This window comes from Cnephaeus nilssonii (assembly GCF_951640355.1).
Source record: "Cnephaeus nilssonii genome assembly, chromosome: 3".
NCBI lineage: Eukaryota > Metazoa > Chordata > Mammalia > Chiroptera > Vespertilionidae > Cnephaeus > Cnephaeus nilssonii.
Genome location: NC_137074.1, coordinates 99,551,441 through 99,695,619, shown reverse-complemented (window position 1 = coordinate 99,695,619; position 144,179 = coordinate 99,551,441). Strand labels below are relative to the sequence as shown.

General features: G+C 39.3%; 2 protein-coding genes across 2 annotated transcripts; one reads left to right on the top strand and one right to left on the bottom strand.

Annotated features, from left to right (window-relative positions):
* Nucleotides 1-59,772: 59,772 nt before the first annotated feature.
* On the bottom strand, nucleotides 59,773-72,082 carry RBM11 (RNA binding motif protein 11). Its single transcript, XM_079767108.1, has 5 exons — nucleotides 71,896-72,082; nucleotides 67,299-67,461; nucleotides 64,758-64,830; nucleotides 63,547-63,643; nucleotides 59,773-61,608 (listed from the first exon to the last, which is right to left on the bottom strand). Exons 1-5 carry the CDS (start codon nucleotides 71,989-71,991, stop codon nucleotides 61,321-61,323), a joined length of 717 nt encoding a protein of 238 aa, XP_079623234.1. The 5' UTR covers nucleotides 71,992-72,082; the 3' UTR covers nucleotides 59,773-61,320.
* Nucleotides 72,083-76,105: 4,023 nt separating this feature from the next.
* On the top strand, nucleotides 76,106-128,252 carry LIPI (lipase I; the record flags this gene model as incomplete). Its single annotated transcript, XM_079763754.1, has 9 exons — nucleotides 76,106-76,151; nucleotides 89,675-90,060; nucleotides 94,802-94,910; nucleotides 98,111-98,212; nucleotides 102,854-102,943; nucleotides 104,045-104,212; nucleotides 105,918-106,019; nucleotides 125,002-125,113; nucleotides 128,072-128,252. 9 exons carry the CDS (start codon nucleotides 76,106-76,108, stop codon nucleotides 128,250-128,252), a joined length of 1,296 nt encoding a protein of 431 aa, XP_079619880.1.
* Nucleotides 128,253-144,179: the final 15,927 nt, after the last annotated feature.

Sequence of the window (144,179 nt, the reverse complement as noted above, 5' to 3'; positions counted from 1 at the left end):
ACACTTGGAGGCATTTGCATATAGAAAGTATCTGAAATCGTGAAATTGGATGGCAACACAAGACAATAAAGTAGAGAAGCAGTCCAAGGTCCTTAAGATGAAAGAGGAATGATTTAGTTGACTTATTGAGTCAGCTAAATCTAGTAAATACGCAAAGCTCCAGCCTGTAACATCCACATCATCCACACATCCTTAGGAATATTCAGTCCTTCACAAAAAATAAACTCAAGGTCCATTCTTTTATTCAAGGTCAAATCTACAAAATTCTGTGTTATTGGATCTTGAGGTGCTTGATTCCCTGTGACTCATTCCAATTCTCCATTTTAGCTATTTTGGCTAGTTGTTGCTCCCTATAATTTTAGCCACATACTTTTTAATTTGCTTATTTCTATTGTTTCCTTTTTTTCAGTCTCCTGTTTGGAACTGCTGGGGGAAATAATTAATTAGGCTATTTTGCTTCCATTACTACTCATTTTAGTTACTTACAAAAAGTATAATGTAATAAAATCTAATCAGGGTCCAAGTTTTATTGTTTCTCACTTGTTCTCATCTTTCTCTCACTTCCTTTCTCCGTCCTTCTCCTTCCCTCCTTCACACTTCCCTCCCTCCCCCCCTCTCTCCCTTTTGTTTTTCTAAACAGATTCTTTAACTCCTACACCAAATCTATATTTTTAGGCCACATATCTTGGCTGACAATCATCTCAATCCATTGCAGACTTTTCATGTCTGCAGCCTACTTTCACATTCACATCTATAGTATGTATGAAGACTATGGGTTGGGATGTTTTAGCTCACACATACAACAAAAAGAAAAATTAGAGTAGATCTCTACTACTAGAAGTTGGCTAGAAATTACAGAGAGTTTAATGAGAATATGTTTTCCAAATCAAGTCACATTCATCTCACTTAAAAATTAAGACACAGCATTGTAACTCATAGTTTAAAATTTAACAACCACTAAGTATATTTTATATCGATTATAATGTACAGATACTTTTTATAGAATGCATTTTAAATGTTAAAAATGTAATTAATTAGTTCATAATCCTAGTCAGTCTGCTATTATTCTAATACTTGCTATCAGTCTGCTCCAGGATTTGGTCTTTCAGTATATTTCTAGAGTGGATTACTCCGACTCATTTTAAAGCATGAGCTGGAGATGAAGATGGTGAGTACTTGTACATCCATATAAGCAAACAATGCATAGAACAAAAAGAAATATAATGAAAGATATACAAGTTGAAGTAATAGCCCTTATGTTGGGGTAAAAAGATTGAGGTACAGGGAAGTTAAGCAGGTCACACATGCCAAGATCAGACATCTAGAACTACAAGACTGAGGTTCAAGTTACTGTTAGTGAATTCAGAGCTAACCATATTTTTTTTGGTCATTATTCACTGTATAATACTTAAACTTTTTGAATTTTAATTCTCATCTTTCAAAAGAAGGGATCAGATTAGAAGTTTTCTAAGGTCTCATATAAATTCTATGCTTTCATGTTTCTAGAAGTAAGCATCCAGCCCCTAATGGAAGAATCTAATTTAAATCAACTACCTCTATAAAATGTGGGATTCCATGTTTCACAGAACGAAAATTCAATTTGGAGATGTTTCAGCATCTTCCTACCTAAGGCACATCCTCATATTTATAGCTTATACTAGTAATGTTTAAATTTATATATTTGTAATGTATAGAACACTTTTAAATGCATTACATAATTTGAGCACTGAAAAAGAGCCAATCAAATAAAGAGAATACTATGCAAGACAAAATAAAACGCAGATAGGATGATTGACTTGTCTGAAATCCAAAGCTGTCAAAGAGAGGAGAGAGGGAGGGGGGGAAGAGAGAAGAGAGAGAGAGAGAGAGAGAGAGAGAGAGAGAGAGAGAGAGAGAGAGAGAGAGTTGAGCAGAGCTACATCCTGCCTCTTGTTCTTTTCACACTAAGTCAATGTAGTTGCTCCCACATTAAAAAGTATTTCTTGCTGAAACCAGTTTGGCTCAGTGGATAGAGCGTTGGCCTGCGGACTGGAAGGTCCCAGGTTCGATCCCGGTCAAGGGCATGTACCTTGGTTGCGGGCACATCCCCGGTCGGGGGTGTGCAAGAGGCAGCTGATCTATGTTTCTAACTCTCTATCCCTCTCTCTTTCTCTCTGTAAAAAATCAATAAAATATATTTTTAAAAAAAGTATTTCTCTTTGTTCTATGCATTGTTTGCTTATATAGGTTAATACAACATTTAAGAGTTCGGTTAGCCTTTGGCATGAAACAGCATTGAATTCAAATTCTGACACAGTCTATCTTGTCTTGTGCAAGATATCTAATCTCTTTGTAAAATCAGGACCATGAAGCCTCAGGACTTTTGTGGGGAGGATTAAGTAAATGTAAAACTTCTGAATATACTGACATAACTAACACCCAAGACTTCTTAGCTATCATCAGTATTAGTAGTGTGGGTAAGAATTAGCCTAGAGCTCGGCCGGCGTGGCTCAGTGGTTGAGCATTGACCTATGAACCAGGAGGTTATGGTTTGATTCCCCGTAAGGGCATATGCCCAGATTGCAGGCACCATCCCCAGTGTGGGGCATGCAGGAGGCAGCCAATCTACAATTCTCTCTCATCATTGATATTTCCATCTCTCTCTCTCTCTCCCTTCCTCTGTGAAATCAATAAAATATATTTTTAAAAAAGAATTAGCCTAGACTAAACCTATAAATATGTAAATTTATCTTTAGTCCTTATATTTTTCTTTAGAAACCCTTTTCTCACCTCTGATTAATTCTCTGATATAATATCCCCATGAAGTGAGACCTGTAGGTTTCAGAGCTTCATGGATCCTTAGAGATCCCAAGCCCAAATTATACTGAAACACCTTTTCCTAAGTTATCTGCTATCAGTAGTGAGGGTGAGAATGATAGCAAAAGAGACTAGGTCATGAGCAGTTTGTGGGCCAGGGAGTGATAAGAATGTACATTTTTCAGTTCCACATCAGCCACTAGGAAAAACAGCTCTAGTTCAAGTTCTATTTCTCATAACTGGGAAGAACCAGAGAAGTTAAATCCTTTTGTTATATTGTAAATCAGAAGACGCCTTAATCAATAAGCCATATTTATTTGGAGTCCTTTTCATTTCGCTAGCACTAGCGGGCCCAGAGGAAATCTCGCTTCTCAAATTCTGGGGCCCAATATGGTGGAAGTCTTTCCTATTTATACGTTTTTCAGCTCTTTGTTTTTCAAATTTGGAATGAGACTTCCGGACCTTCTGAGAAAAAGTCCTGTGTGCTGGGACAGGGCGTGAGACCATATCTCAAGGCCTGGCCTGGCGCCAGCACTGGAAACTCTGTCTGGGGCATAGTTTATGGCCTCTCTGGAATGGGGAGTAGTCTTATTTTCCCCTATTATTTAAGCAAGTAAACATTTACAGAAGCCAGCATAGCAGGGTTAAATTTTAAACAGCAGTTTTACCCAAGATGGAGGTTACTATGGTTCAGTTTCTATGAAGACTCACATAGCTATGCAGTCTCAGAACTAGAACCCAGGGCTCCTAAAAGTGGTCCGCTGTTTTTCCACAATCCTGTGCTGACTTTTACTCTCACTGCGCTGTTATATAAGTTAACAAGAATTGTAAAATGGAAGAACTGTGTACCTTTCAAAAGAATTCTTGAATAGACTCATGACCAAACAATATAAATTATAATAAATTATTAACCACAAAGTGATTTTAGAACTGGGGAATTATACTTCTGAAATCACACTCGCAGTCCAGGCAGTCCCTTTCCCCTAAATCCCAATAAAGATGCCCTCAGTGATAATTTTATTTTTTCATATTACTTATGCAAATAAGAAAAAGAAATTCCCCACAGGGACAGGCCTGCACCAGCATCTGTGGGAACCGAGACAACAAGTCTCTCATGCCATATTTTTATTTTATTTATTTATTTATTTTTTATTTTTATTTTTATTTCTTTATTGATTAAGGTGTCACATATTTGTCCTCATCCCCCCATTCCCATCCCACACCCCTCCCCATGGATGCCCCAACCGCCTGTTGAACTTAACCATTGGTTAGGCTCATATGCATGCACACAAGACCTTTGGTTGATCTCTCCCCCCTCCCCCCACCCTCCCCTATCCTCCCTCTGAAGCCCGATAGTCCGATCGATGCCTCCTTGTTTCTGGTTCTGTTGTTGTTCATCAGTCTATGTTGTTCATCATTTCCTCTAGATGAGCGAAATCATGTGTCACTAGAGATATACTTATAAGAACTGAATGTGAGACGAGCAATAATAGTTATGCTGACTGGCAAATGAATCAGTCTGTAGTGAGTTTCTTTCTGGACCAACAGTTCTTTTGAGACCCAATATCAATGTCCACCAGTTCCTTATGAGTACATGTCGGCACTGACCCCTCAGCTCTGGATGGTGGACAAATGGTGGTAATGCAGGTCCGACTCCCTCTGGTTTGGTCTCGGCCGGACCCACGGGCACGGCTTCACCCGGATCCAGGGGCCCACGGCCTCACCCGGACCCAGGGGGTGTGCGGCCTCACCCGGACCCAGGGGCGCGTGTCATGCCATATTTTTAGTTATTTAATAGTTATAGATAGATTGCACTAACCGACTCAAATACATTTTATCATTTTTCCTGACACATGTACCTTCCCAGCCACCTGAAAGGTGAGGTGCAGGTGAGAGTGTTTGGATTCTTGAGGGTTCTTCTGGGGAACATGGCAGTCCCATGAGTTGATCCCAGTAAAGTCCTCTGGTTCCTTCTCTCCCATCCAGCTCCATCCTGCACCATCATGGACATCTCAGCCCACATGTCCAGGCTCTGCCCACCCCGCTTCAGGAATAAAACATCCTCCGGACAAAGTGAATGCCAGTGGAGCAGCTTACCCTTGGGAGGGCAAAACCGAGGAACCACAGCCCTGGTTCCTGGAGCAAGCCAAAGTCATTTGAGAGGAAACTTCTGGGACTCCAAATCCCCGGGGTGGTTAGGAAATGAGGGATAAGAGGGGGACCCTTGATGGGCACAATCCCTTGGCCTCCTGGCCAGAGAGTCAGCCAGAAAAGGCCAGAGCAGGGACTCTCTAAAGCATGGAGTACAGGGCTGAGCCATGTTGGCCCAGGTCTAAGAGCAGTATGGCGGGAATGTGACACTGAATATAACCAGTTTTGAAGCTATTGTTTGGTGGGTGTTTCATAGCATCAAAATACATTTTTGCCTTGCTTTGTGTGGTTCCTAATAAAATTACACTATATATGGCTGACCTTTTAGAACTATCTATCTGGTATTATCATTAATAAAATAATTTTATGGCTGCTTTAAAAAAGCCTTTAATATTTTTTATTCAGCATCCAAAACATCAAAATCCCAGGTAAATTCATTTTCAAAAGCATATTCTCTATTTCTAGTACAAAATTTTTTTCTACTCACTACTTTCTTGAATTTTAACAGTAACAATACAATATTTAAGTAATTAGAAAAAAGTTCAATTTACATTTTTCTGGCTCTCACATATTTCTGATGGTAAAGTAGTAACATTTATTAATGTCAGCCCAACTTCAGGGATGATATTGGTTTGCATTTGTTACCATATAGGACTAGTGTACATAAGAAGGTATATAAATGCAGATAAGGCATGCTTGTTTCTAAAACTGGGGATTTAAACAAGAGCATATTCCAAAAGATACACTCTTCATATTTTATGGTAAATTAAATACTGAACTTAAAACTCACACGTTACCTGCTTTTGGGCCTATATTTTTCAAAGTAATACACTATATTTCATGTGACCTTTAAAGTAAATAGCCAAAAAATAAATAAATACACTGGCTAATAGCATTTCAAACATCCCATTAACTCCTGAGAAGACATGCTTCCTGTAGAAACAATGGAGGCAGATTCACCTGTGCAACAAACAGCTACTGAGTACCTGTTATTCGCCTCACATGAGGACACCTAGGTGCTGGAGATAGAGAAAACGATAGCCACATCCTCATTCCAGTCCTACAAGATACTCACAGACATCTCTTTCCTATACACTAAGCATAAATGATCACATAGCTTGAAAATGGCCAGCCATTAAGAAAAAAGAAGGTGCTTCTCTTACTAAGAATGACCACAACCACTAGATTTATTGGGGTGATCGCTTTGTAAGTTGTATAAAAGTCTAATCACCATGATGCACACCTGAAAATGATATATAATATTGTATGTCAACTGCAATTGATTGAATTAAAATATTTTCTCAATCTTTCCTATGTGCAATAAATATGCTCATGTTTTTATTTTGAGAAGAAATTTCTTCTTGTATTATATTTAATAAATCATTTGTAGACCAAATTTAGTTGATTTTTAAAATTGGATTCCTTTAAGATTCTTTGAGTAAGTAGAAATATGCCAAACAAAAGTAATGACTAAAGCCATCTGATGATACATCAGATATTTCTGAATAGATCTACAAATAGAATATTTGAATTTCAGAAAGGAATATAAAGTACAAATACAAGAATACTAGTACACAACTAATGTGTATTAGCTTAAGTCCAAAAGAGAAAACATATCAGCAAAATGTATTTTTGTGTTTTTTTTTAATTTCTGGCATTCAAGTCTATAAATTGCACTGATCTTATTATAAACTGATTTCATACTTTTATGACCATTATATCTATCTAAAGTGTAAAGTGAATTAATGGGTACTAGCTTACATAGGAAATACTGAGACACAGCTTTATATTTCATCTTTTACCCTGAAATTATGAAATAGTTAACTGGCTTCACAGTCAGTCATTTCTCAGTGACATCTGGAAAGGTATAGGTAGTCTACATGAAAAGCTGTATAGCTAGACAAAGAATTGATGGAATACCCAGTTTCAAAGTTGGGAAATGACTGATCTCTGGAATATTAAGCTAATGCTAGATTTCAAACATTCCTGTCTTAATTAGGTAAGAATCAAACATCTTCATTTACATAAACATCTATGAATCTTAATTTAAAATACTAAGATAGGAACAAAACTTTTGTTTCTCTTTTCCAACATGCAATCATATGTTAAAAATATTTATATGATGTGTATTTATGGTCCCTGTTCTTAATTTAAAACAAAGTAGAATATTTAGATCCATTATATTTTAGACTTATAATAGAATCTATAAATCATCTAATCTCTTATTTCATAAATGAACAAATAGACCCTGGGCATGAAGTTTTGTTTAAAAAGCATAAATAAAGTTGATTATTAGCTAATGTGTCCCAATGTACTGGTTTCTTTTCTAGAGAAAAGAAGGTGCCCAGCTTCTGACTTGAGCAGGATGAATAAAGGAAACTACATAATAAGAAATCAGGTAATAAAAATGGGTAAGCACACTGTATCTTAGATTTATTTTTCATTGTGTCCTCACCTGTTCACTGAAGGCTTGAAGCAAATTCATGAGGCTTTTGGTTTTAGACAGTAGTTCCTGGTATGTTCCCATTTGGGCTCCTCTGACACTTTCCATCACAACAATAAGGCCCACCTGTGCAGAAGTGTGGTTATGTGTCACTAAAATACAGGTCTGAAAAACAGTGTTTTATTCCTTGGGTTACAAAAACAAAACCAAAAAAATCTATTTTAATGAAAGCTGCAGTCATCTTTTTGCCTTTACTATTTCAGAGGGTAGTTCTTGGTAGGTGCCAGTATAAGTTAGTATATACATATTTCACAATAAATTATGATATGCTTCTAGACAAAAAAGTGTAGTGGTATTTCTCTCTTTTCCGTGCCATCACGGATAAGGTTCTGGTCCGGTTGCTGAGTGGAGGAGCTGGGGATTAAGAAATTAAAGAAAGAAAGAGACCAAGAGGCAGAAATAGATTCATGAAGCTGGGAGCTGGGTGGGCCGCCATCCTCTCTGATGGAGAGGCAGCATGTCGCAGCCCAAGCCACACAGCACGTTTATTTTAAAGGCCTAGATTTACATATCTAGTCCCACCCCTGCCTACACCTGGGCTGCTATGATTGGGGAAGTATGTTCCCAGGGTGTGACCTAGGCCCTGAGTTCAGCTGATGATAATTAAGGAAATGCCCAGGTGCCTCCCAGGCGGCCCTCTACAAAAAAGTACTTTGCAAGTTTTTTTTTTAACTCTGATTCAGATATTCTTCATTCATTATAAATAAATCAATTTCACAACAAATTAAAAATTTCATATTGGTTATTCTTGCTTACTTTTTAAAAGTTCTATAGTATTGCAAAAAGTGTTTGATTAAAGTCATAATTCATAGTCTTTCTTTTTAAATCTTTCCATATTACTGTATACATACACATAATATTGAGTGAGAAGTTTTTTGTTTTGTTTTTTTTTTATCTTGGGTTCATTAAAGTAAGTAAAACATGAATAATAATTCGACATTAACACTCAAACCTTTCTTTATGCTGGAATTCCAAAGCCTTCCCCCATCTCCTTATTTCCCAGTGCTACTAAATAGTGCAAATTAACAGATATATCTACTTTCTTCTCTTAATAGCTTGAATTCAAAATAGATACCAACAATGAAGGAAAAAAAATTTCCAATTTCCTAACTCTGAAAATTCATGCCTGTAGAATATTAAATAAGAATTTTGGCTGCCAACCATATATTGACACTAGTGATAATTTTTCAATTGACACATTAGAAATTGAGAATAATAGCTAAATTACCAAAACAGTAATCAACATGTCCCATTTTCTTCTGTAAAAAGATTAGTATAAGTCTTGTTGGCAAAAGTACAACTCTTTAGAGGCAAGAATGAGGAGTATACATCACTCTATGTGAGAATTAAAGTTAACATGTACAGCCATGAATAGAAAATTATGGGAAAGACCAATTTACTCGATTTATTTTATATTTTGTGTTTACTGATATGGTTTAAAAGTTCCCCATGCAGCATAGAACTTAGTCAGTGATGTATAATTGTAAAATGGCTTTCCTTTGCCCTGGCCGGTGTGGCTCAGTGGTTGAGTGTGGACCTATGAATCAAAACAATTCCAAGTCAGGGCACATGCCCACTGGGGATCAAGCAGGAGGCAGCTGATCAATAATTATCTTTCATCCTTGATAATTCTCTCTCCCTCTCACTTCCTCTTTGAAATCAGTCTATATATATATAAAGCCCTAATATGCAAATAGACCAAATGGCAGAACTGGACAACCAACCAATCGGTTGCTATGATGTGCACTGACCACCAGGAAGCATGTGTGGGACATGGCAGGTGTCGGCAGCAGGCGGCACAGTGCAGAACATGGCAGGCATCAGCCACAGCAGGATGGTGGAGCAGGTGAGCAGGGGCGCAAGACTAAGGTTACTAATCCTCTAGTGGTTACTGAAAATTCTTTGCTCCCGCATGCCACGGTCCCGCCCAGTGGTTGCACCTGTGCCGGCGCTGGCCCCAATTGCTCGGCGCCATCAGTGGGTGCAAGTGGCAGCTGTTGGCCACGATCGCCCCTTAGGGCTTCTCCATCTCCCCCTGCTCCTGAGGGGTGATCAGGATTAGCAGTCGCCTCTTGCACCTGGTGCTGGTGACAGCCCCATTCGCACCCACTGCTGGCACCGGAGCCACCGCTCACACCCACTGTCAGTGCCAGCCCCGCTCACACCTGCAGCCGGCGCCTGGCACCGGTCCTGATTGTTTGGTACCATCAGTGGGTGCGAGCAGCGGCTGCCGGCCCCGATCACCCCGAGGGCTTCTCCACCTCCCCCTGCTCCTGAGGGGCAATCAGGGCAGCAGCTGCTGCTCGCACCCACTGACTGTGCCGGCCCTGCTTGCAACTGCTGCTGGCGCTGGCCCCAATTGCTCTGCAACGTCAGTGCATGGGAGTAGTGGCAGCAGGAGTGGGGCTGCCAGTAGACAGGGGACTGGGTGTTGTGGTGGGAGGGGCTGGGGAGGATGGGCTGAGATCTGTCCCTGTGCCCACTGCAGCCTCTCGGCCCACAGTTCCTTTCAAGGTGCACAGATTTGTTCACTGGGCCCCTAGTCCTATATACTAAAAGCCTAATATGCAAATTGTCCCCTCGACTGGGAGTTTGACTGAGTTTGACTGCTTGCTATGACATGTGCTGACCACCAGGGGACAGCGCGGAACATGGCAGGTGTCAGGCAACGTGGCGCTGGCAGTGGGCAGCTATGGAGGGGCTGCCATCCCTGATGGGCCCCGATGAGAGCAGGACCACGGTGGGATGGTGGAGCAGGTGAGTGGGTGGTGCCAGGCCAAGGCAGGTATGAGTGGGGGCATGATTGCCCTGCTGATCGCCCCACACACAGCGACCAGTGAGTGGCAGGCCCTGATTGCCTGATCAGGCCCAGGCCCTGAGCTGGGACAGGGAACTGGGGTGGGTGGTAGTGCTCGGGTGGGGGGCTGTGACCCCTTGCTGGATACCTGGGGGTGGGGGTGACGGGGACGGAGGTGTGATGAGAATGCGGGGTGTCCACCAAGCTTGCTCTCACTCCTCCTGCTACTCTCCCCCAGGACACCACGTCTCACACGCCAGGGAAGCCCCTGCACTCAGGTGCCGGGCGCCTGTGAAGAGCCTGCCCCGCACCCACGTGGTGTCTTCTGGGAGAGCCGGGCCGCAGCTGCCGGGACCACAGGGGAAGGTTGGGCTCCCTTTGGGTGCATGCAGGAGCTGGTCTGTGAGGCCAGCTGGGAGAGAGCATGCTGCCCACCCAGCTTCCATGTGGCAACACTGGGAAGCCCCAGCCTGCAGCATCAGGCCGCGCTCACCACATCTCTGCATGGGGACTTGTGCACTGTGACTCAGGTGGAGGGGGATGCACAGGGGCCCAGGTTCTGCCCAGGGACCAGAGGTCAGCTGGGACCTGCCCTTCCATGACAGATGCTCAGCTGGGACCTGCCCTTCCATGACAGACGCTCATGCTTTGATCACCAACAAGGCCTAGGGACTGCACCTGTGCATGAATTTCATGCACTGGGCCTCTAGTATATATATAAAGTGCCTTTGTTTCTTTTCCTTCCACTACTTAACAAATATCTTCTTTGTATAACTGTATTCTGGGTGCTATGCTAGCTCTTGGGATTCAAAAATAAATGAAACTGAGTCTCTGTCATGAGGAAGTCACAGTTTGGCAGGGAAGACAGGAATGGAATAATATATACTATAAAGTAACATGATACATATATATGTGAGTATCTGGTGTGTTTGTGTGAGATTATAAGAACACCCAGCTCATGGGTTTTTCATGAGCATTTAATAAAACAAACAAAATATTTAGGACAAATGCAACACCAAGTATAGGAACAATTAGCATTAACTACTAGTATTGCCACTCAATCTCTCCTCTCTCCAACCCAGCCTCTCTGCCTTGTCATTACTTATTCTGTGATTATGTCATCTTGCTTAAAAGCCTTGAATGCCCACATCTTCCTCTTCCCCTTATCTGTGATCAACATAAAATTTCTTAGTATAAATCTAAGATATTTCTATTCTGATACTAATTCATCTTTCAACCACTCTCCCCAGGATGCCCTCAAATGACTGTGGTGTGTCAATCAGAGTAGCCTGCCCTGTCATATGTGGGCAGAGGCCGTTCACTCTGCTCAGAAGCTCATATTGCCTTTTTCAGTTCAAAAGCTACTCATTTCAAGAAGTCCTGTTTGAAAGCAGTCTTCTACCCACCCGGTGTTCCAAGTGAAGTGATTCCTTCCCTCCCTTCCTGTCTTGCAGTGCTCTGTTTACTCTCCTATTGATAGAAATGGCAATACCCATGCCAGTCTCTCTCACTAGCCTACAAGCTCCCACCTAACTCATCCATGCATTTCCAGCACACAGATGCTGTCTCACATGAGGTTATTTATAAATATTGGTAAAGACAATTCATATCATTGGTAGAGATCCACTAGACTGCAAATCCCTTGAAGGCAGAGTGATAGCTCTCTTGCTCAAATTATGTACCTCATAGTAGAATTAGTAAAGACAATTCATCTGGAAGCAGATGCTGAGTGTATTAGTCAACTCTGGCTGCTCTAAAAAGGTAACATGGTCTGGTATCATGGTCTGGCTTACACTACAGAAATTTATTTTCTCACAATTCTGGAAACTAGAAGTCTGAGATAAGGGTGTCAACAGGGTTGGTTTCTTCTGAGGCCTCTTTCCTTTGCTTGTGGATGGCCGTCTTCTCCTGAGTCTTCACATAGCCTTCCCTATATACAGTGTATACCCTTTATAATAAGAGTAATTATGGCATAGACATAAACTGAGTGGCCAGATTATTATGACCACCCCATCAGTACTTCATTGGGCCACCTTTTGCCTTCAATACTATGGCGATTCTTCTTGGCATTGACTCCACGAGATGTTGAAAGATATTGCCAGGAATCTGACACCATGCCTGATGAATAGCACTGTCCAGTTCTGTGAGATTTGATGGTTGTGGAACCAGCTGCCTGATGGCTCTTTTAACTTCGTCCCACAAATGCTCAATTGGATTGAGATCTGGTGATTGTGGGGGCCACCTAAGCAAGGTAAAGTCTCCCTCAGGTTCTTGAAACCACTCCTGCACAATACGAGCACTGTGGCATGGTGCATTGTCTTATTGGAAGAAGCCATCTCCATTGGGATACGCCATCAACATGATAGGATGAACTTGATCAGCAATGATACTTAGGTATGTTGTGCTATTCAGACATTGTTCCACATGAATTAAATGGCCCAAATCATGCCAGGAAAACATGCCCCAAACCATCACTCTGCCCCCACCAGCTTGAAGGGTTGTACTCATGCATGTGGGGTGCATGCTTTCATGCTGTTTCTGCCAAATTCTCACTCCGCCATCTACATGATGCAACTGGAAATGGGATTCATCGGACCACATGACTTTTTTCCAATGCTCGACTGTCCAATCCTTGTGTTCCTGTGCGAATTGGAGACGTTTTATCTTGGTAACTGCAGAGAGCAAAGGTGTTCAAATAGGCCTTAGGCTTCCATATCCCATACGATGCAGTGTACGGCTAATTTGCCTACCAACGTCAGGTGGTCATAATAATCTGGCCACTCAGTGTAATATAAAACAGAAACTAAATACTACATTGAGAGGTATGGACTCAATGTATTGGTATCAGAGGACCTGAAAAAAAAGTTGATAAATTTTCACACAATGTAAAATTGTGGAAATTTTACACAGATGTAAAATTTTCCTTGTATTTTGTTACAATTATTATTTGCCTTTCATATAAAATAAAATTGGTTTTTGTTTCATTTCATTCTTTTTTAAATATTTTATTGAAATTTTACAGAGAGGAAAGGAGAGGGATAGAGAGTTAGAAACATCAATGAGAGAGAAACATTGGTCAGCTGCCTCCTGCACAACCCCTACTGGGGATGTGCCTGCAACCAAGGTACATGCCCTTGATCAGAATCAAACCTGGGACCCTTCAGTCCTCAGGCCAATACTCTATCCACTGAGCCAAACCAGTTAGGGCTCATTTCATTCTTAATAATAAAACTACAATAGAAATTTTACTAATTCAAAAATGGTCTCCTAATATTTGATGTTCGATCAAAGAACATTAAATACTGAAAACTCCACAAGAATGGTGCTTGGTGTGAGCCATTGATACTGAGAAGAATAGGGGATCTTAGTATAAATATGGTGGTATTTATTAAGTATAATCACATCAGGAAAAGTGCTAGAAGTCATACCTTATTCTAAACTAAGTAATAGTGATGCTGAGAGAGAAAAGAATAAATAAAATAATCATTAAAGGACTGGAATCAGAAAATATATAAGTATATAACCCTGGTAAACATATATGCACCCAATGCAGGAGCACCCAAATACATAAAACACACACACACACACACACACACACACACACACACACACACACAAACACCCAAAAACAAAACAAAACAAAACTCCTGGAAGATATCAAGGGAGAGATCAACAACAATACAATCATAGTAGGGGACTTTAATACACCGTTGACATGACCAGATAAATCTTCTAGACAAAAATTCAGCAATCCTAAATGACTCACTAGATTAGATGGACTTAATTGACATCTTCAGAACATTCCACCCCAAAGCCACGGAATATACATTCTTCTCAAGTGCACATGGGACATTTTCAAAGATAGACCGCATATTGGGACACAGGCAAAGTCTCTTCAAATTCAAGAAGACTTAAATCATATCAAGCATCTTCTCAGATCACAATGGCATAATATTAGAAATAAACTACAATAAAAACAATAAAAAAATCTAAACACTTGGAAGCTGAATAGAATGCTATTAAACAATGATTGGGTTACAAAAGAGATCAAAGAAGAAATTAAAAACATCCTGGAAATGAATGACAATAAAAACACAACAATCCAAAATCTATGGGACACAATGAAAGCAGTCCTGAGAGGGAAGTTTATAGCTCTACAGACCTACCTCAAAAAACAACAACAACAACAACAAAAAAAAAAAACACAAGAAAAAATGGTAATAAATCATCTAACTGTACAACTTAAAGAATTATAAAGAGAGCAACAAGAAAAGCCCAGAGTCATCAGAAGGAAGGAGATAATAAAGATCAGAGCAGAAATATATGACATAGAGACCAAAAAAACAATACAAAAGATCAATGAAACCAAGAGATGGTTCTTTGAAAGGATAAACAAGATTGATGAACCTCTAGCCAGGCTCACCAAGAAGCAAAGAGAGAGGACCCAAATAAACAAAATCAGAAATGAAAGAGGAGAAATAACAACAGACCCCACAGAAATACAAAGGATTATTAAAAAATTCTATGAACAACTCTATTCTAACAAACTAGACAACCTGGAGGAAATGGACACATTCCTAGAAAAATACAACCTTCCAAAACTTACTCAGGAAGATACTAAAAATCTCAATAGGCTGACAACTATGGAAGAAATTGAAACAGTCATCAAAAAGCTTCCAGCAAACAAAAGCCCAGGGCCAGATGGCTTCACAGGGGAGTTTTACCAAACATTCAAAGAAGAACTAAAAGATATACTCCTCAGACTATTCCAAAAAATTCAAGAGGAAAGAACACTTACAAGCTCATTCTATGAAGCCAGCATTACCCTAATACCAAAACCAGATAAAGACAGCACAATAAAAGAGAATTACAGGCCAATATCCCTCATGAACATAGATGCCAAAATCCTCAAAAAAAATTCTAGCAAATCAGAACCAGCATTACATCAGAAAGATCATATACCATGACCAAGTAGGATTTATCCCAGGGATGCAAGGATGGTACAATATTTGCAAATCAATAAACGTGATACATCACATAAACAAATTGAGAGATAAAAATCACATAGTCATATCAATTGATGCATAAAAAGCATTTGACAAAATCCAACACCCTTTCTTGATAAAAACCCTCAGCAAAATGGGAATAGAGGGATCACACCTCAACATAATAAAAGCCTTATATGACAAACCTACAGCCAATATCATACTCGATGGGCAAAAACTAAAACCCTTTCACCTAAGAACAGGAATGAGACAGGGATGCCCACTTTCACCACTACTGTTTGACATAGTACTGGAAGTGCTAGCCATAGCAATTAGACGAGAAGAAGAAATAAAAGGTATCCAAATTGGAAAAGAAGATGTAAAACTGTCATTATTCACAGATGACATGATGCTGTACATAGAAAACCCCAAATACTCCATCAAAAATTATTTGACTTAATAAATCAATTTGGCAATGTGGCAGGATACAAAATTAACACCAAGAAATTTATGGCATTTTTATATACCAATAGTGAACTTACAGAAAGAGATATTGAAAAAAAAACAATCCCATTTACCAACGCACCAAAAGAATTAAGATACCTAGGAATAAACTTAACTAAGGAGGTAAAAGACCGGTACTAGGAAAACTACAGGGCATTGAAAAAAGAGATAGAGGAAGACATAAACAGATGGAAGAACATACTGTTATCATGGACTGGTAGAATCAACATCATTAAAATGTCCATACTACCCAAAGCAATCTATAGATTCAATGCATTCCCCATTAAAATACCAACGATATATTTCACAGACCTAGAACAACTCACCAAAAATTCATCTGGAATACAAAAAGACCCTGAATAGCTGCAGCAATCCTGAGGAAGAAGAACAAAGTAGGAGGGATCTCAATACCAGATATCAAGCTGTATTACAAAGTCACTGTTCTCAAAACTGCCTAGTACTGGCACAAAAACAGATATATAGACCAATGGAATAGAATAGAGAACCCAGAAATCAACCCAAACCACTATGCTCAATTAATATTTGACAAAGTAGGCAAGAGCATACAGTGGAGTCAAGACAGTCTCTTCAATAAATGGTGTTGGGAAAACTGGACAGATACATGCAAAATAAATAAATAAATAAAACTAGACCACCAACTTACACCATACACCAAAATAAACTCAAAATGGATGAAGGACATAAGATGGGAAATCATAAAAATCTTAGAGGAATCCACAGGCAGCAAAATCTCAGACATATGCCGAAGCAATATCTTCATCGATGTAGCTCCTAGGGCAATGGAAACTAAAGAGAAAATAAACAAATGGGACTACATCAAGATAAAAAGCTTCTGCACAGCAAAAGAAACCATCAACAAAACAACAAGAAAGCCCACTGAATGGGAGAACATACTTGCCAATGTTATCACCGATAAGGGTTTAATCTCCAACATTCACAGGGAACTCATACAACTTAACAAAAAATAGATAAACAACCCAATCAAAAAATGGGCAACGAACTTAAATAGATATTTTTCGAAAGAGGACATAAGGAAGGCCAAGAGACATATGAAAACATGCTCAAAGTCACTAATCATCCGAGAGATGCAAATTAAAACGACAATGAGGTACCATCTCACACCTGTCAGAATGGCAATCATCAACAAATCAACAATTGACAAGTGCTGGCGAGGATGTGGAAAAGAAGGAACCCTCGTGCACTGCTGGTGGGAATGCAGACTGGTGTAGCCTCTGTGGAGAACAGTATGGAGTTTCCTCAAAAAACTAAAAGTGGAACTTCCATTTGACCCAGTGATCACACTTCTAGGAATATATCCCAAGAAACTAGAAACACCAATCAGCAAGGATATATGCACCCCTATGTTCATAGCAGCACAATTTACCATAGCTAAGATTTGGAAACAGCCTAAATGCCCATCAGCAGATGAGTGGATTAACAAACTTTGGTATGTCTACATAATAGAATACTACACTGTGGTAAAAAAGAATTCTTACCATTTGCAACAGCATGGATGGAACTGGAGAGCATTATGCTAAGTGAAATAAGCCAGTCAATGAAAGATAAACATCACATGATCTCACTCATTTGGGGAATATGATGTACAACATAAACTGATGAGCAAACACAGTTCCAGAGACAGAGAAGCATCGATCAAACTGTCAAACCTCAGAGGGAAGGTAGTGGAGGGTGGGGGGTAAGGGGGAGAGATCAACCAAAGGACTTGTATGCATGTGTATAAGTCTAACCAATGGACACAGACACCAGGTGGGTGAGGGCATGAGTGGGGGGCATGGGGAGGCAATGGGGGGATAAGGACACATAGGTAATATCTTAATCAATAAAGAAAAATATGAAAAAAATAAAAGCCTAAATGACTGTTAGAACCAGACCAATTGCTATGACGTGCACTGACCACCAGGGGACAGATGCTCAATGCAGGAACTGCCCCCTGGTGGTCAGTGCACTCCCACAGCCAACCTCCTGTGGCCTGCCAACTTCCCAAGGTCCCTCCCCACAGCTGGCAGGCCAATCTCCTGCGTTCTGTCCCCCTGGCTAGCCTGTCACCCTCCTGCAGACCCTCCCCGCGGACTGGGCAAGACGGCCCTGATCACCAGCCAGGCTGAGAGACCCCACCCATGCACGAATGTGTGCACCAGGCCTCTAGTATTATATAGAAAAGTAAAAGGAGTTGGAATTCTTAAATTATTATTTTCTTACATTCATTATTTTCTATGCTGAACTTTGAAACATATTCTAATTTATGTACATTACTTTAAAAAACTACATTTAGAAAAGGGAATGGAAAAGTATTTTACTTAATAGGTTTAGGGTTCAATCAGTTCTCTAAAATTCTGTTTTTAAGATGCTCTGGTGGTCCAAATTCCTGTTGGCATCTACAACAATGTAGACATGGATGCAACTGAAGAATCAGGAGCAAGCTTCTGGACTTTCAGAACTTCCCTCATATGAAATTTGAGTTTTTGAATGAAAGGAACTTAGCAGGCAAATTTTTACCCACAGGTACCAAACAATGAATCAAAATGAATTAAACATTTAAAATTTTGCTAAATTTATCTGGGCAGCAGTCATTTGGATAAACAATTACCACCAGTAGGTGTCCTAAAGGGATGAAATAACTTTAATATCCTATACATCGTATTTGCCAGGTTTTAATATAATCATTCTAATGAGGGTCTAGTGGTATTTTTTTTATTTCAATCTTCTAGTTCCTAATAATTGAGCATCCTTCAGTATCTACTAACCATCTAAATCTTTTCTTTAGTGAAGTGTCTGTTCAAATATTTTACCCATTATTTTTTACTATTTTTTATCTTCTAATTATTGATTATAAGAGTTCTTTATATTTTATCGATACAGCCCTTTATAAGATATATATTCTATTTTCTCCTAGTTTTTGCCTTGTCTTCATTTTCTGGAGCTGATTTTTCCAAGGTGGGGAGAAACTGTGAAGAAACTGGTCTCAGCTCCATAGATCTTCTCCATCTTGTCAGAAGTGAGAAGCAGGGATAGTCTAGTATTTTGCCAAATAGTTGGTTAGGTCTAAGAAAAAACTCATTAGATAGTCCAGTGTTTTAGAAAAGAACCAGCTAATTTATTGAATCCTTATTGCTATTGACCTTTAAGAATTGAACAAATGGCTGGGAGTAGACCTCTCCAGAGTCTAAAGGCTGAAATTTAGATGTAAGCTATTAATATTATTATTTCTATGAGGTTTTTCTAAGTCAAAGATCCAACCATGAGAAACTATAAGACTTATTATAAATGGAATGGCTGTTAATCACTTAGGAAACTTTGCAATGAATGATAATTAAAAACCTAATAAAGTTATAGTACAAATCACATTTATTTCTCTATAATTGGTTGCAGTTGAGTTAATATCATCAAACAATTACATAAGCATTCATAAATGATTTGCTAAAGTATTTAGAGAACAGAATGCTGTTACTAATCCATCCATAGCTAATCAATTTTATTGTGGAAATTGAAATGTTTGTTACAAACTAGAAATGTCCATTAAATACTTGCATCTTCAAATCAATCATAAATTTTTATTGACACTAATGACCTGCTGGCTGTAGCCTATTATAGTGGGAGATGTGGAAAGAATCTATTGTTGGCTTTACTAGTAACTTCCTTTGGACTACTCCTGTACATTCGAATCTCCACTTCCCCTAGAAGAGCAGAAAGCCCAGATGATTTTCCAGACCCAAATTGCTCTAAAAGAGCCATTAACACTTCTTTTGGAATCTTTATATTCAAGATGCATGACAAGAAAAGGACAGAGACAATATGGTTAGTTCTTGTTATAATTGTTTTTAATGTATATTCCTAGACAAGTCACTGTATCACAGTACTGAGCTTAATCCCTAAAATTGCTGACTGCTATTCACCTTATTCTATGAATACCCAACCTTCAAAAATACTGCTGAGGAAATAGAGGAAATGAATTAAAAAGAAGAGCATAAAACAACCATAAAAATGAAAGATACATTGACAGGTTAAAAAAGTCTTGTAAAAAATATATTTACCTTCTGCTTAAAAATATCTCTGAAATAAAAAAATAAAGCATTATAGAATTCAATGCAAAAAAACATTTTTAAAACATTTTTTTTCTAACCTATACCATGACTTGCTCTGTTAGCACTGATATATTTTTTTTAATCTTAGGAAAAGGAGGCATTTGTAACCAATGGCATGATCTGGGAAGATAAATAAATACAGTGATGCATTTTAGAACCAATTCTCTTCAATCCTGAGGTCAAATAAATATTGAATTCAAAAAGGATCTCCTGACTGCCTATGTAGTTTGTTTCAACATTGTGAGGAAGAAGCTTCTCGGTGTTAGGAAAGCCTTTCACACAACCCAATGCTGTTCTTGTCTATCAAAATAAACAGAGATGGATTTTTTTTTTTGAGGTTCAGCAAAACTTAAACCAAAAAGAGTTTATTGTGATTTACAGAATGATTAACATTTTGATGCAAATTGAATATATTGATATAGATATTCAGTAACCATAGTTTGAATATTTTTTAATATTATAAATAAGTTCATCCCTATAGAGAAAGCACAGTTTCATGGATCAAAGATCAAAATAAATGTCACATATGCAGCAACACTCTAGTAAAGCTATATAAACATATTAATAATTATAGAAAAATTAATTTTAAAAGCAATGTTAGGATTGTTGAATGAATTATACTTCTGAGTATAAACAAAATGATAGTTTGGGCAATAATAGCATTTGGTTATAGTAAAATCACTATAAAATGTTTAGGTACAATTAGGATAAAACAAAATTTTTTTTTCCTGAAACTGACTTACATGAACTTGTGTGAAATCTCTAGTACTTTTTGATTCATTCTATGCTAGGAGACATCTATTATTATCACATAAGATGTACTGAGGTTTTGTTTACCAAGTGCATCATATCAGTGTGCTAGGCTGGTTCTCTTTCTTTCATCTTCTTTCTTTTCTCCTCCTTCTCCTCCTCCTCCTCCTCCTCCTCCTCCTCCTCCTCCTCCTCCTCTTCCTCCTTTGACACTTGCTTTATTTATTTATTTATTTATTTATTTATTTATTTATCGAAGGCAGTAGTATAGAAGTAGGAGCTGGAGAACAATTTGAATTACCAGACCTTTAGCTAGATTCTAATTTCAAAAGCAAAACAAGACTCTTCCTCTAAGAAGATATTTTCTTGAAGTGTGCTGTGAAAACTGTTAAAAGCATCAAAGCAATGGTACTTCTATGCCCTCTGTTGGCCATTATTAGTAAAATAATATGAAAAAGACATGATGTAGCAAAATGGCTTAATTGGTATTTATTACATAATTATGTTATACTTTATTCAAATAATTTAAAAATTCAAAGGTAAAGTTCTTCTTAGATCAAAGAGCTGGTTACAATAAGCAGAGATTCACTTTGTTTATGAACCCAAACTTAAGGTAAAGGATTCAATGGGGAATACCCAGATAACCCAAACGTGACATGTAAAAAATTTAACTGAGAAAATCTCAGGGCAAAGAATTCACTTCTTTGGATTCCCTGTGGTTTTAGCAGCCTTCTACTTGTAGTATCTAAAGATCCTACAGCAACTGGAGATTACAGTAAAGGCAGGCTGAACCAGATACCTCAGACTTGGTTTGTTGGCAGACTGATATTATCAATGCACTTTTCTCCGTGCTTTATTAATTCAGTACAGATGAAATACTGCTGAACTCCAAGAAGACAGTCATATCCAGTTCCACACAAAGCAATTACTTAAAATTTTTTTCAATTGAAAACAGAAAATGAACTCTTTGATGGTATAGTTATCGTCTATGGATAATAAATAAAATCACTCAGCAAAGTCCCTGGTACTAAGTATGTAATTACAAAGGGTGGTTAATATTATTAACTGTATCAGTCATTCTTGGTGCGTGGTACCAAAAACTGTGAAACTTGTTAAAAATGCAAATTTTGGGCTCTACCCAACCACCCCAAATTTACTGACTTAGAAACTCTGTGGGTAAGACCCAGAAATCTGTTTTAACAAGTCCTCCAGGTGATTTGAGTTCATTGTAAAGTTTAAGAACCAATAATGTACATTAATTTGTATGCAAAGTGAGCTTATATAATTATACTAGAGGCCTGATGCATGAAATTTGTGCAAGAGTAGGCCTTCCTTTCCCCATGCTGCCGGCACCGGCTTCCCTCTGGCACCTGGGACCCTGGCTTGCTTCCCTCCGCTGCCAGTGAGCACTTGGGACCTGGGCTTTCCTCGCAGCCCCGGCTCTGTCCAGAAGGACATCTGGTATAATTAGCATATTTCGCTTTTATTATTATAGATAGGTCTTTAAAGACCACAAATATTCATAACAATATGTATGTAAGTATATATAGATACATACATATTTCATTCATTTAGAGTTATGTGCATATATATGAGATATATGTGTGATCATATATGTGATACATATGTAAGATATATAACATAAAATACATAACAAGTTACCATATGTATCATACACAGTATATAAACACACTATTCATACACATGTGAAGACATATAATCTTATAAATAGTCTTTCTCATAAGTTTTATGGGACATCTGATTTTAAAGTAAACCCTTTAATTGAGGAGTTAGAATGATAAATCCATAGTAATTATGTATTATAAAACCTAGGTTTTTTTATTCAAGATGGGATACTACATGCAAGTGCATGCAATCAATTGGTTACTTTGTATATTATAATGACAACTAGTTGGATTGGTTTTTATATTCATTAGTTGAGACTAAAATATTTATTATGATATGTCTCAGTAGTATACATAAGTTGTCTAAATGATAAGAACTGACTACTAGATAATCTATATATATAAAAGGCTAAGCAACCAGCCAACCGGCCGGTAGGTATGACGTGCACTGACCGCCAGGGGACAGACACTCAAGCAGGAGCTGCCTACCAACAGCAACTTTGCGGAGTGCCCTCTCGCACTCCAGGACCCCTCGGGGGATGTCAGACTGCCAGTTTCGGCCCTATCCCCGCAGGCCAGGCCTAGGGACCCCACCTGCCCAAGGGACCCTGCTCACTCTGTAGGTGCCCTTTAAGCCCCGCACCACCCCAGGTGTGGCCGACCAGGGAGGGACCCCAGGAAGTTTAGCCTGTCTCCAGGGCATGTCCAGCCTGTCTCACCCAGTCCCGCCCTGCCAGCCACCTTCTAATTAATTTTCTTTCATTGTGCACAAATCCGTGCACTAGGTCTCTAGTTAGGAAATAAAGAACTAAGATAAATATTTTAAAGTATGTGTTCAGAATAAAATAGTGTAATTTTGATATTACAAACTAAGCATTGTATATATATTTATTGTCTACAATCTTGAGAGCTTAGTCCTAAGACACAGGCACCAATAACTCAAGTTTCCAGTCTTAGTTTTGTATTAACTCCCTAGTTGACCTGGATCAAGCAATCTAGTATTTTGGATCTCAGTTTATGCAGTCATAAACTGCAGATACTAATATTTGGCTTACCTATATTATTTTGATGAAATGTCTTGTAAGTTATTCTATATTTAAAAATAAATAATAAAATTATAAGTTTCAGAATTTGATAAAGAGGTATATTCAATTATTGAATAAGACATACCACATGATTTATTTAAAGATATACATTTAAAAACAGGCCAGAATTTTCCCTAATCTTATGTTACATAATTTATTTCATTAATTAAGTTACTTGATAATGTTGGATGTTATATTCATAATGTTTTAGTCAATAAATCTAGGTTTGGCCTTTTCCTATATATTGTCTTTCTATAAAACCACAATCTAGCAAGAATATCTCAATGATCCCACAGCCCAGTAAGTTAGAAAAATAGATAGAATCCTAATATTTTCCTTTAAAGTACATCTAATTATTTTTTAAAAGTACTGCAATTGGAGCCAAATAGCAATCTTTATGTGAGATTAAATAATGAACCCACTAGTGAATATGGTGATTTATGGGTTCATTATTTAATCTCACATAGATTTTTAACTTTTTAAACTAGAATGCAGTGTTGAATAGTATCAAGTCAGAATACTTAGAACAACTTTTCTATAAAAATGTACCAATTTTTAATTGCTGTTGTACTGAAAGAAAAACATACAATTAATTCAAGGGATAAAAATAAGAAAATAAAACATCCTAATGAGATCGGTGTCTGTGTTCTGGATTATAAATATTCATTTCTATGCAATAAGAGTGCAAGATGTTACTTTAGCCTGTCTCTTAATATTTTCATTGTTAATTTTTAAAATGCTGTAAAATTTAATAAAAGCAAATTATAAAATTCTTATGATCAATTTAATGAAATTATCTAGTATTTCATACAGTTAATGGTATTGAATTTCCCTTTTCTTCTCACTGCCATTTAAAGCAATCATCTGTATTATATATGCTGTCAGTAATCTGCTCTAAGAAACATCTGGCCAGTAAATTAATTTGTATAAAATACATTAAATAAAATACACAAATAAAATGCATTTCCAAAGGGAATGAATTAGTATTTCACATCTTGTCACACAATACCTATACATACACTGTATATTAACACCCATTATGTAACTTAGAAAGGTATATTACAGCAAGTACAAAGTAGACTGTGTTTTCTTAGTTTATACAGCCCTCTTTAGGAAAAATTAAGGCAATCAAACAAAGACAACTTTTAAAAATTAAAACCTCACTTTGATATTATAATCTAAGAATCCCGAAACACCAATGCAAAAGAATATATGCACCCCTATGTTCATTGCAGTTATTTATAACTAGGGGCTCAGTGCATACATTTGTGCACCTTTAAAGAAACTGTGGGCCACGAGGCTGCAGTGGGCACAGGGGCAGGTCTCAGCCCATCCTCTGTGCCCCTGCCTGGCCCCTCCCACCACGGCCCCAGTCCCCTGACTGCCAGCAGCTCCAGCAGCCCAGCTTCTGCTGCTGCCGCTCCCATGTGCTAACAGCACCAGCCCACTTGCACCTGCTGATAGTGTGGAGCGATTGGGGCTGGCATCAGCAGCAGGTGCAAGCGGCGGCTGCTGCCCTGATCGCCCCTCAGGAGCAGGGGGAAGTGGAGAAGCCCTCAGAGGCGATCGGGGCCAGCAGCCACCACTCACACCCACTGACAGTGCCGAGAGATCAGGACCAGCGCTGGGCGCTGGCAGCAGGTGCAAGCACTGGGCAGTACTGTGGCACGCAGGAGCAAAGAATTTTCAGTAACCACCGGAGGCTTGCCCCAATGACAGTGACCTGTGCCCACCTTGGTCTGGCACCCCTGCTCACCTGCTCCATAATCCTGCCACAGCTGATGCCCTCCATGTTCCACCCATGCCCCCTGGTGGTCAGCACATGTGATAGCGACCAGTTGTTTGGTTGTTCAGTTGTTCTGCCATTCGGTCTATTTGCATATTAGGGTTTTATATATATAGAATAGCCAGGATCTTGAAACAGCCCAAGTACCTATCAGTGGATGAATGGATAAAAAGGCTGTGGTATATTTGCAGCTGTAAAAAAGAAGAAAATTTTACCTCTTGCAAAAGTTTCCTGTGCTGAATCATTCCCTACAGGTGGACCTGGAGATTATTATGCTAAGTGAAATAAGAACATCAGAGAAAGAGAAATACCATATGATCTCACTTATATGTGGAATCTAATGAACAAAATAATATGATGAATAAAACAGAAACAGAGGCATAAAAGCATGGAACAGACTGACAGCTGGCAGCAGGGAGAATGGAGAGAGCACTGGATGAAAGAAGATGAAGATATTAGCCAAATAATATATAAGTATTACCCATAGACACACACAACAGTGAGGTGATGGCCAGAGGGAAGGGGAAGGCAGGGGCTGGGTGGAGGTGGGCAAAGGGGGAAGGAATGGGGAAATATGTAATAGTGTCAAAAATAAAACAAAATAATGTAAAAGTAAAATAATCTTACCATTCACTCTCAAAACAATGCAATAGAACTCCTTTAAAAGCTCCCCAAGTTAATGTTGATGTGTAAATTATGTAATTACTTTTCATGAGGCAGACTAGAGGTGCTTACTAGTATATCATATTGCTATCAGAGTTTATAATTCACTTAATAATTCAAAATAATTTGTTTATAACTCATTTTAGAACATGAGTAAATATGAAAACTACAATCATCTAAAAATAGCACACTCCAATCTATCATTTAAAAAGTAGTATATTAATATTGTTTTATATATGAATTATATTATGCACACATAATTGCTCCCACATATAAGCATATTGTAGAATATGAAAAGTTGACAATAAATAAATATTACTTTATCTCTTTTGCAGATAATTAAAGACCAAAACAGAAACAGACTCATAGATTTAGAGAATAAACTGATGGCTGCCAGAGGGGTGAGGGCTGGAGAGATAGATGGGTGAAAAATGTGAAGGGGAATAAGAGGGACAACCTTCTAGTTACAAAATAAATAAGGCACAAGGATGTAGTGTACAACACAGGAAGTAGAGTCAATTATAGCGTAATAACTTTGCCCAGTGATTGATGACTAATAAACATCATGGTGATCACATCGTAAGGTATGCAAATATAGAATAACGATGTTGTACACCTGAAACTAATAAAATATGGTATACCAAAAATACTTTAATTTAAAAATTTTAAAAACATATTGAGTATTCATTTGAGGTAATGAGTAAAATCGTACTTTAAAAACTATAAATTGAAGTTTGGTTAAAAAAATGATGTGCCAGAGATTCCAACTGGCAGTAGAGTAAGTGGAAGCTACACTGAAACATTCCCAAGACCAAACTGGAATTACAACTAAAATAAAGAAAACTATCCTGAATAATCAACTGAAGACTAGCTGGAGAGAACCCGATAACCAAGGACGGAAAGTGGAGACCACATGGAGACTGGTAGAAAGGGTGGAGTCATGAAAGGGTTGGTTGGGCCCCCCCCTTTCCCCAGGACCTGAAGTTCTGGAGGGATATCTCAGCTGTGGAGGGTGTCCACTGAGAACGCTGGGGTCTAAACCCCAGGCTGGACTCCCTAGACCAGAGCAACAGAACTGAGAAAGGTGCCCACATAACATCTAGCTGTGAAAATCAGCAGGGTTGCTGTCTGCAGGCACCCTCTTAAAGGGCCAACCCACAAAATTTCATACACAGACACTCACCCTGGGTTCTGGGAGAGGGAGGCCAGAGTGGAGTGGAGGCGTGTGAACAGAAGCCAAGGTTGGGAGCTCTGGGTTAGAGATTAGAAGCAGAAACCCCAGTTTCCTGTGCTGAATCATTCCCTCATACTGAGGAGAAAATCTTTTGCATGTGGACCTTTACTATTCTGGCAGTTTTTGCCTGGGGAGAAGTTAATTTACCCACCCTATTGGAAAATCCCTTGCCCCACCCTGTGGAGTTTCTGAGGCCCATTAAGAGACTGAGAATAACAATTAGCCTCCAGGCAGAAACAATTGCCCTATCCTGTTAGAAAACCTCTGGCCCCAACCTGTGGTTGATATCCTAAGGCTAATGAAGACTACATAAACTCAGACTGCAGGCAGAGGTGGGTATATGGAGGCTTTGAATCTTTGCATGATCTAATTTGGTGCCCGGGGCTAGAAAAATCATACTTTTGTGCACATCTTGGTCCTTTCCAAGGCACCAACCCCCAGCAGAGGGAGCCACAAGCTGTGGATTGCTGATACCTCCAACAGAACACTCAGAGCCAGTCATAAACACTGTTCTGCACTAGATATTGGGAGGCACAGCAGATCTACCTAATACATAGACACAAACACAGACAGCCAAAATGGGGGAACCAAAAAAAAAAAAAAAAGCCCCAAATGAGAGAACAAGAGAATTCTCCAGAAGAAGAGCTAAATGAAATAGAGATACCAAATTTATCAGACATAGGGTTCAGAATAATCATAGCAAAGATGCTCAACAGCATAAGAAAAGATATAGAAACTATTAAGAGTGACAAATCACTAAAAAGAACACATTGAAAGGAATGTACAGCAGATTAGGGAATCCAAGGATCAGATGAGTGAACTAGAAGACAGGATAGAAAAAAAAATCACTCAATCAGAGAACCAAAATGAAAAAAACAGGAGGACAGCTTAAGGGAGTTATGGGTCAACACAAAATGTAACAATATTCATATAATAGGAGAGCCAGAAGGGGAAGTGAGCAAGGAAGGGATAGTGAACATGCTTGAAGAAATAAGGCAGAAAACTTCCCTAACCTGGTAAAGGAAAAAGCCACACGAGTTCAGGAGGCACAGAGACCAAAGCAAGAAGAACTCATACAGGCCCATGCACAGACACATAATAATTAAAGTGCCAAAAATTAAAGACAAAGAGAATCTTAAAGGCAGCAAGAGGAAAGCAATTTGTTACCTACAAAAAAAGCTCCCATAGGCTGTCAGCTGATTTTCATCAGAAACACTACAGGCCAGAAGGGAATGGCATGAAGTATTCAAGGTAATGAAAAGCAAGGATCTAAAACCAAGATTACTATATCCAACAAGGCTATCATTCAAAATAGATGATGAAATAAAGAGCTTCACTCACACACACACACACACACACACACACACACACACACACCACAACACACACACAAAAAAAATCACAAAACAAAAAATGGCTAAAGGAGATTAACACCACTGCAAGAAATGTTAAAGTGATTGCTATAGGGGCAAAAAGAAATAGAGAAAAAGAGAAACATAGGCATTCAGAATTAAAATGGCAATGTATAAGTACCTATAAATAATGGCCTTAAATTTAAATGGATTAAATGTTCCAATAAAAAGACAAAGGCTAGCTGAATGGATATGAAAACATGACCCGAATATATGCTGTCTATAAGAGATCTACTTCAGAACAAAAGAATCACACAGGATGAGAGTAAAGAGATGGAAAAAAAATTTCCATGCAAATGGAAATGAAAAAAAAAAGATAAAAGATATGCCATATTTTTCTATGTATAAGATGCCCCCATGTATAAGATGCCCCCCACTTTTCCAACCTAAAATTAAGAAGTCAATATTTTAAACATAAAACAGAACACATTTAGTAATCATTGCAGATAATGTTTACATACCAGTACTATGATATTGTGCAGCATATCACTTTATTCAGCCTCTGTTGTATCACTGCTCTCTTCTTCATCACTACTAGTTCCAGACATATCAATTTCTTCAATTTCTATTGTATCACTGTTGTCTTCTGAGTAACGGTCTATATATGTGAGGTCATCCTCATAAACTGGTGGCATTTTCTGGGCTAACTTTGTTTGTTTTCTCATAGCCAACCCTTCTCTCCTCATGAAATTGAAGTGCCATTTTGCCTTTCCTGTAAAATCAACAATGTTCATTTCACTTGCAAACATTCTTGCCTGACATTGAATAAATAAGCTTGGTTGACACACATAAGCCTTTCTGGCGCTGCTCCATAATCCAAGTCGTAAGCCTCTGCTCCAAGTTTTCCCACTTTGCTGGGTTTCCTCTTAAGGCCTTCTTCTTTTTTTGGCATCTTAAGGAGTTGTTCTTCCTGTTTTCTCCACTGTCTGATCATACACTCAGTAGGAGGAGGTCCAAACTGTCTCTCTGCAGCTCTATTTCCATGCTCTTTTGCATAGCTGATTACATTCAATTTGAATTTTGCAGAGTAAGACAATCACTTACCAATATTTATCTTTTTTACTTTTTGACATCTTTATGGGCTCAGAATGCTCCAGTCCCTGTTGCATCTGCATACTCTCCACCTCCACCTGCAATTACAGCATCGGCTAATGTCAGTAACAATAAGGCTCATGATTGGAGAAAGCCTGTTTGATAAGGTATGGGTGGCTCCCTCCTTGTCTGATTTCTGTGTATAAGACACCCCTTGATTTTCAGTATAACGATTTTAGGGGGAAAAAAGCATCTTATACATAGAAAATTATGGTAAACAAGTGGAACAATATACCGTGTTCCACTTGTTTACCATTGGTAGAATCAACATCATTAAAATATCCATACTACCCAAGGCAGTCTATAGATTCAATGTAATCCCTATTAAAATACCAACAGCATATTTCACAGATCTAGAACAAATATTCCAAAAATGTATATGGAACCAGAAAAGACCCTGAATAGTCGCAGCAATTTTGAGAAAGAAGAACAAAGTTGGAGGAATCACAATACAGATTTCAAGTTATATTACAAAGCCACAGTAATCAAAACAGCCTTGTACTGGCGCAAGAATAGGTATATAGATCAGGGCAATAGAACAAAGAACCCGGAAATTGACCCAAGCCATTAAGCTCAGTTAAAATTTGACAAAGGAGGCAAGAGCATATAATGGAGTCAAGAGAGTCTCTTCAATAAATGGTATTGAGAAAATTGGACAGATAAATGCAAAACAATGAAACTAGACCACCAACTTACACCACACACAAGAAGAAACTCAAAATGGATAAAAGACTTAAATGTAAGTCTTGAAACCATAAAAATCCTAGAAGAAACCATAGGCAGCAAAATCTCAGACATCTCTCATAGCAATATGTTTATGGATACATCTCCCAGGGCAAAAGAAACTAAATAGAAAATAAACAAATGGGAGTACATTAAAATAAAAAGCTTCTGTACAGAAAAAGAAACCATTTACAAAATGAAAAGGGAGCCCACTGTATTGGAGAACATATTTGGCAATGATACATTTGATAAAAGGTTAATATCAAAAATATATAAGGAACTCATACAACTTAACAGAAGGAAGAAAAACAATCCAATTAAAAAATGGGGTAAGGACCTAAATAGACACTTCTACAATGTCATGTGGCAAGGAGACCTATGAAAACATGCTCAAAGTCACTGATTATCAGAGAGATGCAAATTAAAAGGACAATGAAGTATCACCTCACACATGTCAGAATGGCTACTATCAACAGTTCAACAAATGACAAGTGCTAGCAAGGATGTGGAGAAAAGGGAACCCTAGTACATTGTTGATGGGAATGCAAACTGGTGCAGCCATTATAAAAAACAGTATGGAATTTCCTCAAAAAATTAAATATGGAACTGCCATTTGACCCAGTGTTCCCACTTCTAGGAATATATCCTAAGAAACCTGAAACACCAATCAGGAAGAATGTATGCACCCCTGTGTTCATAGAAGCACAATTTACAATAGCTAAAATCTGGAAACAGGCAAAGTGCCCATCAGTAGATAAGTGGATAAAAAAGGTTTGTACATTTATACTATGGAATACAATGCAGCAATAAAAAAAGAAGAATCTCTTACACCTTGAGACAGCATGGAGGGACCTGGAGAGTATCATGCTAAGTGAAATAAGTCTACCAGAGAAAGACAAGTATCACATGATCTCACTCATATGTAGAATATTAGTAACAAAATTAACTGATGAATGAACAGAGTGAATCCAGAGACATGGAAGCATGGAACAGAGTGTGTAATCTCAGAGGGAAGGTTGGGAGAGTGGGTGGGTGGGATGTAATCAACCAAGGATCTTGTATGCATATATGCATAGCCCATGGACACAGACAATGGGGAGGAGAAGGTCTGAGATGGGGGCGGTGGCAGGTTGGAGAGGGTCAATGGTGGAACAAAGGGAGACATATGTAATGTCCTCCAAATACTCACTTTCTTTTTCAGAGCATGGTATAAACAAATAAAATAAAAACCTCTTAAATCTTTTAAATTTTCCACTTAAATAAGTATATTTTGTCATGATTCACAGTGACTGCTATGACATTGTGATTCTTTGCATATTCAAAGAGGCAAATTGGCCGAAACCGGTTTGGCTCAGTGGATAGAGCGTCGACCTGCGGACTCAAGGGTCCCAGGTTCGATTCCAGTCAGGGGCATGTACCTTGGTTGTGGGCACATCCCCAGTAGGGGGTGTGCGAGAGGCAGCTGATCTATGTTTCTCTCTCATCGATGTTTCTAACTCTCTATCCCTCTCTCTTCCTCTCTGTAAAAAATCAATAAAATATATATATATATATTTTAAAAAAAAAAAGAGGCAAATTGGTTTGATCCAGCTGGAAGTGAGGTGCCTCCAAAATGAATACAAGAGGCCCTTTCAACTTCCAAGCCAGTGGGTTCTTCTCTTTGAAAACCATTTGTAAGCTCTTCTATTTGTAACAGCCTTCAAAGCCAGTATAAAAAATGTCAGAATTTGGAATATGTTTTTATGAATTTAATTAATATTATATTGTCCTATACTAGAAGCCCGGTGCATGGATTCATGCATGGGTGGGGTCCCTCAGCCTGGCCTGAGCCCTCTCAGAATCCAGGACCCCTTGGGGGATGTCAGATTTCAGCCTGATCGTGATCCCGGATAGGGCTGAAACCAGCAGTCCGACATCCCCCCAAGGGATGTAGCAGTGCCAAAGCGGCAGGCGGTCAGGGAGGAGCCTCAGCTGGGGCTGGGCGCAGCTCCACTGCCACTCATCCTGGCCCCACTGAGCCTGCTGCTGCCACCACCACTGCTGGTAGTCAGTGTGCGTCATAGCGACCAGTTGTTTTGGTCGTTCGGTTGTAAAGGTCACTTAGGCTTTTATATATATCCTATATAATAAAGAGGTGATATACAAATTGACCCTCACGACCTCGTGTCACAAGATGGCCGCCCCCACATTTTCACAAGATGGCCGGCAAGGGAGGGCAGTTGGGGGGGACCAGGCCTGCAGGGGAGGGCAGTTGGGGGACCAGGCCTGCAGAGGAGGGCAGTTGGGGTGACCAGGCTGGCAGGGGAGGGTATTTGGGGTGACCAGGTTGGCAGGGGAGGGCAGTTGGGGCGACCAGGCTGGCAAAAGAGGGCAGTTAGGGGTGACCGGGCCAGCAGGGGAGGGCAGTTAGGGGCAATCAGGCCGGCAGCTGAGCAGTTAGGCATCGATCAGGCTGGCAGGGGAGTGGTTAGGGGGCAATAAGACTGTCAGGCAGAAGCAGTTAGGAGCAATCAGGCAGGCATGCAGGCGAGTGGTTGGGAGCCAGCAGTCCTGGATTGTGAGAGGGATGTCCAACTGCCCGCGAGGGGTCCCAGATTGGAGAGGGTGCAGGCTGGGCTGAGGGACACCCCCCCCCCCCATGCATGAATTTCATGCATTGGGCCTTAGTAGATAATAAAAGCCTAATACGCTGTCTTGTCATCTGGTTGTCCATTCATCTAATCAAAGCATAATATGCTAAGGCCACTCAACCACTCTCTATGACATGCAGTGACCACTAGGGGGAAGACAGTCAACCAGTCAACCAGTCACTATACCATACACTGACCACCAGAGGGCAGATGCTCCAACCAGTAGATTAGCTTGCTGCTGGGGTCCGGCTGATTGGGACTGAGCAAGATGGGCCGAACATGCCCTGGAGCCCTCCCGTGGTCCCTCCCCAGCTGGCCAACCTCCCATGTCCCTCCCCGGCCCTGATCGTGCACCGTTGGTGTCTCTTGGCCTGGCCTGCACCCTCTCACAATCTGGGGCCTGTCAGGGGATGTCAGAGAGCCAGGTTCGGCCCAATCCCTGCAGGCCGAGGGACCCCACTGGTGCATAAATTCATGCACCAGGCCTCTAGTAACATAATAATTATCTTAATTTTTCATTCAACATATATTTATTATATGTATTAGGCACTCATGTAAAAAAAGTCCAGCACTAATGGTATTAAAAACTAAATTGCTACATTGAAATAATTATATTACTAAAATAGGGAAAATAGAGAAAAATTCACTAATGATAAACCACTTCAACATAGCTACTATAATTTTGCATACTTTTTTTCTAATCTTTTCCCCATGAGTATATTTGTTTCTATTTAACTTCTTAATGTATATCAATATATACAACTTCATTAAAACGATATCAGAAAAGGAAAAATGTTCATTTTTGAAAACTATTTTATTTATTTTTCATTTACTGGATTTTTATGTTATCATATTTTGCATATTTTTAAAAAAGATAGTCTCAAGAAAAAGCATTTAGAGACTGCTTCTTAAGGATTATATGTAATTTTTAAACTTTTATATAGAAGGGCTAGTAATCAATTTTCTTACATTTTAGTTGATTGCTTTTTTTATATCCAATTATTGAATATAGTATGAGGCTGGGCAGACAAGATCAAAACATAATGCCCAAGAAAAGAAAACCCCGAGTGACTAAGTGATTAACCAGTGATGGAATTATTAGATTAAATTAACTATATATTACATTAAATTTATCACATCACCTAGTGGAGGCATCATTATTGTTATACTAGAGGCCCGGTGCACTAAATTTGTGCACTAGGGTGGGTGTCCCTCAGCCCATCCTGCACCCTCTTCAATCTGGGACCCCTCAGGGGATATTGACTGCAGGTTTAGGCCCAATCCCTGTGGGCAGTCTGACATCCCTCTCACAATCCGGGACTGCTGGCTCCCAACTGCTCGCCTGCCTGCCAGCCTGATGACCCCCTAACCACTCCCCTGCCAGCCTGATGAATGCCTAACTGATCCCCTGCTGGCCCGATGCCCCCAACTGCCCTCCCCTGCTGGCCTGGTAACCCCCATCTACCCTCCCATGCTGGCCCGGTTGCCCCCACCTGCCCCTCCTGCCGGCCCAGTCACCCCCAACTGCCCTCCCCTGCAGGCCTGGTCACCTCTAATTGCCCTCCCCTGCAGGCCTGGTCACCTCTAACTGCCCTCCCCTGAAGGCCTGGTCACCCCAACTGCACTCCCCTGCAGGCCTGGTCCCCCCCCAACTGCCCTCCCCTGCTGGCCTGATTGCCCACAACTACCCTCCCCTGCCGGCCATCTTGTGGTGGCCATCTTTGACCGCATGGGGGCGGCCATCTTGTGTGAGGGTATGAGGGTCAATTTGCATATTATCTCTTTATTATATAGGATTATTAGAAAACATAAAGTTATAACTTTGGTCATTTTATTTTTTGGACACATTTTCAAAATATTTTCTAAACTTCCAATTTTCTATTCTCTATTTGGTCTATTTGGCATATAGCTTCTATCCAGTTCATAGTGTATTATTCAAAGGAAAATCAAGGAGAACTAATCTAAACATACTCTATGTCCAATGAACATATTAAGTTCCCAAACAAAATGTAAACATTGTATGTGTTTCCAACCAGTGTTATAAATGAATGTGTTTTCCTAAGATGTTTTATGCCAACTCTGAAATGTAAATTTCTTCAGATTCACATTTACTTGTGTAAGATCAATATTGATAGGTGGTTTTTTGAGGCTATTACATGTTGGATATCTATTCTCCAATTTTTTATTTAGTGCTCCCCCCCCTCAAAAAAAAAAAAAGATAAGGAGTTAGTTTCACAAATTACCATGCAAAAACTTAACTTTATATTACAGCAAATCCATTAGATTAAAATATGCACAACAGTAGGAAAAATTAAGAAAACTTTGGGGGAGAGGAACCAAGATCGCAGCAAAGTTAAACAACTAATCTGCTGCCTCGCACAACAATTTCAAAAATACAACTAAAAGACAAAACGTCTACCACCCAGAACCATGGGAAAGCTGGCTGAGTGGTAGATTTACAACTAAGGAGAGAAAGGAGCACAAACTCTGAAAAGCTGAGTGAGGTACGGAGGCGCGAATCGGGCTGGAGGCGGGCGACTGGGCGCAAGGCTTTTCTTCGACCTGCAGGGAGACAAGCTCCCGATCACTCTGAAATCCAGTTTTTGGGGACACGCGGGGGACCCAGACACCTACGGGGAGAAGCTGGACTCTTGGCCATCGGGTCAGAAAGTGAGAGTGACTTTTTTGCAGAGGTGCGCCCAGCACCAACTTTTTTTTTAGTTACTATATCTTTTTTTCATGCTGTTGAGCATCTTTACCATCATTACACTGACCTCTGTTTCAGATAAATTTTTTATCTCTGTTTCATTTATGTCTACTTTGGGAGAATTCGCTTGTTCTTTCATTTGGGGGTTGTTTCTTTGACTCCTTATTTTAACTGTCTGTTTGGGTTTGTGACTATGTATTAGGTAGATCCTATATGCCTCTCAATCTGTAGTGTAGGAAAGCATCAAATGCTGTTTCTGACTAATTAGGCAAAGATAAAGCCTCCAGAGATTGCCTCTCCCTACAGACTGATAGGATTTCAACTTGAATGGCGCCAGGCATCCTCAGGTGTGGGGAGAGATTTTTTAAACAGGGTCAGGCAGTTGCTTCTGCCTAGAGGCTAATTGTTATTTTTAGTATCTTAAGTGGCCTTAAGGCAAAGTGTTTTCCAATAGGATGGATAAACTGTCTCCCCTCCAGGCAAGGCAAAGGTCTGTGTGAGAAAGATGTCCTCCGCTGTGTGAGGGAATGACTCAGTAGACGGATCTATGGGTGTCTGCTTTTTGAGCTCTAACCCCCGAGTCCCCCATCCTGGCTTCTGCTCACACAGCTCCAGTCCACTCTGCCCTCCCTCTGCTGTAGGACTAGGTGGGTGGTTCATAGGGAATTTTGTGCATTGGCCATTTAAGTGGGTGCCTGAATTTTCAGCAGTCACTCCCTGACAGACAGCAACCCCACTACTCTACACAACCAGATGTTATGTGGGTACCCTTCTCAGTTCTGGTACTCTCTGCTGGGGGGCCCAGCTTGGGGATTAGATCCAAGAGTTCTCAGTGGCAAACCCCCAGAGCTGAGATATCTCTCCAGAACTTCAGTTGCTGTCTGTGGGAGCCTGGCCAGCTCTTTTGTGCCTCCGTCCCTCCGACCAGTCTCTAAGCGTTCTCCATTTTCAGTCCTCAGGTATCAGGGTTCTCTCCTGCAAATTTTCCATTGATTATTCAAGAAGTTTTTCTGTATGTTAGTTGTAATTCTAGTTTATTGCTGGGAGCGTGTTGTGCAGCATCCTCTTACTCTGCTACCATTTTTAATCTCCACATTTAAATCTTTTAAATTCTGTTTTTTTGTCAGCTTTTTGCTACTAATGTTTCGTTTTTTATACATACATGCACACACACACACACACACACACACACACACACACTTCAATAGTCCTTTTAAAATTTCTCTCTTTTGTATTTTCTAAATGGTGCATATTATGTGTAGAAAAGACAATAGATACTTGGGGAAATATGGAACTGAAATAAGATGATTAGGTATTCAGGGGTAAAAAAAAAGCAGTTTTGTCATAAAATGGTTCTTGACACAGAATATTGTAGGAAAACGTCATTTTCAAAATAAGTTTAAATACATTTAAAATTTACAATTACTTAAGTTAGAGTCTTTATTCAGGGTCTTATTTTCAGTCACACTGACCCTTAGGCCCAGCTTTATAGCTAGGATAAGTGATAATGAAATCAACTCTTGTAAGAGGCACTTAGGATATTATGCAAATTTCCATTCAAAAGTATTCATCCTGCAAGCAAATCTTTAATACTAACAGTGTGGTAATATATTTAGAGCACTGGGTCAGGTACTGTGAGACATATATTCTAGCTTACTCTGCTGAAAAAAGGATGTGTATTTTTGGGCAACTGAATTCACCTTCCTCATTTGTAGGGTGTTTTGCTCAGGACTAATATTTGGCATGTAGTAGCCTGAATAAATAGTAGTTACTATAATTTTTAACTTTTTGCAGCTTCAGTTCCTCATTCGCTTGTTCATTCATTCATTCATTCATTCATTCATTTATACATTTAATCATTCATTCCTACTCCCCAAATCAGGTAATGAACATTTCTAGTGGTAAACAGACAGTATGATTAATGTTCTTTTTTACTGTTGCCTGAAAATTTAGTTCTTTGAAGCAGTTCAGTGAATTTATATTCAGTGTTCTCCAGAAAAGTACATTATGGTATCCTGCTCAATTCTTTAATAAGGTTTCCAATTACTTCTGGGGTAGAGCAGATCAGAATAATTATCTTACTGCTACTTTGATGGGGACAAGAAGGGAAGAAGCTGCTGTGTGAACTACTGGAGAATCTGTGGGTAGAAAGTGGAGGTGGTACCAGTTTATGAGAAGGACAGACCTGAGATTTTCATCAAAGTAATGGCTTGTAACAACCTCTCTCTCATTTCCACAGGCTGACATTTTGGAGTTTCTTATTTTCTGAATTTTATATTTATGTAATCAGATTCTATCTGTGTGTACATATTCTTAGGGAGGGAGTTAGAATAAATGGCTGGTCTGTTTTGCCATTTAAAGTCTTGTGACATAGCCCTGAGTTTTGCCACTGACAAGGGGTGAGGTTTTACATTTAGAAGATGTTAATTGAATTTTAAAGCAATATAATTAGTAATTTAGCAATCTCTGTTTAAAGAAACATGCCAGTCTGTGGAGATGGTGTTTGGGAGAGGGGATCAGGTGGCTCAGGCATCCCTGTGCTGGACCCAGTCCCTGTCCCTGCCCCAGAGGCAGCCTGCCGCCTGAGAAGGGATGTGACGAAGCCGAGTTCCTGTCCACCCTTCGCCACCTGGCGCCAGAGAAAAAAAAAAGGAAACATGCCAATTTTTCAGACCAAATATTGCACAGGCATTTGAGCAGTTAAAAAAGTATGATGCATATTTTGACATGAATACAAAGGCATAAGTTAGTTGAAACAAAAATGCTTAGCTCATATTAAATGCAGTTTAAGGGTTACTGAATTTTTACCACTTAAGAAAGACATTTTTTACCAAATGCTCTTTCTATATCTATTGACAAGAGCATATGATTTTTACCCTTTCTTTTGTAATGTGTATTACGTTGATTGATTTGTGAATGTTGAGCCATTCCTGTGCCCCTGGAATGAATCCCACTTGATTATGCTATATTATTTTTTGGATGTACTGTTGTATTCAGTTAGCTAGTATTTTGTTTAGGATTTTTGTCTGTATTCATCAGGGATATTGGTTTGTAGTTTTATTTTTTTGTGTGTGTTATCTTTGCCAGGTTTTGGTATCAGGGTTATATTGGCCTCGTAGAATGTGTTAGGAAGTATGGCCTCTTTGTCTATTTTTTGGAAGAGTTTGAAAAGAACAGGCTTTAATTCTCCCTTGAATGTTTGGTAAACTTCACTGGTAAAGCTATCTGGTCCTGAAATTTTGTTTTTTGGGAGGTTTTTGATGGTTGTTTCAATTTCATCACTGCTGATTGGTCTATTTAGATTTTCCAATTCTTCATGATTTACTCTATGAAGGTTATATATTTTAGGAACTTATCTTCTAGGTTATTGAGTTTGGTGGCATAAGATCTTTCATAATATTCTACTATGATCCTTTGTATATCTGGGGTGTCTATAGTGAATTCTCCTCTCTCATTTCTGATTTTGTTTATATGGGTCTTTTCTCTTTTTTCCATAGTGAGTCTAGCCACAGGGTTGTCAATTTTATTACAAAGAACCAGCTCTTTTCAAAGAACCATTGGTTTTATTGATTTTTGTTGATTTTATTGATTTTTTTGTATAGTCTTTTTGTTCTCTATTATATTTAATTCTGCCCTAATTTTTATTATTTTCTTTCTTCTGCTAACTTTGGGTTGCCTTTGTTCTTCTTTTTTTAGTATTTTAAGATGTGACGTTAGGTCGTTTAATTGGGATTTCTCTTGTTTCTTGAGGTAGGCCTATAATGACATAAACTTCCCTCTTATTGCTGCTTTTGTTGCATCCCAGAGATTTTGATACTCATTCTTGTTTGTCTCTCTATATATTTTTGTCTCTCTCTCTATTTTTTCTTCTTTAGCTTTCCCCCTAAGATCAGGAACAAGACAAGGATGTCCACTCTAACGACTCTTATTCAAAGAGGCCCAGTGAATGAATTTGTGCACCCTTGGGGTCCCTTGGCCTGGCCTGCAGGATCGGGCTGAAACCAGCTCTCCGACATCCCCTGAGGGGTTCCAGATTGCGAGAGGGCACAGGCCAGGCTGAGGGACTCTACTGGTGCATGAACAGGGCCGGGGAGGGACATGGGAGGTTGGCCAGCCAGAGAGGGCTCCAGGGCTTGTCCAGCCTGTCTCGCTCAGTACTGATCAGCCAGACCCCTGCAGCAAGCTATCCTACTGGTTGAGCGTCTGCCCCCTGGTGGCCAGTGCATGTCATAGCGAGCAGTAAAATGGCCTTAACATATCATTATCATATTATGCTTTGCTTGGTTAAATGAACAACTGGACAACTGGACACTTAGCATATTAGGTTTTTATTATATAGGACTAGAGGCCTGGTGCACCAAATTCATGCACAGGGGTGTTCCCTCAGCCCAGCCTGCACCCTCTCCAATTGGGGACCCCTTGGGGGATGTCTGACTGTCGATTTAGGCCTGATCGTGGGATCATGCCTAAACCAGCAGTCGAACATCCCTCTTGCAATCTGGGACTGCTGGCTTCTAATTGCTCACCTGCCTGCCTGCCTGATTGCCCCTAACCACTCTGCCCGCCTGCCTGATTGCCCCTAACTGCCTCTGCCTGCCTGTCTGATTGCCCCTAATCACCTCTGCCTGCCTGACCACCCCTAACTGCTCCTCCACCAGCCTGATTGTCCCCAACTGCTCTTCCCTGCAGGTTGATCTCACCCCTAGCAGCCCTCCCCTCTGGCCTGATCTCGCCCCCAACTGCCCTCCCCTGCCAGCCTGGTCACCCCCAACTGCCTTCCCCTGTTGGCCTGATCACCCCTAACTGCCTCTGCTTCGGCCCCCACCACCATGGCTTTGTCCAGAAGGAAGTAGAATGTCCAGAAGATGGCCGGGCAACCTGGTCTAATAAGCATATTACCCTTTTATTAGTATAGATAGATTATATAGAATAGGATTGCTTAAATGGGGGGAAGACTTTTTCAGCAGGAGGATATGCTCTTAGCAGACAAAAATACATAATCCCTATATCTGGACTGATAGCCAGCCATATGCACTATACTGCCAAACCAGTCATTAAAAAATTGAACCACTTTCTTACACCTTACACCAAAGAGCTGTTGCTCTTAAAACCCCTTCTCAGCCCTCATCTTAGTTTCCGCCTTCACAGTTCACTCAGATTAGCTTCTGATTGGTTGGTTTCTATGCCAGTCAGTGTCAAAAGCTCTGCCTCCTAGGCAGCAATTGGCTCCTCACAGTTCACCCAGATTAGTTTCTGATTGGTCAGTTTCTATGCCAGTCAGCGTCTCCAGGCCTATCTCTGGGCCTGATCCACAGTCGCCACAGCACCTGCGAATCAGGCCCTGCCTCTCTCTCCAGGCCTCTCTCCAGGCCTGATCCACAGCCTCCACAGCAGCTATTGATTAGGCCCTGCCTTTCTCTCCAGGCCTCTCTCTGGGCCTCCCTCCAGGCCTGATCTGCAGCCGCCATGGCAGCGGTGAGGTAATTAGGCCTCCAGCCTGGCCCCTGCTGCGCCTCCCCTGGTGGCCTGATCACCACTAACTGCCCTCCCCTGCAGGCCTGATTCGCAGGTGCTGGGGGCCTACATATTGAAAGTAACAAAGCATTATTAAAAGAGATTGAAAAAGACACATCGAAATAGAAAATATCCCATGTTCATGGATTGGAAGAACCAATATAGTTAAAATGACCATATTACCCAAAGCAATATACAGATTTAATGCAATCCCCATCTAAATTCCAATGTCATTTTTTAAAGAAATAGAATGAGAAATCATCAGATTTATATGGAACCATAAAAGACCCTGAATAGCCAAAGCAATTCTAAAAAAAAAAAAAAAAAAAAAGAGCGAAGCTGGAGGTATCATGCTACCTGACTTCAAATTATACTACAGAACTGCGATAATCAACATAGCATGGTAATGGCAGAGAAACAGACACACAGATCAATGGAACAGAATAGAGAGTCCACCTATAAAACCACACATATATGCACAGATAATTTTTGACAAAGTAGCCAAACATGCACATTGGAATAAAGATAGTCTCTTTAATAAATGGTGCTAGCAAAACTGGAAAGCCACATGCAAATGAATGAAACTGGTACAGTTTGTCCCCATGTACAAAAATTAATTCAAAATGGATCAAAGACCTAAACATAAGACCTGAAACTATAAGTTACATAGAAGAAAATATAGGTACCAAACTTATGGACCTGGATCATAGAGAACATTTTATGGACTTGACCTCAAAGGCAAGGGAGATAAAAGCCAAAATAAATGAATGGGATTATATCAAACTGAAGAGCTTTTGTACAACAACAACAACAACAACAAAAAAACAACAGACAACAAAACAAACAGGCAGCCAACCAGATGGGAGATGATATTTGCAAATAGTAGCTCCGACAAAGCTTTAATTTCCAAAATATATAAAGAACTTGTAAATCTCAACACCAAACAAACAATCCAATCAAAAAGTGGGCAGAGAACCTGAAAATACAACTCTCCCAAGAAGACATACAAACAGCCAGTCCTATATAATAAAAGCCTAATATGCTAAGTGTCTGGTTGTCCAGTCGTCCATTCAACCAATCAAAGGGTAATAGGCTAATGATATGCTAAGACCACTCAACCACTTGCTATGATGTGCACTGACCACCAGGGGGCAGACAGTCGACCGGTTGACCAGTTGCTATGACATGCACTGACCACCAGGAGGGAGATGCTCCAACCAGTAGGTTAGCTTGCTGCTGAGGTCTGGCCAATCGGGACTAAGCAAGATGGGCCAGACATGTCCTGGAGCCCTCCCATGGTCCCTCTCCAACTGGCCAACCTCCTGTGTCCCTCCCCAGCCCCAAACGTGCACTGGTAGGGTCCCTCGGCCTGTCCTGTACCTGCTCACAATCTGGGACCCCTCAGGGGATGTCAGAGAGCCAGTTTTGACCAGATCCTGCAGGCATAAAAGGCTAATTTGCAAATCAACCAAATGGCAGAATGACCAGTCATTATGATGTGCACTGACCACCAGGGGGCAGATGCTCAAAACAGGAGCTGCCCCCTGGTGGTCAGTGTGCTCCCACAATGGAACGCTGCTCAGCCAGAAGCCGAGGTCACAGCTGGCAAGCGCAGTGGCAGTGGTGGGAGTCTCTCCTGCCTCCATAGCAGCAGCGCTAAGGATGTCTGACTGACGGCTTAGGCCCATGAGGAATGGGCCTAAGCCGTCAGTCAGACATCCCCTTAGGGCTCCCAGACTGTGCGTGTGCACAGGCCGGACTGAGGGACCCCCCCCCCCCCGAATGCACAAATTTTGTGCACTGGGCCTCTAGTATATACTAGGTGTACCAGTTAATAATGCAGATTTTTTTCACTAGATGGAGTTACACATATGTTGATATATATGCGATTTGAAATGTATGCTATTTTGTTGTATTGACAGCAGGCTTCAAAACTTCCTATGTCAAATTTGCTGAAGGTGTTAACATCATAGATATTTTTACACTTAAAAATGTCAAATTTTGTGCCAAAAAAAAGAGCATTTGGGGGAAGTTTTAATTGATTATTTTGGGAAAAAAAAGTTATTGTATACTTCAGGAAGCTTATGGTGAACATACTCCATCTCAAGATACTTGTGAATGCTGGTTTAAACGATTTAAAAGTGATGATTTTGATGTGAAAGACAAAGAACATCCAGGTCATCTGAAAAAGTTTGAAGACCAACAATTACAAGTATTATTGGAAGAAGTTGTATCCAATCTCAAAAACAACTTGCAGAAAGATTAAACGTTGCTCAGCAAACAATTTCTGATTGTTTACAAGCAATGGGAAAGATTTTAAAGGAAGGAAAATGGGTGCCACATCAACTGAAAGAAAGACAAATGGAAAACCAAAAAGTCATCAGTAAAATGCTGCTTCAACAGCACGAAAGAAAGTCTTTTTTGCATTGAATTGTGACTGGTGATGAAAAGTGGATTTATTCTGAGAATCCCAAATGCACAAAATCATGGGTTGATCCACATCAACCATCAACATCGATTGCAAGGCCAAATCACTTCGGAAAGAAAACAATGCTCTGCATTTGATGGGATCAGGAAGGTGTGGTGTATTATGAGCTTTTAAAACCAGGTGAAACAATTAATACTGATCGCTACTGACAACAAATAATGAATTTGAACCATGCTTTGATCATGAAATGACAAGAATGTGTCAGAAGACACGGCAAAGTAATTTTGCTTCATGTCTGTTTTTCCCCTTCTATAGGTCAGTTGCCAATAAAACCCACTATTTGACACATGATGGAATCCTCAGTCACACCCCTAGAATCAATCATTAAAACAGATGATCGGGAATTGGATTTTTAAATTGAGTCTGATGTGACTTTCTCTATCATCTCCTCAGATGATTTATCTTTGCCTCACCTCTAATTCCATTCAAGCTGTTGAGTCTCTGCACAACTTATTTTGCTGCCATATCCTAGCCCAGTGATGGGCAACCTTTTGAGCTTGGTGTGTCAAACTTCGCCAAAAAACTGAGCATAACTCAGGTAGTGTGCCACTTTGAGGAAAAAACACTATTTTGCAAATGTTTCATCCTCAGGAGCAGCAAATGTTTCATCCTTGGCATGCGGCCGCCTCAGTGACCACGTGTCATCAGAAATGGCTACGCGTGTCAGTGCTGACACGCGTGTCATAGGTTCGCCATCACTGTCCTAGCCTGTCCTGATATCCTTAGGGTCTCTTAAGACTCACCACTGGTCTTGGGGCTCTGACTCCTCACCAGCAAATCTTATAGGTAGAAATTTATTATGTAAGTTTAGTGCTAAAATACAATGCAACAAAAAGAGCATCTTTATTTCCCTACCTTTAGACAAAATCTCAACCTTCCTGCTATCTTTAATGCAAAACCATTTTGATTCAAATGCTCTGAAAAAGATCCAGTCTTAAAAGATGTCCCAATTACATTTTTGGCCTTACATGCAAATCAGGTTGCATTATTACAAAATTTAGAGCCCACATACCGTACCTGGAAAAAAGCAAACCTCTCCTATTTGTAACCCAAACCCCCCTCTACTGAGGTGCAGAATGAGGAACTAAACCTTAATAGACACCCTTTTACAAGGTGTCCTTTTCTTCACCTCCTCACTATGCAATACCCTAATTTTGTCAGTGAAGGAAGAAAGAAAATTTTATTAGAGAAGAAATAAAAGCTATTGATTTATGCAAGTTCTAAGAATAATTAACTTTATCATGATCCCATGCTATGCCATAGTCTCTACATCAGCCACCATCCTTATTTCAATCTCTGCCAGTGCAATGTGGTTTTACAGTAGTCTGCTCAGCTTTCTTCTCAATACCATTGCACACTGGCTGATATTTTTTTAATTTTTTTTTTTTTTTTTGCAAAGAGAAAGACAATTAATGTGAACTTGCATACCTCAGGCTATTGTGAGTCCCACTCAATATTTTCCCAAGTCTTTATAGCTGATTTATAGACTATAAGCTTTACCCAAGGCTCCACTCTTGTCCAAGGTTTGATGACCTCCTACTTTGTAAGCACAGTGTTCTTGAAGACACCAGCTGATGGATGTTATACAGATCCCAGATACAAACTTCAAGGGCTAAAATATCTGTTGACTATTTAGATCATGAGCTATCTCAGTATATTCATATACTCACCTCCAAATGCATTGAGTCAATATATTGTCTATCTCTCTTCCAAAGACAAAGAAACAATTATGCACATTCTTAGGGGCAGCTGGCTATTGTTAACAATCAATTCCCAATTTTGCTGCCCTTATCAAATCTTTTTATGCCCTCCAGTCAGATACACCCACAGAACTCTTTTTCTCTGGCCTCGTTTTAAGCTAGTATATAAACCTTACCTCTGACTGTTTGGGAATCTACTCCTTATACAGTACTCCTATGTGAATTTAACTTTTCTTAAATTTATTAAGTCAGAGAGAATTAATCTGTCATCAGTTATTTTTCAGGTTCAAGACCACTTAGACCGAAGTTGGTAGAGGAAACATTTTTCTCCAACACTGTCCAGCTTGTTAATTGAGGATATCCCTCTTTAATATACACTGAGTGGCCAGATTATTATGACCACCTGATGTTGTAGGCAAATTAGCTGTACACTACATCATATGGGATATGAAAGCCGAAGGCCTGTTCGAACACCTTTGCTGTCTGCAGTTACCAAGATAAAACATCTCCAATTCGCACAGGAACACAAGGATTGGACAGCCGAGCATTGGAAAAAAGTCATGTGGTCCGATGAATCACATTTCCAGTTGCATCATGCAGATGGCAGAGTGAGAATTTGGCAGAAACAGCATGAAAGCATACATCCCACATGCATGAGTACAACCCTTCAAGCTGGTGGGGCAGTGTTATGGTTTGGGGCATGTTTTCCTGGCATGATTTGGGCCATTTAATTCATGTGGAACAACGTCTGAACAGCACAACATACCTAAGTATCATTGCTGATCAAGTTCATCCTATCATGTTGATGGTGTATCCCAATGGAGATGGCTTCTTCCAACAAGACAATGTTCAATGCCACGGTGCTCGTATTGTGCAGGAGTGGTTTCACGAACATGAGGGAGACTTTACCTTGCTTAGGTGGCCTCCACAATCACCAGATCTCAATCCAATTGAGCATTTGTAGGATGAAGTTAAAAGAGCCATCAGGCAGCTGGTTCCACAACCATCAAATCTCACAGAACTAGACAGTGCTATTCATCGGGCATGGTGTCAGATTCCTGGCAATACCTTTCAACATCTCGTGGAGTCAATGCCAAGAAGAATCGCCGCAGTATTGAAGGCAAAAGGTGGCCTAACGAAGTACTGATGGGGTGGTTATAATAATCTTGCCACTCAGTGTATATAACTTCTCCTCATGATGTTAAACTCAAATATCTTTATTAAACAAATTATAAGCTTCACAGTTTGGAAGGGAGATCAACTTTCTTAATGTGTATGCCCATGGTTTCAAAAAATAGCTTCTTAAAAGTTGGTATCCTGTAAGATGGGTGGCTTTGGAGTCACCAACTATCTTGCAACAGGACTCAGTATAAATTTCTCACCATCCCACAGAGGGGTTGAAGAAGGGACTATTAGTGAATCTTAGAGCAAGACAATGAAGGCACGGTTCACCATGCTCCCAATATTCTTTCTGAGAAGCTGAAGTTGTGTGCTGTGGGTGTGCCACTGCAGGGACCACCGCTGTCCTAAACTTGAAGACACAGGGTAAGTTACAGTTCTCCCTGCTTGGGGTGGAAGCCAGCCACTTGGCCCACAGAAAACTGAATTTTAGTTTAATCCTGGCTGGACACAGTGGCAGGGAATCCTTATTTCAGCTCAATTCTTGTCAGAGTGGATGCTTGCTTTTTTGTTGTTGTTTTTCTTTTTCCAGAATATTCTGCTCATTGCTAACAGCTGACAATTTACTTTCCTTAGAGGTTCACTCATCTATTCACTTAAAATATTTTATGACAGGAGATAGATTTCTTATGCTATTTTAAAGTGTGTCATATTACTTAAAACTCCCTCAACTTAAATTTTAGTTGACTTTTAAATTTCTGACTGCTGTCAGCTATATCTTGAGTTCCTTAAATCTCCCCACTTTATTTGCTATATTTCTATTACACTTTTCATTTTCTTACCACTAAACTGTTTATTTTGCTGAAAAATAACCCCCTTATTCCTTAAAATATCACAAATTCTTCTAAATTCAATTTTAATGCAATAATCTTCATTGAAATTACTGTGCCACCTCAGGTGGAAATGGAATCAAATTCACTTGAGCCCCTTGCTATCTGCACTATTTATTCTATGTAGAAGGCTGGCATCTTCCTTCAACTTAATTTTGGTTTCAAACTCCTCTTCCAATGGTTGGGGAAATAATACCTGTCACTGGGAGTGTCACTTCCTTCATCATGACTGCATCCTCTTCCGGGTTGCACAACAGAGGAAACATAATTGTTGTTTTGGTATAAAAAAATCTTAATATAAGCATTCAGGAAGAAACTTAAAAGTGCTTATGTTGTACGAAAATCTAAAGATTTTACCTCCTCATATCCAAAGAAAGTACTCCATGACCCATGAAAGAAACTCAAAATTGCTTATGTTGTATGAAAATCTAGATTTTATGTCCTCATATCTTAAGAAAGTACTCCATGACTCATTCAATATGTAAAATTGAATCTGACAAAATTCTAAAAGAAAAGATGTTTTTCTTAATATTGCATTGTGAAATGCTTTTCTACTCATGTTAAAATTTCCAGAAACCATAAAAAGGACTGATAGGTTTGAAAACATATTAACTGTCTGAAAATTAAACCTTCTGGAAAGAAAATGAAAAAATAAAGTTGAAAATATAAAACATATGTATATTTCCTTTTTATTGATTTCAGAGAGGAAGGGCAAGGGAGAGAGAGATAGAAGCATCAATGATGAGAGAGAATCATTGATCATCTGCCTCCTGCATGATCCAGGATCAAGCCCGAAACCCAGGCATGTGCTCTGACCAGGAATTGAACTGTGACCTCTTGGTTCATAGGTTTATGCTCAACCACTGAGTTATGCCAGCTGGGCTGAAACATATGTAAAAGAGTTAATTTTCTTAAGATAAAAATTATTTTAATCAGTAAACAACTTCCTTTTAATCATGACTTATTGAGACAAATTTTATCTTCTCTTCCTCTAAAAATATGATTAAACAAGAGTAAGAATTTTTTAAAATAGTAAGTATTAAGCCACAGAGAATGTGAAAAGATACAATAGCAAAATTTTAGACATTCTTTAGGTCTTTACGAAAATCAACCAATCCAATAAAATTCTCTATTAATCACATATTTTCCTTGAGTTATAGCCCTATTTATCCCCTCTGTTTTACAGCAAGATACTTTAATAAGTTATCTTTCTTGCAGTATATCAGTTATTTCCTCTATTCTCACTAGAAATCACTCCAATCATGTTTTTGCCAAAATCCTTTATCCAAAATGTCTTAAAGGATCATTGCTAAGTCAAGGGATCAATTCTGAGTCCTCATCTTACCTGACATATTAATAGTATTTAACACAACTAATCACTTTTTCCTGCTGGAGACACTTTGTTCACTTGGATTCCTATTCTGTACATTCTGCTTGCCATTCTACTTTGCCGGCTGTTTCTCCTCATTTCCCTAAGAAATGAATTTCTATGGTAATCCACTATGAATACTGGCAATTCTTAGGGCACAATCCATAGACCTCATCTCCTTTCCTCTTTTTATTTTAAGTATGCTTTTTACTGTTGATAGTATTACAGATATCTCCCATTGCCTCCTTTTCCACCCCTCCCTCCCTCCTCCCAGCCTCTCCCTCCTCCCCTAAGGTCTTCATACCCTGTGTCCATGGGCTATTCATGTAAATATGTAAGTTCTTTGGTTTATCTCTTTTCATCCCCCCAATACCATATAGAGGTATGTCAGTCTGTTTCAGGCCTTCCTGCTTCAGGTCTTATTTTGTTGGTCAATTGCCAGGGCTGTCCAGCAGACCCTGAGCGACAAATGAATGATTACTCTGACACACGTTTCTGTGAAAGAGAGGGTTAAGGGACTGCTTGGCTATAGGAACCAAACAGCCCATTTACCTTCCTTCTTAGGCTTTTATTGTAACAATAGCTTGAACTAAAATTAACTATTTGATACTATCAGTAGGGTAAGCATCCTTGAGAAGACATACTAGTATGTGTCTGTATGTGGGATCTCACAGTCAAATGGAAGTTACATTTTTAATTTTTTGAGGAAATTCCATGCTGTTTTTCATAGTGCATGTCCCTGTTTTCCACATCCTCCCCAGCACTTGCTGTTTGTTCCTTTTTTGATGATAGCCATTTAGACAGGTGTGAGGTAATATTTCATTGTGATTTTAATTTGCATTTCTCTGATGATTAGTGATTGCATTTTTTCATGTGTCTTTTGGTTATGTGTATGTCTTCTTTGGAGAAATGTCTATACAGGTCTTCTGCCCAGTTTTTAATTGGATTGTTTGTCTTCCTTTTGTTGAGTTATATGAGTATTTTATACTAGAGGCCTGGTGCATGAAAATTCATGCACTTGTGGTGGGTCTCTCAGCCCAGCTTGTGCCCTCTGACAGCCTGGGAATCCTCAGGGGATGTTCACCTGCCAGCTTAGGCCTGCTCCCCAGGGGATCGAGCCTAAGCTGGCAGTCAGATATCCCTCTGGCAGCCAGGAGCCCTTGGGGGATGCCCACCTGCCGGTTTAGGTTATAATGGCTTTTTGTAATGGCTTTGTAGTATAGTTTGATATCTGGTATTGTGATCCCTCCTACTTCATTCTTCTTTCTCAAGATTGCTACAGCTATTTGGGGTCTTTTATGGCTCCATATAATTTTTTGGAGTATCAATTCTAGCTCTGTGAAGTATGCCATTGGTATTTTAATAAGGATTGTGTTGATTCTGTAGATTGCTTCAGGTAGTATAGACATTTTAATGATGTTAATTCTTTCAATCCTTGAACATGGCATATGCTTCCATTTGTTTGTATCTTCCTCTATTTATTTTTTTCAGTGTCCTATGGTTTTCCAAGTACAGGTCTTTTACCTCCTCCATTAAGTTTATTCCTAGTTATCTTATTTTCTGTTGCAATGGTAAATGGGATTGCTTTTCAGTTTCTCTTTCTGAGAGTTCATTACTGGTGTATAAAAATGACATCAATTGTGGCTGTTGATTTTGTATCCTTTTACCTTGCCAAATTCATTTATTAAGTCTAGTAGTCTCCTGGTGGAGTCTTTAGGGCTTTCTAGGTACAATATTATCGTGTGTGATTTTTTAAATATATTGCTGGATCTGATTTGCTAATATATTGTTTAGAATTTTGTATCTGTGATCATCAGGGATATTGGTTTGTAATTTTCTTTTTTGTAGTGGGCTTATCTGGTTTTGGAATTAGGATAATGCTAGCGTTGCAAAAAGAAGTTGGAAGTGTACCTTCTTCTTGAATTTTCTGAAATTGTTTGAGGAGGACAGATGTTAGTTCTTCTTTGAATGTGTGATAAAATTCACCTGTAAATCCACCCAGTCTAGGACTTTTGTTTGCTAGGAGTTTTTTTTTTTATTACTGGTTCAATTTTATCAGTTGTTATTGGCCTATTCAGGTTTTCTGATTCTTCCTGATTGATTTTAGAAGATTGTATGTTTCTAGGAATTTGTCCATTTTGCCCAGGTTGTCCAGTTTGTTGTCATATAGTTGTTCATGGGATTTGCCTACAATCCTCTATATTTCTGAGGTATCCATTGTTATATCACCTTTTTCATTTCTGATTTTATTTATTTGGGTCTTCTCTCTTTGTTTCTTGATGAGTCTGGCTAAGGGTTCATCAATGTTGCTCATCTTTTCAAAGAACCAGCTCTTGGATTTATTGATCTTTTATACTGTTTTTTTTTTTTTTTAATTTTGTTTGTTTGTTTGTTTTTGTTTTTTTGTCACTGTGTCATTTATTTCTGCTCTGATCTTTATTATTTCTTTCCTTCTATTTCCTCTGGGATTTTTTCTTGCTGTTAGCTTTCTAATTCATTTAGTGTCAGGGTTAGATAGTTTATTAGTACTTTTTCTTGTTTCTTGAGGTAGGCCTTAGTGCTATGTACTTCCCTCTCAGGACTGCTTTTGCTGTTTCTCATAGGTTTTGGTTCATCGTGTGTTCATTTCAATTTGTTTCCAGGAAGTTTTTAATTTCTTGCTTACTCTCATTGTAATGCATTTGTTGCTCAATAGCATACTATTTAATCTCCACTTATTTGAGGTTGTTTTTTTTTAATTGTAGTTGATTTCTAACTCATGCCATTGTGATCTGAGAAGATGTTTGGCATTATACCAATCTTCTTTGTATAGACTTGTTTTGTGCCCTATCAAGTAGGCTATCTTTGAGAATGTTCCACTTGAGAAGAATATATATTCTGTTGCTTTGGTGTGAAATGTTCTGTAAATATTCTTGATGTTTGATATATCATTCTTCATTTCTATATGGTTCTTGTTCATGGCCTCTATCTTCCTTTTCATGTTGTAATTTGCACTATGTTCCTTAAGCATCTTTATAATCATTTTCTTTGAACTCTATGCCTGGTAGGTTGCTTGCCTCCATCTCATTTAGTTATTTTTCTGGAGATTCCTTCTTTTCTCTCCTTCAAGGATTGTTTCCTTGTCTCCCCATTTTAGCTGTGTCTTTGTATTTGCATCTATCTGTTAGGTAGAATTGTTATGCCTTCCAGTCTTTGTGTGATTTCCTTATGTAGAAAGTGTCTTGAGGGATCGAGTGGTGGAGTCTGTTTGTTCACCTGAACTGGATACTCTAGGAATGCCTTTTGTGTGCGTTGTTTGGGCTCTCCTGTTGTAATTGGGAGTTGATTGTTGATGTCCCGTATGTGGGAGGAATCTCCCCTATGACTTGCTGCCAGTGAGGTTCAACCCACGTGCCACCTGTCCCGAGGTCAGACTCCAGAGGCAGGGTCTGCCTAGAGTCTCACACCTTGAATTACCCTGTTCTAAGCTGTATTCCTTCCCCCTCAGAGCTGGTCCCACAGGTGGAAGTTTCAGGCTTCTGGGGTCCCCCTGGCTTTTGCCTAGCTGACCTGTCCACAATGGTGTCTGGGGCAGAGACCCAAACTGCTGTTTCTGGCTAATTAGGTCACGCAAAGTCTCAAAGCCTCCACAGAACCACCTCTGCTGGGAGACTGATTGGATTCAGTCTGGAGTATCCTTAAGCAATTGTCCACAGGTGGGGGAGAGGTTTTCCAATAGGGTAGGACAATTGCCTCTGCCTGTAGGCTAATTGTTATTCTAAGTCTATTAATGGGCCTCAGAAGCTCCACGGGGTGGGGCAAAGGATTTTCTAATAAGGTGGGTCAACTGTCTTCCCAGCAGACAAAAATGCAGGATAGCAAAGGTTTGTGAAAGATGACCTCCACAGCATAAGGGAATGACTCAGCACAGGAAACTAGGGTGTCTGCCTTCCAAGCTCTAACCCCTGGTCCACCAATGCTGGTTTATACTTACACAGCTTCAGTCCACTTTGCCCTCCCTCTGCCAGAGCCCAAGATGAGTTACTGTAGTCAAAATGTTGTGCGTTGGCCCTTTAAGAGGGTGCTTCAATTTCCAGCCATCTCTCCCTGACAGATGTTATGTGGGCACCTTTCTCAGTTCTTTTTTTTTATTATTGTTTAAAGTATTACAAATAGTAGTACATATATCTCCTTCCCCCCCCCCCCCATTGACCTTCCCCCGGCCTCCCCTACCCCCTGTCACATGCCCTCATCCCACCCCAGTGTCTTGTGTCCATTGTTTGTGCTTAGATGCATGCATACAAGTCCTTTGGTTGATCTATTTCCCTCCCTCCCCAACACTCCCCAGCCTTCCCAGTGTAGTTTGACAGACTGTTTGGTGTTTTACTGCCTCTGTATCTATCTTTTTGTTCATCAGGTTATAATGTTCTTTATTTTCCATAAATGAGTGAGATCATGTGGTATTTTTCTTTCATTGACTGGCTTATTTCACTTAACATAATGCTCTCCAGGTCCATACATGCTGCTGCAAATGGTAAGAATTCCTTCTTTTTTACCGCAGCATAGTATTCCATTGTGTAGATGTACCATGGTTTTCTAATCCACTCATCTGCTGATGGGCATTTAGGCTGTTTCAAATCTTAGCTATGGTAAATTGTGCTGCTATGAACATATGGTTGCATATATCCTTTCTGAATGGTGTTTCTACTTTCTTGGGATATATTCCTAGAAGTGGGATTACTGGGTCAAATGGGAGTTCCATTTTTAGTTTTTTGAGGAAACTCCATACTGTTCTCTACAGTGGCTGTACCAGTTTGCATTTCCACCAGCAGTGCATGAGGGTTCTTTTTTCTTCGCATCCTTGCCAGCACTTGTCGTTTGTTGATTTGTTGATGATTGCCATTTTGACAGGTGTGAGATGGTACCGCATTGTCGTTTTGATTTACATCTCTCAGATAATTAGTGACGTTGAGCATGTTTTCTTATGTTTCTTGGTCTTCCTTCTGTCTTCTTTCTAAAGGATTCTATTTAGGTCCTTTGCCCATTTTTTCATTGGATCATTTATCTGCCTTTTATTAAGTTGTATAAATTCCCTGTAGATGTTGGAGATTAAACCTTTATCAGTGATAACATTTGCAAATATGTTCTCCCATACAGTGGCTTTCTTGTTGTTTTGTTGATGGTTTCTTTTGCTGTGCAAAAGATTTTTATTTTGATATAGTCCCATTTGTTTATTTTCTCTTTAGTTTCCATTGTTCTAGGAGCAGTATTGGTGAAGAAATTGCTTTGGCATATGTCTGAGATTTCTCTGCCTGTGGATTCCTCTAGTATTTTTATGGTTTCCTATCTTATGTTTAAGTCCTTTATCAATTTTGAGTTTATTTTTGTGTATGGTGTAAGTTGGTGGTCTAGTTTCATTTTTTTTGCATGTATCTGTCCAATTTTCACAACACCATTTATTGAAGAGACTGTCTTGACTCCATTGTATGCTCATGCCTCCTTTGTCAAATATAAATTGAGCATAGTGGTTTGGGTCGATTTCTGGGTTCTCTATTCTATTCCATTGGTCTATATGTCTGTTCTTGTGCCAGTACCAGGCTGTTTTGAGAACAGTGGCCTTGTAATACAGCTTGAAATCTGGTATTAAGATCCCACCTACTTTGTTCTTCTTTCTCAGGATTGCCGTGGCTATTCGGGGTCTTTTTTTATTACAGATTAATTTTTGGAGAATTCTTTCTAGGTCTGTGAAATATGCCATTGGTATTTTAATGGGTAGTGCATTGAATCTATAGATTGCTTTGGGTAGTATGGACATTTTAATGATGCTGATTCTATCAATCCATGAACATGGTATGTTCTTCCATCTGTTTACGTCTTCCTCTATCTCTTTTTTCAGTGTCCTGTAGTTTTCCACGTATAGGTCTTTTACCTCCTTAGTTAAGTTTATTCCTAGGTATCTTAAATTTTTTGGTGCTATGGTAAATAGGATTGCTTTTTTAGTCTCTTTTTCTGTAAGTTCACTATTGGTGTATAGAAATGCCATAGATTTATTGGCGTTAATTTTGTATCCTGCTACATTGCCGAATTCATTTATTAAGTCTAATAGTTTTTTGATGGAGTCTTTCAGGTTTTTTATGTACAATATCATGTCATCTGCAAATAAGGACAGCTTTACTTCTTCTTTTCCAATTTGAATGCCTTTTATTTCTTCTTCTTGTCTAATTGCAATGGCTAATACTTCCAGTACTATGTCGAACAGGAGTGGTGAGAGTGGGCATCCCAGTTCTTCAGCTGCTGTCTGTGGGAGCCCAGCCGGCCCTTTCATGCCTCCACCCTTCCCACCAGTCTCTATGCGGTCTCCACTTTCCATCCTTGGCTATCAGGGCTATCTTCTCTCTCTTGTAATACAACATCTGTATACTTATTTATGTGCTCATCACTGAAGTCTAGGCTCCTTCCATAATCTTACATTTGATCCCCCACAAACTTCATTGTCTCCCCCACCACCATCCTTTCCCCCTGATAACCATTTTGTTATCTGTATCTATGAGTTTGTTAATTTAATTTCATGTTGGAAATAGTTTTTTTTAGTTTTTACTTACAGTTGATTTACAACATTATATTACTTTTAGGTGTACAACCCTGTAATTAGACATTTATATAATTTATGAAGTGATTACCCCTATAAACCTAGTACCCATCTGATACCATACATAGTTATTACAACATTATTTACTACACCAGAGGCCTGGTGCAGGAAATTTGTGCATGGGGGAGGGGTGTCCCTCAGCCCAGCCTGAACCCTCTCCAATCTGGGACCCCTTGAGGGAGTCCAACTGTCGGAAATCCCTCTCACAATCCAGGACTGCTGGCTCCCAACCCCTCGCCTGCCTGCCTGATTGCTCCTAAATGCTTCTGCCTGCCAGCCTGATCATCCCTTAACCACTCCCCTGCCAGCCTGATCCACGCCTAACTGCTCCCCTGCCAGTCTTATTGCCCCCAACTGCCCTCCCTTGCTGGCCTGATCACCCACAGCTGCCCTCCCCTGACAGCCATCTTGTGGCAGCCATCTTGTGTCCACATGGGGGCGGCCATCTTTGACCACATGGGGGCAGCCATCTTGTATGTTGGAGTGATGGTTAATTTGCATATTACCTCTTTATTATATAGGATTACCTATTCTGTACTTTACATCTCCATGACTATTATGCAACTATCAATTTGTACTTCATTATCCCTTCATGTTTTTCAAGCCAACCTATACCTGTTCCCATTGGGCAATCATCAAAATGTTTTCTGTATCTATGAGTATGTTTCTGAACTGCTTATTTGTTTAATTTGTTTTTTTATATTTCACATATAAATGAAAACATGGCATTTGTCTTTCTCTGACTTATTTCACTCAGCACAATACCCTCTAGGTCAGTGGTCAGCAAACCGTGGCTCGCGAGCCACATGTGGCTCTTTGGCCCCTTGAGTGTGGCTCTTCCACAAAATACCACGTGCAGGCACGCACATATAGTGCGATTGAAACTTTGAGTCCCATGCACAGAAGTCAGTTTTCGGCCTGGGTGAGTCTGTTTTGAAGAAGTGGTGTTAGAACACTCAAGGGGCCAAAGAGCCGCATGTGGCTTGTGAGCTGCGGTTTGCCGACCACTCCTCTAGGTCAATAGATGTTGCAAATGGCAAGATTTTGTTCTCTTTTATTGTTTTTAAGGGATGAGTCATATTTCATTGTATATATGCACCACTTCTTTATCTATTCATCTGTTGATGGACACTTAAGCTACTCCACATCTTAGCTAGTGTAAACAATGCTGCAGTGAACATACACCTTTTCAATTCAGTGTTTTGAATTTCTTCAGATAAATATCCAGAAGTGGAACTGCTGGGTTGTTGGATGTCTCTTGTTATAGCCTTTGTTTTAAAGTCTATTTTGTCTGGTATAAGTATTGCTACCCCAGATTTTTTTTTCTTGTTTCCATTTTCATAAAATAACTTTGTCCCTCCCTTTTCACTTCTAGTTTGTGTCTTTCAATTTGAAATGAGTCTCTTATAGACAGCTTATGTAAAGGTCTCATATTGTTATCCATTCAGCCATTGCATGTCTTTTAATTGGAGAATTTAATCTATTTTCATTTAAAGTAGTTATTGATAGATTTATATGTTATTGCCATTTTATTATTCATATTTTTGATATATTTTTTACATCTTCTTAAAGAAGACCCTTTAACATTTCTTATTCTTTCTTTCCTTTCTATGTACCTGTACTTCATAGTTCTTATGCAGTCTTAAAGCTTGAAATACCATTGCAATATTTTAAATGTTTAAGACTTCAACCCAGACTTCTACCACAATCTTATGTTTACAGACTTCTTGATCTGTCCTATTAGACTTCCGGTATTTAAATCATAATTAACATCTCCAAAATTCTGCTCCAGAACTTGCTCCTTCATAGTTTTCCTCATATCAATAAATGTAACTTTATTCTTCCAGTTACTCTGACCAAATACCTCGGAGACATTGTTGACTCCATTCATTCATTTTCGCTTTCCCAATAGAATTAGTGGTGCATTGTCAGCTCTACCTTCAAAATATATGCATAATCTGACCATTTACCACTTCTGTTGCTACAACTTGGATCTAAGCAACCTTTTCTTTGCCTGTATAACTTCAATAGGCTCAATATTCCCGCCTTTTTCACACCCTCACTTTCACCCATTTACAAAGCATCCCCACTACAAGTCAGTGCTTACAATGGCGGATAAGGTCCCATTATCTTCTAATCTCATCTTTCCCTTGATCAGCTTCATCCACCACACTGACTTCCTTCCCTTTCTTCTAAGTATGTTTCTTCCAGCTCTTCCCTCAGATATCCAGTTTACTTCCACTCCTGGTTTGTTTCAATTCCTAAACATGTCTTTATTTTCTTCCTACTAGAATGTTCCATAAGATCAGGATATTTTATATTTTTAATTTATTTCCATATTCCAAGACCCTGTATCCTTAAGAGAATGAGGTGGTACTGACAAGAGGCAAGACATTTTACTTGTACTGGCTCAAAACTTGGAGCCACACCTCCAAGGGCTGAAAATCAGTCAACAATGTGCAAAGGTGGAAGTCTTAGATCCCTTCTTTTTAGTCTGCGTATTCACGTGATTGGCTCACTCCTCCCAGGATTATTTGAAGAAAGGAGACTCTAATGCACTTCCATTGCACTGTGTTTACCTCTGATACAACGTTTTCCTAAAATCACCTTTCTGTCCATTTCTGCCACTAGACCATAAGCTCCTTGAGGGTTGGAACCATACTTTTTCAGTGATGTAGTTTTAGCACCAAAATCTATGTTTAGAATGATATTCATTGTTGACTGATTTTCTTAATGAATACTCCAATCAGGAAATGAAGAAAACCCAAACAAGGTCACAGTGAGGAGCTAAAACCACTTAGAAATAAAGGAAGGAAATTGTCTATAACTTCCAGGGTTTTGATTAGCAAGTAGGAGATTCTGCATGTTTCTCTTGTGATTAACTTGGAGGCAGGTTAAAATCAATGAGGATTTATCAGCCTGAGATAAGCAGGTGGGATGAGGGCCATTTTCCTAAACAGAATATTACCATTTTTATCATATAGATATAGAAGCAAAGACAGTAATTATTAGGATTCAAATAGTGTGTTAGACTGATCAACACTATTCATTTAAAGAATGTTTTCATATTTAAGCTCCCCAAACAAGGTCAAGTAGTTGAGCCAATTTCTTGTTAGAGGCAGGCTCCTTACAGTAGATGATATTATGTAGGCTTATTGGGCTTAATCTTTCTCAGGGTTTACAATTCAGAAAAAAATATTAGTTTACACCTTTATACTGGTTATGTTCTCTATTTACAATTTCAGTTGTATATGTATTTCTTAATCCTTATATAACCTGTTGATATAATAAGATGGTATTGGAAGTGCAAAAGAAAAATTTACCAGGAACCAGATAAACTGAGAACCAAATATTAGATCACCACTCCTCATTTGCTAAGGCAGTTTTTGCAGGCACATGAAGTGATTCCTACAGGTTGGTCATGACTGGGAATAAGAAAACTTTACTTAGCCCACAGCTGGGGCATCATGTGAACTTGTAGGGCTCACTCTGCTCAGGCAGAATAATATCATCACTAACAACATCAGCAATTACTGCGTAGTGAAAACTAGAAAGGCTGTGCTCACTCACCTTCCCTGGGCTTGAAGTAGAAAGGCAGGTATCAGTTTTTGTTAAAAAGATTTTTTTTAGCTTTAAGTTGGAAATATAATTTCTATAGAGATTTATATAATAGTGCTCATATTTACCAAAATCAAGCTCAGGCTCTTAATTTACTTTGCTCAATGGGGGAAAAAAATTAATGAGAAACAGACCCTTAATTCTGATATAATTGGCTTTACTAGGATGTATAGAAATAGAAAACATGAGGTAGAATATGCACACTTACATATTTCAAGGGTGTGTTTTGAATTCATCTTTTGGACCAACTTTAATTATAATTACTTTATCTATTGTTTGTTTTTCCAACTACATTACAGAAATTAATTTTGAAAAAATTAATTAGTATGAGAATAAAAGACTGATTTTGTTCTCAAATTCCATGTTTCATCTAACAATTGAAGTAGAATGTATACATACTTAAAAATAAATAGATTTTTGAGAGTGGAGACTTAAAATTGTAAAAACAAAACACTCTAAGGCAAATAATTTAAATAAATTTTAACTGAAAGATAGTATTGGGAAAGTAGATAATTTAAAATTACCTAGGATTGTAGATACTACTAACATTTTGAGAAGTTTTATATTTTCTAACGAAAGACACTAGGTAAAGAGGTGAATTTGGAGAGCATTATGCTAAGTGAAATAAGCCAGTGAGAGAAAGATAAATATCACATGATCTCACTCATTTGTGGAATATAATGAACAACATAAACCGAAGAACAAAAACAGATCCAGAGACAGAGAAGCATCTATCAGACCCAGAGGGAAGGTAGGGGAGAGTGGGGGTAAGGGAGAGAGATCAACCAAAGGACTTGTATGCCTGCATATAAGCCTGGGGGGGGGGGGGGGGGGGGGAGGACAATGGGGGAAGAAGGACACAATAAAAAAAATAAAAGAGGTAAATTTGCTTTCTGGTTGTTTCTTATTGGCTGACTTGCTGAAGTTGCTATTGAGTTAATTCCTGCCTGAAAGAAGATGCAAGAATTCCTTGCAGTTCCAATCCTGTAACAATATTTAAAGATAATTTTCTTACAAATATGCTACTCTTATTTGTTAAGATACATTTCTCCTGTAGATATTCCCTATAATGCCAATCATACTGAAATAATTTAGGGCTAAGGTGTTTTTTGTTTTTTTTTTCCTATTTACATAGAAATATATTTTCCCTTTGGCATAATTCTAAATTACAAAAAAATGTGAACTTAAAAAGAAAAAAAATTTTTTTTTTATTTTTTTAGTGTGAATAGTTAGGAATATGAAAGTATACAGGTCAAACCTACAATAAGCAGAATTTAGTTTTTCATGTGGATCAGATGGAAATAAACTAATATTCAGATTTAAAACAAGCCGAATATAAGGCATTGTATACTTATAACTAAAAGTTAAATTCAGTTACTCACTTTGCTAAAAACATCTTTATTATTTTAAATAATAAAGATCTATAAAGTGCTATTCAACATGAAAAAGAACTATCCAAGCATGGCTTTTCCTACTGAATTGGGTGGGGACCTCCCAATGATTCTTTCAATTAGCTTTAATAAATAAACATTTTCATTGTTTAAGTTTATGGTGAGCAAAAAAGTGAACAAAAATGTCCAAATAAACCATTAATTTTACATATTAAATAAACAAGCTAGAAATAGGAAACTTGATTTGAAAATAAATATTAAATAACATACATTAATGGGATAGTCTATTTATTGTTATTAATATTTACTTGTTAAATATACCCTCTCAAATCCAGTTGGTAAAAGAAGTTGATGATAAATTCAGACATAGCCAATTAATTTTCATGAAATATAGTGAGATGAGGCAGATGTTCGTATTTATATACAGCTGTATAAAAAGGGAATGATGCTAAAAATAGCTCCATAATAATAATTTTTCCTTAGGTATCACCATCATATATCCTCATTTTATGAAATACAGTAAACCTATAGGAGCATAAGGCTGAGAAATACCATATTGACAAATAAAAAAATGATATTAGCAAAGGAAACTAAAGCTTGCTTATTCCATTTTTGTTAGGAACAACAACATGTAACTCTTAAATATTTGTACTACTTTCACTCAGAAAATCTACCATTCAATATAAGCAACACTCTAGGAAAGCATGGTGCCTTATCCATAAGTGGCTTTTGATTGACAGTTTATGAAATTTCATTATCACTATTAAAATATATCACTTAAAAGTATATTTCTTGTTGACAATGTGTCAACAATACCATTACCAAAGCAAGAAGTAGTATATTATTTTTAAGTCTTTATAATTGAAAACAAAATTTCAATAGCAAATCAGATGCCATATTATTATATATTTCCAAGAACATAAGAAAGCCATAACATTTGTCACTTGGTAAAATACAGCCTTTTTTTTTTTTTTCTTTCTTTCTTTCCTTTTAAAAGCATCAAGACCAGTGTAGATAAATTCATTTGAAGGTAATATTAATATCTTTTCTTCTTCTTACACTTTTGGAACTTTTTGCTGTATTCACTTTCTCTAATGTTTTCTGTGCTACTATCACTATCGCTAGTTTGTTTTTGCCTCTTTCGTTTATTAATTTGGTAAAGGTCAGGGCCATGCGGTTGTTGGTGAGTCCATTCATAAGAGCTGGGTCCAGCCTCTAGATTGGGAACATGGTTTAGTGAAGGAGGCACAGCTGTGTTCTTAGGAAGGGGTGCTGTCATCTCACAGTAAGGAAGCTGCAGCGCTGGATTACATGCATGCCACTGCTGTGGGAAAAAACAAACGTTCATTTATCAAAACATGACCAAAATGTTAAAAAAGTTTACAGTTTACATGCATTATACAAATAACTACCAGAAAATCAAACTGTGTATTAGTATAAGAAAGGGCATGATTTTGCAAAGTAGGGATGTGGCAGTTTCCTTAAATAGTTAACAAAGGTTCAAGTAGTATACAGATTACCTATAAAATAAAATGCAAGCTACATATGTAGTTTTAAGTCTTCAAGGAGGCACAATAAAATATAAAAAAAAAACAAACAGGTGCGATATATAATGCATTTTATTTATCTCAAAATATTCAAAATATTGTCATTTCAACATGTAACCAATAAAAAATTATGAGATATTCTCCTTTCTTTTTTCATACTAAGTCTTCAAAATCTGGTATACATTTTATACTTACAGTATATCTCAATTCCAATAATAAATTTTCATAGAAAATACTTGATCTAAATTTAGGTTACATAAAATGTACATTTGAGAAAGTAGATACACATATCAATAAGTTCTTTCAACTAAAAGTTATCCAGTAACTGAATTAATAATATTTTAAATTTTATACTGGTTACAGCATAAATAACATGGTGATACAGTTTTTTGGTCTCACATGTGGCTAATAGCCACCATATTGTATAGCACGGTTGTCAATAGTTATGATATACACTTCTTTCTTTTTTTTGAAGTAATTTTTAACTCAAATTTCTAACTATTCAAAGTACATTAAAGATTAATAGAGATAACATGAGAGTAAGTGTATGTGTATCTTTTTCTCAGATCTACCAAAGATTAAAAATGCTGGGAAAAAGATATTGACAGTTTCAGATGAGAACTGGTGTTTACTAGTAGCTCACTATAGCTAAGAAAAGTTTTTTCCAAAAGTTACATTATCAATTTTTCTTTTTTACAAAAGTGAAAACAGCTGTTTTAAAATCTGAAGCTTACATGTATGCTGGATGTTTGTAAAAACCCCACCCTGTCAATCAGAATACCTGTGTTATAGTCCCACATCTGTCACTAACAAGTACAATCTTGGGCTTGTTGATCAATATTCTTTGACCTCAATTTTATTATGTATAAAATGATGAGCTGGAAAAACAAACAATTTCCTAAGTTCCCCTTTAATAATAAAGATCATACTTAAGATTTCTAAGCCAAAACCATATTTTTGAGAGTCTTTGGAAATAATGTATTTATTACATTGAGAATCTTGTCTCCAGTTAAAACAAATTATTTTTAAATTAATCCAAGTCCCAAAGCAATATATTTGTGATTAATGTTTACATTATGTAAAAACAATTCACTAAATAAAATAATTCAATTCTAAAAAATATCTTTTAAAACAGCCATTTAAGCCCTAGCCGGTTTGGCTCAGTGGACAGAGCGTCGGCATGCAGACCAAAGGATCCCGAGTTTGATTTTGATCAAGGGCACGTACCTTGGTTGCAGGGTCCTACCCAGCCTGGTTGGGCTCATGCGGGAGGCAACCAATCTCTGTGTTTCTCTCACATGGATGTTTCTCTCTGTCTTTCCCTCTCTCTTCTACTTTCCCTAAAGTCAATGTAAAAATATCCTCAGGTGAGGATAAACAAAACAAAACAAAACAAAACAAAACAAAACAAAACAAAACAAAACAAAACAAAATGTCCTTTAAATGACAACTCTACTCAAATTTTACTTGGACCATAGTGCATCATCACTCCCATCCACTCTTCAACTGACATGCTGGCTGTTTGCTGATGTAGGTACTATGTTCTGGACTCAAGATGACTGTATTAGAGCCCTCTGCCATTGGGGGAAAGTGTTCTGGGAAGCTGCTGACTTTGTCCCACGGTTAGATTTGAGCACTGTAAGGTCCAAATAGTTTTCATATTCTTCACAGTTTGCATCACATTATATATTGAACCAAAGGCATGTCAAACTTACCATCTTCTGAAAGAAAAAATATTCTTGAGGTAAAGCTGCATTATTAGTTGGAAAGAACTGCATGGGAAAGAAAGAACTGCCCATGGCTTCTTCATTTCTTTGGGAAGGCAAAAAAAAATAATAAAAAGTTAAAATTCCTACCCTCAAATGTTCTTTTTTCTTAAAAATAAAAACCACAGCTCTTAGTAATTGAGAGAGAGAGAGAGAGAGAGAGAGAGAGAGAGAGAGAGATCCTCTAAGAGAATGTGGTTAACAGTAATTAACTGTAAACATACATACACAAATAATCAGTTAATTAGGTACAGCAGTACCTTAAGTCATATTAATAGCTACATATTGAAATCTCAATATTTAGAGTCACATTTGGCTTTTTGACAGGAAAATAGTAAGCAATGTTAATTTTAAAGAAAAAGAACATTTAGATATGAAGACAGCAGAGCAAGTCATTAATAATTACCAAGGTTAAACTCAATATTTTACAGATATTGAAGTCGAAAAAAGGTAGATATTTTTCTCAATTTATTTTTGAATGTATATTCACTGTTTATATAAATATGCTCTTTCCTAAATGTACTGCTGATATTAACATGAACACGTATTTGCTGATTTCTTCTATACATTCATATAGTAATAAAAATTGCTAATTAAAAAATTGTGGTGTGTAAAGCTTCATTTAAAAGTGTACTCTTTTCTTCTATGGACATGTTTAAAAAATTATAATGTTACAAAAACTGGCTAGATCTATTAGCTAGTCTTCATTAGTCCACTTGCTCCAGTGTGTTGTACAATTTTAATGTTAATAATACTAATCCTTGGGATAGAGAGTATACTTTGGGAAGAGTGCAATTAACACAGGCAAGTAGAGGCAGTCAGATGAATAGGTGTATATCCCAATTGTAAGTGTTGAGAATAGTTCCACCAAAGGCTAACTGATCCATCACAATGAGGCCTTGGATGCTTAGATGATTTAACAGCTATGAAAAGAACATAATAAGCTGTAAAGAATATACAGAAATAACTCTCTACCACATACTGCTAAAAACAATATGACTGAAGTTAAATGAAAATATTTTGTCACTTTTCATGGTTTCAGAAAAAATGAATTCCTTAATTTTATTGTATGCCTAAATGGTAAGGTTTACAATAATCCAAAACCTTTCCTGTCACAAGAACATATTTTCTTGACCTTCATGAAAAAATATTTTAATTACCTGTAGCTGTGTGAATTGATCTTAACACAGCTCTCAAAACTTTGATTAGCTGGTTCAGAAGAGCGAGAACTCCCTTTAAAAGAAATAGAATAACATGGTGATTACTTCATTGTATAATTTTTTTGAGTTCTAACATAAAACCATAAAAAACTCTCCAAACCAAAAAGGACATAGTATTAAGTAAAATTCTATACTCATATAAGATACATGAATATGTTATTGGTCTCTCAAGTAATATTTACAGATAGTTTATATTATTATGAATAACTAAATTATAATCAGGCTTTGTCCAAAGCAATGGCTCTACAATAAAATTATATTGACATGGGACCATATAAGATACATGCTGTTTTGTACTATACACCTGTAAACTAAAAATAGCAACTCATCAGTGTTATTTGCCTCCCATGTATAAGGCATGAGTTCTTTAAACTTCACTGACAAAGCCAATGCAACCTTATAGAGGATGCTAAGCAGCTGTGTAGGAAAGTGTCAGAACATAATGTCCTGGACCATTCCACCAGCTTTTATTAACTAAAAGCTGGTAGAATAGGACAGTGTTGAGAGCATGATGCAGCCAATTTTCTTTGCAAAGAAATTAACAGAATGAAATGCAAAGAGAAGCACTTTTCCTTTGCAACAAGGCATTGTTTTTTTCATTCATATTTGTTTTTGTATAGGAAGAGAAATAAAAACACACAAAGGATCCTATATAATAAAGAGGTAATATGCAAATTGACCATCACACCCTCACAAAGATGGCTGCCTACAACCAGGCCGGCAGGGGGGTTAGTGAGGAACGACCAAATGACTGAACAGCAGGCTGTGTGGGGCAACCAGGCTGGCAGGGGGGTTAGTGAGGGATGACCAAATGACTGAACAAGCAGGCTGCGTGGGGTGACCAGGCCAGCAGGGGGGTTAGTGAGGGACGACCAAACGACTGAACAGCAGGCTGTGTGGAGCGACCAGGCCGGCAGGGGAGGGCAGTTGGGGGCAACCAGGCTGGCAAGGGAGGGCAGTAAGAGGTGACCAGGCCGGCAGGGGAGAGCCGTTGGGGCAATCGGGCCCGCAGGGGAGCAGTTAGGCGTCCATCAGGCTGGCAGGGGAGTGGTTAGGGGGTGATCAGGCTGGCAGGCAGAAGCAGTTAGGGGCAATCAGGCAGGCAAGCGAGTGGTTGGGAGCCAGCTGTCCTGGATTGTGAGAAGGATGTCCCAGATTGGAGAGGGTGCAGGCTGGGTTGAGGGACACACTCCTCCCCACCTTGAACGTATTTCATGCACCGGACCTCTAGTATATCAATAAGGCTGAAACATTTAGGGGAGAGAAGCAACATTAAGCATTGCAAGCATTACCTCAATCAGTCCCTTCAAACATAAAAGGCCTAGAGTATTAGTAGTGTCCTCAGGATATCTAATAAAGGATGATCAATTCTTGGCATGTGTATAGGAGAAGGCACTTGAGGCCATTCATGTCAGAAAGCTTTCTTCCATCACTATGAAGGGTCACTCTGGAGCTGGTTTTGGTCAGTTGCTCTTAAAGGGGCTTAGATCCAGGGCAATATACATAGCATGATTCCTTCCCTTAGGTCCAAGGAGAAGGACTGTTGCCTACCATATCTTCCAAATAGTAGGTATTTTATATCACATACTAGAGGCCAGGTGTACAAAATTCGTGCACTGGGGGGGGGGGGGGGTTGTCCCTCAGCCCAGCCTGCACCCTCTCCAATCTGGGACCCCTCTGGGATATCCCTCTCACGATCCGGGACTGCTGGCTCCTAACCGCTCACCTGCATGCCTGCCTGATTGCCCCTAACCGCTCCCCTGCTGGCCTGATTAACACCTAACTGCTCCCCTGCTGGCCCGATTGACCCCAACTGCCCTCCCCTGCCAGCCTGGTTGCCCCCAACTGCTCTCCCCTGAAAGCCTGGTTGCCCCCAACTTTCCTCCCCTGCCGGCCTGGTCGCCCCCAACTGCCCTCCCCTACAAGCCTGGTCCCTCCCCCACAACTTCCCTCCCCTGCTGGCCTGGTCGGCCCCAACTGCCCTCCGCTGGTGGCCTGATCACCACTAACTGCCCTCCCCTGCAGGCCTGATCTCGCCCCCAACTGTCCTCCTCTGCCGGCCAATTTGGTTCTGAGCCTCCTGGTCGTTGTGGATGTGACGGACCCAGGGTTTTTATATATTAAGATTAGCAATGACAAAAGGATGAGCAAATATTTTTGCTATATAAAAGCTAGAATTGTGTGTCTCCAGTTCATTTAAATTTGCTTAATTTATAATAGCCAATAGCAACTATCATAGATATTTGCTGGCTGATACTAAAATAGAACATTAAAATTTTTAATACAGAAGAGATACAATAGGGTTGGCAATGTAATTGGCAATACTAATTACTAGTAATTATATACTGTTAAGAATTAGACATGTGTTCTGAGAAAATTTAATAGAGACTATGGGAACACTTTTTTGATATTTGCTCTATAGAAAACAAAATGCTTACACCTCTGAAATCACCAACAATAATAAAACTCAGATCGACCTACCAAATCGATACTGCACATTAATTGGTCTTCCATATAAACGAATTCCATTCAGCAAAGCTATGGCATAAGACACTGATTCTGGGTGTTTAAAGCAGACAAATCCGAAGGACTTCGGCTTTCCTTCTCTGTCTTTGCATATAGTCACTTTGGTTAATGGCCCAGCCTATAAAAAACTTAAAAATTATTTTCTCATAAATCTAAAGTGTTTTTTACAAATAACTCAAAGTACATTTAACTTTAGATTTTAAAAATATCTGTTAGCAGGAACAGCTTTATGTAATTCTGCTAATAATAGATTTTCCTAACAATTAATATTATACTTCATCACACTTTCTTGGTACTTTCTGGCTCATCAAGAAACATTCACGGTGTTAAGAAAAGGAAATTCTAGGTAATAGGTCCAAATTTTTAAAGGAATACTATATTACCCTTCAGTTAGGTTTAATAAAACAATTTAGAGAGCATTTACTATGTATCTCTATACATAGTAACAGTGTATAACTCAAAAATGAAATGACAAACCCAATGTTGGTTGAGTTATGACAAAAAAATAAAACTGGTAAAAATTTATCACAGCCTAATTTTTTTCTGTAAAAAGTTTTTTCATCAAGAAATGTTTTAATATATAGGTTCATTATTTATAATTAGTGAAAAATCAGAAAGGCTCAAAATACAACTGGAGAATATTATCCTGTGGTGTATTATTTAAAATAAAATATCATATATGGACATATTCAATATGTGATATTGAACCTGTAATTAGAAATATGGAGTAAAAAAGTGGATTCAAATATTATAAAACAAATAATTTTGTTAATTATACTAGTAACTAAGAAAAAGTTTGCATCACCACAGTAATGATCAGAGGAGGCAAAGACATAAACAGCTAAAATTTGATAATGAAGGGCTCAAACTTTTAAATTGTACCATAATTAAAACTGATTGCTTTTCTCTGTAGAGATGGATAACTATATTAAGAAACTGTTTTTAATCTGAAGAAGAATGTTAATTATCATCTTTCAAATGATGCTGTATTTTAGGATTCAGTCTTCTTTTCATTCTCTGCTTTCTCATGAACTAGCTCATCCTCCCTTCTGGCTTCAAGGATCACTTCATCAACAAATCTACTTTTTCCTACTCATTTTCTTCTTTTGTGCCTCTTTCTAAGAGACAGCCTCCTGGAGACTTTTGTGTGATTGTACTTCAAACTCAACATTTTTGAAACTTAATTCATTATCTTTCACCTGGAAATCTATACTCCATTCCTTAGTTAAAAAACAAAGATATTAAACCTTACTTTCTCACTTCAAAGGATCATCAGAAATTTGAAAGACACTAGTAAAAGGATAAATGCATAGTAATAAAACCAATTTTAATCAATACTTTTCTACCACTGGTATTCAATATATGAAATCATAAAGGGACAGGATATCTTAAATGCTTTGAATTTCATGAATTCAAAGTGATAGATCCTCCCTTCCCCCAACTGATGGACGGAGTATGACGTAAACTCCACCTGCAGCCGGACATTCCTGAACACCTTATATGGACTGTACATTGAACCACCAATCAGCACCTGCCAAATACCCTAAGCCCCCGATTGCTAACCCTAATCATGTACCTTACATGAAACCACCAATCAGCGTGTGCTGAGTGCCCTAAGCCCCGTCCCCTCCTTCCCTCCCCTCAAAAGGCCTTACACCCGGCACACCCTCTCTCTCTTTTCCCTCTGGAAGGCGGCCGGCAGGGTGATCTCCAATAAAGCCTCTGTCCTGGTATCCCATGGTCGCCGGCCCTCTGTTTCATCTTTCACAAAGATATGTCAAAGCACGTTTAAAGATAAAATTCAACAAGAGATGTGCTTGTAGCAACAATCACAAGAGCTTAGTCTTTTTATCAAAATAAAATACATAAATAGTGTTGTAGTTGTCAAGATTTGCTAGGTTGGCTGGGTGGAAGCCTTTCTAAAAGATACCTCACTTTTAGCAACTTCTCCTAGAACAGTGATTTTCAATCTTTTTCTTCTCATGACACACATAAACTAATTACTAAAATTGTGCACACACCAAAAAATGTTATATTTTTACCAATCTGATAAAAAAATTGTTCTAATTTTGATTCATTCACTCACACCAGATGGTTGTTGTGTTGGCTGTTGTCATTTTTTTATTTGACAGTCTAAGGGGAAAGAAGTCACTGCCCCTGACTAGTCAGGCACTGCACGTTTTAAAATTCTTGTGGCAGAGGTGGAAAACCGCTGTTCTAGAATAGAAAGGACGTAGGTAAAATAAAAACATATGCTTGGTTGCCTTATCGTGAGAAGAGATGAATATTTTGTTTGGGTAGACATCATAAAAAATGAGACTACAGATCCAGTCCTTACTGAGTAGAAATGACATATGTGCATGGGGGCCTTCATGCCTTATTCCCCTCACCCCCACCATGTTTTTGGAGAAAATTAATGATTAAGTTTCCTGTCCCCTTCTTTCCTCTTCCCCTCCCCTTCCCTCCCCCTCCCTTTCCTCTCCCTCCCTTTCCTCTCCCTTATGTTTTTTAGAGTGACAAGTTTTAATGATATTTGAGGGGGTGGTGGGGATAACTAAAGGAAAAAGACAAGTTTTAGAGCAGATTTTAAAAAGCAAGTTTTAAAAGATGGCAAGTTATTGGAAGAAGGATAAGCTTAAAAGCCTTATACTTAATATTTTTCAAATATTAAAAAGTTTTATGTCCAGGACAGGAAACTATATTCCTGGAAGGGATTGTCTCTATCACATTGTATCTACTAGTATCATCAACAGACGGGAACTTTAGTTCAGAGACAAAGGGCCTTTCAAAAACTAAATAAAGTGCCCTTTTCATGGCTGCTACTCATACTTACTCATGGAAATTTAGGTTTTGCTATTGTCTCCATGGGAACCTGTCCTTATTCTGATAGGGGGACTCACTCTTTCCCGATTTCTCCTGATGTTAGTGTGAGCAGTACTGTTAGCAGTGGGCAGCAGCACCCAGGAGGTGCCAGGCTCAGTTCTGCTTTACTTGGACTCAGTTATTTAATCTCCACACATCCTATTGGAGATACTACTGCGCCCACGCAACACTTCAGGAAATCGAGGCACTGATACTCAGTTACGTGCCCAAGGTCACAGTGCTGACATCAGAACTCACACTTACAAACAAACAAAAAGCTTCGCTATACTCTGTATCCCGCTCTTCTGTAGATTATCCTAAATCATGGCAATCAATTTTGTTTTCCCTTTTTAAAAGACCAAAGTCTACCTCTTAAATCGTATGCTTAGTACTGTGAATGAAAGAAGCCACCTGCTAACCTGACAAGCTCAGGGGAGGCCTGCGTGGCGGTCTTGCAAACTCAGAGACCTAAAATAACCACAAAAGATGGTCTGAAAATTAAATATTTAACTACAAACAGGTTATGGTGGGCAGTCATTCCTAAGCTGCTATCTTCCCTGACAAAGATCAACTTAGATCTTCTTTCCTGAGCCCATTTGCCTTTTTGCCTCCAAGATAACATATCTGTGAGATGTCTGGGTAACTTGTAACTTCCTTTTGACCCCGACCCCTCAGGGCACAACACAAGGCACCGGGACACTCCCACATTGTTATTGTTATCAAGTTAATTGTCAACTGTTAATTATGTTAAAGTATCCTGTATCCATCTCTGTAAGAGAAGCACATGTCCATCATTTCGCTTTTCACCCTATCCCAGAGGTTTCCCCGCTTTGCTTTGTCCCACCTCCCTAATCTGTCACCAATGGATTTCATGTAAGTCACCTACGTCCCTTTCCTTTGATTTCAATGTATAAAAATAGATGTAACCCTGCATTCTACGGAGCATTATCTCAATTCATTGAGGTTCTGCTTCCCGGCATATGTCGATAGTTTGGCTCAAATAAACTCACTAAAATTCTTTACAAGTTTCAATGTTTGTTTGTTTTTCGTTAACAGTACCTTACTCAGTGTTTGCCATGTGATTCTGGGCCATTAAAGGATGAGATGAGATGAATGGTGGAATGAGACCTAGGGGTGTGGCACAGGAACAGGTGTTTGCAGGAGACAGACGCTGAGTCCTGGAGGCCGCAGGCCTGGACCGTTTACTTCCAGGTCTTCTCGGTGAGAGAGAAAAGGAACTGACCGGGAATTAATCGGTCACAGTCCTGATTCAGCCGAGCAGATCACCCCAAATCTCACTATCAGACGCCCTCCACCTAAAGGGCCTGCGGACACAGGGCGGATGGGGAAACATTACAAATCTCCTTTCCGGGATGGGAGGCCGGAGGATGCTTATTTACCACCTGAAGGCAGGGACGGGCGGTTCTGTTTTCCTCCGAGCACCACGCGGCCCGCAGCCCCGCGAAGCCCTCACTCCGGGCGGAGCCCAGTCACTGCCCGGGGGCGGGGGCGGGGGGCGCCCCCAGGGTCACTCGCTCCCGGCCGCTCCCCGGGAGGCGCGCGCAGCCCCGGCGAAGACCAGGCGGGAGGGGGCGGGGCTCCCAAAGGTCCAGGTGCGCCCCGCCCCTCGGCGGCGCTTCCGGCTTCGCGCGCCCCGCCCCCGCCGCCGCCCCTTCCCCCCCGCCGGTACCTGAAGGAACAGCTCGTAAAGGATTTCTTCCCGCACGCGGGCCTCTAAGTTCCCCACGAACACCGTCCTGTCGGCCTCCTCCCGGGCAGGGAACATCCCTCCGGTCCTGGCGGAGGGCTAAGGAGGCGATGCGACGCGCCGCCCGCTTCGGCCGCTTGACTGCGCCGCCCGGGCTAGGGGTGGGGGCGCGACTGGAGCGCCGCGCGGGGGCGGGGCCAGGCTGCGAAGCCACGCCCCCTGCCCTGAGGGACCAGTCCCCAGCGCCGGCGCCCGCCCGGATTGGCTGGAACTGGAGGGGGGGGCGGGGAGAATAAGTAAGGTTAGTGTGAAAGGGGCTTGGCCTTGTTGCTTGTGGAGTACCTGCAACATTTCTGGGCGCAACATTATTCACTGATTCCGGATTTATTCAACCAGCATTTTATATAAAGTTTCTATAGAGATTACCTTATACTGTCAGGCTAATGGGGGAAAATCAGTTTCCAAAGAGTAAATGAATCATTAGGATTTTAAAATTGTGTTCTTTATAAAATTCTTTTTTGAAAGAATGAATGCGTGTGTGCATGCATGGATGTGGCTACAACAGAATACTAAAACTAAAGTTTATTCACCTAGAGAGCATTAATTAGAAAAGTCTGAAAATGGCTGCAGAGGTTTTAGGTGGACACTAGAAGGCATTTGAACTTGAGAAAACAGCCTATACCAAGGAATACTAGAAAGTGTGTATAGCAAGCAAGTTTTGTGACTGAAGCCAGAATTCTTGAGGATGGCTGCTGGTCACTGTAACAGGATACAAAATTTGTACCTTGTATTAGGACTGTACTCCGTATATTGTGTCCCAGTGTGAAGAATTGATTCCTTTGGGACAGCATGGATGGACCTGGAGGATATTATGCTAAGTGAAATAAGCCAATCTGAGAAAGAATTATTATATGATTTCACTTATTTGTGAAATCTAATGAACAAAATGAGTTGATCAATAAAATAAGACCCGAAGCATGAAGGTATGAAACAGACTGAGATACCTTGATGTGGGGTTGGGGAAACGAGAAGAGATAAATCAAAGAACTTATATGCATAGCCCATGGACACCCGCAATAGGGTGGTGAAGACCTGGGGGGTGGGGGGGGGGTAAGGGCTGGGAGGGCAGAGGTAAAGGAGGGTAAGTGGGAGACATCTGTAATACTATCAACAATAAAAAATATACATACAAAACACAAATAGGAATATTTTAAGATATCCAACTCATTTGTCAGGTAGATAATCAAGAAGAATAAGTTAAGCCTTGGAAAATTATTCCATTCTATTTATTAAGTACCTACTTCATGTAAGCAGTGAGGTATGGTACATGGACTATAGAACACATCTTCAGCATGCTTCCCTTAAATCTTTTGCCAGGATTATTTTATATCAGTAGTGCATAAAGAAGTAGTCTCCAAACAGTTTTATATAGTAACTAGAGGCCCTGTGCATGGATTCGTGCACTGATGGGGTCCCTCAGCCTGTCCTGTGGGGATTGGGTGGAAACTGGCTTTCTGACATCCCCCGAGGGGTTCCAGATTGCAAGAAGGTGCAGGCCAGGCCGAGGGACCAGGCCTCCGACATCCCCCTATGGGTCTGGGGTGCGGGTGAAGCAGATTCGGGGCCAACAGTGCCCCAGCAGCAACCTAACCCACGGCCAATTCTGTGAGGAATTGGGCTCCCTCCTCTACTGGTTGGAGTGTCTGCCCCCTGGTGGTCATTGTGCATCATAACTACCAGGCAAATGATCGGAACAGTCAGATGATCACTTCCGCTTTTATATATATATAGATTTTGCAAATGTATATTTTATAAGCTGATAAGATACTAGTACTATACTATGTATGTTTTAAAAGTAATATGAATGTATGTTTTTAATGAATGAAATAAATATAAATGAGGAAATAAAGAATTGATTCCTACTTGAGGAGGATTTTTAAAAGTCTTAAAAATAATAAAGATAATTTAAAGAAAGGAGGAAGAAAACTTAGAATCTCAGTACTTTGGTAAAGCAATTATCTGTTAACTTGACTTCCTTTCTGAAGATACCATATGTCCACGTAGAAACCTGAAATCATTGTGTTAGTATCATTTAAGTAATCGGGATACCATTTGGCCTTTAGGTAGGCATGGAGAGATTTCACTTTGATTTGACGAGGCATGCTTTTGCTTGGTTGGTAGACCAAAACAATAAAAACTAGTAATAATCTCTTCAAATGAAAAGGGACACATCTTTGGAACCCTGATTTCTAATTGAACTCTGACATTACTTAATTTTATGATTTTAGATAAGTAAGTTTACTTTTTGGAATTCAAGTTCTATTTCTTAAGTTGAATGGACTAATATAATTACTTCATTTAATAGGTATTTTCTGAGAGCTTGTTTTATGCCAGGCACTGCCTTTAATCCTTGGGAAATACAAGTAAGTATAAAGATCTGCCTTCCTGAACTTACCGCATAATGGGAGAGACAGACTTAAATACAAAATAGTGTGCCTGCAACTTTACTAATCACCTTCAATTGATATATCAAATATAAATCCTGTCTGCATTTGTTCTTTCTTTCCTCTGTCATCAACATTGTTATAATAAGGTACAAAGGGGTGAAGGAAATTAGCATGTTGTAAGTGCATAATAAATATATGTTGACCAAATGAATACATACTTGCAAGTTTCTATTATGACTACACCTATTGATTTTTAAAAATTCATTTACCTTATAAATCTTATCCAAACCAACATATTTCCTTATTAACTCTCTTCAGGCACTGCTTATCTGGAAGATGTATCTTCAGGTTTTATTGTAATCTGAAAAATAATGTGCAAGATTCATATTACCCTGTCACATCAAAAGCACAAAGCAAAAGGATAATTTATGTTAAATAGTAAAGACGTATCTTTTAATTTGAGTATACTCTGGTTAAGAAAAATCTCTCTGAACATGTATGACAATTATATATTTTTTCTTCCCAAATTTTGAAATGATGTCTATTTATATCTTGGTTAGGAAAGTGCAGTTGCTACAGCTCAATAATATGAAAGGACCTAGGTTATTTGGTGGTCTTCAGTCAAATGTTAATGGACACAGACAACAAAGTGGTTAGAGCCAGAGGGAGGGGTGGGCGAGGCCTGGCTGGAGAGGAACAAAGTGGGGTCGGGGGATAGGGAACCTCTGTAATAATGTCCACAGTACAAAAATGTTAATGGTGACACCCTTTTAAAAATGAAGTCTCACAAAATAATGATGAGGCTTCATCAGCAGTTATATTTTTCTTGATTTTTAATTGAATAACCCATCCTGTTTGTGAATCCAATGAAACACCTCCCCAGACTGCAGACTGGTTTACATTGATCAATGATATAATTTAAACACTTCTTTTCTTAAAGTATCTTTGGAAATTTATAGACTTAAATTTCAAAAAAACAAGTTTAATTTTGAACTTGTAATGCATGTATTTAGAACAATTCTTTATTTTCCTTGCCTACTGAAATCCATTGATGGAAGGAAAATAAGAGAAAAATTAAGTAAATGTGTGAAAATAAAAACTATAATAATTTTAAAATATGTTTGCTATACTGAAAGCAAAAAGAAAATATTTTACATTTTCAAATTATAGATCTAGAGAGACAGGCTAGCATTTTAACTTTTAAAATAGCCACTGAGTTTGGGTTACATAATGACAAGCATGAAAAAGCCATATTTTATACTTGACAATTTTATGGATATGAATTTCATTATTGATTTTATGGTGTATAAAGACAACTTAGTTTATAATCAAAATTAACATAAAACCACAACTTTTTCTGGCTCTTTCCATTTCTAGCATTTGTTAACATCACATTTGCTCTAGGTTTTCAACAGATATGTTCTTCCTAACCACTTCTGAAATCCTGAGGTTAAGAGGAATAAAGAAAGATATAATTAGGTTTTTCTTTCCCTTAAATCCAATGTGTATAGTTGAATGTTTGTGACTTATTACAAAGTCTTTGACTTAAAAGTCTTTCTCACAACCACAAGCTAATTGGGTAGAAACAATCTACCTCACCTTTTCAACAAACAGGGTGGAGCAAAGGTCAGGGATCTTTTACATTAAAACCTACTAGACTGTAACAGTCCTACCAAAGAGAAACCTCACTGACTATCACAATTTCTTTTTTGGTGAATCTAAGTGCTTCTTTTATCAGATTCCAAATGAAAGTGTACATAATTCTCTGTTTGATGTGCTGGGCAAGATCTGGTAAGAACTTGATAATTTGTATTATCTTTAAAAATTGTGTATAAAATAATCAGTATGGTCTGTATTGTGGGATATAGACTGTGGACATGATATGAAAAATATACTATGATTATGGATACAAATGATATCAAACAGATTACTATGAAGAACATTTGTGTATAAATATATATGTATACATATATATATGTACATATATGTGTATATATATATATATATATATATATATATATATACTCACACATATATATGTATAATGTGTGTCTTGGTAAAATATATATTTTGTTTTTCCTTTCCAGGTAATAGTAACTAGAAAACCTTTTACAAAAAGACATAAATAGAGAACAAATAGAAATGTTCAAGAGAAATTAGAATAATTAAATTTTTACATAGGTATATTGTCAATTGCAAAGCAAACAAAGTAAATATACTACAATTTTCCTTTTTAAAAAACATGTATCCTATTATGCTAAAGTAAAACCAAAACTGATCTGTGGTAATAAAACAAAACTTTCTTCTCCTGGTATACTAGTTTATGGCAATAGAGTTTACTATTTTTAATAATATCACTTATTACTTCATGGCAATAAAGTTAGAACTACTTGTTCCACTTTATGATAATAAGAAAAGTAACAAATTTAAAATTCATGATGAATAGTTTTTTGTTGGGATTTTACAAAAGCAGATTTTTTTTCTTTGTTTGATTTCTTTAAAATTCTTTACTTCATACTTGAATCTCCTTAAAAATATAACCTAAAAGTTCAAGTTATTTTTTGTTTCTCTTCCAATAGATATTTCAGCTAATTATAAATTTTGGAAATGGTTGCTTTTTATATTCTGTGGGGGAGGAGGAAACTTTCCTCTACCCTCAAAGTTCTTTCAGCTGGTCTGCTAATGACATAGGCATGAGACAGATAAACAAGAGAACAAGCCAAATTTAATACATGCATATGCATGGGAACCTTCCTTGCACATATGAGAGATTCAAAGACCAAAAGGGAAAGCAGTATATATGACATTCTAAGCTAAGGATGAGGTAAGGCACCTTGGGCTTCAGAGGGAGGGAAGCCATTTACAGGTTGATAAGAGCAGCTGTTTAGCAATTGGAAGATAGATTAAAAAAAAAAAAAGGATATCTCTAGATAATCTCTTATTATGGGCAAGGCCCCTAATTAGAATTTCTCTAGATAGTTAAGGGGAGGGGGCAGAAGTTTCCATTAAGCCTATAGCATCTTGGTTGTGTTTAGCTCAAGCAATCTGAATACCACAGAATCACATCTGAATCACTCGTCTACACTTCCAAAATTCAAATACAGGACTTAAGTGGTACTCATATATAGTTTATCATTTATATTTTACTCATTTGGAAGTTTCTTGATAGTATTTCATGTTTCTGTAATGTATAATAGTAGCACCTTTACTTGAAAGTCAGAGAAATATGAAGTCTTAGGCTCCGAAGCTTTGTGTCATATCAAGATTTATATCATTGTAATATCACAGTTTGTACACCAAATTTATATGGTTGACTTTCTGAGATTATTATTGTTTTTGTTACTGGCTAAGCAGTTGCCTATATTTTCAATTGGAAAAGTTCAGATATAATTACTAATGTCCAGCACACTGTCCACACATTGGAACTCTAAGACTATTGACTAAAATAGAATAGTAGACCTTTCAGTTATTAACAGTAAATAGAAAATAAGGAAATTAAAGATTTCAGTGATTCTCAAAATCATTCTTAACCGATGGAAACTCTTATGCTTCCTCGCATTTTCTTTTTCTTTTTATTGTTGACACTATTACAGATGTCCACCATTTTCCCCCCTTCACCCTGCCTTCACCACACTGTTGTCTGTGTCTTGGGCATTGCACTACACATATATGTTCTTTGGCAAATTCCGTCATCTTCTTTTATCCAGTCTGCCTTTAAAAAAAAGGAAAAATATTTTAAAAAACAGATTAGTCAAATGTTTTTTTTTTAATTTTATTTATTTAATAGAGTAAAAGGGGAGTGAAGTGGTAGCTGAACAAACTATATATAAATATGTATGAATATACATCCAAATTGTATGCATATGTATATATATTCTTAGTATAGTTTCTGATTCATACATATTTTAGGCCTTGAGAGCCATTCAGTCTCTTGCATCTATTCAACTCTGCCATCATAGTATGAAAACAGCCATAGACAATTTGTAAAGAAATGAGTGTGGCTGGGTTCTAAAAAAAAAATTTATGGATGCTGAAATTTGAATTTATTATAATTTTTTTGAATTTATTATAATTTTTAATTAATTTTTAATAAATTTTATGCTATAAAATATTATTTTAATTTTTTAAATTATCTGAAAATGTAAGCACCATTCTTAGCTTGCCATCCACATTTGGCCCACAGGTCTAGTTAGCCAACTCTTGGGTTTCAGTAAGCTGGAAGAGATGTTAAAAATAGATTAATTCATTCTCATTTCACTGTTGAAGAAAGTGAAATTCAGAAAAATAGAGTCATTTTTCTAAGATGGTAGAACTTACAATATGTGATATTGGACATCTAGAATCTTATTTAAAATGCAGATTCTCATCTATTAGTGGGAGGTGGAACCCAAGATTTTGGAATTCTAATACAAGGTATTGGAACCACACTTTTAGTGGTGGTAAGAGTTTAGAAATTTGTAGAACCTTACTTCCTAGGCTGTTTGTAGGGCAATAATCTTTTTAAAACTTGTGGAATTCTGAGCCCATTGTATCAACAAATTCTTTATTGTTTTTCTCTAAAATGTATAAAAATATTTTTGATGTGACTAGTTATTTCAGTTGATGTACTTGAATCAGATGCCACAAACAACATTAATTCATTAATTTTAAAAATTCATTGATTTACTGTACCAAAGTTCTTGAAAATTTGGAAAATGTGAAAGAACATGGGATTGAAGTACTGGTGGCTTGTTATCCCAAGCCAAATTATTTAACCCCTCTGAACCTCAGTTTTCTTACTTGTAAATGGAAGTAAAATTATAGTACTCTTTTTCTGTCTTGTGAAGCTCCAACGAGATAACATAAATGTGTGATTTGGTCAATTATAAAGCAGTATAAATTAGGTTAGAATAACCCACTATATTTTCTTCCGTGTCCACGTTCCCTGTTATTCCCTCAATATTCAGGTGTAAGCCTTCACCATTGTGGCCTGTGGACCACCTGTACTAGGATCTCCTGGATTATGCAATTAAAAATGCAGATGTAGCTATCAAACTAGAAACTCTGGGGATGGCCCCAGGAAGCTACATTTTCAATGGCTTTCCCAGTCATTTTACACTCATTTTTAAACCCATATTTAGGAATTCCTGCTCTAAAGACTTATTTTATTTTGCTTGCACAGTCAGCTTCATTTTCAACAGCTTTCCGAACATTTTGCCCAGCTGAATTAGTTACTGATTGAATATCTTGATTTCTTAGGACATATTAAATATTATATATATTCTAAATGCACTTTGATTGCTTCAGAACTAGAAAAAGACATTTTTACATCATCTAATTTTGTGTGCTGCCACTAGCTTTCAGAGATTTTAAAGTTCTACCTACAGTTTTGCACCTTAACAGGCTTTATGGCCATAGAAACCTCTGCCTTTGTGTCATCAGTCAGTCAATTGCTTGTACCTGGAATTCTGCTGGCCCCAAAATGTTGTCATTTTTACTACACATGAATAAACAACTAAACTAGTCAACTTCTGATAGTCTCATTTATGTTGTTCAACTGTTTACATAATGACATGTGCCATACATATGTCCATGCTTTTCAGATCACACCCAGAAATGTCCCCTTGCTTCTAATTGTGTGACCTTGGACAGGTTGTTTAACCTCATAAAACTTCACTTGCTTCATATATTAAATGAGGGAAAGGATAGCAAACATAAAGCAGTGCAGTGCCTAACATAGAATGATTGCTAATGATCATGTACCATTATTATTGTTGATTGATTGTTACTGCTGTTAGCAAATACATTTTGTTTTCAGAAATGAGGCCAGAGAAGGAAAGAGGTTTTCATGTGGCTTTTGAGATGAGTGTGGGGTTTGAGAGGACTACTGAGGAAGAAGAGTTAAATCTTTCCAGAATGTGTTAGGATTGGTAGCTTTTTAGAGCTGAATTTTGAGGCCTCTCTGTTATTGATTTGGTCAACGCTGAAAGTTGCAAAACAGGCTAACACGTCTCTGAAGGTTACCAACTCTAAGATTTGGTTTGAAATCGAAGAAAGTTAGAATAACATGAGTTATTTGAAGAAACCAAGGCTCAGAGATGAGAAGAAAAAGAGAAATTGTTAAGTCATAAGAGATGTTTGAGAAAAGCTAGAGACTCTTGAGTCATAGCTACCTATGTCCAGCACACTGTCCACACATCGGAACTCTGTCCATTTGATCTCCTCGTCCTCCTCTTCACAGTCATTCTTACTATAATGGAAAAATATCTCAGGGACACAGCTGAACGACCTAGAATGATTGTTCCTAACATCACCATATGTCTTTTATATTTTTAACAGTTTACTGCCAAAACCTCAGAAGATTTTTAGAATTCTCTCAGTGTATCTCTGTGTTGAAATATTGCTAGAGTTGTTGCGGCAGAATGCACGGGAGAACGATCAGCCAGCACTGTGAGGGAGGAAAGTTAACCTTTATTTCACAGATCTGCTAGTCCAGGAATTCCAGATCCAAAGCCTGAGCTGAACTCGTGGGGAGGCTCTGACCTACTAGTATATATCTCCTCCTGTGGCGGCCCCTGAGGGTCCCCGCAGCTCCGTCCACGTCAGTCAGAGCGGGGAAGTAAGACTGCAGTTTTAACCAGATACTGAACTAGGTTGCAAGCCTCCCATCCCCATTTTCCTTTTCAGAGTCATTATCTTCCTACATACTTGGCAATGAAATACAATATTTGGTCCCTCTTACTGAGTTTCTAATCACAATACAGTTCCTCAGACTAATTTCCAGACTCTCAATTTTTTTAGTTTTCAAACAGTATTTTAAAAAATCAATACTTTTCTTTTTGTTTTAGATGTTTTTATTTTTTTACTAATAATATTATTTTTGTTACTATCATTTTTAATTACCTGAAGTCTATGTAAACAATTTTTGTCATTATAAAACTAAAAAATAAATAATTTAGATCTAGAACATTCAGAAAGTATTAAAATACAGAAAACAAAAATAGAGAAAAACATAAAACATCTTCATTAATATCACCATCATTACAAATAACAATAAAGTAATTGTTTTATTTCCTACCAGTCCCATTACAGTAAATATGTGTGTTTGTGTACCAATGTGTATCTGTGTATATAGTACCCTATATAATAAAAGGGTAATATGCAAGTCGACTGAATGGCAGCATGACCTGTCGCTATGATGCTCATTTTCCACCAGGGGGCAGATGCTCAATGCAGGAGCTGCCCCCTGGTGGTCAGTGCGCTCCCACAGGGGGAGTGCCGCTCAGCCAGAAGCCTGGCTGAAGGCTGGCGAGCCCAGTGGTGGTTGCGAGAGCCTCTCCCGTCTCCACTATGGCGCTAAGGATGTCCAACTGACGGCTTAGGCCCACTCCCCATCCCCCAAGGGCTCCCAGACTGCGAAAGGGCACAGGCCGGGCTGAGGGGACCCTCCCCACCCCCCCACCCCCCGCAGTGTGCAAATGTCGTGTACCAAGCCTCTAGTACCATATAAATATCATACACTATTGATAAAATTATAACTATGTATATATGGACTATTAATTGCTGCATATAGTCCCTATCTATAGATACACCATAATTTATTTTTCTAGTTTCTCATTGCCATATATTTAGTTGATTTCTAAATGTGCACTATTAAAAATTTTGTGATACATGGTGTTGATGGTCAATGTATATAATGGTAAAATGACATGGTAATGTTGTTTAATTAAACTTTATTGGACTTTTAAGGTTAGGTACCTTTTAATTAGTTTATGAGCAATATTTTATTTTGTAAAATTATGTCGTTCACTTTGTGTTCATTTGGGATATTTGTTTTCATTCAAAGTATCCTATCTAATAAAGAGAGGATATGCTAATTGACCCTCACACCATTGTAAAGATGGCTGCACCCACAGCCAATAAGGCGGGAATATGCTAATTGACTGCCCCCCTCAAAGATGGCAGTGCCCACAGCCAATGAGGAGGGAATATGCTAATTGACTGTCACACCCTCAAAGATGGCAGTGCCCACAGCCACAAGATGGTGGTGTCCAGTCCTCTCAGCCCCGCCGGGGTGGCAGGCATGTGGTAAGGCCGCTCCCACCCCTAGGCAGGCCCGGCCGCTCCACGCGCCTGCCTCCAGAGTCCCTCAGTCCCCTCAGCCCCGCAGCTGCCCAGGACCGGCCCGAGGCGCAGGCAAGCCTCAGATGGTTGCTGCCCAGCTGCCCAGGGCCACCCGAGGCTCAGGTAACCAGGGCCGGCCGAGGCTTGCGTTGCCGACAGTGGCAGCAGCAGAGGTGTGATGGGGCGTTGTCTTCCCCAGATCACCAGGTCGCTTCCCACCTCTGAGGGCTCCCAGACGGTAAGAGGGGGCAGGCCGGGCTGAGGGACCGCCCCCCTCCAGTGCATGAATTGTCATGCACCGGGCCTCTAGTCTTATACATAAATATATTAATTCCTTTCCTACCTTTTATTGAAAATATTTCAGAGGGAAGGTTGGTGGGAAGAGATTCACCAAAGAACTTGTATGCGTGTATACATGTTCAGTTTCACATGGACACTGATAATACTGTGGTGAAGGTGTAGGGCATGGGGCAGGTGTGGGATAAAAAGGGGATAAAAAGGGGACATCTGTAATACTTTCAACAATACAGATTTAAAAAAAGTTTAACAAGCATCTTGATGTGTTTCCCCTGCTAACCTCACTTTGAAAACTACTGTAGCAGTATATCCATCACAGAACATTGTAACCTGCCAAAAAGTACACTGGGAGAAAAGAAAAAAAAAATTATTTCCCCAGTTTATTTATTTTTTGTCATTTGGCTAATGTATAGTGTTTATTACATAAACTTTAAATTTATGTGCTGTGAATTCTATCGGTCTCATGCTTTATAATTTCCCCCTTTATTTTTTGGGCTAAAACATTCTTTAATATGAGATCATGTCCATATTAAATCTATGCTTTTTCTAATTCATATAATTTTACTTTTACGTGAAAATTTAAATATAACAATAATAAATTAATTATCCTAGCCATTGTTTATTTAAAAATTCATTACCTTTTACTACTTTGAATTGCCAACGTTATCATGAATAATATGTGTATTGCTGGGTGTTCCCATTCTGTTTCATTAATTTATATTATATTAATATAATATTAATCATGTCCTTTAATGATTTTTAAAATATCATTCATTTTTTTCTTGGGCATTTCCCCCTTTTGCAGCCATCTCGAGACATTATTTTAGAATTGAATTTCACATATAAATTAATTTTACTAGAATTGAATTTGTGCTATTAATGCTTCCATTCTGGATCATGATATATGTCCATGCTTATTCAAATATTTTATGTTTCTGTGTAAAGTTTTCAGCTTTATAGTTTTCTTTTATGGATACTGTATATTTACCTTTTCCCTCTGGACTTTTCTTCTTTTCTCTTCTCTTCTTCTTTTCCTCTTCCTCCTTTTCATCTTTCTTATCCTTTTCCTCTTCATCCATTCTCTCCTCCTCCTCCTCCCCTTCCTCCTCCTCCCCTTCCTCCTTCTTCTCCTCCTTCTCCTCCCCCCCAAGTCCTTCTTGTTCTCCTCCTTTTATCAAAGGGCCAATTTAACTTGCAAATCACCAGGAACCTGGTTCAAATTAGCTTAGGCAAAAAAGGAATTTGTTATCTCACATAAAAGTTTTCCATTAAATACCACTGGATCCAAATATTGAAAAAAAAAAAAAAAGATTGCCATCCACAGTTTCAGGATGTGTTTCTTTATAGCTTGAAATCTGGAAAGAAGGTCACTAGTTCACTCTATCTCCCAGTATCTATGTCAACTTCCCAAAAAGATCCAGAATGGCCCTGTTTGGTTTTACATCCTCCTGTGGTTCAGTGCTGGATCTAGACTGGTTGGATATTTAGATTGACTTGGGATGGAGGAAGAGCATGCATTTATGGTTAATTGGAAAAAAAAAATCACTTAACATGGTAGGTAAGTTTTCAAGAAGAAAAGCTGAAGAACTGAGAACAATATATTTATAGTAATAAAAATATACATTTGTGGTTTTGAATTTTTTAATTCTTTGAATTACAATTTTTATACTGGCTATTGCTAACATAGGCCAAAACTATTGATTTTTACATATTTATATGTTTAAATATGTAAAATAAACCCGGTGCATGAAATTCATGCACAGGAGGGGTGCTCAGCCAATCCTGCACCCTTTCACCGTCTGGAACCCCTCAGGGGATGTCCGACTACATTTTTAAAAAATCACCCTGTACTTAATTTTCTTACTAACTCCTCCTTTTAAACTCCCCTTATGCTCACATTATGTTTCTTCTTTTTATTTAACTATTTTCCTGGCCTCACCCCATTTTAGCATCCTTCACTTTTCTGCTTTCTTTCCCTCCCTCCCTTTGAACCTCCCACGGCCCCTCTCCCTCCCTCCCTCCCTCCCTCCTCCCTTCTCTCCCTTCATTCCCCATGTCTGTCTCCTTATTACTCCCCCCGCCGATTCGCCTTTCCCTTGTGAGCCTGAACCCTGCCTCTCTCTTTCCTTTTCTATTATTACCCGCCTCTGCCCCCTGCCATGTTCACTGGTTTCTCTTTTAAACCTTCCCCTTTCCTCTCTGGGACTTGCTTCCAGCCCCGCCTGAGCGCACTTTGATATTAAAGCTTCCATTCGGGGGGCATTACCCCCAGCCCAGGGACAGCCCCAGGCGGGCCTTTGCTGCCCCCCCCTCCCCAACCTCCCCACCGCCATCCTCATCCCATTCCCTGCCCGGGATGCCCCAACTTCTAGTCAACAAAGTACACTTAACATGCTACCAATCTAACCCTTGCCAGTGTCTTTGGGGTCCAGCCCTCAGGGTAACCTCCTTAGTGTCTGACTCCGCCCCAGCTAAGCTGAGCCTCCCCTCCCAGCGTGGGGTGCCCGGTCCAGTGAGGGTGGCCGAGGCCCGCGCAGCCTGGGCACTGCTGCTGTGGAGCAGGAGCGCCTCTGCCCTGAAGGCCTCGGACTGTTCACCCCTCGGTACCAATGGCATGCACTGGGGGCCACTGCCCTCCTCCCGCATCTGGGCAGGGCTCTCTGCCCCATGCCACCTGCACCCCGCCCCTCGCCGGGTGTAGCTGCTCCTCCCCACGATGGTCACCACCCCCTCCCACGTGCAGCCCTGCATTTCCTTCCCTTTTCCATTCCTGTGTCTTTTTCTTGTTCCCTTTCTGTATTTCTGTTTCTCTTCTTGGCCTGTCTACATGCAGGCCTGCCTTCCTCTCCCTCTCCTTTCTTATCCCCTCCTATCATATCCTATTCTACCTACTCTGGGCCTTGTAGCTGCCTGAGCAGGGGGCAGGGACAAAGCCTGCTGAACAGTCATTACATGATGGCATCCTGGACAATTTGCATATTCCTCTATTGTTAGTATAGATGCTAAAATTTCCTATTGGATTATTTCTTTCATTGCTATTTCCACATTTTTGGTATATTACATGCAAAAAAAATAAAGAATAATGTCTGCATTCAATGATTACATCGTATTTCTTTTTCTTTTTGCCAAATTAGAATGCTAAAAAAATTCCTTAGTGTGATAGCAGATGTTTTTATGCTTTTTAAATTTTAATGGAAATATGTCACTAGTGTTTAGTCATTAATATAATAATCACTGTTGGCATTAAGTAAATAGCATTTTATCATTTTACTAAAAATACTTATATTTTATTTTATTTAGAACTAGAGGCCTGGTGCATGAATTTCATGCATGGGTAAGGTCCCTAGACCTGGCTGGCGATCAGGGCCAATCAGGGCCTTCCGGCTGCCGGCTGGGGCCTTTCTTCATTCCGCGCCACCCCATGGTGGTCAGCACACGTCATATCGAGCGATCAAACTCCCAGTCTCCCAGTCGAACTTCCCAGGGGACACTTTGCATATTAGCCTTTTATATCTATAGATAGTACTAATTAAAGTTATTCTTGTCATAGTCTTATGCTATGGATTGTACTATGAACTGCTCTGTATGTTTGTCAGCATATTACTTGGGAATTTTTCTTTTAGATTGCTGCATGAGTTGGAATGGTGTATAGCTCATGTAGCTGTGTGTATGTGTGTATTTGTCCTATGTGTGTGTCTGTGTGAGTATTTGTCCTGTTAACCTAAAAATAATAGGCCAATGTGAGAGGCAATGACATTTATTTGAGATTGAAAAGAATGGCTCAGTGGGAAGCACTGATTCAGGCAGAAACCCAAGTAATATTCTGATTAGAAGGTGAAGACAAGGGATATTGATGAGAAAGGAAGGGGAACAATGACTTCAATAGAAGAAAGTCATTTATATAGATGCTAATGAACTAAATTAATTCTAAAGTATGATTTTAATTTTTAATACAGTAGTAATAATATCTGTTTTCTTGTTATCTTTGCAAACAGTTGTTTGAGATACAATGTTTAAGGAGTAAGACCTGCAATGCAATACAATTTCTCTGGGATGGCAGCTCCAACTCAATTGTAAAGTGGCTTTGTTTATATTATTTTTTTGAGTCCTATATTTGTTATGTTTGATATTAGAGTTAATCTAGCTTGTAAAAATGATTTGTTAAGCTTTGCATTTTTTTATTTTGCAAAAATATTAGACTTTTTGCTATGCTTCAAGTTTTTAAACTTAACTTTATTAAACTTAATTTTATACACCATAAAGTGTATTATTTAAATGTACACTTTGATGAGTTTGTAAAAATATGTTCACCATATTTTATATGTTATATAACAATCATATCAATCAAGATATAAAATATGACTGCAAGTGGAGGAAGCCACGCTACCTATGACGGGGAAAAAACACACAAATGGAATGGATTCAGGAAAAGATGTTAAATTGGAGTCATTGTTTGAAATTCAGTGTATTAACATACTTTCCTTTCACTTTATTTTGAGTAGAATATACTCACATCTCTATTGAAAATATCCTGTGTGTGCTTCTTTCAAATATTCGTAGCTAAGTTTTATTTTTTTTTCTATGAAAGTTAAGATTCCTTGCTTTTATTATTCAGGCTTTATAAAGCTACATAACTGTTTATATATCATTTTTTTCTACTGTAATTTTATCTTTTTTATGCTTTCTACTTTTTATATTTCCTTTATCATTTTCTTCTTGTCTTTGCTATACTTTTATATTTTTAGTGTGTAGAAAGTTGTGTGGACAGTTTTATATAGTACTGTAGTTAACATTTAATATGGCATTAATATTGCACACTGGCATGCAATTATTTTCTTAAATATTGTAACTACTATTCTCTCCCTTCTCCATATTTCTCCCCCCACTCCACCCAGGAGAACACTGATGATTTTTAATTTGAATTATCATTGTCTGTCCCATATCTATGTTTTCTTTTATAATTTTAATTTTTCTTACCTTTTTTCTTACTTTAAAGTGAGCTTTCCATGTGCGTTTTAATATTACTAATGTGAATTTCTATTCTGCAATTGTAGTTTTACTTTTTCTTAATAGGAGTTTCTCATTATTCCATGTTTCATCTTAATCTATGGTATTTTTACCCCAATAAATTTTATATTAATGGCCTCCTGTTCATTTTTTTGATACATTATTGTCCTTGCAGTCTAATAAGTGTATTATAGTTTTCTGCAATTACTTCTATAGCTGGTATTGGATAATAGATCTCTCTGTTGATTGTTTTAGGTGATTTATTTTCCTTATATTCTAGCAGGGATTTTATTGGTTTATTCCTCATTACTCATTCCAAGGCCAAGTAAAATCTAACTTGGCTTGGAATGGACCAGCAGTTTGGATGTATCAATTGCATTTGGCCTTCTTACGGTTCCAGATGGTGGGAATATGGATGGACACAATTCCTTATACAATTTGTACAGTCTAGTAAGAACTGATACTGTACTGTGGTTTGATTTATCCCTTTTCTTAATTTCCTCATTCCCTAGTACTTAGAATAAATGAAGTATCAGAAATTTTCCAAGTATCTTGTCCAAGTATCTCTTCACTGTTAACTTGGGAGTTAAATGTAGGTCTTGTTTTCCTTCATTGCCTTTCTCCTATATCTTCTTCTAAATAATTGTGATAATAGCACATATATACTTTCCAAACTGGAATGATTTTAATGAATAAATAATAACATTATTATGGTTTATCATATATATTATATTTATACATTAAAATATATTTATACTTATCAAATATATATGTATATATATTTCACTTAATCAAATTATTATTTGTTCATTTATATAACTTTTATTTCTCCAGTATTGAAATTATATTGGTTAATTTTTTAATGTGTGTGAGAATTCTTTTCTTGGGACAAACTTATAAGTGATATTACTGTGATAAAGTATATTAACACTTCTGTGAATTTCTTATGTATTAAGAAACAGTTTTCTCACATTTTCTTACCAAGTTAAACTTTCAGAAGTAGTACAAGCATATAATCTTATTTAAAATTGGTATTATATACTTATTTTGAAAAATAATTACAATTCTGAAAAACTATGAAAAAGAAAATATAAAGCAGCCATTGTTTCACAGGCCAGCAATGGCTACTACTATTGATTTGGCTTAGTCATTTATTTTCTGCCCTGTTTTCTTCTAGGTTGGATAGATAGATGGATAGGTGGGTAGGTAGGTAGAAAGGTAGATAGATAAGATGAACATATGCATGAGAAGACTTATAAGAGGATATTTAAAGTGTCTTAAATTTTGATGTGCTTATGCCTAACCCTGTGATTAATGTCTTTACATTTAATATAATTGTTTATTTTATTAATATAAATCCTAGACTGAAAATCAGGCAGAATATATATTTTAAGATTATCTGTGTGATATACACACACACATATAAAATGTCAAAAGGATGCTGTATTATACATCAGTATCCATGTAAATGAATATTTGTTACATTTACCCTCACAAATATTGAGTATTAAAATGATTTTTCTACTATTGCTTAATTTGATAGGAAGAAAATGATAACTTATTTTTTTATTTATATGTATTTGATCACTAGTGAGGTAAAATATATTTTTCTAATGCTTATCCATATGTAACTATTTTCTGCAGAATATCAGTTAAAGTTCATAATCAACTTACCTAATTTTATTGCTTTATTAATAATATTAACAATTTTACTCAAACTATTGCTATATGGTACAGATAAAAATCAGCACATCAACATTGTAGTTACTCAGTAAATTGTGAAGTACCAATGAAATTACTGGTAAATTCCCCCTACCCTTCAAGTTCAATTTTGCTTTTTACAAGAGCAATGGGAATGGAATCAAATACTATCTCAGTACTCAACTTGAATGAATTTTTTTTTCCAGAGAATAAAAGACCATGCCTTAAATTTTCTGAGCTAACTATAAAGGATTCCTTCAGAGATTTGTTTAATCCCAAAATGGAGATGGTTTTGATAATGTATACAAGGAACAACCTAAATTGTGCTGAGCCACTCTTGGAGCAGGATAATTCACTTAATGTTAACTTCAATACAAGTAAGAAAACAGTCTGGCTTATTCATGGATACAGACCACTGGGCTCCATTCCATCCTGGCTTCAGAACTTTCTAAGGATTCTGTTGAATCAACATGATGTAAATATAGTTGTGGTGGACTGGAACCGGGGTGCCACAACTTTTATTTACAATAGAGCAGTGAAAAACACCAGAAAAGTTGCTGTGAGTTTGAGTGAGTGCATTCAGAAGCTATTGGTAAGTGTGGAATGTTATGTATTATATATGTTATACAATATACAGTGGGTCATGCAAGACTACCAAGTCTTAATAAAAGAATGCTTTTTTCATACTTTTAATGCTTAATGCTTTTTCCTCAAAATTCAGAATTACTGCTTGATATGCTAATGTATGCAACCATCCTTTTTTGTTTATGTAAATGGATAATTTTATACCCAGATGTGACCTGTCTTAATTTAAAAAATATGTTAAAGACTAAGTTATTGTGTTTTATCTTTTAAGATTTTAACTTTTTATCACTATACAGATTTCAAGATACAGTAATGATTCTATATAGACATAGGGAATAAACTATATAATCATTAGATATTTTAGTCTTTCTAATGTATGGCTAGTATGTTTATAACTTACTAGAGGCCTGGTGCACGAAATTCGTGCATGGGGTGATGTGCGTCCCTCAGCCCAGCCTGCACCCTCTCCAATCTGGAACCCCTTGAAGGATGTCCGACTGCCCATTTAGGCCCGATCCCAGTAGGATCGGGCTGAAATGGGCAGTCAGACATCCCTCTTACAATCCAGGACTGCTGGCTCCCAACTTCTTGCCTGCCTGCCTTCCTGATTGCCCCTAACCGCTTCTGCCTGCCAGCCTGATCACCCCCTAACCACTCCCCTGCCAGTCTGATTGATGCCTAACTGCTCACCTGCCAGCCTGTTTGACCCTAACTACCCTCCCCTGCAGGCCTGGTCACCCCTAACTGCCCTCCCCTGCAGGCCTGGGTCCCCCCAACTTCCCTTCCCTGCAGGCCCGGTCACCCCCAACTTCCCTCCTCTGCTGGCCTGGTCATCCCTAACTGCCCTCCCCTGCTGGCCATCTTGTAGCGGTCATCTTGTGTCCACATTGGGGCAGCCATCTTTGACTACATGGGGGCAGCCATCTTGTGTGTTGGAGTGATGGTTAATTTGCATATTACTCTTTTATTAGATAGGATAGAGGCCTGGTGCAAGGGTGGGGGCTGGCTGGTTTGCCCTGAAGGGTGTCCCGGATCAGGGTGGGGGTTCCCTTGGGGCATGAGGTGGCCTGGGCGAGGGCCTGTGGTGGTTTTCAGGCCGGCCACGCCCCCCGGCGACCCAAGCGGAGGCCCTGGTATCTGGGATTTATTTATCTTCTATAATTGAAACTTTGTAGCCTTAAGCAGAGGCCAAGGCAGGTCAGGGCAGGCGGAAAGCTTGGCTTCCTCCATTGCCGGGGAAACCCAAGCCTCCTGCTGTCTCCGTGGCTGCAGCCATCTTGGTTGGGTTAATTTGCATACTCGCTCCTGATTGGCTGGTGGTTGTGGCTTGTGGGTGTAGCGGAGGTACAGTTAATGTGCATATTACTCTTTTATTAGATAGGATAGTTAATCAAGTGTAAATTGGTAAAAATTAGAGGAAAACAACTTGAAAAGTAGCTTATTTCTGCCAACCTTGGAGGAGGTCTTATTTTCATTCATATTTGTCCAGCATTTAGGTCCAGGGTTGGGGTGAGTGAAATAAATTCAGGACAGTTTTAGGTCATCTGTCTTTACTAAGTCAATCCATATGGAGATCCATGTCTGTTCCAGATATAGGTGGTGGTGATGGGCTCTTGAGGGAAAGAAGGGTGGTATTTGATTTGGGGGACATTCATGGCCTTTGAATTGTGTTATGCTTAACTTCTAAGTCTCTGCTCAAATTGAGCAAGCATGTCACATCCAAGTAGTTACCTGCAGTGGTTAGGAACTAGACTGGAGGGTTTCCAAGACCCAATCCATCCCATCATCTGTGTGACTTTGAGCAATTGCTTAACCTCTCTGCCTCATTTCCTTAGCTATACATTTGGAATAACAAAACTTTATATCAATATTTAACTTTTAAATAAAATTAATTCTTAACCAGTGCCTGTTATATAATAATCATTGGCAAAAATCATTTATCCTAATTATTTTTATATACCTAAATGTGGACAAAGCCAAACCATCCATATAGAGAGAGGTAATTGGTTCACCTGTTGTTATGGATAATCTATGAATTTCATAATTGATTTTTTTCCTTACAGCAGTGGTCTTTAATTAACATGTACCTTAAAGTATGGGAAATGTGAATGTGAAATAGAAAAATTTAGGAAAATATGTAGTGTTATATATGCTCCTAAGAGTGGCTTTGCTTGCAAAAGCTCCATATTAAGGGGAAGAGATGATAGGATCAGTAGTGCTAAACTTGCAAGTGATACTCCCTCAGGTTTCTGGGCACTGCTCTGAAAATTTTGAACAAAATTATCACCCTGAGCTTGTAACGTCTAAGTCTAATTTCTCATTAGAAGTAAATGCTCTATATCTTCAACAAGCCATTGGATGTGTCACTGTGTAAAATGGACCCTCACTTGCTTCTTGAGAGCTTGGGGGAAGAAATTCTCCCTCAGTTAAGCTCCTAATTGGCCTCCACCCCGGCTAAGGAGGGGTGTCTGAAGCTCAGAGAGGTGTCTAAAATTTGGGCTTGAAAGATCAGATTTCATCATTACCCAGCTTGTTGTGATCTGGGGAAATCACTCAAACAGCATGAGTCTCATTTTATCATCTCTGAAATGAAGATGATCCACACTGTTCAGTCTTTCAAGAATATTTGACATAATCTGATGAGAATATATTTTGGAGTTAAACAGACCTGGACTAGAAGTACATCTTTTTCTCTTTTAGAAATAAGTACATGTGGCTTTGGGCAACTTAAGATCAAATTATATTTACTCTGCATTTCATACGTTCTAGGAACAATAGGATAAAAATAAATGACTCACAGAATTATTGTGAATATTAAATATGAGATTTATAAAGCACTTGTCAAGGTAGCTAGTACAAAGTAAGTACCCAATAATGTCTAATTATTATTGTTATACAATGAGTTACTAATTAAATGTTTTATTTTGCATATATTATTCTAGATAATAGATGACAGAGGTTTTAACATCTATATCTATACTAATAAAAGGGTAATATGCTAATTAGACGGGATAGACCAGACGTCTTCCTGACGTTCTTCCAGACAAAGCCACGATGGTGAGGGCCAAGGCAGAGGCAGTTAGGGGCAATCAGGTTAGCAGGGGAGAATGGTTAGGGGCGATCAGGCTGGCAGGGGAGAGCGGTTAGGAGTGATCAGGCTGGCAGGAAAGAGTGGTTAGGGGTGATCAGGTAGGCAGGCAGGTGAGCGGTTAGGAGCCAGTGGTCCTGGATTGCGAGAGGGATGCAGGCCAGGCTGAGGGACCTCCCACCCCACCCTCTTCCCCTGCCCCCACCCCCCGTGCACAAATTTTGTGCACCTGGCCTCTAGTATCCTATCTAATAAAACAGTAATATGCAAATTGACCATACCTTCACTATGCCCACAGCCAATCAGAGCGAACAAGATGGTGGTTAATTTGCATATGCTGAGGGAGGGAGGAGTGAAGAAAACAGAAAGCATGGCGGCTGCGCGGGTGGGCGGCGGTGCAGCTGTGGAGCATGAGGCCATGGTGGCCTCTGAGGCAGTGGCGGGCAGTGTGAGCGGTGGCAATGTGGCCACAGCGGTGGCGGTGGCGGCGGTGGGTGGGGCGCACAGTGGAGGCGGCAGGCGGGGTGTGGCAAGTGGTGTGTGAGGCCGAGGTGGCCTTGGAGGCAGTGGTGGCTGCGGGCGGGGTGTGGTGGGGCGGGTGGCGCGTGGTGGCGCGGGTGGGCTGGTGGGGCATGCAGCAGCAGCGCGCGGGGCTGAGGAGGCGGGGGCAGCATGCGCAGCGGGTCAGGGTGATCAGAGGCGGCGGCAGCGCACGGCCACAGAGGCAGCTGCGTCAGCGGGCGCAGAGGATCGGGAGTGCAGGGCGAGGCGGGCTGGGTTGGGTGGGCAGGACGGGCAGGAGGCGCCCTGCCCGTTCGGCCCGCCCCGCCCCGCCCATCGCAGCGGGAGAGGTGGGGGGGTGGGAGGGAAGCCCGCCAGAAGTATTGCAGGAAATATTCCTGCAACAGGTCCCTAGTAGTATATAAAAGCCTAAGTCTCCAGAATGACCAGTCGCTATAACATGCACTGTCCACCAGGGGGCAGACGCTCAATCAGTGTGCACCCACAGCTAACCTCCCAGGGCCGGCCAACGTCCCGTGGTCCCTCCCCCCTGAACCCCAGGCTGGGATGGGGAACCAGGGATGGGTGGTGATGGATGCAGCCCCTTTCCCAGGCGGGCCGAGGGCCGGCTTCCTCCTCGGGACCATTGGCCAACCTCTTGTTCCCTGTCCCTCCCCCTGGCCAGTAGGCCCTGATTGGCCTGCCGCCTGTCCACCATGGTTGACGGCGAGGGAAGGAGGAGCAGGGAGGTGGGGAATCGCACAGTGGTGGGGTGCCAGTGATTGGCATCCAGCCACTGTTTCTTCCACTCCTGACCCGGCGACCATTGCCTCCTCTCTGGCCTCGCACTGATCAGCCTGGTCCCAATTGGCTCTGATCTCCGACCAGGCCTAGGGACCCCACCCGTGCATGAATTTTGTGCACCAGGCCTCTGATTTTTAAATAAAAATTTAATGTAATTATTAAAAACATGTAGAGAAAAATCAGATATTTCATGGAAGAAATTGAACAAAGATATAGTTATTTAAAAATTATAAAATCTTATTTTCTATCTTCCAGAAATGGATTAAACTAGAAAAAATTTTAGAATACTGATGCAAAAGGTATAATTTGTGATTTTATGAAATGAAAATTGTTAACACTTCATTTTCTACTGCAGAAGCATGGAGCATCTCTTGATAATTTTCATTTCATAGGTATGAGCTTAGGGGCTCATATTAGTGGATTTGTTGGAAAGATATTTCAAGGTCAACTAGGAAGAATAACAGGTACATTTTTTTTATACAATTAATGTGTTTGCATACATTTAAGAATCAAAAGTTACCTTATTTAAACTTTAATAGCTATAATATTTAAGCCATAAAAATAATGCACAAATATTTATTTTTTCTATATTACTGTATATTCAAATGCTAGTCTTTATTTTAGTTAGATTTAAGTTTTGTTTGGTTCTTAGCTGAGCATGTTACCCTTATAGAATTGAAAAGAATCAGATCAACTTCTGCAGCCCCATTTGAATTTTAAAAACATTATTTTAACAATACAAAGAAAAAGTTGGTCCATTAAATATAAAGCTTTTTCATGTATTAATTGAAAATATAAACATGTACTATATTTAATTTCACAAAATTTGATGTATTTCAATTCTTTTAAAAATTTTACTGAAACAATAGGAGAATTGGGAGTTGGTATTTAAATTTAAGGGATTCCAGATCCCAGCTATCCTCATATTTCTGTAACAAAGTTACCTCATCCAGTAAGCTTGATAACCAAATAATGCTGACATGGATTTTCATGCTTCCCTTTAGGCATGCTGGTGAATTTTGTTGGAATTACAGATTTTCTTTATACTGGGAGACTTCCATTTATGGTAGGGATGAATTGGCCTAAGGCCACAGAGCATGGCTGCATAGGTTGGGCTCTGTACTTCTCTAGAATACGATGGAAAAGGTGCTCCCTTGAGTTCTTGAGTCCACAACCACATAGCACAGCCACCCATCATGGGAGAATCAGGGCCATCTGGTCTTCCTAGCTCTGAGGTGTAGCCTAATTAGTGAGAGAGCTTGAATTTGAATGCAGGGCTTCTTTTTCTCTGCTCGCCATCTTCTAGAAGCATGTACCAGTTTTCTGGGGACAGTGACAGAAGTGGCCTCACTAGGCAGGGCAATATGCTTCCACTCCGTTAGTGTGGAGTTGTTACTGGAAGGTGGTATCCAGATTCTTTCCCTGCCTGTGATGCCATCCAGCCAGTAAGGCCCCATTTCTCAGCAACAAGTGGTCTAGGGCAGTGGTCGGCAAACTCATTAGTCAACACAGCCAAATATCAATAGTACAACGATTGAAATTTCTTTTGAGAGCCAAATTTTTTAAACTTAAACTATATAGGTAGGTACATTGTTATTAACTTTATTAGGGTACTCCTAAGATGGCCTTTGCTAAAAACATGGTATTTTGTGGAAGAGCCACACTCAAGGGGCCAAAGAGCCGCATGTGGCTCACGAGCCGTGGTTTGCTGACCACTGGTCTAGGGGTCCAAGTGGTTTCCCAGACCTTACAGTCAACCTAAGTGCCAATCAGTGAGTATTTCATTTTAATTTTTTATTATTTTAATGTTTATTTTTCAATTACAATAATATAATTTTCAAATATACAGTATAGAGGTTAGATGGCTATATAATTTTGAAGTGACCTCCTCCAATAATTCTAGTACTCACCTGCCACTAGAATAATGGTGATTTGAGAACTGGTAGGATATTATCCCTCCCCAACCAATTTAGCTTTTTAAGAGTTATGGAGATTGATGTCCATAGAAGATTTTTAATAATTTCAAGTGTAAGTAAAAGGTAATAGAGTTTTTAGGAAAGTTAAGCAAAGGGGGAGAGGAGTGGATAACTTGTACAGATTGTTAGGATGTTTACAAGCCTTTAGTATACCTTCCTTCCTTTGATCAGTTTTAGTGTCATTCTCATTATATGGATGTGAAAACTGAGGTTAATTGAATGAATGTGAAAGTGTTAAAAAGTTAGCAACAGCTAAGCCAGAATTTACACGAAGGTCTCTAGCACCCAAAGCCCATTCTTTTTCAATCACCACATTAACTCAGTTTCAATTGGTGGTAAACCTACTTTATTTTAAGGTGTGTTTACTCACATATTAGTCCAATTTGAAAGGTTATACATGTCAAGCAAGTATGAAAGTTTACAAGTCCAGGAAATGTGGTGCTTCTACATCAGAATCACTTATAGGAAGAGAGAATTTTCTGCCTTATTCAGTAAGTGGGCTAAATAAACAAGAACAATAGAAGGGCCTGAGATAATCAACAATATATTTTACTTTTTAAAATCTCTTTTTAAGATGATGTGTTTTCCATTGTGTATATGTTATCAAGGCATTGACTTTTATCTCCTCCCTCCTTTTTTTGACACTATCCAGAAGATCATGAGCCTAGACTTTTTATTTAGAATTTCAAATATATCAGAAATATATTCATATTTCATGGAACTTTTAATATATTTTTCTTATGTGTGTGGTAAACTTTTGTGAGAAGTGAATGATAAATAAATGTTTATTTAAATATAAAACAGTAATAAATGTATTTTATCTCACAACCCAAATTACATCTGATGCCTAACAATTATTTTAGACCTATAGATAGATCCAGGATGAACTAGTAATGCACAGGACTGGGATGGTACTGATTTCCTCCCCCCCCCTCAGAATTAGTAGTAGTTATATATTATTAAAGTTCTACCATTTTTTCTAATTACTTCTTAAATGAAATTGCTAAAAAACTACAATATTTTGTTGAGGCATCTCTTGTGTGACTTATTAATACTGTATTGTTGATAAACTCTGAAAATTGGTAAAAAGTATCCTATATAATAAAACCCTAATATGCAAATTGACCAAATGGTGGAATGACCAGTCACTATGACAAGCACTGACCACCAGGGGGCAAACGCTCAAGGCAGGAGCTGCCACGAGGTCAGTGTGCTTTTCCTGTGGGAGTGCCGCTCAGCCAGAGACTGGGCTTATGGATGGTGAGCGCAGCGACGGTGGTGGGAGCCTCTCCAACCTCCGCTGTAGGGGGGTGGTAAGGAGTGAGGACTCTCAGACTGTGAAAGCCCCAGACTGAGAGAGGGATGTCTGACTGCCGGCTTAGGCCCAATCCCCCTCGGCAGGCGGACATCCTCCGAGGGGTCCTGGACTGCGAGAGGGGAAAGGTTGGGCTGAAGGACACCCACCACCCAGTGCACGAATTTCATGCACCGGGCCTCTAGTTATTAACATAGTAAAGATACTTGCTATTCATCCAATTTTATTTATCTTTAAATTAGTTTTTAGACAGATTTAAGCTAAAACTATACAGGTTTATATTTATGATGTAATAATAATACAAGCATATGATCTAGTGAACATTATAGTAGAATTTGAATAATAGATTGATAGTTTCTTTGTTGAATTTCAGGACTTGACCCTGCTGGGCCAAAATTCTCTGGAAAACCATCAAATGGCAGATTACATTACACTGATGCAAAGTTTGTGGATGTCATCCATTCTGATACTGATGGTAACAATGCTGGATTTATTGATTAATTATTTGAAAATGAAAAAAGGGTTGTAAACACTTGGATAGGAGAACCTAAGAAGAGAAAGAGTAGGAGATAAAGTGATGATACATCTGTAACTATGTAGTGACTGTATTTCCCACAAGCAGTATTTTTTGGAATTAGTGAAATTCTGTGGTGTCAAATGGCACTCTTTGCCTTCAGTGTTCCTCCTTCAGGTTTCAAAAACTGTCATGTCATCCAAAAAAAATTAAAAATTATAAAAAATATTTCATCTTGACTATTCTATTGACAGTTTTATTGATTTGATCACAATTTCCCCCATGCTTAATGTATTTAAGTTACCATTCTCTCCACTCATTTTCTAGTTCTATCAACTAGAACTGACCACAGCAATTCAGGCACAGGTAAGGAATACCTTTTCCTACTGGTAGGGAAATAATTTCTTTAATCTTCCTGAAAATCTCTAATAGACTATTGATAGTTTGGGCCAGAATACATTGGACAGACACTTTCAAGTAATAATTTAGATGACCCTGATACCTTTGACACTCATTATAATAATACTAGTGGCCTGGTGCATGGATTCGTGCACATTGAAAGGCAATTAATTAGAAGAAATATTTTAATATCGCTATTGCCATATCTCTGTAATAGAAGTGTCAGAGATGAAAGAAAATTAGTAAAATGTATATGAAAATAATATATAAATTGATTAATTAATAAATAATAACAACATGATATAACAACATTTAAAATAGGGTTGAATGTGTCCCAGATGGAGAGATGAAATCCATAATACTGCATTTGTGTGTCTCCGTTCCTTACATTTTGTCTAGTATTATTGTCGATTACACTGTTGTCTCTGAGTCTTAATGCAATATCCGTTCCTCAGCCTTTTTCACCATATGGAAAAAGAATAGAACACGTCATTGCATCTGATGTGGGAACCAGGATACTGATTTGTTTCATTTTAGTGGCATTTGGATTATTGGGATCTGATTTACAATGAGCGATGCCAGCTTCTTTTGGCTTCAGAGATACATTGTGGCAATAGTTGATCTTTAGACATATTCTGTCAATGATGCCGCTTTCTTTAGGCTTCATAATGTCAACAAAAACAACCAAATTTACGATCGACAATGACAGATCAAAACACATCCGTGCAATTGGCGCCAGCAAGAGCTTTATATGTATTGTGCATGTGCAAGTCAGCTTGGCCTTTTATATATATAGAATAAACTTGCTTAATTAGATCTGCTTTCTGATTTAGCTAAACATTTTCTAGCCCAGTGAAGCACCCCAACTTCTCATTCAGGTAATTGTCAGCAACACAGCAGTAAATATCAACATGAAGCAGATTATTGTTATAGATCATGCAGGGAGAACAAAGGGTAAAATCTTTAACTGTAGCAGTGTTTGACTATATTCTGTGCAGTGAGAAAACTTGAAGTCATTTTCAAGGTCCGCCATTTCTTACTTCTTTTCAATCGGGACAAGTTTCTAAACTTTCCAAATCTCCATTTTTTGGCTAATGAAAAGAAAATAGGATTCCACCGAGTCTCCTATCTACCTACTGCAGGACTTCTGTGAGGATCAAATGAGATCAGGCATGTGAAAATGCTTCACAAACATTTGGTTAAACTATAAAATGTTTGCGCTTGGCTATAAAGCAAGTCATATTCCTGGGCTGAAGAAATTCCAAGGAGGCTAGTCGCTAGGGAAGCCAGGCTTTGCTACATGATGTCATTACCTGGAGCCCACAGGGACCATTTCCAGGCTGGGCTGGGCTGGGCTGTGGGGCACATTTTGCACCATGGGGTCTTGGAAGTGTTGGATGCATTTGGTGGGGTGTTGCTCCAGGGTGGTGGCAGGGCCTGTGTCCCACTTGGGGGAAGCCAAGTGTTGGTTTGTTGGTGCCAGGTCCATGGTGCCGTTTATTTTTAAATAGCCAGTGCGCATCATGGCAGCTCCTGCATTGAGCGTCTGCCCCCTGGAGGTCAGTGTGCATCATAGCTACCAGTTGGAGGGAAGGATGGACACTTAGCCTTTTATATATACAGATTTATTGAACATTTTCTATACATCAGGCAATGCTTTAGGTGTATGTGAATTAATTATGGAATTCTTCTAGGTCCCTATGAGATTTGTAAACATTATCATTCACATTTTACCAATGGGGAAGCTAGGGTCAAGGTCACAAGGCCAGCAAGTGGTGGAGGCAGAATTTAAAATGAAACCTTTTGATTACAGTCTACACTTCGCTAGTATGTTGCTCTGATTAAGGTGTGTTGTGGTTGTGGGCATGGGGAGGGTATGGTGTTAAGATAGAGACAGGAGGAAGTGACACTGGACTGCTCAGACTTCCCTGTTTCCTCGAATTTCTTTTTCTTTGGTCCAGGTAATTTATTTGCTCCCATATTCCTCTGAATTTACCTTGTGGCAATGCCTTTGTGAGGACTATAAATGCCATATATGCCATAGATAACAATTTTTCAACTTCTATGTCTATATGCCAATTGACTGAAACTATAGTGGGAGCAATTCTGCTCCTTCTTTGGAATCTAAATTGAGCTACAGTGCCCAAAGTTTCATAGTTTGAGTACAATAGCCCCAACATCTCAAGTCACCTTTATCTCTAACTCTGTATATCGGCTTAACATTCCTACACACAGCACACTTGTTGCCCAATTACTCTTAAGTTCTTTGTCTGAACTCTTCTTCCTGAAATCCCAATATCTATTCTGCTTATGGCCTTTTGAATCAGTTCTGTATACTTTTTATTATTTTTGTTTGCATATTTTACTTTTCCTAATAAACTCTTTTGGATTGGCATATACAGTCATCACTTGGTATCCATGGGGTATTGGTTCCAGGACCCCCTCAGATACCCAAATTCGCAGCTCTGTTGAAGTCCCGTATGTAAAATGGCACAGTATACGGTATGCATATAAGCTACACACATCATCCCACATACTTGAAATCATCTCTCCCTTACTAATACCTAACATATTGTAAATGTTATGTAAATAACTGTGATACTGTATTTTTTAGGGAATAATGACAAGAAAAAAAGTCTGGACTGTTCAATAGAGATGCAACCATAATAGGCCTAACTACATAGCACATGTCAGAAACAATGTAACTTTTTTTTGTAATATTTTTGATCTGTGGTTGATTGAATCTATGGTTGTGGAACCCATGGATATGGTGGCCAACTACACTCAACATCTCTTGATGAAAAGCTCGTCATATCTAAGTTGCTACTAGATGCCACAGAGTTGATATCTTTGGTAATCTTTTTATGACAATCACATATGGGGACAGAGATTTTTGACACTGCATGTTCACCTGACCATGTGGTTTGATATCAGAAATGCAGGGTAGGGCAAAATTAGGTTTACAGTTGTGAGTACATGAAACACAGAGTTTATTCTTGTTAAAATTTTTTATTATTTTCCATATGAAAAACTATAAACCTACTTTTGCCCCTCCCTGTGCACTAATAGTCTAAGGAAGCCAGGCCAAAATCATACATGAAGTATGAGTCAACTTATGTATTTTTTTTAAAAGGGCCAAATCTAAATTATAGTGATTTGTGAGGCATCTTGAGATGATAAAGAATAGCAAAATGAAGGATTTTATTAATAGAAAATATATTTTTTTTTAGAGGAAAGAGAGAAACTGTGATTGGATAAGATACACTAGGGGCTTCTAAGTCACTATTTTTTTTTACTAGTATTTTATATATATAATTTTTTTCTTTATTGATTAAGGTATTACATATGTGTCCTTATCCCATCATTGCCCTCCTCACCCCCCCCCCCCACACACACACACACACTCATGCCCTTACCCCCTGGTGTCTGTGTCCATTGGTTAGGCTTATATGCATGCATACAAGTCCTTTGGTTGATCTCTCCCCTTGACCCCTACCCTCCCCTACCTTCCCTCTGAGGTATTGATGGTCTGATCAGTGCTTCTCTGTCTCTGGATCTGTTTTTGTTCATCACTTTATGGTGTTCATTATAGTCCATAAATGAGTGAGATTATGTGATATTTATCTTTCTCTGACTGGCTTTTTTCGCTTAGCATAATGCTCTCCAGTTCCATCCATGCTGTTGCAAATGGTAAGAATTCCTTCTTTTCACCGCAGCCTAGTATTCCATTGTGTAGATGTACCACAGTTTTCTAATACACTCATCTGCTGATGGGCACTTAGGCTGTTTCCAAATCTTAGCTATGGTAAATTGTGTTGCTATGAACATAGGGGTGCATATATCCTTTCTGATTGGTGTTTCTAGTTTCTTGGGATATAGTCCTAGAAGTGGGATTCCTGGGTCAAATGGGAGTTCCATTTTTAGTTTTTTGAGGAAACGCCATACTGTTCTCCACAATGGCTGCACCAGTCTGCATTCCCACCAGCAGTGTATGAGGGTTCCTTGTTCTCCGCATCCTCGCCAGCACTTGTAGTTTGAGGAATTAGTGACAAAAACTCATCTTCTTAAAAATTACATTTATTTTATTTTCAATTCAAATTTTTAAAAGTCTCTTTCAATAGATTTATAGGAGAATTTATTTTATACAAGTGTTGTAGATCTGATTATATGCATTTTGTGATTCTTGTGTGCTTTTCTTCTCAGGTTTAGGCATTAAAGAACCCTTGGGACATATAGATTTTTATCCAAATGGAGGACAAAAGCAGCCTGGCTGTCCTAAATCAATATTTGCAGGTATACCAATAGTATTTTCACATGAATTACATGTGATTCAAAATGTTGAAAGAAAATCAGTATATTTTTTCTCCTCTTAAACTGTGGGACAAAATTTTGATCACTATTGCCCATGAATCAGGAGTTATTGGTGAAAAATGGTTAAGTTTTATCCTTCTTAGTTTGTAAAGGTCATGGATGAGAACTAGTACATTATATTTTTAGCAGTTTTAGTTCTTAATTTTAACACTAGGAAAAGTTTTAAGTCATTGAAGGAGCACAGGTAGCCAAGTATCATATAACACAAGTCTGGCCTCACAATTTTATCTTTACTGTCACCATAATATTGTATAAACACAGATTTATAAACTCTTGCACTTTGTTGTTTTGTACATAAATAGCTGAGCAACTGCTCCAGGTGCGGGATTGGGCTAACTTCAGAGCCTTAGAGAGCAATGCTCTGAGTTGTACAGTGGTCAAGTAACACATTGCCAAATGCCACTGCAGCAACAGAAGTTTGGTCAAGGGGATAAGGATGTGAGAAGTTAGCAAAGGAAAATAGACATGATAAAGTTTTTAAAAAATCCTCACCTGAGAATATATTTTTCCAGAGAGAGGAAGTGAAAAAGAGAAAGAGAGAGAGAGAGATGAGAGAGAAACATTGATCGGTTGCCTCCCATATGTGAGCAGGGATTGAACCAGCAATCTTTTGGTGTACAGGACAATGCTCCAACCAATTCAGCCAGGGTAAAGCTTTAATATTTCATAGTCATATTTGACATTGAGTAGAAACGTTAAGGGTGTGGGGTTAGAAAAGAGAGATATATATACTAGTTATTAAGTATGATAGCACCATGTTTGAGCTTGTTAAATTATTGAAATTAAAAAAATGGCTCTTAATGATTAGAAAAATTTCTTATAAATATGATATAAAGGGAATATTAAACTTAAGTTTTATTTTGTATGACTTATTTAGTTGCTCACAATAACACTGCATTGTAGTCAACACTTTAATATTCATAAAACAGTATTGAGTAGAACTTAATTTTTAATTTTTCTCCAATTTTCTTGAACGTAGTTTAATGCATCTACAATTCTTTTGCTTGATTTTTAACACATAAGGAATGAAATTTATTAAATGTGATCACCAGAGAGCAGTCCACTTGTTCATGGCAGCTTTGGAAACAAACTGCAATTTTATTTCATTTCCTTGTCATTCATACAAAGATTACAAGACTGGTTCATGTGTGGATTGTGACAACTTTAAGAAGAAATCATGTCCTAGGCTAGGTAAGAGAGATTATTATAATTAGTATAATTCTTTGTGGGAAATGTATAGCATAATTGTATTAGTATTTTGCTGCTGCAAGTCTTCATATTTATTTGTATGCCAACATTTTATGGAAAAATTATCTGTGTAGTAACCAGAAAAAATAGTTCACTTTTTACTAAATATTTTAATATGTGTAGTGAAGGGAACTTGATAAACTGCCTTTCTATTCTTGATATAGTGGAAAAATTTGGTGGTTTCATGATGACCCATGTTCTTTATATTCAAAAGGACTCATTATCTATTTGTCATCCATTTATATTTCCGCTAAAGAAAGAGACTGGTGAATTCTTAGTGGCACTGAGGTGTTTTTGTTTGTTGTTGTTTGTTTTTTTTTAGTGTTAGGAGCAAGTGAAGAGGTATGAATCATAATCATTGTTAACTTTTCATTTGCTATTAGCAAGTAGACATGACTCATACATGGTTCACACCTTCTGAAGTGATAAAGCTTGGTAAGAGCATTTAAGTGTTGCCACTTCTGAGAACTAAAGCCTGCCAGTGGGAAATTTAGTGAAAAAAAGATTCCACATAAAAATAGAATGTTAGAGCTGGAAAGGATCTCAAAGGCTGTTTGTTCAGAAATTCTAAGGAGAATAGCAGACCCCAAGCGAGTCATGAGCATGTAAACATCGCATCAGTGTCATGACAAGATCTGCCGGATGTTTCCAAAGCCAAGGGGCTCAGTTGAATGGGCAGCGATTACAAAGGCTGAACTGCACAGCTTCCTGCAATTTTCTTCCGCAGGAGGTTTACACTGCGGTGCAGAGAATGCTATGGAGGGGTAGGAAATAAACAAGCTTTGCCAGTTTTATTTTCTCGTAGTCAGTTCACAAGACATTTTTTAGAATTCGTTTTCTTCATACCTTATGTTGGGGGTTGCTTTTCTGGTCCCATTGCTTTTCCATATAAATAAGAAACCTCCTGTGAACATATGGATTGCTTCAGGGCACAAGTGAGAACTAGCATTAAACCTCTGAATTCCCAGTTAAGTATCCTTTCTACTATATTCAGATCTCAAATTTAGAGGTAGCAATGTGGAAACAGACAAATACATGAAGTGGGAAGCATTTTAATATGTACATATTTGTATAATACATATTCCTTGTAATGTATGTATCTAAAATATATATCACTTACATAATAGTGCATATCAATACTACCTATATTATACTATATTGTACATAATGTATACATAGGCATACCATATTTATATGAATGTATATATAGAATTATTGGGGGCAGTACTCATAGAGCTAAATTTAATGTTAAAGTTTTATCTAATTGATTTATTCTGATGACTTTACTAAAAAGAGTTAAGGTACAATTCTGAACTTGTAATACAATAATGAAAATGTGTACAAATGGACTATAGACATACAGAGTACATTAAGTTCTGATAAGATTTCCAGGGAGTGGATTTATTTGTAAATCTTCAATTTAATACTTATTATTGTAATTTAAAAATGTGAAGTTATTTGAAAAGCTTTAAGTTATAAAAATCCATGAATAATAATAGCAATAGCAATAATAACAACAACAATAATAATAATAATAATAATAATAATAATAATATGCATTGATGCTTTAGTTTCTTTAGGAAATTGAAGTTTTTACATGCTATTTGATGGAAGTCCAATTTCTAATGTTCTATTTCTCAAATATCAGGTTATCAAGCTGAGCTATGGAAAGATGTTTTAGAAGAAAGAATGAAAACATCTCTTAGGACGACTGTGTTTTTGGATACTACTGGCATAAATCCATTCTGTAGTAAGTAAAAAAAAAAATTTTTAAATATATTTTTATTGATTTCAGAGAAGAAGGGAGAGGGAAGAGAGAGATAGAAACATAAAAGATGTGAGAGAATCATCAATCAGCTGCCTCCTGCATGCCCCCCACTGGGGGTCGAGCCCACAACCTGGGCATGTGCCCTTGACCAGAATCAAGCCTGGGACCCTTCAGTCCATAGGCTGATGCTCTATCCACTGAGCCAAACCAGCTAGGCCAGTAAGTCAACATTTTTAACAAATAAAAAATGATTTGTCTTATATACTATTTTATATATTATCCAAAATATTCTTTCTACCCACTCAAATTTCATCATGCACTTTCAAGAAACTTTAAAAGTTGTTAGAGTCAGTGCTACACATTTAAGTAAACACTTGATTTTTTAGCTAAAATGAACATATGCTTTGGGTAATATTTTCCCAAAGAAACAATCAAGGTTCTTGTTTTTTCCTGCAAAATTTGCGTGATTATCCTTCCCATTTTTAGAGTTATGTCAGCATATAACAGGTTACAAGTATAAGACATTTATCTACACTATTCCACACTTTTGGGAACCAAAATTAAACAATATAAATGAAAAAAATGCAAGTAAATAATAATTTTCCCAACATATTTAGAATTAGACAAGAGGAAAATTTGAAGAACAAGAGAGAATCTTTTAGAAATGTATTACATAATGAATTTATGAGGTGATAGATAAGAAAGCAAAATTATTCTGTTTAGAGATGAAAAGCTTGAAGTGGTTTATAAATAAAATTTTCTGGTCACAGTCATTGACTTTGGTAATTGAGGGATAAATATTTAAAATATATTCTCATTTAAGAATATGTTTAAGTCAGTTGTTGTAAATGTTTTGTAGTCACAGTTGCTATTCATTATAAGATATTATAATTCTTTAATGTTAGTTATGTCTTCTATCACCCAGAATTGGACCTCTGCATTTTTTAACTTAAATTTTTATCAAGTTAAATTTAGATTTACATACAGATATAAGAAATAATACAGAGAGACCCTGTGTACACTTTATCCAGTTGTCCTCAATGGTAAAACTTCATAACACTGTAAGATATAATATCACTGCCAAGATACTGACATTGATACAATCCATATATCTTATTTATATTTCCACAAAGAATATGTATGTATGTATGTGTGTGTGTGTGTTTAGCTCTGCACAATTCAATAACACATATAGGGTTATGTATTTACAACCACACTGAAGATATGAAACAGTTTTATCACAAGTATTCCTTGGGTGGCACTTTTATAACCACATACACCAACTTCCTTCCAACCTGCTGTTCCTAACCCCTATTATCCATTAATAAATTCCTAAAATTATATTTTGAAAATGTTACAAAAAGGGAATAATTCAGTATGTGACCTTCTAATTGGCCATTTCCCCTCACTCAGCATAATTCTCTAGAGGTTCATCCATGTTTTAGTATGTATGAATAATTCATTTTTTTTATTGCTGACTAGTATTCCATGGCATGTATGTATTATAGTTTGTTTAATTGTTCATCTGTTGAAGAACATTAGGTTTCAGCTATTATTAATATAGCTGCTATCAATATTTCTGTATAAGTTTTTGTGTGAATTTAAATTTTTATTTATCCTATACTAGAGGCCCCTTGCATGAAATTCGTGCAAGGGGCTTAGCCCTCACAGCCCCAGCCAGCCCTCACAGCCCCGGAAGGTCGTCCAGACAGTTATCCTGCTGTTCAGTCTAATTAGCATATTAGCTCTTTATTATATAGGATAATAAAGAGGTAATATGCAAATTGACCCTCACCCCTCACAAGATGGCTGCCTACAACCAGGCCAGCAGGGGGGTTAGTGAGGGACGACCAAATGACTGAACAAACAGGCTGCATGGGGCGACCAGGCCGGCAAGGGGGTTAGTGAGGGATGACCAAACGAATGAACAGCAGGCTGCATGGGGAAACCAGGCTGGTGGGGGGCCATTAGGGGCAATCAGGCCAGCATGCAGAGGCAGTGAGGGGTGATCAGGCCAGCAGAGGTGGCAGTTAGGGGTGACCAGGCAGGCAGGCAGGTGAGCGATTAGGAGCCAGTGGTCCAGGATTGTGAGAGGGATGTTCAACTGCTGGTTTAGGCCTGATCTCCGGAATCGGGCCTAAACCAGCAGTAGGACATCCCCCTAGCGATCTTGGATTGGAGAGGGTGCAGGCTTGGCTGAGGGGACCCCCCCCCCATGCACAAATTTTATGCACTGGGCCTCTAGTCTATTATAAAAGTCTAGGAATGCAATTTCTGGCTGGGGTCAGAAGCTAATTGCAGATTTAACTTTATAAGAAATTGACAGTGTTTTTCAGAGTGGCAGTACCATTTTACATTCCTCTCAGCAAGTGATTCAATTCCTCTGAGTTCTTACTAGTGTTTGGTGTTACCAGTATTTTAAAAATTGTATTCATTCTGATAAGCAAATGGTGGTATCTTTAGTGCAGTTTTTAATTTTTGTTGCCCTGACAATTGAATATCTTTTCTATATATTCTTTTTAAGTGTTTGTGTTTTTTTCCCATTTTCCAATTGGATTTTTTAAACTGTTGAGTTTTCAGGGCTCTTAATATATTTTTGATAGTATCCTTTGCTGAATAATCGGTTCGCAAATATTTTCTCCCTGTCTGTAACTTGACTGTCTTTTTATCTTTTCCACAAAGGCTTTTGCAAAGTCAAAAGTATTTATTGTTGATGAGGTCTAATTTATCATTTTTTTTCCATTAATGGAACATGCTTTTTTTTTTTTTTTTTTTTTGGTGCTGATGTATTTTCCTTTTATTTTATTTTTTATTTTTTATTTTTTTAAATTTCTTTATTGATTAAGGTGTCACATATTTGTCCTCATCCCCCCATTCCCATCCCACACCCCTCCCCACGGATGCCCCAACCCCCTGTTGAACTTAACCATTGGTTAGGCTCATATGCAAGCACACAAGACCTTTGGTTTATCTCTCCCCCCTCCCCCCACCCTCCCCTATCCTCCCTCTGAGGCCCGATAGTCCGATCGATGCCTCCATGTTTCTGGTTCTGTTCTTGTTCATCAGTCTATGTTGTTCATCATTTCCCCTAGATGAGCGAAATCATGTGTCACTAGAGATATACTTATAATAATTGAATGTGCGACGAGCAATAATAGTTACGCTGACAGGCAAATGAATCAGTCTGTAGTGAGTTTCTTTCTGGACCAACAGTTCTTTTGAGACCCAATATCAATGTCCACCAGTTCCTTATGAGTACATGTCGGCACTGACCCCTCAGCTCTGGATGGTGGACAAATGGTGGTAATGCAGGTCCGACTCCCTCTGGTTTGGTCTCATCCGGACCCAGGGGCACGGCTTCACCCTGATCCAGGGGCCCACGGACTCACCCGGACCCGGGACCCGGCCTCACCCGGATCCAGGGGCCCACGGCCTCGCCCAGACCCAGGATTCAGCTTCACCCGGACCCAGGGGCGCATGGCCTCACCCGGATCCAGGGGCACACGGCCTCACCCGGGCCCGGGACCCAGCCTCACCCGGATCCAGGGGCACACGGCCTCGCCCGGACCCAGGATCTAGCTTCCCCCGGACCCAGGGGCGCGTGGCCTCACCCAGACCAAGGGTCGCGTGGCCTCACCCGGATCCAGGGGCCCACGGCCTCACCCGGACCCGGGACCCAGACTCACCCGGATCCAGGGGCCCACGGCCTCACCCGGACCCGGGACCCAGGCTCACCCGGATCCAGGGGCCCACGGCCTCACCCGGACCCGGGACCCAGGCTCACCCGGATCCAGGGGCCCATGGCCTCACCTGGACCCGGGGCCAGGCTCACCCGGGTCCAGGGGCCCACAGCCTCACCCAGACCCGGGACCCAGACTCACCCGGATCCAGGGGCCCATGGCCTCACCCGGACCCAGGGCCAGGCTCACCCTGGTCCAGGGGCCCACGGCCTCACCCGGACCCGGGACCGAGGCTCACCCGGATCCAGGGGCCCACGGCCTCACCCGGACCCGGGGCCAGGCTCACCCGGATCCAGGGGCCCACGGCCTCACCCGGACCCAGGACCCAGCCTCACCCGGATCCAGGGGCCCACGGCCTCGCCCAGACCCAGGATTCAGCTTCACCTGGACACAGGGGCGCATGGCCTCACCAGGACCCAGGGGCGCGTGGCCTCTCCCGGGCCTGGGACCCAGCCTCACCCGGATCCAGGGGCACACGGCCTCGCCCGGACCCGGGATTTAGCTTCCCCCGGACCCAGGGGCACGTGGCCTCACCCGGACCCAGGGGCGCGTGGCCTCTCCCAGACCCAGGGTCGCGTGGCCTCACCCGGATCCAGGGGCCCACAGCCTCACCCATACCCGGGACCCAGGCTCTCCCAGACCCAGGGTCGCGTGGCCTCACCCGGACCCGGGGCCAGGCTCACCCGGATCCAGGGGCCCACGGCCTCGCCCGGACCCGGGATCTAGCTTCCCCGGACCCAGGGGCACGTGGCCTCTCCCAGACCCAGGGTCGCGTGGCCTCACCCGGATCCAGGGGCCCACGGCCTCACCTGGACCCGGGACCCAGCCTCACCCGGATCCAGGGGCACACGTTCTCGCCCAGACCCAGGATTCAGCTTCACCTGGACCCAGGGGCGCATGGCCTCACCCGGACCCAGGGGCGCATGGCCTCACCCGGACCCGGGACCCAGCCTCACCCTGACCCAGTTCCCAGCCTCACCCGGACCCAGGGGCGCGCGGCTTCACACGGATCCGGGACCCAGCGGGGTTTCGTCTTCTTGATCCCAATTCCTGTTGGTCAATTCCCTCTCAGCAATTCCTTTGGCCATTTTCTCAGAGCTCCAGGGCAGCCACCGCAGAACTCGTTGGGCAGCGGGCTTGGCGAAGCTCCGGTGTGCCCGGTGCGCGGCGGCGGGCTGGTCCGGGGTGGCTGCGTCGGCCCTTGGGTCTGCAGCTGTGGCCGGTCGCTGAGCGTGCACACCTGGCCGCTTCCGGGGCGTTGAGATTCTTGAAGGACTCGGAGGTCAGCAAGCGCGTAGTCTCCCACCCCATGTCTCCCATGGGCTCGTCTGTCCGTGCTCGGCAGCGAGTGGAGCCTTCCCCTCAGCCGGAGACCGCCGGGGGAACTGCGCCGAGCACGTTCCAGGCCGCCATTGTGTCGCCTGAGCCGTAGTTTTTAAAGTGTAGTCTTTGGGTCACCGGCATCAGCTTCATCCCGCATACCCCTCTCTTTTATTCTAGTTGTAGAGCATCTGCTCAGTCAGCCCTCCGGTGGTTCTGGAGGGTGTCTGCTCTGCTCTCCTGTCGTAGTCTCAAAATTGTTGTGGTAGGCAGCAATCAGGCTTCTGCCCTATGCCTCCATCTTGGTCCTTGTTTGTATAGTTAAGTCTTGATTGTTGTTGGTGTCACTGGGAGGAATTGTCCTCCAGGCCACTTGGCTGTGCGGACCCTGTGTCTATAAAGGAAGAGTTGCTGTGCGGGAGACACGTTTATGTGCCGGGTCTTGGTGCAGCAAAGCTTTGGCGCTCACTGCGTCTGCCTCTTGAATGTGTCCCTTATGCGAGTGGTTGAAATCTGGTGTCATCTCACACCGACCACTAGATGCCCTCGTTTCTGGGTCTCTAATGGAGTGTAGGTCAGCTACTGCCTGAGGCCCCTCAGCAGGAATTACAGCATCCCTTATATTCGTGACCTGTTTCGGTGTCTTCCCCTTTTGGCTGCCTCCCTATCGCTCAGCTTCCCCAATCTCCCTAGGTGGTCACTCTTGATACCCCGCTTTGTGGGCTGAGTGCAAAGTCTTGGTGTTGTTAAGCCTTGATTGCTGTTGGTACACTGGGAGGATGTGACCTCCAGTCCAATTGGCTGTGAGGATCAGCTGTGTCTATGCTGGGAGACAGCCCCATTCAACTAGACTTGCAAAATTGTAATAGCCTCTGTGTTCAGCTTGGATGGGGCGGAGTTACAGGGCGGAGCCTACCGCCTTGGCTTCCCGTCAGCCCCGCCCTATGAGGTTCCTGTGTCTCAGTGTCCCTCCGTACTCCCAGCAAACACCTCTGAGAGAAAAGCGCCCTGGAGTTTCGCGCGCTGCCAAACAGTCTAGTCTCTCCCCCAATGAATCTGGATTCCCAGATTCTCGCCCGGAACTGGGTTTCCGTGTAGTCGGAACTGGGGCTCACCGTAGTCTGGCGCTTTTGTCTCCTTCCCACCAGGGCGACTCAGCGGCACAGTCAACAGTCCATCCTCCGCGCACAATCCCGTGCACACCTCCGGTGCTCTGCTCTTCGTCGCCTCTCTGCACCTCTGCCCCACAGCCCAGCTTTCCCCAGCATGAGCCTGGCTTCCCTGGGTCTCTCCCAGAACTGGGGTTCAGTGCAGTTGGAACTGGGGTTCAGCACGGTCCGGAGCTTTTGTCTCCCTCCCGCTAGGGCAATCCAGCGGCACAGGCAACAGTCCCTCCTCTGCGCACATTCCCGTGCGCGGCTCTGGCGCAACTCCTCTGTGTTTCCGCCCCACAGCCCAGACTCCCCCAGCCTGAGCCCGGCTTCCCAGGGTTTCGCCCGGAACTGGGGTTCAGTGCAGTCGGAGCTGGGGTTCAGCACAATCTGGCGCTTTTATCTCCTTCCCACCAGAGAACGCCAGCCAGGCCGTCAGCCGCCCCTTCCTCTCCGGCTCCGTCTTCCCCGCACGCGCGCGGGCTCGTGTCTCCGCCCGTGTCTCCATACCTCAAGCTTTTACGGCTTCTCTGATTTTCCTTGTGGTTTTCTCTTTCCTTCTAGTTGTGGGCATTTCAGTCAGCCAGCTTTCCTGTGGTTCTGGATGATGTCCGTTTTGACTTTTAGTTGTGTTTTTGAAATTTTTGTTCCAGGCTGTAGGTTAGGTGTTTAACCTATGCCGCCATCTTGGTTTCTCCTGGAACATGCTTTTGATGTCAAACTCAGCCCTAGGTCCTGAAGATTTTCTTCTAAAGTTTTATGTGTTATATCTAAGTTTATAATCCATTTTAGTTTAAATTTCATATAATATTTGAGATTCAGGTTGAAGTTCACTTTTTTTTTTCCCGTCTATGAATGCGCCTTTTTATCAGGCACTCATTTGTTGAAAAGGCTATCCTTACTTTATTGAAATGCTTTTGCACATTTACTAGTATAAAGAATAAATTAAGCATATTTGCTTAGGTCTATGTCTACTGGGTCAATATTATGTTCTCTATTCTGTTGCATTGATTTACATGTCTAGACCTCACTGTATTAATTACTAGAGCTATGTAGTAAGCCTTATTATCAGGTAGAATTATTATTTCTTCTTTATTTGTTTTGTCCTGATTATTTAAAAAAATCTAAGGTATGTGCCTTTCAATATACATTTTGTGTACAAAAATGTGACTGGAATTTTGGTAGGGATTACATTAAACCTATAGATCAATTTGGAGAAAATTGACATCTTCATTATGAATCTTTGATTCATGAACATGTGATATCTCTCCATTTGCTATTAATCTTTGATTTATTTCATTAGCATTTTGTAATTTTTTGCATACAGATTCTGTGTATCTTTTGTTACATATATTCCTAAATATTTCATTTTTTGAGTGATGGTAAATGATATTTAAAATTTTGATAACTTCATGTTCATCGTTAAAATAAAGAAACGGGAATGAATCTTTTTTAAAAACTTTTATTATTGATAGTATTAAATATATCCCCTTTATACCACCTTTGACCTCCTCTAGTCTGCCCCTGTCCCCTCCCCCCATCCCAGGCCTTCACCACCCAATTGTCTGTGTACATGGGTTATACATATATGCATACAAGTTCTTTAGTTGATCTCTTCCTACCCACCCATCCTTACCTCTGAGATCCAACAGTCTGTCCCATTCTTCTATGTCTCTGGATCTATTTTGTTCATCAGTTTGTTTTATTTATTAGATTCCACATATGAGTGAGATCATGTGATACTTGTCTTTCTCTGACTGGCTTATTTAGCTTAGTATAATACTCCCCAGGTCTATCCATACTGTTGCAAATGGTAAGAGTTTTTTTCACAGCTGCATAGTATTCCATTGGGCAAACGTACAAAGCTTTTTTATCCAGTCATCTGCTGATGGGCACTTGGGATGTTTCCAAATCTTAGCTATTGTAAATTGTGCTGCTATTAACATAGGGATGCATATATTCTTTCTGATTGGTGTTTTGGGTTTCTAAGTATATATTCCTAGAAGTGGGATTACTGAATCAAATGGGAGTTCCATATTTAATTTTTTGAGGAAACTCCATACTGTTTTCCATAGTGGCTGCACCAGTCTGCATTCCCACCAGCAGTGTACTAGGGTTCCCTTTTCTCCATTCCTCTCCAGCACTTGTCATTTGTTTTTTTTGTTTTGTTTTGTTTGTTTTTTCAGTCTATAGTGAGTTTCTTTCTGGGCCAACAGTTGTTTTGAGTCCCAATTTCTATGTCCAACAGTTGTTTATGTGTACATAACAGCAATGATATTTCAGTTCTGGATGGTGGACAAATGGTGGTAATGCAGGTCCGACCTTCTCCGGTTTGGTCCTGGGCAATCTGCAGTGACGCACATCTGCTGACTGCTAGTATGGCAAGGCATGGTCAGCGTCTTCCATCTCTGGACTGTTTCTCTTCTGACTTCATGGCTGGAACACTCCTGTCAATTCCTCTCTGTTGCAGGAATCCACATGGTCTCGGAGTTGTTTTCTGAAAATATACAAACATATTCTCGACCAAAAGTTAATAAAGGAATATATATTTTCTATAAATTTGACTTGCGATCTTTTTTCATTTTTTTGCCCAAACGATTTTCCTTTGGCTTGTTTTGACACCATGTATGTTTTACCTGGTTGTCTTGCTGTTAGCATTACAAATGAAAGTTAATTTTCTAAAGTAAAAATTTTCTAGATGTAATTTACTTACAGGATATTTTTCCTTACATGATATTCTTCTACTATCCCCCCTTTTTTGGTTTAAATATTGGGAGGCTTTTGGAAATTTTATGCTGTAATCTTGATAGCTTTTAAATTTTACTTTTTTGCACTAAAATGTGACTGCTTTAGGTTCATTATATATTATGCAATTTTACCATGAGATGAACTACCAATAAAAATTTTAGTTAACACTTTAGGAACAGCTTTTTTGTCCAGTACAATTGATTTTTCTAGAGTATTTGCTTATTTTGATTGGCCAATTTAAATTAGTCTGAAAACTTGACTACTATTTTACTGTCAAATTTAATACTCTAACAACCATCTTTTTTTACCCTGTAATTATTAGTGGAGAGGATTATTTGCCTTCTTGAGTAGGCCCTGAGCATTCCTGGTGCTAGGCTGGATTTAGATATCATAGACCCCAGTTCCCCAGATCATGGGTGCAAGACATCTCCATCAAGTCTTGTTGCAGTGAGAGGGCATCTGCTGTCGGCCAAGTCTCTGTTACCTGGGTCCCGATTTGAGCTGGGCATGTGAAGCTGAGCAGCCATGGGGGCAGGAGATCTCCTTCAGCAGGGCTCATTTGTTTATTTGTTGAGGATAGCCATTCTGACAGGTGTGAGATGGTACCGCATTGTTTTATTGTTTATTATATCCTTCCTCCTACATTTTTTGGAATAGTTTTAATTTTTTTTTTCTCTTCAGGCAGGATCTTAGATTGTTGGTTTGAGATATTTCTTCATTTCTATTCCAATGAATTTTTCTCTGATCACTGCGATAGCTGTATTGCACATGTTCTGATAGATTGTATTTTTATTTTCACTTAGTTCTACATATTTCTTTTTGACACTTCTTTGGCTATGGTTTTTAAAAATAAGCATGTTGTTTAATTTCACATGTTTAGAGATTTTCCTGTTATCTGTTTTTAATTTCTTATATGGTGTCATTATGGTTAGAGAATGAACTGTACAATTTCAATTTTTTAAAATCAGTGTGTTATTTTTTTAGCCTAGAATATGCTCTATTTGGGTGAATGCTTCATAGGCACCTAAAATAAATGTGTTCTGCATTTGTTGGGTGGAATGGTCTATATATGTCAACTAGAGGCCTGGTGCATGAAATTCGTGCACTGGGGGAGGGTGTTCCTCAGCCCAACCTGCCCCCTCTCCAATCTGGGACCCCTTGGGGGATGTCTGACTGCCTGTTTAGGCCCAATCCCACAGGCAGTCGGACATCCCTTTCACAATCCGGGACTGCTGGCTCCCAACTGCTCCCCTGCCTGCCTGATTGCCCCTAACTGCTTCTGCCTGCCAGCCTGATCACTCCCTAACTACTCCCCTGCCAGCCAGATCATCCCTAACTGCTCTTCCCTGACAGCCCGGTCACCCCCAAATGCCCGCCCCTGCATATTCCCTCTTTATTAGATAGGATTTTTTCTTTAACATATTGGACAACCCTAACTGGTTTGGCTCAGTGGATGGAATGTCAGCCTGCAGACTCAAGGGTCCCAGGTTTGATTCTGGTCAAGGGCATGTACCTTGGTGGGGGCATATACTGCAGGAGGCAGCTGATCCATGTTTCTCTCTCATAGATGTTTCTAGCTCTCTATCCCTTTCCTTCCTCTCTGTAAAAAATCAATAAAATGTATTTTAAAAAAACATATTGGACAGTGTACCTGCCGTGGTCTTGACAAACAAGTAAAAATGTAAACCCAAACTAAAAGTGTCATAAAATAAACTCCTTAAACAGGAATTTCATGAGACTTGGAAAGGTGATATCATGTGGTTGTTTCTTCCTTTTTCCTTCTCTTTCTTTTTCTTGATGCTTCATCTTTTGTCCTTTCTTTCTTTTCTCCTTGTATTCCTTTTCTGTCCTCTCTTCCTCTAAACTTTTCCTTTGGTAGAATCATCAGTACTCGAATCGCTCCCTGGGGGCGCGGGTGCCTCCAAGCCTGACACCTGGGGCTGCCGCTGGGAGGGGATGGGGGCGCCTCCCAGCTGGACCCCGGGGCTGCCACTGGGAGGGGTTGGCGGCATGGGGGCGTGGGCGCCTCCCAGCTGGACACCCCCGGGGCTGCCTGGCTCTCAGCGGCAGCCCTCCCTGGGACTGGGAGACTCCGGCGGGGCTGAGAGGACTGGGCGCCGCCATCTTGTGGCTATGGGAGCTGCCATTTGTCGAGGAGTGATGGTTAATTTGCATATTACTGTTTTATTAGATAGGATAAGATTTTGTTGGTTGATCTCAAACATTATCAACTCAAAAGTCAAAAATCTCATCTAATCTCATCAGATAAAATATTCCAAATCTTATAATTTAATTCTAAATGTAAATCAGATTTGGGTGAGACTCTAGATAGACTCTTATTTTGGGGCACAATTTGTCTCCACTTGTGAGCCTATGAAACTGAAGAATTAAGTTACTTGCTCCCAAAATAGAGTGGTGAGTCAGGCAAAGGAGACTAGTTATAGACATTCCTGTTCAAAGAGAAAAAAACAAAAGGAAAATGGAGTCAATGGTCTTCAGCAATTTTACAGTTCAGTGAGACAAATTTCATTTGGTTTCAAGGCCTGGGAATAGTCCCCTCTGGTTAATTCACCCTGGGTTCTGCCCTTCGGTTTCACAAGTCCATATTCTAGGCTCTCAGAGTTATCCTTCTTTATTTTTTACTTTTATATGAGTGGTGGTATATACTTCCATCTAGATAGTTCTATTAGCCTACTAGAGGCCCGGTGCACAGATTCGTGTACCGGTGGGGTCCCTCGGCCTGGCCTGCGCCCTCTTGCAATCCAGGACCCCTCGAGGGATGTCAGACAGCTGGTTTTGGCCTGATCCCCACAGGCCAGGCCGAGGGACCCCACTAATGCATGTGCACCAGGCCTCTAGTATGCATATAAGATCTTTGGAAGAAGCTCCAACCAATGGAGCCACCCGGCCAGAGCAGTTATTCTTGGCTTTTCTTTTCTTTAAAAGAACTTTTTAATTTAATTTAATTTTTTTACTCTTTTTATTAAAACTTTATTGTTGAAAGGTTTACATAGGTCCCCTTCCCCCGCATTAACTTTTTCCAGCCTACTCCCCGCTCCAGACCCTCACCACCCCATTGTCTGTGTCCAGAGGTGATGCATATATGCACACAAGGCCATTGGTTGACCTTTTCCCACCCACCCACCCTCCCCCACCTTCCCTCTGAGGTGCGTCTGTGTCTCTGGGTCTCTTTTTGTTCATCAGTGTATTTGGCTCATTAGGTGTTAAAAGTGCTCTGGTTGTGATCACTTGGGTTTTCTAAAGATACAGTCATATCACATACAAATCTTTTTTCTTTTTCCAAATGTTCTTGTGGACACATTGGGAATATAGACACCAGAAACAGAAGTCTGTGAATAAGTTGGGAACAGGATGCTTTTTCTTTCGTGACATTGTGTACATGATCCTGTGCTCCCGCCATGTTGAGAACACCAAGTACTGTGGCTGCAGGGAGGCTCTCATTGGCAACTCATCCACATAGAGCCATAGCCTCCCTCTCCATCAGCCATAGCTCCCAGGACAGATGCATGCACCCCTCAGCAGAGGTGGGGCACTTGGCCACCTCCTGCAGACTTGTCCCCGGTCATCACCCGGTGGGGCCCACCTTCTGCACATCACCCTCTTGTTCCTACTCCCAGGCCTTTCCATGCACTTCCTCTCACCCAGTCCCCTCCCTCCTCCTGTCATGTCCGGAGCCCCAGGTGCTGTCCCTGCGAGGTGACACTCCCTACCGGGCTGTTTCATCTTATTCTTCCATGGCGTCCAGTGTTTCTTCTGCCTTGTTAACTTGGTTTGAATCTGAACGGAAATGGCTCCATCTTCTAATCCATTTGTGTCCTTTCCACCCCTAAGTTAATGTCGTGTCCTTAGTATGTGGCTATGAGATGTCTCTGTGACTGAGCTGGGAAACCTTTCATGTTTCTCTTTCCTTTTCTTTCATCTCAGGATAACTGAGCTCTGCGGTTTGTGTGGGACCAAAGGCCCTGGAATACAATGCTGAGCCCTCTGAACTCATTTTATTCTTTATTGTATTATTTGATTCCTGGGGTTGAATTAAACACATGAAAACAGAAGAAAATGTACCCTTAGATATACAATCTGAGTTATTACCCGGAGATTTCTGCGGGAGCTGACACTGAGTTATGAGACCCATGTGTTTATTGGCCAGTTTCCTCACCTATGGAACCAAGGTTGAACCTGCCCCTCGGATCCTTTGGAGGTTGGATATGATGCATCCAGAGGGATTAACTGGCGGCTGGGAGAGTAAGATCGGAAGTCAACAGACACTTGTTTCCTTTACCAGGACAGAGTTAGAAAAACACAACTCCTTTTATCATAACACCTAGAAGGGCTATGCCTGAGGGAGGAGGTGCAGGGAACTAGGGCTGCCCCCTTGCTCCTGCCCCGCCCTCCCTCCCTGCACTGGCCCAGCTGCCTGGCTCGGCCCCTCCCCCATGGTGGAACCACCCAACTCAGGCTCTGGCCCCGCCCATCCCGCAGGGAGGAGCATGAGCAGTTTCTTGCAGACACAGAAGCAGCTGTGTTTTCCAGAGGAGGGTGTTTGTGCTTTAAAGCTGATGCTCTCCGTCCACCTCCCAGCAGTGAAGGCTGAGGGTCGCTGCAGGCGCTGAAGTCCTTGTTGAAGTCTCCCCTCCGGAGCCTCTCACAGCGGTGAGTCCGCATCCCGGGGGGCTGTGCAGTGGAGGAGCCACGTTCCTTTCAGAAGAAACTGAGGATCGATTGGAGCCTGCCAGCTGGGGGGAGGGACCAGGAGGTCTGCCTTGCGCCCACTCACCAGTCCCCAGTCCCGCTCCACTGCCACCAGCCTGGTTCCCCTTGGTTCCCCGTTGGCCATCCAGGGATGGGAGCCTTTGGGCTGGGGGAAGGGACAGAGGTGCTCAGTGCCACCTCATGGCAACTGGTTAGGGACACTGTCTCTCTCTCTCTCTCTCTCTCTCTCTCTCTCTCTCTCTCTATATATATATATATATATATATGGTTACGTAGATCAGAAGTCTGAAACAAGTGTTACTGTGTAAAATCAAGATGTCAGCAGGACTGAGTTCCTTTCTGGAGGCTCAAGTGGGAGAATCTATTTCCTTGACTTTTTGAGCTTAGAGGCTGTCTGCATTCCTTGGTTTGTGGCCTCATCTTCTAAAATATTGGATTGATTCCTCACATTGTTTCACTTTGACTCTTCTGCATCACATCTATCTTTTAGATTCTCTTATTTTGTCTTCCTCTTCTGCTTTTAAGGTCTTGTGATTGCAATTCTTGCGATTACATTGGACCCACTTGGATAGTTTAGGGTAATCTTTCTATTTTAATGCCAGCTGTTTAACAACATAAATTACATTTGCTATCTCCATTATCCTTTGGCACTTAAGGTAACATATTGAAAAGTTCCAGAGATTAGGACATGACATATTTGGGGAGGTTTACCACAATTAGAATATGGATATGTGATTTTTTAAATCTACTGTTCTCAATGTTTTACCACTTTAGTGAAATGTGGGAACCTCACTTCCATTTAGGTACCTTTACATTCTCCACTTTTAAATGTCATTGTCTCAGTATTAGGCTGTATGACAATTTTTGTTGTAATCATCAATTTATAAAGTCAGATTTATAAATTCATGATAAAAGAGATAATTTATTGTATGTACCCATATATCTTATCTTTCCATTGTTCCCTCTTTGTTTCTTATGTTCCAAGAATATTTATTTTATCAATTAATTTATGTTTAAAGAAATTCACTCTTTTAGTAATTAAGAATGGGTCTGGTAATAAGAAATTCCTTTAGTTTTTCTTTGAGATTGTCTTTAGTTCTTCTTTGTTCTCAAAGGATAGTTTGGCTGGATATAAGATATTCTTTCTTTTAGCACTTGAAAAATGTTGTGCCACTTCCTTTTGGCCTCTGTGGTTTCAGGTAAGGAATCTTTTGTGACTCAAATTGGTGTTCTCCTGTAGGTAATTCATCTTTTCTCTTTGGCTGCTTTCAAGATTATATTCTTTATTTGTAATTTTCTAGACTTTAATTATGATATATCTTGGTGAGGATTTCTTTAGGTTTATCCAGTTTTACTCAACTTCTTGAATCTGTGTGGTGTTTTTTTTTCTTTACCAAATTTAGAAAGTTTTCAGATATTATTTCTTTGAATATTTTTTCAGTTCCATTCTTTTTTCCGCCCTCTTACGCTCTGCTAACACACATATTACATCTTTGTTATGGTTTCACAGGTCCTTGAGACTCTGTTAATTTTTTTTCTTAGTCTGTTTTTTCTCTGTTATACAGAATGAGTGGCAGATTTACCTGTCTTCAAGTTCACTGATTTCTATCCTGTTCATCTCCACTCTACTATTGAGCATATCCAATGACTTTTTTATGTTGTTATATTTTTTATTTATGTAATTTCTACTTCGTTTTCTTTGATAGCTTCTATTTATTTGCTGAGAATTTTCTATTCCTTTATTGTTTAAAAGACTGTGACTTCGAAGTATTTTTATGATGGCTTCCTTAAAATTCTTGTCAGATAATCATGGCATCTGAGTCATCTCAGTGCTAGCAATAGTTGATTGTCTTTTCTTACCAAAGATGTGATTTTCTTTGTTCTAAGTATAATGGATAATTTTCAATCACATCCTGGACATTTTGTCTATTATGTTAGGATTTTGAGTTATATTTAAATCTCTCTTTTAGCAGGCAGTCACATTGTTTAAGTTTTTACTTATGTATTCTGATGATGTAATTCTTTAGATTATAAAGTTTCAGGATTGTTATATCTCCCTGGCAACTTGCTTCTTTTTTTGCTTTACATATAAGAATGCATCTTGCCACAAAAACTATTTATTGGATTCTATCACAAGAATTTGCCTCATAGAGCTTTTGAATTGTGTGTCTTCTTTTCTATTTTCTACATTATATTCTGTATTATTTTTTTTTACTTCTTACCTAACAATCGATATTTATTGTGAATATTATTACTATATAAATGCTCACTTATATTTAATAATTTTATTTTTTTACATTTTATCTTACCCTGTTTCCCCCACTTTTTTCTTCTGGGTCTAACTTCTATCTTGCTGAAATAGATACTTAATGACTTTTCACTAGTAGTCCCTCTCAGTTTTTGTTTTGTGTTTTCTTGAAATCATCTTATCTTTCTCTTATTCTGCAATATAAAATTAGTTCAGGATATAATTCTACATCAAGAATTATTTTTGCTCAGCACTTTGAAGATACTGATTTTATTTTTTTCATATAAATTTATTTTTTAAAATTATTGTCAATGCAATTGTTCTATACAGAAATCTGTGGTTTTCTTTTGGTTATATTTATCTATCTATTAATCTAGACATGATTTATTATCATTTTCTAGTCTTAATGATCAGTCCCAGTCTCTATCAAAAGGAAACAAAAATATTTGTGCTATCAAAATAAAAATCTATGTCTTCTTCTATTACAGAAAATTCTTAACATTCAGCTCTTCTTCAAAATCTCTCCCATCAGAAAAAGTTGGATTTTTCCACCCAGAATTTACGTTCCATAATCCTGGCGCATTTTTAATACAAATTGGGGAGAGGGGCCTCATCAAGTGGTGAATGTAAATTTAAATTCCATATTATGTGGTGTTTTATGTAGTTTCAGATAATGGTGTCTTTTTTTACTTAACCTAAGACCCTAATAAATAAAATACTGTGCAGGGATTTTTATTTTAGCCTCATTACTTGTAGAAAATAAGCCTCTGTGGTCCATCTTCAGTGTAGTTAGCTTTCAGTGGGAATATACCAGCAGCATGCTTCCCAGCCAGTGACTGAGCCACAAGGCTTACACAAATAAAGTCCCAGGGCAAACTGTAGGAAGAACAAGGAATCGTGGATGTGACCAACAGCACCTATTCCAGGAAGACCTTCCCAGCACAGGGAGGTGGAAAGATCCTCAGCCTACTTTTTTTTTTTAAAAAAAATATATTTTATTGATTTTTTACAGAGAGGAAGAGAGAGGGATAGAGAGTTAGAAACATCGATGAGAGAGAAACATCGATCAGCTGCCTCTTGCACACCCCCTACTGGGGATGTGCCCGCAACCAAGGTACATGCCCTTGACCGGAATCGAACCTGGGACCCTTGAGTCCGCAGGCCGACGCTCTATCCACTGAGCCAAACCGGTTTCGGCATCAGCCTACTTTTTGAATAACCCAATAGGAAACAGTAAGACCGAGGTGACATTCAGGGAAGGATGTTAACCCCATAGTACTCAACAGATGAGGAGCCGGGGAGAGACTCTTGCGCACTAGGGATAAGCTGCTTGTGGTAACTGCTCAAAAGGGTGTGCCTGCTCAACCAGACACCCGGTCCTGCAAGACCCCCATTAAAAGTTTTGCTTTCGCTGCCTTGGTGTCTCCAAGTCTGAGTCGTTATTTGAATTCAGACAGGTGAGCATGTTTTTCATGTTCCTTAACATCACATCTTCTGTTCCAGCATGGAAGTTGACACTTAAGCCTCTGTTTTCATGCTACACCCAGTTCTCAAGTGCCTCCTAATATTCCCCTTCTTCATCTGAGCTTTGTTGTAATTTAATTTATGGATTGTATATCCAAAATGTCTATGCGCTTTAGCAGAAAGGAGGCCTATTCTGTAATACTCAATATGTTATGCTGCCACAATTCACGCGAGCAAGTCTGAACACCTATCTTTTTTGGGTGAGGTGAACCAACATATTTTGTCTAAAGCTGGGCAGTCACTTCAAAGTAAGAAGCATTCCTATATATCTCTTGTGTTAGAAATGGATGAGGTCCAATTATAAATCCAATACCTTATTTGAGGTAGTACTAAGTATCAGACCAGAAGTTAGATATATTTCTCACAAGAAAATTTCATGCATTCCATGTCCTGTTTATATATTGTCTTTAGGGCATGGTGTTCAGTACTTGGGGAAACTCACAGAGGGTCAGAACTTTCTGTTTAGCCCAGTCAATATAGACTACTAGAGGCCCGGTGCATAAAAATTCATGCACTGGGGGAGGGGGGGTCCCTCAGCCCGGCCTCCCCCTCTCACAGTCCGGGAGTCCTCAGGGGCAGGAGGCAACCCGGCAATCAGGGGAAGGCGACGCCCCATCACACCTCTGCTGCTTCCACTGCCAGCAGTGCAAGCCTTGGGCGACCCTGGGCGGCTGGGCAGCCGGCGCCCGAGGCTTGCCTGCACCTCAGGTGTTGGCTGGGCAGCTGACATATGAGGCTTGCCTGTGCCTCGGGCCAGCCCTGGGCAGCTGGGGGACTGAGGGGACTGGGGGACTCCAGAGGCAGGCGCGTGGAGTGGCTGGACCCGCCTGGGGGTGGGCCCAGCTGTGCCGCGTGCCTTCCAACCCAGCAGGGCTGAGGGGACTGGGCGCTGCCATCTTGTGTCTGTGGGTGCTGCCATCTTTGAGGGCATGACAGTCAATTAGCATATTCCCTCTTTATTAGATAGGATAGTGGTAAGTTCAGAATCCTTGCCTCTGAAAGATATACTGTATCAATTTTTAATAGGAGCATTTTGAATAAGAACTACTATGAACTTAATCTACCTATGATTATTTAATTTCATAGTCAATCCTAAACAACCAGTGAAATTGGGAATTATATTTGTCAAGCAAGCTTAGCTAGGACTATTAATTTGATAACTAGGGAACGTTATATTTACTTTATAGGTAATATATTTTTAAAAATAGTTTAATTGACCTAAATTCTGAAAACTTTTGGTTTGCAGAAGAGTTAGTATTCACTAATTATTTGTTCACCTCTTCACCATACCCGTGATGTCTGGCAGGCTTTGTCATTTCTCATTTTCAAGACTAGTTAAAAATTGATAAGAAGTAAAATATATTATCCATATACCAAATAAGTGCCTCTTGAGATTATTTAAATATATAATATGTGCTTATATATGTACATGTGTATCTGTGTATGTGCCAAAACATTTTATTTTAAAAATGTGAACTGTATTTTGTATTTTTGTTTTGTAGCTTATTATTTTGTTCTCAGTGTAACTGTTTTGGATAACACCATGAAGGATGGCTATATTACATTTAAATTATTAAACCAGCTTGGAAGGGTTGAAGAACCAAGGCTCTATAAGTAAGTATAATTTAATATTATTTTTATTCATAAATTAAATGTTTGGTTTTTTTTGAGGATCCAATTTGGAAGATAATCCAAATAGTGTGGATTTTCTATGCAGGGTGCTTTCAAAGGCCTGGAGATAGGAATGTCCCTAATTTCAATAATAGCACACAGACTATAGTCGTAGAGCAGTTGTTTCACACTTGTTCAGAAGGCAAATAAATTTTAAGTCTTGATTACTTTTACAAACATCATGTTCTGTGCAGAACACCATGAAATATTAATGTGTTTTATTCAAATACTTGAATTTATGAATTTTAAAATAAAGGAATATAAAATATGGAACACTTACCCATGGTAAATCTGTCCATCTAAACCTGGCCAATTAATTTATGTTTTTATTAATAATTCTTTGCTAATAAATTTAGTCATGCTTTGGGATTTAAACTGTTTTAGATGCCAAGGAAGTAAGAGACTGCTACATGACCTTTTATTTCTCTTTTGAAAATTAAAATAGGAATATTTTCTTGCTGTAAAAAGCATGTCTTATTATATAGTAGCAAATTAGATTAATCTATAATTATATCATCTAGGGATACTTAGATTTACCATTTGGTTTATAGCCAATTTCTACACCTTTCCTTCTTTACCTCCTCCTTTTCCTCCTATATCTTCTTCTTGTACATACCCTTGTGCACACACATATTACTTTTTATTTAGCAAAATTATGATCTTATTGCAAATGTGTTCTGCATCCTGATTTTTATATAAGCGTTATTGTGTGATCACTTCTCTATGTCATTATAATCACACACATTAGATATGCCCGGCCAGTGTGGCTCATGGTTGAGCATCAACCCATGAACCAGGAAGTCATGGTTGGATTCCTGGTCAGGGCATATGCCTGGGTTGTGGTCTACATCTCCAGTAGGGGGCGTGCAGGAGACAGTTGATCGATGATTCTCTCTTGTCATTGATGTCTCTATCTCTCTCTTCCTCTCTTTGAAATCAATAAAAACATTTTAAGAAATCACATACATTAAATATAGTACCAAATATATTATTATGCCAATATAGGATTTTAAACAGGGGATATTAATAACAGATATTCAGGTTAGAATAATACCCCAAGTGGATGAGTAATGGGGCAATTAGAGTGGAACAAGATCAGAGAGGTGACTAGTGTAATGATTGATATGATGGGGGCATAAACCCAGTAAGTGGAAATGGGTTTTTAGAATTTAAATAGATCTATTTTTATGATTAAACATGTGAAAATGAAGGAAATAAACCAATTTAGAGTGAATTCAAGTTTTAATCTTTATGACTATTTAAATTATGGTGCCATTCACTGAGCTAGGAGATGTATGGAAAAGAACCAATTTAATCAGTCAATAAAAATTCTTGAGAGCTTCTGTAGGACAGAAACTGCACTAAAATTGGGGCTGAAATTTGGGGCAAATTATATATTTTTTTTACATAACTTGTCTAGTACAACAGATAGACTTTACAAATATATAATACAAATAAAATGCTGTTCATTATTTTTCTATTCAAACAATTTTAATGAATATCCACATGGATGTAGGCACTGTGCTAAATGCTGAGGATGCTGTGATAAGAAAAATAGATATGGTCTTACCCTCATTAAGCTTACAGCCTAATGAAGGAGATAAATATAATGAAATAATTATTAAAATATGTAAACATAATCTATCCATTCAAAATGTCTTGAGGAACATTATAATGTGTAAGGAAACATAAAATTGGGGATGAGGATTATTTAGTGGAGCCACTAAAAGTTTCTTTAAGGATGTTTTACATTTATTGGTTGAGAATGAAATGATGAACTAGAGTTAGTCTGCTTTGCTGTATTCCAGGCAGAGACTGATACAAACAAAGATCCTGAAGCAGGAGGGATCATAGGCCATTTCAGGGGCTGAAGGAAGTGCATTATATCTGCAAATGGAGGCAGGGAGAGAGGTAGAGAGCACCTAGGTTTTGTAGGTACTAGATTTGTAGGACATGTTTCAGGATTTATATTTTAGTTACTGGGAAAATGAAAATCATTGATGTGTTTTAACTGAGGCAATCTGGTTGGGTCAGGACTGGATTTTTATTTTGGAAAAACAGTTTGACTACAGTGGATTGAAAGCAGGCAAGACAGGGTACTGTTGCAAGAATATGGGCAAGAAACAGTCCTGAGATAGAGGATTTGCAGTGGAGGTGGAGAAATGAGGATGAATTAAAAACAGATTCAAGAGTTTTCACAGGTAAAGTCAGTAGGAATTTATGATAGATTCGATGGAGGGATTGAAAGAAAGGATAATATCAAAAGTGAACCCTAGTTGTCTGGTTTGGGCAATAGGCAGTGGTGCAATTTAAAATGGTGAGGAAATTTGTAAATTTAATGATTTTTTTTTTTTTTAATGAGAGGTAGATGGTGTTGGGGAAGGTGTACTTTAGATTAATGTTCTAGGTACATAATAAATGCTCAGGAAATTGTACTTATTAAATACTAAATTTATTTTTCTTTTGAATATCAGGCTTTTAGAATTATTCCTTTAATTCATATTTTTTTTATAAAGTAGCAGAGAACAACAAAAGATTATTATTTGAATACCCACTCCATGATAGCTGTTCAGGGGTCTACAAAAAGAAGCAGAAGATGACTTTTCTAATTTTAGAAATCAACAATCTAAACATCTAGTCAGAAAGATAAAATTTCCCAATTTACCCCCAAAAAGTATTTCCAAATATTGTGTATGGGGATGTAAATGTTATTATTATTTATTATTTTGTTTTAAATTACTGTATAAATTATTTTAATAAATACTTTAACAAACACATTGTTTGGCCTTTTCCTAAAAAATTGACCTCTTTCTATCCTGCGTTGTTAATATTATATTGATTTTAGAATGAAGTTATATTTCAAATTACTAATATGCTGAGTATATAAAATTTTCTGTTTAGAAAGAACAAATCATTTTATAAACTTCAAGAAGTCAAGATTCTTGCTCAGTTTTTAAATGATGTTGTAAATATTTCAAGCATTGGTTTGGTATATTATCAGAGCTCCAACCAACAATGTTCCACATGCCAATATAATATCCAGCGTCTCATGTTAAAATCACTTACATATCCAGAAAGGTAAGAAAATTAAAATGTTATTTAAATATGTCATTTAAATATTTAAATGTTATTTAAATATTTTAAACTTGAAAATATTGGTTTGCTAAAAAATGGTTTAAGAATTCATGTACTCAAATATTGGCTTATTGTGTATTTCAAGATGTATCTAAAAGGTGTAAAATGCATTATGTTTTATTTTTATTTGGATGAGATTCATTGGAATTGCATTATCCAAATGGGGGAAAACACACACAATTACTTCATAAGACATAACAAAAATGAAAAAATTAAGACAAATGTCTGCCTTAGAAGTTAATCAGTAATTTCTTATATATGTATATATATTTAGAGTGGTTTAGAGTTCTTAAATACAATTCTTTAGATGAGGTCCAATGACTGAAAACTCTATAATGACACATATGGTTACAGAAGATATACTAGTAAATGATCATGATTTTCAATGATCTTTTCTTTTGTCTAACTTTATAACTCTTTATTTGAGAAGAGAAAAATGTCAATTTTCATCTTCTGTATCTAAGATTCTACAGTTCGCTGGAGATTCAACCCCAAGAATATGCTGACAGGAGTGAGACTCTAGCATGTGCACAATAACAGCATGAGGAGAATCTGACTTTACACTCTAATTTTATAGTCACCTGTCTTGGCTTGTCAGTAATACACACATATCTTCATTCCAAAAATTATGACACCATCATTACTGTGTAGGTACCATTTTTTAAAGACAAGAGACTCTATCAGTATTTTTCTAAGACCATTTAATATGTTCTTCTTAGTTTCATGTCCTCACAACCAAAGAGGTCTTCCCAATATCCTTGTCCACATGGTATGGATGCACATGTTTGCCATGGCAGAATCCGTATTTCCACAAAACACTCATGTGAAGCATTCAGAACTACTGAGAGATCTTTAATGATTTGATCAACTGCCAATATGAATATATGAATTGTTCTAATGCTGTGCATCAACCAAGATAGGTTCTTTGGATTGCTAGAAATCTCTCTTCTTTAGCTGATTGCAGCATGTCAACTTTATTTCTCTCTATGTTTCTGTGTTGATATATTTGATTTCCTAAATGCCTTTCTATGAATGTTGAACTTAGTAAGTAAGAATTTTTGAATAATCCTATATAATAAAGAGGTAATATGCAAATTGACCATCAAACTCTTGCACAAGATGGCCACCCCCATGTGGTCTCAAGATGGCCGCCACAAGATGGCCTGCAGGGGAGGGCAGTTAGGGGTGACCAGGCCTGCAGGGGAGGGCAGTTAGGGGTGACCAGGCTGGCAGAGGAGGGCAGTTGGGGGTGACCAGGCCTGCAGGGGAGGGCAGTTAGGGGTGACCAGACGTGCAGGAGAGGGCAGTTTGGGGTGACCCAGGCCTGCAGGGGAGGGCAGTTGGGGGCAACCAGCTTGGCAGGGGAAGGCAGTTAGTGGTGACCAGGCCAGCAGGGGAGGGCAGTTGGGGTGACCGGGTCAGCAGGGGAGGGAAGTTGAGGGTGATTGCGCCGGCAGGGGAGGGAAGTTGGGGGCAATCGGGCTGGCAGGGGAATAGTTAGGTGTCAATCAGGCTGGCAGGCAGAAGCAGTTAGGGGCAATCAGGCAGGCAGGCAGGCGAGTGGTTGGGAGCCAGCAGTCCCAGGTTGTGAGAGGGATGTCCAACTGCCCGTTTAGGCCCGATCCCTAGGGACATTTCCAGAGGGGTCCCAGATTGGAAAGGGTGCAGGTTGGGCTGAGGGGACTTCTCCCCCTGCAAATTTCGTGCACCAGCCCTCTAGTATGTAAATAGTTTCTCTTCCTTATGATTTTTCTAATATTTTATTTTCTGTAGCTTACGTTATTGTAAGAATACAATATATAAAACATATAACGTACAAAATATGTGTTAATTGACTGTTCACATTATCTATTAGTAAGGTTTCTGGTCAATAGTATACTATTAGTAGTTAAATTTTAGGAGGGTCAAAAGTTAAACACAGCCCAGCCGGTATGGCTCAGTGGTTGAGCATTGAGCCATGTGCCCAGAGAGTGCTGGTTCCATTCCTGGTTGCAGGCTTGATCCCTGGTGGGGGTGTGCAGTAGGCAGCTGATCAATGTTTCCCCCTCTCTTCCTCTTCTTTCCTCTCCCTCTAAAAATCAGCAACATTTTTTTTTTTTAAGTTAAACAGATTTTTGACTGCTCAGGGTACCTGTGCTCCTAACCCCTGCATTGTTCAAGAACATTTTGTTAATCCCCAAAAGCTAGGTTTAAAGAAGCCAGGGTTGTTGCACCATCATATTTTCCTATTCTCCCCCATTAATACTTCTGTGAACATAAGAAATGTGAGTATGCCTAATATATGGTGATGGAAAATGGTTTGACTTTGGGTGGTGTGCACACCGTGCAATATACTGATCTTTTATCATAAAAATGCACACTTTAAACCTATATGCTCCTATTAAACAATGTCATCTCAACAAATTTACTAATTAAAAAATTCATAAATAAAAAGAAAGATGAGTATGAACAGGAAAGTTAGAGACTATAGTTACATTCTCTGTTTCTGGCATTTGGATGTACATGATGCATATTGTCCATGAATGAAGTCTTCTTCCTATATATCATAAATGGAAAGAGAAACAAAAAAGATAATTCCATAGTGTAGAAGAAGCCTATAATGTAAATCTTGGCCAGACACCAGACATTTAGCTAGAATCTCTGCACATAATACAGCACAGAAGCTTTATAAGAAAGACATTTAGTTGTATACATGTGGACAGTAAAAGGATCCAAAGGCAATCCACCCATGTGTATCTAGGCAAATGCTAGAACTGGGTACTCTTGTTTAAATCTTTGCAGAATTGTGCAGCTCATTCATTGCAGTAGCTTCAAGGGTCACTGCTCATATAGATAACAGTTGACCATAATGTGTCCCTGAAGCTTTGCAACGTTGTAGATCTGGTTATAAGCAATTTTCTCTTTCTAACTGTAAGTCAACTGCTGCCATCTTTTGTGGCATATTCAGCTTAGTTTTTCCCTTATTGTTGGATACTTTATTTTTTCTCAATGTTTGCTTGTCAGAAGCACTGGCTATGCATAGACATGCATTTGAACACTTCCCTTGTTTTATATTCATAGAAGAAATATCAAGGTGGGAGAACCTTTTCAAATCTTCCCCCTCACTTCATGATGCTCTCCCTTTGATACAGAAAGTTGGTGAGCTTACAGACAGCCATTGCTTTCTCTGAGCACTTTTCTTTTTTAAATGACTTATTATAAGGGGAAAGGAAAGGCAGACAGATGTGACCACTGTTATATCTGACTCATTATCTTCTTAATTATGGGTTATGTAGAGACATTATATACAACTCATTCATTAGGGTGAAGTCATAGGTATATGCCACAGAGAAAAAGATAGCATGCATTGTAATTTTAATGTAAATAGACTATGAATATTTACTAAATTTACAAAATGTAAGTACAATTATTTTCTACTCAGGGGAAAAAAAACAACGAAAATACATTGTAGTGTTTAACAAAACTCTTTACTATTCCCTGCTGGCTGGAGATACTAACAGATGCTTAGACAAAATGTATGCTTTAAGTTTAATTACCTAGATAATTGTCATAACCATTTAGTTGCTTTTCCTATTTAGATCTGTCCAAACAGATAATGTGCAATTAATGAGGATTAGCACTGCCAAATTATTGGGAACGTGAGTAATAAAAATGCGATGCCTTATGGTACAGATTAAACTGCTAAGCACTCAACCAGTAATTATCTCTCTGCAAAAGACTGTGACAGAGACTGCAACATAATTCTCTTCCAGGTTTTTCCAGTAGAGCAGCGCCTTCGACTGTAGGGACTGAGAAGGATATTCGCAGTGGAGGGACCTGGTATGACTTCCTAAGAAAAGTTGGACTAAAGCTACCTTTAGAAACTTAACAGTAAAATGGACTCTTTTAGGCATAGAGTTCCATGAGTTTGATAAATTCATAGTCATATAACCACCACCACCAAGATCCAGAGCATTTCCATCATTCACAGAAACTGCCTTGTTCTGTTTTATTTTTTTTTATTTTCAACCTCATTCCCCACTCTTACTCCCTGGCAATCACTGTACCTGGTTTTGCCTTTTTCAAGACATTATATAAAAGGAATCAGATAGTTGTAGCCTTTTATGTATGGCTTCTTTCACTTAGCTTCATACATTTAAAATGTACCCATATTGTTTCTGATATCAATGGAAATTTTGGATGAATAGTACTTTATGTATGGATATGCCAGAGTTCATTTATCCATTCACCATTCACCATGGTTTGTTCACAGTTTTTGATATTTGTCTCTGAATAAAGCCAACATAAATATTTGCATGCAGATTTTTATGTGAAAAATAAGTTTTTATTTAGGCTGAATTAATATATATCAATGAGATTGCTGGGTCATATTGTAAGTATATGTTTGACTTTATAAGAAACTGCCAGACTGTTTTTTTAAGTGATTGTACATTTTGCATTCCAACTGACACATATCAGAATTCCACTGTTCTCCTGCACCCAAAACTATACCTTTGCCAAGGTTATTATTTGTTTTGTTTCTGTTTTCACTATTCTAATAGGTATTGAGATATCTCTTTGTGTTTTTAATTTGCATTTCTCTAATGTCAAATTATGTTGATGACCTTTGACACTTTATTAAGGGTATTTACATCTTTTAACTTAATATGATTGTTAAAGTGGTTGGTTTCAATTTATCATTTTGCTATTTTGTTTTAGTTTTTTCCTATCTGTTCTTTGTTTCCATTTTTCTCATTGTCTGCCTTCTTTTGTGTACATTGAGTAGCCTTATGCTTCCATTTTCTCTTTTGTAAGTTTATTATCTATAACTCTTTAAAAATTATTTTAGAGGTTTATCATAGTCTACCTTCAAGTGAATTTTACCACTTAACATGTAACATAAAAACTGTATAGTAATGTAATTCCACTTCTTCCATTCTAGCTTTTCTTTTGTTGTTGGCATACATTTTACTTGTACATATGCTAAAAATTCCAAAATGCAATGTATCATATTTTTAAAGAGTAAAACTATCCTATTTAATAAAAGAGTAATATGCAAATTGACCATCACTCCAACACACAAAATGGCCACCCCCATGTGGTCAAAGATGGCTTCCCTCATGTGGATGCAAGATGGCTGCCACAAGATGGCCAGCAGGGGAGGGCAGTTGGGAGGTTACCAGGCCTGCAAGGGAGGGCAATTGGGAGGGACCAGGCCAGCAGGGGAGGGAAGTTAAGGGTTACCAGGCCGGCAGGCGAGGGCAGTTAGGGACAATCAGGCTGGCAGGGGAGCAGTTAGGCATCAATCAGGCTGGCCGCAGAGTGGTTAGGGGGTGATCAGGCTGGCAGGCAGAAGCGGTTAGGGGCAATGAGGAAGGCAGGCAGGCGAGCAGTTGGGAGCCAGCAGTCCTGGATTGTGAGAGGGATGTCTGACTAGCCGTTTAGGCCTGATTCTACCAGGATTGGGCCTAAACAGGCAGTCGGACATCCCTCGAGGGGTCCCAGATTGGAGAGAGTGCAGGCTGGGTTGAGGGACACGCCCCCCCCCCCGTGCACGAATTTTGTGCACCAGGCCTCTAGTTACAAATAATATAAATAATTAGGAAAACTCATATATTTATCCACTTAGTTATCTTTTCTGGTGTACTTCTAAACCTTATGTGGATGTATACTTTCATGAGGTATAAATTATATTTTGACTAAAGGATTTCCTTTAAGTTTTTTTGTAGTATGGGTCTGCTGGTTGTTAATTTTTTTCCCCAGTCTTTTGTCTGAAAAAGTTTTTTGATGCCTTCTTTTAAAAGATAATTTACCTGGTTATATAATTCTAGTTTGATAATTTTTTTTTTTTACTTTGACTTTAAAGATGTTGCTGTGCTGTCTGCTACCATGCATTTATTCTAATGAGAAATTTGTTACTATCCTTCCTTTGTTCCCATGAAGAAAATATGCTTTTTTTCCTCTCTGGCTAGTTTTAAGATTTTTTCATCACTAATATTAAAGAGTTTGATTATGTGACATGTAATTTTATTCATACCTCTTGCGTTTTGAGTTTTTGACCTCTTGGGTGTATGATCTTATAGATTTCATCAAGTTTTATTAAAATTTGTAACTATTTTTAAAAATATATTTTTCTGTGTCCTTTCTTTCTCTCTCCCTTTGGTGACTATTTCAAGTTTATTAGGCTGCTTGAAATTATCCCACAGCTCACTGATGATCTGTTAATTTTTAAATTTGATTCCTCTTTTACTTCATTTGAATATATTTTGTTGCTATATCTTTAAGACCACTATTCTTTTCTTCTAGAATGTCTAATCAGATATGAATCTCATCCAGGGTACTTTTCATATCAGAAATTGTAGTTTTCACCTCTAGAAGTTGGATTTGGGTTGATTTTTTAAATCTTTTATGTCTCTACTTAACTATTTGAATGCATGGAATACAGTTATAATAATTCTTTTAATGTCCTTGCCTGCTGTTTCTTATATTTGTGCTAGTTCTGGGTTAGTTTCAATTGATTGACCATCATGTGGGTCCATTTTCTTGCTTCTTTGCATTCTTGGTAATTCTAATATTATAAATATGTGAATAGCAGAATCACTTAATGACAGAGGTAATTTATCCATTAGTAAATTTAATGACATACTTGTCCTACTATGGCAAGTTAAAAATGAGGTGTAGCCCTGGCTGGGTGGCTCAGTTGGTTGGAGTATCATCAGTACAAGAAAAGGTTGCAGGTTTGATTCCCAGTCAAGGCACCTACCTAGGTTGCAGGTTTGAAGCCCAATCAGGGCATGTACTGGAAGTAACTGATTACTGTTTCTATATCACATTGATATTTCTCTCTCTCTGTCTCTCTGTATCTATCTCTCTCTTAAAACCATTAAAAAAGCATTTTGTCACATGTGAATTAAAAAAAAAAAAATGAGGTGGAGGGAGATCCAAAATACTGAAGGCACATTCAGTGAATAAAGGATATAGCAGGATAAATAATTGATATAAGTATAGATAAATTTGGCTGGGGGAGTGGTAAAGTCATTCCTCTACTTAATTCTTAATAATGGAGAAAGGATGAATCTGATTTTTCAATTATATTCTGATCTATAATAATAAAAGCATAATTTCTAATTAGACCAGACGTCTTTCTGGACAACCTTCCAGATGAAGCCAGGGCTGCAAGAGAAGCCCGGGTCCCAGGTGCCTGCTGGCAGCTGGAGTGAAGCGTGGGTCCTGGGTGCAAGAGGGAAGCCGGTGCCAGCAGCTGGGGGGAAGAAAGGCCTACTCTTGCATGAATTTTTGTGCATCGGGCCTCTAGTAATGTAATAAATATATATCTTTGCTAAATCTAAAAAACCTTATGAGATTAAAAGTACAGTCATTTTATACTTACTGCTATATTATTCTATATAATAAAAGGCTAATATGCAAATCGACCGAATGGTGGAATGACCGGTTGCTATGACACACACTGACTACCAGGGGGAAGACGCTCAATGCAGGAGCTGTCCCCTAGTGGTCAGTGCGCTCCCACAGGGGGAGCACCACTCAGCCAGAAGCCGGGCTCAGGGCTGGCAAGCGCAGCGGTGGTGGCGGGAGCCTCTCCCGCCTCCGCAGCAGCACTAGGGGTGTCCAACTAACAGCTTAGGCCCACAGGGAGTGGGCCTAAACCGTCAGTCGGACATCCCTGTGGGCCTAAGCCATCAGTCGGACATCCCTGAGGGCTCCTGAACTGTGAGAGGGCGCAGGCCAGGCTGAGGACCCCCCCCCCCCACGAGTGTATGAATTGCACGCACCGGGCCTCTAGTCTATAATAATAAAAGTGAAATATGCAAATCGACCAAATGGCAGAACAGCAGAACGACCGTCTGGACGTCCTTCCGGACAACCTTACAGATGACCTTTTGGATGAAGCCAGGGCTGCAGCTGTGGGATTGAGGCTGCTGCCCTGGCTGTGAAGGCCTACTCTTGCACGAATTTTGTGCATTGGGCCTCTAGTTAACAATAAAGTTTAAACATACCTTTATTATTTAAAATGTAAAATACTGTAGTATTGTATATCAGCTTTTATAATTAGATATGAATATCTATATTTTATAATTTTCAAATATATTAGCAGAAATAGAAAATAGGTTTATTTAAAAATTGAATAATTTAACCTCTCTGTTGAATATTTTAAAACTTTATTCAATGATGTATTAACTAAGCTAGAAGAAGACAGGGAGCAATGTGTCTCTTGAACTAGATAAGTGCAAATGAACACCAGAACCTATGAATTTGAATTACCCTTTTTTCCTTGACTACATTTTATTGCTGATACAGAAAATTTCTATTTATTGCTACCATTTTTTTTAGCTACTTTTCCGAACCTTTGCCAATCTTGTCTTATTCTAGTTAATTACTTTTTTGAAGGTTTTCAAGATATTAGCAAGAAGATAACTAGACAAGATGCCTGATTTACTTGACTTCTCAAAAATCTTCAAATACCAACTACACAATCTCTCCAAGATATAGAATAATTTACACATTATTATTTCCACTTGAGTAGGTGGCAAAGAGAATTGATTAAATCATTTTTTTAACATTTGTCTATGCTATTCAACCTAACTCTTCCATAGTGACTATCAATGATACAAGAGGTGGCCTGACTACTGAGATGAGTTCAGGTTTCAGTTATTCAGTTTTTTGAGTATCCAATAATATCTACCATACATTGTAAATATTCCAATGAAGCAGCAAAGAGAGAAGTAGAAACACACAGAATCTCCCCTACCCAACCCCCCCATTGTGTCTACTTCATCCCAGTATAGCCCAATAAGAGAGTGGAAATCATGATGTAGGTGTGTTCCAACTCCCAGCATTTGGAGAACTAGTTAGTTATAGGCATAACATAATCTAATATTTATGAGAAAAAAAGAAACTTTGTTGTTTTACCAAGAGTTTTTTTTTCTTTCTCTTTTTCTCTCTCACAGACCCCCACTCTGCAAGTATGATATTGTACTTAAAGAAAATGAGGAGGTATTTCTCAATCCATGTACCTGTATACCAGAGGAAATATAGCATGCCTTCTTACATCAATTGTAACAACTTGTTTGTGAAGTAAAGAAGTTGTAAATGGGAACAGTGTAATCAGTATTTCTTTTAGAATGTACTGTTCAACCTGGGATTCAGATATTTCTACTTCTTAAAAAATTTTTTAAGAATCAAAAATATGCAAAAATTAAAAAAATGCATAAGGCAAATCATTCTGAATATATTCTAAAAGCTGTTTATTTCTGTTTACCTCAATCAACTGTTTATCATCTAATGTTTCCCTTAATTACTTATCCTATATAATAAAAGCCTAATATGCTAAGTGTCTGGTCGTCCGGTCATCCATTCAACCAATCAAAGTGTAATATACTAATGATATGCTAAGGCCGCTCAACTGCTCACTATGATGTGCACTAACCACCAGGGGGCAGACAGTTGATTGGTCAACCAGTTGCTATGATGTGCAGTGGCCACCAGGGGGCAGATGCTCCAACTGGTAGGTTTGCTTGCTGGTGGGGTCTGGCCGGCTCCATCCCCGATTGGTCCCCCCCACCAGACCCCACCGATGCATGAATTTGTGCACCAGGCCTCTAGTTAATAGATAATATGTCTTTAGAAAGAAGAGGAGCATTGCTTCAATACACAGTCTTATAATTCTCCACTTCTCAGACTGCAGTGGTAAAATAAATGAATATTTTTAAATTATAAATTTGTCACTTGGAAAAGTCACTTGGATTAATGCGAATCTTATAAACACAAATACACCTTCTGTTTAGTGGTCTATTTAGCATTTTTATGATGCTTTGTACATGAAGATTTTGTTCCTATGGAGCATAATAATCTTCGGGTCCATAATATTTAAGGCCAAATCTTAGGTCCACTACTACTAATGGTATTATCATCGGTAATTAAATTTACCTCACCATGTTTCAGTTACCTAAGAATTTTTGTGAAGATTGATTCAATACTTTGACTAGTATCTGCTTATAATGATAATAAAAATAATAATAGCTAACACATAAATTAATATATTCCTATTCATTTAATTGTTACAAAAACCCTATGTGATTGGCCTTGTTATCTCCACTGATGAAGAAACTGAGGCACAGAAATGTTAACTAACTTACCCAGGATCATAAACAAAACCAGAATTGCAAGCTAAAAAGTGTGGCTCATGTGTCCATATTTTTAACCGCTATAGTATGTGTTTCTCCACAGTTTAATACATGTTACTAGCTATATTTACAAGTATTACTTTCAGAGTAAATAACATAAATGTCCTTGGCATTGTCCTTTTTACCTGTCCAGTCCAGGAATTCCTGGCCTCAGATCTCTCACTTATGTGTGAATGCTCCCAAGATTTCTTTTATGTATGTTTTAAACCAATCTATCAACTTAGTCTCTAAGCTTCTGAATTCCTCCTTTATTCGGGGGAATTGCTGGGGCTGCCTTAACAAAATACCACAGACAGAGTGGCCCAAACAACATATATTTTCTCAAGTTCTGTAGGCTAGAAGTCTAAGATAGGTATCAGCAGGTTTGGTTTTCTCTAAGGCCTCTTTCCTTGAGTTATAGATAGCCACCTTCTTTTTTTCTTTTTATAATTTGTTTTTATTGATTTTTAGAGAGAGAAAAAGAGAGAGAGAGAGAAGTATTGATGAGAGAGTAACATCAACATTAATTGGTTGCCTCCTGCATACTCCCTGCTGGGGATCGAGCCTGCAACTGGGCATGTGCCCTGACCAGGAATCAAACCTCTGACCTTTTGTTGCATGGGTGGAAGCTCAACCACTGAGCTCCACAGGCTGGGCAATAGCCACTTTCTTGCTGTGTTCTCATGGTCTTTCCTTTGTGCATGGTGTCTCTAAATTTCCTCTTATAAGCACACCATTCAGATTTGAGTAGGGCCCACCTCAATGAATTTATTTTAATTTAGTCCTCTCTAAAGGCCCTATCTCCAAATACAATCACATTCTGAGATACTGAGGGTTAGGAGTTTAGCATATGAATTTGGGGAGGGGGCATAGTTCAGCCCATAATACCTTCTATGTCTCATTGGTTTCACAATGCTGCTGTCCCCTCTACTGTCTGACAGTTGTTGCAAAGAGCTCCTTCAGTTTTTTCTGTCTCCAGACACAGAGACACCTTCTCTCTCACCTCTGTCACTTAGGCATTTGCTCACAAATTTCCCACATTCTTAAAACCACGAACTGTTAGGTAGTTTCACTTTTCCAATTTCCCCCAATTAACTTGGCAAATATCCCCAGAAATGTTTGAATCTCAGTCAGTTACATTAATTACATATAAAATGAAAAAAAAAAGCATTATACATATGTTACCAGAAGCAAAAATCCTGTTTTAACAGGCCTCTTGATTACAGAGAAAGAGTAGCCAACTTGTCTCGCAGCATAGTAAATGACTCCATAACCCTCATAATAAAACTTCCTTGCCATGGGTGATAGAAACTTACAAGGATAACTCGAAGACATAAACTTATAAAATGTTGTTAGGTTTTCATATTAAATTATCACCTTCAATATCCTAATTCCTTACGCTTTTATTTTGTTTGTTTGTTTGTTTTTCAAGGTAAAGGTTAACAAGGGAAGGAACCCTTGAAGCTTGTCTTGGTGGTGAGAGAAATAAACTCCTCTGACACACAAGTTTATAATCTTCTAGGAATATTTTAATCATACTTATTTTTTTGAAATTTGTGGAGATCATAGATCAAAAATAGAAGAAGAAAAATATGTATTTTCCAGAGGCCTACAAAGAAGTACAGATGTTCTATAGCAATTATCTGGTCAACAAAGAGAACAAATAGCTATTATTCACAAAATATGTTACGCCAGGCTGCTTTGAAGACATGAAGTTCTGGATCAGATACAAAGAGAGTGGAGAGATGAGGTGTTTAAAATCTTTGTCCTTAAGAATGTCTACTTGGCACAGGTCACAGAATCAACTCAACAGGGTCTTTAAAAGTTCCCTCACAAATGTAGCTTGAAGATTTTAGGTCAAGATGACGGAGTGGGCAAATGCTGTGCTCACCTCCTCTCATGACCACATTTAAATTACAATTAAATTATAGAACAGCCACCCATGAGAACTATGTGAAGATTGGCTGAACAGAACTCCTATCACTAAGGATATAAAGAATAAGCAATGTCGAGACTGGTAAGGAGGGACGGAGATGTGAAACAGGCAGGTCCCACAGTCACGTGCAGTGTTTGAGAATCAGGAGGGATATCTTGGCTGCATAGGTGCCCACTGAGGAGAAAGGGGTAGCAGTCCCAAACTGGGTTCCCTAGCCTGGAGTACCAGTGTGACAAAGAGAATTCCCCCAACAGTTGGCTGTGAAAGCCAGCAGCGTCTCCATCCATGTGAGACAGGGCTGCTGTGGACCCAGGCAGGTGAGAGGGGGCTGCTGTGGACCCAGGCATCTACAAGCACTAGCCCTAAACTCTAGAGATGGGGCAGCAGCTCAAATAAGCCTGGGACACAAGGAGAGGAACTGAATTGTCTGGGTTCAGGGTGAGGGCTGGAGGGGCAGCTCTCTCTGAACTAAAGTGCTGGTAAGTGCCATTGTTTTTGTTGACCCCTCCCCACACAGCTGGCAGGTGCAAGTGAACACTAAATCTGTCTCCATTAACCCTTTGCACTCGCTTGCTTTTTTCTCGATTCCTTTATTCTACTCGGGATTTAATTTTTTAAATACCCCAGATTTTACAAAGCGCGGCAGTAGAATAAAAAACTGGAGTTTCTTTTCATACAAACTTATTTATTTGGATTTTTTTTTATATTTCAAATTATTGATACATTCAAAGAGTAATTTTAATCTCGACATCTGAGTGCAAAAGGTTAATCTGACTAAAACCACTCTTGCCCCATACTGGTGATACTGACCCAATTTAATCACCTGGCCCAAACCTTTTTCAGAGGTTAATACACCTAAAACACAGATGTTCTAAAGCAATTATCTGGTTCCAAAATATAGACTTTTTAAAAATCTCTTAAAGATTCAAAACCCCAAACAAGCAGTCCTGTAACTCTTGGCAAGTGGCCCCATGTCTGGCACCAGTAGTAGCAGGCCTCAGTCACTTCCAAGCCCAGCACAGGCAGCCACCAACCACAGATAAGTTTATAACTCTTACCAGATGACCCCAGGCCAGACATAGGCAGCAGCTAATCTTAGCCTTCACCAGAGCCTTTCCAAAGGGGTCCCAGTACCAATATACCCAGTGGCCAGCTTTAGATCACACCAGAGCACTACCTAATAAGATCCACAAACAGTGCATGCAAAAGGTGGGCTTGTCAGGCACCAGAGACCTGCTAAAGTAAATCCCATGCTGTGGGGTCATCTCATACACAATAGCTTTTCTGCTATTGTCACAACCAGTCCTCATAGCCAGTCAACCTGAGGTCAGGTCCACTAATTGATGTGCCAACAGCAATTAAGGTCAACTCCAACAGGAGAGCACATATAATCCACAAAAAAGACACCCCTAGAGAACTCAGCACAGGTGACCAGGAGCAATGAACCACTGGGCCAAACAAGATACTACTATATAAGGCCACTCTGCCAAGACTGGGAGAGGTAGCAGAATTATCAATTATATAGAAAGAAATTCAGAGAGATAGCCAAAATGAGAGAGTCCCAATCAAGATGAACCCAAAAACACCTACATCAAGACACATTATAATTAAATTGGCAAATGTAAAAGACAAAGAAAATCTTAAAGGCCGCAAGAGAGAGTCAGAACGTTACCTACAAGGGATCTCCCACTAGACTACTATCAACTTATTTCTCAATAGAAACACATCAGGCCAGAAAGGCATGGCATGAAGTGTACAAAGTGATGAAAAGCAAGAGACTGAATCCAAGACTAGTCTATCTAGCAAGGCTATCATTGAAGGTGAAATCAGGAGCTTCACAGACACACACACACACACACACACAAAGCTAAAGAAGTTTATTACCACCAAACCAGCAATGTAAGAAAGGCTAAAAGGACTATTGTAAAAAGAAGAAATAGAGGAGAAACCAAGATGGCGGCATAGGTAAACACCTGAACTTGCTGCCTCGTACAACCACTTCAAAACTACAACTAAAAGACAAAACAGACATCATCCAGATCCACAGGAAGGCTGGGTAAGTGGAAATTCTACAACTAGAAGGGAAGAGAAAAGCACACTGAGACTCAGAGAAGCTGCAGAAGTAAAGTGCAGAGGTACAGAGGCGCGCGCCCAGAGAGGGCTGGAAACTGAGTATGCGGCTGGCTTTTTCAATCCGCAGGGAGACACAAGCTCCCAATTGCTCTGAACTCCAGTTCTGGGTGAGACTCTGGGCATCCAGACTCATACGGGGAGAAACTGGACTGTCTGGCAGCAGGCGGAATGCGAGGGTGGCTTTCTCTCAGAGGTGCTTACAGTGATTACTGAGAGACACTGAGACCCTGGGGCCTCTTAGGGCAGGGCTGATGGGAAGCCATTGCTGTTTGCTCCGCCCTGAGACTCCGCCCCATCCAAGCTGTACGCAGAGGCTTTTGCATATGAATGGCCTGGTCCTTTGAATCTAACCTTATCTAACAAACTGCAGCTGAGTCAGAGAGACCCAGAACATCCAAAAGAAGGCCCAAGGCCCCACAACAGCTTGCATTTCTTCATAGCTGGGCCTCATCTGGGCACCTCCAAAAACCAAACAAAGAAGAGGAATCTGCAGATCTCTCCGTAGCTCCTGCTGGGTGGCCTCAGGCAGAGGCTAAATTAGCACCTACTTGGAGATCCAAGAGCTAGTATACCCAGGGGTCCGAATAGGACCATCCAGATTACAACTCCTCAGATCCATAAGGGATACACTCAGGGGGCAGACTCAGTGAGCACCAAAGCCCCACTGAAGCTAGTCTTGCCTCATAAGGGTGTCTCCAGCACAGAAGTTCTCCCATCATAGACACAGCTGATCCTCACAGACAATTGGCCTGGAGGTTAATTCCTCCCAGTGATACCAACAACAATCAAGGCTTAACTACAACAAGACTGTGCACACAGCCCACAAAGGGGTGCACCAAGGGTGTCCACCTCAGGTAACTGAGGAGGCTGAGCTACTAGGCCCTATAGGACATCTAGCACACAAAGCCACTCTATCAACTCAGGGAAGCAGCCAAAATGCGGAGACAAAGAAACAGGTCACAAATGAAAGAAATGGAGAAAATCAAACTACTGGATATAGAGTTCAAAACCACTTTAAGGTTATAAGGTTTTTCAAGAATTTTTTAAAAAATGCCAATAAATTTAGTGAAACCCTTGAGGATATGAAAAAGGAACAACTAGAAATTAAGCATACACTGACTGAAATAAAGAATAATATACAGAAATCCAACAGCAGACTAGAGGATTGCAAGAATCAAGTCAAAGATTTGAAATACAAAGAAGCAAAAAAACACCCAACCAGAAAAGCAAAAAGCAAAAAGAATCCAACAATATGAAGATAGCGTCAGGAGCCTCTGGGACAACTTCAAGCATATCAACATCCGAATTATGGAAGTGCCAGAAGAAGAGAGAGAGCAAGATACTGAAAACCTATTTGAAGAAATAATGACAGAAAACTTCCCCACATGGTGAAAGAAATAGACTTACAAGTCCAGGAAGCACAGAAAACCCCAAACAAAAGGAATCCAAAGAGGACCACACCAAGACACATCATAATTAACATGCCAAGAGCAAAAGACAAAGAGAGAATATTAAAAAGCAGCAAGAGAAAAACAGTTAGTTACCTACAAGGGAGCATCCATATGATTGTCAGCTGATTTCTCAACAGAAACTATGAAGGCCAGACAGGAGTGGCAAGAAATATTCAAAGTGATGAATAGCA

Coding starts and splice junctions, on each gene's coding strand:
- RBM11 (XM_079767108.1), bottom strand. CDS start 71,991: ATGTTCCCTGCCCGGGAGGAGGCCGACAGGACGGTGTTCGTGGGGAAC. Junction 63,644..64,757: donor ATCAATTCACACAGCTACAG/GTAATTAAAATA, acceptor GCCTTCCCAAAG/AAATGAAGAAGCCATGGGCA. Junction 61,609..63,546: donor ATTTTTTCTTTCAGAAGATG/GTAAGTTTGACA, acceptor TTTTTCCCACAG/CAGTGGCATGCATGTAATCC.